The sequence below is a fragment of the Carcharodon carcharias genome, chromosome 14, assembly GCF_017639515.1.
Source record: "Carcharodon carcharias isolate sCarCar2 chromosome 14, sCarCar2.pri, whole genome shotgun sequence".
NCBI lineage: Eukaryota > Metazoa > Chordata > Chondrichthyes > Lamniformes > Lamnidae > Carcharodon > Carcharodon carcharias.
This window is the reverse complement of record NC_054480.1, coordinates 49,208,919-49,353,097: the sequence shown is the minus strand read 5'-3', so window position 1 is coordinate 49,353,097 and position 144,179 is coordinate 49,208,919. Positions and strand designations below refer to the sequence as shown.

The following is a 144,179-nucleotide window of genomic DNA, read 5'->3' as shown; positions in this document are numbered from 1 at the left end:
CAACGCAATTGATGTAGTCTACTTGGACTTCAGCAAGGCTTTTGATAAGGTCCTGAATGGGAGACTGATAATAAAGGTAAGAGCCCATGGGATCCAAGGCAATTTGACAAATTGGATCCAGAATTGGCTGAGTGGCAGGAAGCAGAAGGTGATGGTCAAGGGGTGTTTTTGTGACTGGATGCCTATGTCCAGTGGGGTTCCACAGAGATTGGTGTTGGGTCCCTTGCTGTTTGTGGTATATATAAATGAGTTAGACTTGAATATAGGAGGGTTGATCAGTAAGTTCGCAGATGACACGAAAATTAGTGGGTTGGTAAATAGTGAGGAGGATAGCCTTAGATTAAAGGAAGATATAGACGGGCTGGTCAGATGGGCTGATCAGTAGCAAATGGAATTTAATCTGGATAAGTGTGAGGTGATGGACAGGACAAACAAGGCACGGGAATATACGATGAATAGTAGGACTCAGGGAAGTACCGAGGATCAGAGGGACATTAGTGTGCATGTCCATCGGTCCCTTAAGGTAGCGGGACAGGTAGATAAGGTGGTTAAAAAGGCCCATGGGATACTTGCCTCCATTAGCTGAGACATAGAATATAAGAGCAGGGAGATTATGCTGGAATTTTATAAAACGCTGGTTAGGCCATAGCCAGACTATTGCGTGCAGTTCTGGAATCTGCATTATAGGAAGGATGTGATTGCACTAGAGTTGGTGCAGAGGAGATTTATCAGGATGTTGCCTGGACTGGGGAGTTTTACTTATGAGGAGAGATTGGATAGACTGGGGTTATTTTCCCTGGAGGAGATTGAGGGGGAACATGATTGACGTGTATAAAATTATGAGTGGCATAGATAAGGTGGACAGGAAGGAACTTTTCCCCTTTGTGGAGAGATCAATAGCCAGGAGGCATAGATTTAAGGTAAGGGCAGGAGGTTTCGAGACTATGTGAGGAAGAAATTTTTTACCCAGGGGCTGGTGGGAATCTGGAAATCACTGACTGAAAGGGTGGTAGAGGCAGAAGCCCTCATAACATTTAAGAAGTATATGGATGTGCACTTGCGATGCCATGGCATAAAAGGCTATGGGCCTAGTGCTGGAAAATGGGATTAGAATAGTTAGGTACTTGTTTGACAGGCGCAGACTAGATGGGCCAAAGGGCCTTTTTCTGTGCTGTAGACCTCTATGACTCTATGAAAATACCCAGATATTATTGTTTGGCATTGCCTGAACCATAGATTAGAACCATAGTGCGCGATTCGGTGACGGAAGTTATTAGAGTGAACCATTCCCATTCCTTTATGGGCAAATTATACTCTGTGTATAAAGATCACCTCTCAATCAGAGGCAACTGGCAGAATGTGCTGTTGGATTAGAGCAACACATTTCCAAAATAGGCCATATTTTAAGCACCAGACAGGTACCAAGTTCATTTCAAACAGTGCCAGCTGTGTGGTGCAGCTACGAAGCATTGTGCACTCATTTTGAATTGGCAACAAAGGTGAAACAAGGTCTGCATCTGACACGAAAACCTATGAAGGTCTGTTAAAGAGAATTTCCTCAAAACAGTTTCTCTCAGACTTAGCTCTGATGTATGACATATTACATGAATTCGGCATGCTGTCAGAGTGTTTGTAGAAACACACTACAATGATTGTGTATGAAGACAAACTGATCCTTTGCAGCATACACTTTTTGCATGGACTGAAAGAGCGACCTGGCACAAAAACACAAGGCTAATGCTGCAGTCACACAGGGCAAGTTTGGAAAGGCCTCGTTAGGAAGCAACAATAAGATTATCAGCATCAACTCTCAACAGTTTCTTAGCAGTCTTCTTAGTAATTTCGAAAATCAAATGTTCACAACCATTTCATTTTCCAGACAGGTTTCTCGTTAGAAACATCAAACTTTATTTACAGACTGCAGCAGCAGTTACAAACTTCCATCAAGCTCCACAACTAGAAGAAGACCTCCCACTCTAAGGTGCCCCGCACTTAGAGCTGATTCGTTCACACTGTCCTGTTGTACTATACAGTCTTAAAGCTATAGTCACTACATTCCTTAAACCTACAATTACTACACATGTCATTGAAAGGCTCTCATTCAGCTTCTGCAGCCCAATCCAGTCGTGCATCTCTGATCAACCAATTGCTCATTCATGACAAAGACTATTGGCTAGCTGAAATGCCACTAGATTATGGAGAATCGTCAAAAGTTTCTCTCTGCAAGTGGTTTAAATTGTCATCTACTCCTGTAATCAATGCATTCAGAGGTTATGTGGAGGAAGCTGACTGAGCAATGCATTCTCCAGGATTTATGACCATTACTAAGTTGCACACAAGTAATTCTGAGAAGCACTGCAGAATGTGAGCGAGGATTCAATCAAATGAATTTAGTTATAACACCAACATGCTCAAGAGTTCTCGTAAGCCGGGAACCAGCACTCATGTTTGGCAGACTACGGTCCCCACCCCCCACAACCTCCTGACACATTGGGATCCAACACCATATGTCACAACCTGGCTGCGATGTCACCGATCGGCAAAGGACTCAAGGACAAGACCAGCTTCTCCCTGTAGCACAAATGTGGAACCGGACCTGTCGTGGAAATTATTGTGACATGTTGGTTGCAGAAATTCAAGAAGGGTCATGGTATCAAGTTTTTTGAAAGTTTGTGGTAATAAAGCCTCTGCAGACCATGATGCTGCTGAAAAATCTATTGATGAGTTTGCAATGTAAGTTTCAGATGTAAACCTTTTGCCTGAAAAAATTTAAAATGCTGACAAAAACTAGTCTGTTCTGGTGATACATACAGGAAAATGCTAGCAATGGCTGAAGGGAGTATACCAATGGGTGTTGAGGATGCCAAGGTTAAGTTGACTGTCCTTGGTTGTGCCAATGCAGCTGGCACATACAGATATAAATTGGCTGTAATTGGCAAGACCAAATGCCCCAGGAGCTTCAAGGGTATTCGGACACTATTCACTATTATGCCAATGAGAGAGCCTGGGTAACCAGGGACATGTCTTCTGATTGGTTTCACAACCACTTTGTACCAGAGGCATGTGCGCATTGCTAGGTAGCTGGACTTGAAGAAAACTGTAAGAATCATGTTGCTCCTGACAATTGTTAAGCACATCCCTCTGCTAAAATCTTGGTGAAGAACAATGTTTTCGCTATTTACTCCCTCCCGGGAAGAACTATTCAAGAAGGCCTCCCAGCCAAGTACATCGGTACGCTGAAGTCTGAACTCTCGCCCTCAATCAGAATTGCAAATGGTGGCATGGGTTGAAAATTATTACAGGTACCTTGCATTTATTATTCAGTGATATATGTTATTTTTCTAGCCATTTTATTGACTTTAGACTATAGCTAGCATAGCCTTACGCTGTTAAAATGTAAGAAGGCCTAGCCCATTATGCCATACCCAAAAACCAAAATTATCTGAAATCCAAAATGCAATCAGCCCTGAGGATTTTGGATAATGGATACTTGACCTGCAAAATGCTGCATAATGAAATTCTAGCTACTCTAAAGATTAATGATTCAAAATACCACACAGTTCAAAATAAAAAGCCTACTGCCTACCAACATTAATGTTTTTCACTTACAAAGCATAGTTTACTGATTTTTGGGGACTCAAATGGTTAATACATAGATAAACAACGTAATAATAGATTTAGAAAAGATATGGCAACACATTTTCTTAGAGCTCCTGCACCTCAAAATTTCCCACTACACCACTGATAGGGGAGGATTTTCCCCTCATCAGATGGGCACGACAGGCAGGCCCAGGAACAGCAGTCTGTTGCCTGCTTTTGGGCCCTGACCGCGATTTCACGCTGGCTGGCCAATTAACGGCCAGCCAGCGTGTATCACACGCTGAAACACTCAGCACTGCCTGTGTGCCTGTGTGTGTGTGTGTGTGTGTGTGTGTGTGTGTTGGGGGCGGTGGGGGGGGCGGGGGGGGGGTGGGTGGGGGGGGGGTGGGGGTTGGGGGGGTGGGGGGAAGTTGGGGGTGAGGGTGAGTGCTTAAGTCAGCGCATGCACACAGGTGCAGTCAGTGAAAACTCCCTGAAGACAGAGCCCCAGGGAGTTGAAGATTTCACACATTAAAAAAAAATCGTAAAATTAAGGTAAACATGCCCCCTCAGGTGTCACATGAGCAGGGACATGTTAAAAATGAGATTTAAAAATTGTTATTTTAGTTTTAATTAACATCGGAAACCCCATCCCACCTGTGGATGTGGTTTCCTCAAAAATCCAAAGGCCGCTTGGCCTTTTCGCCCACTCACCAACCATAAGGTTGGACAAGCAGTGAAAAATCCACTTTAATTAATTTATTAATGGTCCTAACAGCCCTTTTAATTGTCGACGGGCTTGCTGCCGACTTCCGCGCTTGCCGCCCAACTGAAATTTTGCACAAGTGCACGATGACACCAGGACAATCGCCTAACAACATCACATGCTATTTCACACTCGTGCAATTCGGGTGCGTGCCCACATGTCGAGCTGAAAATCCAGCCCATAGATTAAGTAGCTGAGGCCCCAGCACTGATCCTTACAGCACTCCTGCTAGCTTTAAAATGCCTCATTTATCCCTACTCTCTATTTCCTGTCCTTTAACCCATACCTCATTCTTGCCATTGTATTGCCTCCAGTTCCATGATTTCTTATCTTGCCTGTTAATCTTTTGTCTGGCACATTATCAAATGCCTTTTGGAAATCCAAAACTGCCAGCTGCCTTTTATCTATCCGACTAGCTATGTCTTCAAAAAACACTAATAAGTTTGTCAAACATGATTTCCCTTTTGTAAAATCATATGAACTCTGATCACACTATGATTTTCTGAGTGCATTGTTAAGAATTCCTTAATAATAGATTCCAACATTTTCCTGACGACAGATGTCAAACTAACTGGCCTTTAGTTCCCTGTTTTTTGTTTTCTCTCTCTCCTTTCTTGAATAGTGAAGTTACATTTGCTAACTTTCAATCTGCTGGGGCCATTCTAGAATCTGGGGAATTTTGGAAAATCATAACTAGTGCATTCATTATAGTTAAACCCCAGGATGTAAGCAATCAGGTCATAGGGATTTATTGGCTTTCAGTGCCTTAAGTTTTTCTAATATTTTTCCTCTGCTCATATTAATTACTTTAAGTTCCTCACTTTTATTAGCGTTTTGGTTACTCTGTATTTATGGTCTGTAATTTGTATCTTCTAGTGATTTGTATCTTTGTGAAGATAGACACAAAATATTTGTTCAATGTCTCTGTCGGTTCCTCATTCCCCATGATAATTTCTCCTGTCTCTGCCCCCAAGGGACCAATATTTACTTTAGCTACCCTCCTCCTTTTCATATACCTGTGAAAGCTCTTACAAGCTGCCACCTGGAGCATTCAGATAGCATTTCATTATTTTTGTATGAATTCATTCTTGGCTTTGCTAAGAATTCCCTTTCAGTGGATTATGTGATCATCACACACCAAAGAGCAATTGCTATTTACTTAGGTTGCAAATTTATCAGTTTGGTTTGCTATGAAGTTTTGGTCATTTTGGTCTTTCTAAGATTTTGTAAAATAAAGTACAGAATATGATGTATATTTCTATTCTGCATGATCTCTGCCTTGCCTTATTAGCCAGTTTGTTCTTTCATCAGCTTTCATGAAACAAAGACAGAAATTTCAGTTTGCTTTCAATATTTTTATCATAATGGCAAGATACCACAAATAGACATTCAGAACTTAGAAGGAGATTGAGCTGAATATAATATATACAAGTGATACTTGTGTGAGACTACACTGAGCATATTCAGTTAAATAATAGCTATTAACATCTAGTAACAGGTTCTAGTTAAAACTAAAACAATCCTAAGATGTTGTCAGATTTGCTTAAAATTGGCCCCATTGAAATAACAGTTTGAACTGTTAACGTAAGAAGTTTAGATATTATACACCACGCATAATACAATTTTCCCTTTCCAGTTTCATGTTTCCCTTTGTTGATGGAAAAACTGTAGTTGATGTTATGAAATTGAAGGTGGTTACAGAACAAATGAGTCTAAAAACCTGGCTTCATTTCAAGTCAATAATGATGGAAGTAATTTTTGGAGAATACCATGTCTCATTTCTCAGAATGCCACATAGCTGAATTATTCAATTTTCCAAGCTGGCATTTCTAATACAGAGGTTGCTGCATTATGCTGTCATAATGATTATGCAGCACTATATTAGCATGGCCATTTCTTCCTTTGTTCAGACAGTTTAGGTTGGTTACAGTAAACTGTGATAATTCAAGCTGAGGGCTTGCGTGCAGTTATATTGCTACTTTTGTGACGCTGTAAAATGGTTTCTATTTAACAGTGATGTAAAAGGGACAGTATAACTCTGGAGTTTTGTCCTGGCGTAACTCTGAATCCAACCGACAGGACTTTAAGGAGGCAGGTAAACATTGTATGAATCAACATTATGTGGAATACAAACCTGAACGCCAAACCTACTTTAAAGAGTTTTCAGAGGATTTATTGGATTTATTGTGCACTGTATCAATTTATACAAAGTTGTTTCAACTGGTTTGATAATTTGAATACTCCTGCTAGTGCACTCAATAACTTTAAGATTTACTACTGAGAATGCAGCTCTGTGCTAATGTGCATATACATGTATAGGGTTGCCAATCCTCCAGGATTGTCCTGAAATCTCAAGAAATTAGGGATTAATTTCCTAGATGCTGCTGTGAGCTACCTGGGAAAAAAAAATATGGGGGAATAAAAAATGTTGTGTGTTCCTTCTTCATTTTCCCTGAAGACTCACTCTTATTAGTTAGAAAAATGTTCAAAATGGAATAAAGCCGTTTGGCTGGACAGAACAGCTGAGGGAGGGAGTTCATGTGATGAAACCTTCAGGAATACGCCAAACGAGAGTTGGCAACTCAAATACAAGTGCTGAGCATTTTCCTGGTGCACAAAATTTAACTTGCTGGCATAAACAGGATTCTGTCAATTTAGAATTAATTTTGTAACTGTCAATATTATTACAAACCTTGGAGACATCAGATACAACTGTTTTTGTTATAGACACAAACTATTGATATTGATTACTAATATTGTGCAAGTTATTCCCTATTGAACAGTCAGACTTAAACACCTATCACAGGAGTTAAAATGATGAGCGATTGTGTTGCCCAAAGACTTGGTATTACTGACACATGGGGAAGAATTTTCCCCCCTATCGGGAGGGAAATGCAGGAGCGGGCGCATGCAGGTGTACCTCCAATCGGCACCCCCAATTGGGGATGTGCTGCCATTTTACATGGGCGGGCTAATTAAGTCCCGCCCATTGTGACGTCTGCCAGGAAACGCTATTCACTCCCTGTGTGGGTGGGGGGGGGAATTGCCTCAGCTGGGAGTGCACTCTTTCGTGCATGCGCGTGAAAGAATGCACTCATCTCCCTGAGGCTAAGTGCTGCCTCAGGGAGATCAGCGCCAAATTCAAAAATGGTCAATGCACAAAATTAAAATTTCCCTGATATGTCCCCTCAAGTGACACTGCCACATGAGTTGGGACATGTCCACTTTCATTCAAACTTTTAGTAAATTTTTAAAAACCTACATGAAACCTCATCCCGCCCATGGATGAGGTTTCATGTTTTTTCTGAAGCATGCCAGGGCGCCCGGCCTGCCCGTCAACCTTAAGGTTGGACGGGCAGGTCCATTAACTAGCTCAATTACTTTTTAAATGGCCTCAATTGGCCATTGACAGGTCGGCGGGCGCACAGCCGATTTGTCTGCACCCCCGCCGATCTGAAAATTGAACTGATGCGGGATGACGTCAGGAGTTCCGTCCAACATTATCCCGTGTCATTTTATGCATCAGCGAGCGAGCCCCACCTCCCACCCCCTGCTTGCTGACCTCAATATCCTGGTCATGGCAAGCGTGACACATTGCTGTTCAATATCAACAGATTTAAAATTAAATTAGCTCCTTCATTGATTGGATTACCATAGATGTCCTTTATCATCATTTTATTAGACAGAGTGCTAGGCAGTACTCAGGGATAAAATAAATATTACTAATGGCAGGAATGGGTGCATGCAGGAATTAATTGCGACTGGGTGCCAACCACTACATTCTTGCAGCATTTGGCACCTTCACCATTTTAATTCCCATGTTTTCAGGAACATTGTGGCTGCCTGCCTGTAGTCCCATGAGGCAACCCCTTCCCTGACCATGATCACACTGGACCCTGCCCCTCGTCTCTACGAGGGACTATTTAATATTGTAAATCAAATTAGTAAAGCCATGTTTCTGGAGTATCTATGATCAAAAAGCCTGGAATTGTGGCCCTTGCTTAAACATTGATTAGTTTTCTGACTACCAGCACTTCAAAAAGTTTGTTTCTCTACTTGTTCCGGTAGGTATAAAAAACCCATGATACTATTCAAAGAAAAGCAGGGAGTTCTTCTCTTTCCTTGCCCAAGTCACACCCCCCACCCCCAACCTCGGCCAATATTGGCAAAAACAAATAAACTGCTTTACCTCATTTGCTGCACAAATATAGCGCGGTATAAATTATTTATTCCTTATTTGTGAATAATAACATAAAAGGGATAATCCTGTGGTTGTTTATGCCAGGTCACCTATTGGATTGTTTTTGCTGTGTCATGCAACTCAGGATCTAGATTTGACAAGACTCAAAGACAACTTTTTTTTAATTCATTCACGGGATGTGGCTGTCACTGGCTAGGCCAGCATTTATTGCCCATCTCTAATTGCCCTTGAGAAGGGGCTGCCTTCTTGAACCGTTGCAGTCTATGTGGTGTAGGTACACCCAGAGGGTTGTTAGTGAGGGAGTTCCAGGATTTTGACTCAGTGACAGTGAAGGAACAGCGATATATTTCCAAGTCAGGATGGTGAGTGGCTTGGAGGGGAACTTCCAGGTGATGGTGTTCCCATGTGTCTTTGCCCTTGCCCTTCTAGGCAGTAGTGGTCGTGGGTTTGGAAGGCATTGTTTAAGGAGCCCTGGTGAGTTCTTGCTGTGCGTATTGTAGATGGTACACACTGCTGCCACTGTGCGTCAGTGGTGGAAGGAGTAAATGTGGATGGGATGCCAATCAAGTGGGCTGCTTTGTCTCACATAAATTGTGAAATGCAGTCCACACGTAATCTGGGAAAATGTGAAGGAATAACTTTGTTTTGAAACAGGCTCCTCAATTTAATAATACAACCAGCAAATGTGAACTCACATGAAGTGAATTTTTTTTTATGGTGTTGAATGTATTATCATCATTCATTACTGAACTGCTAAATTCCCTAATTCTTTTTACATTAAAATCAACCTTCCAAATTTAAAAAAAAAATTACAGTCAATCTGTTTGAAGTACAATTCCCATTTCCCTCGTTTATTCAAATGATTAACAAATTTCAAAATCTGTGGATGAAAAAGTATAAGAGAAGTAGATGATCACATGCTAATATTTGCATATATGTAAGCCAAGTGGTCTTAGATGTGCCTGTGTGGCTCAGTTGGCAGCACTCTCATCTCTGAGTCAGAAGGTTGTGAATTCAAGTCTCACTCTAGGACTTCTGTGCAGAAAAAATCTAGGCTGATATTCCAGCACAGTGCTGAGGGAGTGTGGCACTGTTGGAGGTGCTGCCTTTCAGATGAGACATTAAACAAAAGCCCCATCTGCTCTCAGGCACACATAAAAGTTCCCATGGTACTTTTTTGAAGAGCAGGGGAGTTATCTCTCGTGTCTTGGCCAATATTTATCTCTTAATCAACATCACAAAAATACAAATTATCTAGTTATTATTACATTGCTGTCTGTGGGAGCTTACGAGGCTGAAATTTGTTGGGCGGCAGTGACCCTGATGGCCGGCCGGAAAGCCAGGGCAGGGGAGGGTGCAACCCGCCTCCAAATCCCCCTTGCGAGGACCAAATTAAATTCTACCCATTGTGTGTAAGCTGACTGCCATGTTTCCCACATGGTAAAAGCAACTACATTTCAGAAGTTCCTAATTTGCTGTTGAGTGTTTTTTGAGGCCTGGTGGTCATGAAAGGCCCTATATAAATGCAAGGCTTTCCTTCAGCAAACTATTATTTGTTGGCATTTATGAATTTTAAGATCTAACCAACATTCACTTGTTTCTTTATTGTGAAAACACATGTGAAATTCATTTGTGTTCTAACTTATTTTTATTAACTGCGAAATGATTGAAAGGTAGAATTCAATGCAAGAGTAGTTTTGATTGACAAGGAATTTTCTCTATTTTGGAATTCTTTTCTCATTTTTGTTCCTCAGAGTTTGCTGTGTCTAAATTGGTTGCCTAAAAAGGCAACAGTGACTACTCTTCTGTAATTGAATAAATTGCCTATGAAGTATTTGGGGCATCTTGGATATGAAAGGTGTAAGATCTTTTCTTTCTTAATCTTGATGTTATTGACAACTTTAGAATTGTTGTAGCCATAGGTGAACTGATAACACAGAGCTTGGTGTAACATTGTAAATTAGTGTCGGATATTAAGACATCAGTGCGAATTTCCCACATAAAAAGTTGCTGATGTCGGTCCAAGTTATTGGAGCAGGGTTAACCAGAGGACAGACGCTTCCTCACACAGAACAGGGGTGGCCAATTGGGAATGACTCATTTGAAGCAAGTCGTGTCTGTCTTACTGCTAATTTATGGAATAATATTAGCAGAGGTCAGAGAACAAGATGCCCTGCACACCTTTACTCACAATGGCGTGTGACTCAGGAGGCTGTAATGAAGAGGAAGTAGAAAGATTTCCCTTTGCAAGAGCTTTAACAATTATTCCATTCATTTGAAAGGAAATTTAAATCTACCTTTTGTGATGCACTTTGAATTGCACACTGTTGGAATGAGACATAGTCCATGGCATGACATTTTTAATTCCATTTTCATAGAGTTATAGAATGGTTACAGCCTCCAGTTATTTCCTCCCATGGGTCAGTAAGAAGTGATTTCCAGTGATCTCCTTGAACTCATGCCAATGTTTTTTGATCCTGTTTAACCAAGAGGCACACTTCCTTTTTGAGGGTAGGGATCCCAGTTTTTTTTCCCCTTAGATAAGATGCCCTACTCATCTGAAGGTCCACATATAAAATAACAGTAAGACATCCATATGTTTATTTTTACCCCATGTTTCACATCTCAAATATATCCTTAATAAATCCAATGCACAATAGTTAGGTAGAAATTTGTTGAGCAGCACTTGTTTTTCAGGCACTGCTTGAAATACTAAGGCCCCAGTATGGCTGGCAGGAAGTGTGCACACATTGACAGATAGCCATGTATTGCATGCCATTTTGGATAAGGATGGAGTATATTCATCCTTTACTCATGCCACAAGCAGGATAAGATCATTTACATATGCAGATATTGGGCCTAGTACCTACTTGAGGTCCACAATATAAAATTGGTTTGACAATTGGTTTGAGAAAGACTGTACCAGTGCTGACTGCACTCAGAATAACCAAGCCTAAGAATTGCCTATCAGTAAAGAAGGTATGTAACTTGCCTCAATGTAAAGCTGAGAGCATGCTGGTCCTCCCGACACCATATTAAAAGAACCATTGTCACCTCACCAATCCCCCATCCCCACCCCCATTTCCAAACTCCATGATTCTCAACCCTGACACTATGATCTCCTCCAGTTCTGAATCTCCCATTTCCGAAATCCCATACTCTAGCTTCCAGGCCCTGTGATCTCAATCCCAAGCCCATGGGCTTACTACCTGCGGGCTACCGCAATTTTACCAATGGCCTCATTTTTCTGTACTCTTCATTGGTTGGCTATTGCATCTCACTGGCTCCATTATAATAAAGCAGGCCCAATATCTGCCTGCCCTGTTGAATGTTTTCCAGCATTTTTGCTTTTATTTCAGATTTCCAACATTTGCTGTATTTTGCTTTTGTTAAAATGTTTTTCTACTCTATTTTGCCTTAGGGATAATAATTGAATTATGCTTCATAATTTAGTTATGCACTTAAGAAGACCAGTTAAAAATATTGGTCTTTACGCATTCTACGTGGATACAGATTGGCTGCAACAGTCTGTTCACTTACCTTAGTATAAAGTCTCAAATTTCATATTTGGAACTTGGAACTATCTACTATGTATACACTCCTAAAAACACCTTACAGTTACATTGTATCTTTAATTGGACACTAGTCTTATTCATGGCTTGGATGGCCTTACCATTCAGGCGCAGTGAAAGAACCCTGCATTCCCACAAATGGGCACACCCAAATTTCTGGGCCATTGTTTTTGAAAATATGTCTCAACTGAGGTTATTATGTCATTAATGACAATATTATGTAACTCCTCAATTAACTTTGGAAAGACAAGAAATTACAGTCTCAGACAAGCTGCACTCCAGACCTTTATGTAAATGTATCTTTTGGCAAGGTTCCATCTCCTCCCCTTGTTGATTTACGCTTAGTTATATCAATCATTATTAACACACCTTTCATTTTCACATTTTTTAATGCGTAATCTGTGGCCCAACCCTAAATAGATTTACTTCACTAAAAGTACCACCCCATCAGCAAAAGGCTGCAGGTTGAAGTTACTCTGTGAAGTGTGCCGAATTTAGACTTGCAATTTGAATATAACTTGTGCTTTTCTTCATGCTATTTTTGATTTTGTTTGAAATGGGTGCTAGCCCCTAATACCATCAGTTGTGCTTCATGTGTTGGAGATATATTGCATGGGATAATATACCAGTTTGGAAAGGTCTGTTTACCAGCATTTTAAAAACTGAACAGAGCCAGATTTTTGCATCTTCTGTGGGGTAGGAAAGGGACAGTACATCGAATTACCTTGAATTTAAAGCACAAAACAAGTCATTTGGCCCAACTGGTCTATGCCAGTGTTGTTGCTCAAATTATCTTGAATATCAGCAGTCCATCACCTAAACCTCTAAACTCATGGGATAAATTTTTGTCTTTGTGGCATGGCAACAATCCTCTCTGCCAGATTCCTGTGCAAGCAATTAAGGCAAAACATTAGTCCTATGTCTCTACATTTACTGCTTCTGTCTTCTTTCAACTTTGCCCTGAACTTCCAAGCCATGAATAAGACTAGTGTCCAATTAAAGATACAATGTAACTGTAAGGTGTTTTTAGGAGTGTATACATAGTAAATAGTTCCAAGTTCCAAATATGAAATTTGAGACTTTATACTAAGGTAAGTGAACAGACTGTTGCAGCCAATCTGTATCCACGTAGAATGCGTAAAGACCAATATTTTTAACTGGTCTTCTTAAGTGCATAACTAAATTATGAAGCATAATTCAATTATTATCCCTAAGGCAAAATAGAGTAGAAAAACATTTTTTAACAAAAGCAAAATACAGCAAATGTTGGAAATCTGAAATAAAAGCAAAAATGCTGGAAAACATTCAACAGGGCAGGCAGTATTTGTGAATAGAGAAAATAAAGTTAAAGTTTCAGGCCAATAACCATTTAGCAGAAGTAGAAGATATTAGAAATGCAATAGTTTTAAGCAAGTACGGAGCCAGAGAATGAGGTGCAGGCAAAAGAAAGAACAATGGTCAGGTGGAGGGAGGGCAGGAAAAATTAAATGACAAAAGAATGATAGTGCAAGGAGAATAAGAGGTGCTATTGGCACAAGTAAAGAAACAAGATGCGTCCAGAAGAGGTGTAAATGATTATAGCAGAATAGGAGAGAGGAGGAATGGGAAATCCAGCAAGGAAGAGACTTCCATGGGTTGGGATTGTGGCAAAGGAAAACGTTTGAAACCCAGGCCAGGGAGCAGGGAGGAGCAGGACACTGATAGTGAATCCCCACCACAAGCACTAGCCCACATCTCCTTCACTCCCAATGGCTCTGGTGCAGCCATCTCCCTTGCCAGCATCTTCATTTGTCTGAGAAAATGACAACAGTGGTTAAGATCTATAATATATATGATTTATTTTCTCCTTTGATGTTATCCCATTCTGTTCCTGCTTCTGCAGGTATTGACCTATGTTGTGGTATGATTCCAGCCTTTATGATGGCAGCCTTTAATTACCTTGTTACAATATTTTCAGATGTGACAGTGAATGTGGTTAGCCGATTCATTTAGGTGTTTACAATCAAGCCTGTCTATATGACTATGCCACTCCCCATTACAGGACAGATTAAGCCATTAGACTAGTGACTTACTAGTGAGCAAGCTATTTACTCCAATACAGCTTTATCAATTTAACCTCCTTTCCTTCCACCATCCCAAATTTTTAACTGATGTCAAAAATACCATTATTAATCAGTAGCAGACATGAGCCAATGGATATTGAAAGTCCTTCTCTATGCTAGTAGGAGTGATAACAGATATGTTTTGGACATTTACAAGCTTGGAGGAGTTACTGAGCCTGATGGTATGAGTCATTAACTATCAACTGTCATTAACTCAGAGTGCTTCAGAAAAGTTGTCAATTTAATTATGAGTATTGATTCACCTCCCTCAGACTGTCTAGAACAGTAACTTCAATAAGCCCATATCCAAATGACGTCACTAACAGTCACCATTTAACCTATATACAAAATATTCAGCTGAAGCAGACTGAGAAGGAATTGCTAATCACCATCCGAGTAATTAATCTATAAAAGGTTTCAATGAAGTTGAGATTCTGTTTTTATTGCTGAGATTTTCTGTGGGATTTTCAGTAATGCTAACATTATCTTCAGAGGAAGGCAGCTGAATACAGATTAAAATGAGCATCAGGGGTCTGAATCTAATTGACATGTAGCAGACTTGTTTATTTCATTTTATTTTAAGGAAATAGATCAGTTTACGCCAAGCTACATGCTCATTACAATTGGGCCCCAGGACTACAATGTTTTCAGTGTGGGTCTTTATATTTGGAATTTGCATGCCGCTCTTATTCTCCTGATGACATTATTTTACAGTTGCCTTATCGAAGAAGATTGATTTTTCCTTGATTTCTCTTGATTTTGCAGTAATTTCACTCAAACTAAAAGAGCCAAAAGCACATCAGCTTCCATAGCTGAACACTGATGACCAACAGCTCTACCTCATCACCAACATTCCCTCTGAGCTGTGCCAGTGTGGACTGTGTATTAATCTGAACTCACCACAAAGGGGACAAGCAGGCCATGCTCAAAAATCAGTCCCTTTAAGGTGTAAGCATGTGCGACCATGCAGCCCTCTTAAAGGAACCATGCAGTGCACCAAAAAGAGAAGAGGGGAAATTATTAGGGGAAATTAGAGGAACATTGCTCACCACCACCTTCCTCAGCCTTCTGATGTCTCTGATTTGTAACACTGCTTGTTTCACATCCATTATCAGATGAGGAGAAATTTCCTCTAATTAAACAGTGGGAAGACCACCACAAACACCATTCCCCAGTCATTGCCTCCATCTCCCTCTCTCTGGTTACTGTCTGTGACTGAACCAGACTGGTTGCAACCTTGGTGCCATATGTAACTCTGAACTCAGCTTGCAACTCCATATTCTTTCCATCACCAAGGCCACCTATTTCTATCTCCGTAATATCGCCCTTCTCTGCCCCGACTTTACTCACCTGATGTTGAAATCCTCTTCTATGGCCGGGATTTTCCTGTCCTGTCATGGCGGGACCCTCCGCAGGAGATTCAGCGGCGCAGCCAAAGGTCCATTGATTTTTTGCAGGACCGGGTGATTCCAGCAGCGGGCGGGGCAGGAGTCGAAACATCACACCCTATGCCTTTGTTGCCTATAGACATGCCTATTCCAATGCTGCCCTGGCTGGCCTCCACCTTGTACCCTCCATGAACCATCCAAAACTCTGCTGTCCATGGCCTAACTCCCACCAAGTCCTGATCATGCATCACAGTTGTGCTTATTGACCTACATTGGCTCCTGGTCTGGTAACACTTCGAGTTTAAAATTCTCATCTTTGTCTTCAAGTCATTCCATGGCCTCACCCCTCCCTATCACCAAAAATCACCCCAGCCTTTCAACTGTCCAAAGATCTCTGCACTCTTCTATTCCTGGCCACATGTGCACCCCAATTTTATTTGCCCCTTGACCGGCAGCTGTGCCCTCAATTGCCTGGGCCCTAAACTCTGGTCGCCTCCCTAAATCTCCTTGCTTTTCTACCTCTCTCTCCCCCTGTTTGAGACTCCTTAAAACCTTTGTCTACCTGTCCAAATATCTCTTTATGTGACTTGGTGTCAGTTTTTCTTGATAATTGATCCTGTGATGCACCTTGGGACATGTTACTATGTTAAAAGTGCTATATAAATGCAGATTGTTGTTATGAAAGTAACTAGGTTGACAGTACTAATGTGCTGGTACTATTAGCTCTATCTTCATTGTCAATCTGGGAAAGAAAGAATGCTGTCATGTTGTTCAGCCAATGTGCTTCTGCACATCCTCCAACAGCAGGTGAAAGATCAACACAGAGAAATGTTTGGGTCCTTTCAAGTATCCTGAATTGACAATAATTTAGAACAAAAGAGACAGAGGAACAAACTCCAGCCCCAAAATTTGTAAAACAATTCTTAGTGCACACTTTTTCTCTATTAGAGAGAGTTAAACTATCCAAATTCTGAAAGGAATATGTAGCACATGAGAAATGAAAGTTCCATGTTAAGCTAAGCTGCTGCAGTGAGAAGGAAGCCATCGATGAGATGTTTAATATTATTGCTGACATGACGTAGGCTAAATAACCAGTGCAGATGCAAAATAGACAAATATTCCACTCTTCATCACTGCCAGCTATCTCCGTAATGAGTATACAGAATCAAGAGTTGACGTTTCGAGTCCTCATGACCCTTCAACAGAACTGAAGGGTCATGAGGACTCGAAACGTCAACTCTTTTCTTCTCCGCCGATGCTGCCAGACCTGCTGAGTTTTTGCAGGTAATTCTGCTTTTGTTTTGGATTTCCAGCATCTGCAGTTTTTTGTTTTTATATATATTTGTACAGAATCAATATTGGCAACACGGATGCACCTGTAGATCCATGTGCACAGCTAACAACTCTTGCTACAAAAGTGTAAATTGATGTGATGAATTTATCAAAGATATATTATCATCAATTGATACATGACTTTAGTTACAAGTCATTTCTAGCATAATAAAGGACTTATGTTAGTAGATACACAATATGCTTACAACAGTAAACATTTGTTTCCTGACAGAATGCTACAATAATAATTAGAAACAAAAAATGATTCCAAAGATTTGCTCTCAAACTAGATAGTATTTATGATTGTGAAACTTGGCAAAAATTAATAATTTACCTGAATATCAAGAATAATAATTATTTGGCTATATGGTAATTGGAAGAAAGAGCTGTAAATTAAAACATTTCCTTCTAATCATTTAGTCAGAATTCTATCACACTGATGATAAAGGGAGAAATAGATTAAAATCAGTTTGTTAAGAATCATAATTATGCACTCCAGATCTTGACACCAAACAAAAATAGGATTATTTTGCTATGGTTCCATTTCATGTTAGGATTAATGGTGATGCAAATATGAGTAATGTTGGTAGCTATTCCTAATTTATATTTCTTTGTCTTGGAGATCTCTGTTAAGTACCTTTGGACTTGTTTCTCCAACGAAGGTGCTTTATAGATGCAAGCTTTTGTTAATAACTGACCCCTCTATAACTGCTTATTGGGCAACATCTGGGCTCCGACACTAATATGTACTGTATCAGCTCTACCTTAAAACTGATTACCTTTTTACCTGTGCTGTAGTAAGAAAATGTGATTTAAGAAAGAAAGACTTGTATTTATATTGCATGTATCAAGATTCAGGACATCCCAAAGTACTCTACAGCCAATGAAGTATATTTTTTGAAAGCGTAGTCATTGTTGCAGTAGAATTAGTAATGTTTCTAGGCAACATTAAAACTGAGTCCAATTCATATTCAGTTCTAGTTTTATATGTGGCACCTACAGTTGCCTTTTAAGTTTTACCAAGAAGATATCCCTACTGCCTCCTCTTTCCTCCCTCTTTAATATGGTTAAAATTGTCTCATGGTTATATTACTGGCATAACAGCACAGAAGATGTAAATTTAAATCCTACCATTATGAGTTATGAAACAAAATGTAATAATTCAAGATATTTGTGGGCATGACCATAAAAGAAATGACCATGAGAGCTTGTGGATTGTTGTAAAAATACCACAGAGTAGGGAATCTACCACCTCTACCTGACCTTGACTGCATATTACACTAGCCCCATGAAATGTGGTCAACTCTTAACATCCTCCTGGTAGCTAATGATGGGTTTGAGATGATGCATTTTGGTAGAAATGGGAGAGGCAATACAGACTTAATGGTTTGGATTTTCATGGAGTCAGGATGAAATGGGAGCCCTTTAAAAATGGCAGGTGGCTAATTCCAGGACATCCAACCTAATCCCTAGGGTTTCTGATTTTCTGTAGTGGTTTCTAAGGTGGCAGCCTGGCTCGGGTCACAAGCCCTCACCCTGCACTCCTGACCTGGCTGGCTCCACTGCGGGAATAGGTATGTCCCTGCCCGCCACAGGTTTCATGGAGTTGGGACAGTTTTCCAAAGAATTGTGGTTTACAGCACTTCAGAGGTGTTGTGAACTATAGTCTGCATAAAAGAACCTTTTGAAAGGTAAGTTCAAAAAGTCCTCCTCACACCCCTATGCCAAGGCATGTTCCCCAAACAACCCCTGTGGCCCCTCATGCCCCTCATGCCAAGTGATGGCACTTCTATGCTCATTCACCCACAATACTATGTATAGAAGCAATTAACTCCACTGTGACAGTAGGATGTGTAAAAAAAAGTTTTAAAAACACAGGCATTCATTAACAACTTTGTACTGTTTTAAAAACTACTTTTTACTACAGGACAATAAAAGCGTCAATCATCAATATCTTTCAAGTATCAATAGCTGAAACTACAAGCACTTGAAACCTCTTCATCTTGTATAAATAAACATTGTGAAATTGACAGCATAGATCAGAAAGCCAGAGCTGTCAATCAAGTAATGTTTTCCATGAGAGTCAGGAGTTTCAACAGGTTAATGGATTTCATGCTCTCAACCAAGCCTCATTACCTATTCCTGGATGACAGCCCAGATATCCATTAGAGTACTAAAACACCAGGGAAAGTTCATAGCATTAGTGCAAGGCAGATAATTAAAATATAAGTTTTAGGTGGACTGATATAAGGCTCTTTATGGCAATCATTTGCAGATCCAAAAGAACTTAGTGCCAACATGAATGGAATAAGTTTGTGTCTCTTGCTGTCTTATATTGACCAGATATGAATTTATTAATAAACATGCCTCTTCACTATTTTCATAAACACAGCCCACCTTAACAAAAGTGTAAAGCACAGGAAGTAAATTTAACCTGATAAAACAGCATAACAGTTGACAAAATAGAGAGAAACAATTTCCATTTGGTAGAACAGTACTTGAATATTGCTGAAAAGAGAACCATATTGCCAAAGCTTTTTCATCTTTCACTCATCTGGACAAATGGAAAAATGCCAAATTTCAAACCATCACAGCAATTTATATTAGCGGAGAAAATGTTGCCGATTTTTTAGCAATTTAACTCTGATTACCCAAGGTAGTACCATGGAGAAAATAATGGAGAACTACAGGCTCGCCAAGGTCCCAGATATTTCAAAAAAGGCACAAGGCTTGGACACATTCCTTTTGATTGCAGAGAAAGGGTCCCTGCATATGTATGTATGTATCTTCTAATAAGCATAAATGAGCCACATGATGAGCTTGACAGATTATCTTAAATTATTTGTTAGTGTAGCTGTGAGCACACTCAGGATTGTTCAGCAAGTACTCCCCAATCGCAGAATCACATCTAACAGTAGACATTTTGTTTTGGGTTTTGCAAGCACAGGCTGGTTTAGTACGATCTGTACTCTGCCTATTATGAACAACTGAAGGAACATACTGTTTAATTTGATCAGTCAATTGATGAGATGTGTAGCCTAAATACCTGACATTGCGCCAGCATTGAAATTCATACAAAATGTTGCTCAATTATGTGGTAGGCAGAACATCTTTTTGGACTGACAGTAGCATCCTGCTAGTAGACATTGCATAATAGCAGCATAAAACAGCTTCAGTGTCCAGGGAGCACTAAGACGTAGCAGCAGGGTTCGGAAAGTTAGATAAAAGTAGTTGTACAGCCTGGTGTTGATCACTAGTACATACTGTTCACTATTGTCAATAAACGCCTAAGAATGTCAGAATTACCTGGAAAAACTCAGCAGGTCTGGCAGCATCGGCGGAGAAGAAAAGAGTTGGCGTTTCGAGTCCTCATGACCCTTCGACAGAACTTGAGTTCGAGTCCAAGAAAGAGTTGAAATATAAGCTGGTTTAAGGTGTGTGGGGGGTGCGGGGGGAGCGGAGAGAGAGAGAGAGAGAAGTGGAGGGGTCTGGTGTGGTTGTAGGGACAAACAAGCAGTGATAGAAGCAGATCATCAAAAGATGTCACCAACAATACATCTTTTGATGATCTGCTTCTATCACTGCTTGTTTGTCCCTACAACCACACCCCCCCTCCACTTCTCTCTCTCTCTCTCTCTCTCTCCCCCCACCAACCCCCCCACCCCCCCCCCCCCCCCCCCCCCCCCCCCCCAACACACACACACACACCTTAAACCAGCTTATATTTCAACTCTTTCTTGGACTTGAACTCAAGTTCTGTCGAAGGATAATGAGGACTCGAAACATCAACTCTTTTCTTCTCCGCCGATGCTGCCAGACCTGTTGAGTTTTTCCAGATAATTCTGTTTTTGTTTTGGATTTCCAGCATCCGCAGTTTTTTTGTTTTTGCCTAAGAATGTCTCCCTGCCTGTGCCTCCTTGTTCTGATGAGCAGTGTTCTTGTCACTCAGATGTGAAACCTTTCTGCACAAAATAAAAGGCAGGTGTCTCAGTCCAGGGCCTCTTCCCTGTGCTCTTGCGGCCTTCAGACCACAGTGATGGTCCAGCCTCACTCCCTGGAAACATTACTGATGCCTGGACCTCTATTCAGTCCCTGAGCTTTTGGTCAGCTGTAACTTTAATCCCTTGTCCCACTCCCACTCTGACTCTTTGGCCTCAGCCACCTCCACTGTTCCAATGATCCTCAATGGAAGCTCAATAAACAAAGCTTTATCTTTCAGTTAGGAACTTCACAATTTTTCAGATTGAATGTTGAGTTCAAGAGTTTCAGGTCATAACCACTGCAATTATTTTTTCAGACAGCAGGTGTTGGTGCTGCCTCTCCTTTGCAGCTCCTCTAGAACTAGCTTTTGTTTCTTTAACTTGCCCCATTACCACCTTCTTGCACCCCTTTTGTCATTTAATCACTCCACCCTCGCTCTTTTTTTATTCCTTCCCCCTTCATCTTCCCTACAGCCTCTGTACTTGCTTAAAACCTGTTACACCTCTATCTTCTAACAGTTCTGACAAAAGGTCGTTGACCTAAAACATTAGCTCTATTTCTCTTTGCACTGATGCTACCTGCTGAGTATTTTCAGCATTTTCTGTTTTCATCCAGTGTTGAATAATCTACTTGTATTACAATCAAAGGGTATTTGCATATGAATAGACCTTTAAAGGAAACTCACAGCCATCCATTTGTAATGGGGGTAATACCTCAACATGAATAACTAAACCTGTTGTTAAACAAATTTAAGGTGACCATCCATAGTTCCTAATGGAAAATAAAAATATAGAGACTTTCACATGACTTGGAATACAAGGAGCTCTTGGTCTTTCACATATAAGAGGTAAGCAGGGAGTAGTTCAGAGACTGACATTTTACAAGTGGGTATGCATATGTGTTTGAATGTCAGTTGAGGGCAGGACCAGGCCTGGCTGTAATTAATATATATAAAAACAAAAAACTGTGGATGCTGGAAATCCAAAACAAAAACAGAATTACCTGGAAAAACTCAGCAGGTCTGGCAGCATCGGCAGAGAAGAAAAGAGTTGACGTTTCGAGTCCTCATGACCCTTCAACAGAACAGTTCTGTTGGTATTGCAGTGGTGGAAGCTCCCATGTCTACTTCCATTTGTAATGGTTTACCATTCCCTTGCACTGTAACAAATGTTGGCTCTGCTTTCCCAGCTTTCATGTTAAATAATGAATAAATATCTGAATTTGTTGTTTCAGGCTCTTCTACACTGTAGCCTTCCTTGGATTTGGTTTGTTGTTTGGAGGCCTGTCTAAATCTCGCTTTGCACTGCCTCATTGTGTCCACTTCTGTGACAAAACTAACATTCTACTTTTTTAAATTACCAACCGCTAGAAGAATGATTGTTTCCAAGTCACTGAAAGTTATTTTTCAATTTAGTTGCTAAGCTGCTTCCCCTCAGTTAGTGGGGGCTGTTTCTCACTTGGCGGCGGAGCCCCGGCTTTTTGCACCCCTTTTGGCTGACTGTTCCCTCCCGATTGGTACATGGCACCATTTTGCACCCCTTGAATTGCATATGAACCCCTTACAGCGCTTTCCATTGCCAGCGCTATTTCTATCACTTTCTTAAAATCAAGATTCATGTCAGCCAGCAATCTTTGCTGTATCATGTCTTTCTGCACACCACATACTGAACAATCTCTGAGCATGTCATTCAGGGTTTCAACAAAATCACAATATTCCATTAGTTGCTTTAATTTCACCATGTAAGTAACGATTGTTTCCCCTGGGGCTCTACTTCATGAATTGAGCCTGAACATCATGACTGAGAGCTTGGGTTGAAAATGTCCCTTAATGAGGTCTACTAATTCAATGAAAGTCATCAAATCTGGGGCACTGAAGGCCGTCAAGCTTCGAATCAAACTGTAGGTTTTGCTCCCGCAAGTACTCAGGAGGATCGCTCTCCTCTTTTCTTCCTCCATAATTTTGTTTGCTTGAAAGAAGAATGCAAGATGTTCTATATACTGAGAACAATCATCTGTGGCTAGCTGAAAGGGATCAATTCTACCAAACTGTGACATTTCAGAGGTGTATATCTTCTGTTATTGTTAATGAACTTAAATACTCACAATTGCTGGGTGAGGTACTGCACCGATTCTGATTTATCCTCGCTACCAGTTTGTTATAGAGTTGATCTTCAGACAACTTTTCTTAGCGGAAACATTTGGCTTTATTTACAAGACAGCAGTGGCGACTACACGCATTCAGCAAACTCTGTAACTAAAGTACTCTCTTCTGTAGGGGTTCCCCATACTGCTAAAACATTGGTTTACATGGATCATGTGATCTTACAGCACAGGATTATTCTTAAAGCAACATTTTCCAAAGCTATAATTACTGCAGGGATACAGTTAACAAGAAAGTATATATGCATCAATTTGCTATTTGTTTCATTTCGCAAAATTTTCATTTGATGAGATGTCCAGCAAAAGGATAAGTTTAACATGGCCTTCTATATGTCTGAAGGAGAAAGGACGGCAACTGATGTGTTCCAGCCTTTAATCAAGTGATGTATAACAATTACTCAACGCTGTATAAAATCATACAGATGAAAGGAAAAGCTCCGACTATTAGAAACCTGAAGCAAAAAAAAAGTTGTACTGCACAGCAGGTCCGTCTGCAGCTGATGAAGGGACCACACCCAAAATCATATTTGTCTTTTCTCTTTGCACTTGCTGACGGACCTTTTCTTCTGTAAAAAAACATCCATTTTATTCTTATGCCTCCAATATCTCATACTGTTTTATTGTATGTTGTGGAAATAGATACACTGTCCTTGCAAAAGCAGGAAATACTGAACTGTAAAGCTAACCTTTTATATCCCTCTTCATTTATGCAATATTATTTTCACCAGGAAGTCTGGGGGTTAGAAATAAAGAAAGCCTGGCAGTCTCTCGCTAAATAAAGAATGCATTCAAGTCGCTATACAACATGTACATGGCAACATTTTTATCAATTTGGCATAATCAAAAACATATTTCAATGAGGTAACTAGTCATGAGAAACAATGCCTATAATATTTTGATTTAAATTGGAGAATTGATCTGTTATTAAAGCTCATTTCTTATTATTAAAAAAATGAATTAGAGCAAAAAAGTGCATTGCAGCACAAAATATTTTTCTTCAAACATTTTATATATTTTTGTGAAGACTAAAAGAACAACTAAAAATCAGCAAATCTCAAAACGTTAGTGATGTTTGGCACTGTCTGATCCAAGCTATAAGCCAAAATAAGTTTTACAATACCTACAAAAGCCTTCTGTTGCTAATAAATGCTTGATGTGGCATCCATTTGTCTATGAAAATGGTACCATGCTATAAAAGTATAATTACACACCATCAAAGGCTGCGAAGTGTGTTCTGAGTTGAGAAACTTACAACATTTTTGATTCTTTTTCACTCCTATTGAAGAGAGTTATTTAAGGTGACTTGTAAATATCCAATTAACAATGGAGGTGAAATTGGACAAGGGCCGGGACGCAAGACTGGCAGCATTACATTAGTCACCCATATGTCAGTGTATCATACAACAGGCAGCAAATGTGATTCCTCCTGCTTAAGTGGCACCTCACCCAATTCCAATTTCACCCACTTTGTGTATATTTCTTGTATCCATTTACTCATATGCTTTGCTTACAATAAGGTAGTGTGGAACTGATGCTCTGATGCCACCAATATGCTGCAGTCATTCAGGCCTGAGCTCAAAAGATGCAGTAAACCAGCTTTGAAGGACATCATAGAAAATGTATGTTCCAGAGACCTTGCCAGACTTGTTCTTTGACCCCCAAGGGTTCAAAACTAAATAACATCAATTTGCATTTATATAGTGCTTTTAACATAGTAAAACATCCCAAGGCACTTCACATGAGTGTTATGAATCAAAATATGACACTCAGCCACATAAGGAGATATTAGAACAGATGAACAAAAGCTTGAGTTAGGTCTTAAGGAATGTCTTGAAGGACAATGAGATAGAGAGGCAGAGAGATTTTAGGAGGGAATTTCAGAGCTTAAGATCCAGGCAGCTGGAGGTACAGGTGCCAATTTTGGAGTGATTATAATCCTGGATATGTAAGAGGCCAAAATTGGAGGAGCATAGAGAACTCAAAAGCTTGTTGTGTTGAAGGAAGTTATAGAATTAAGTTGAGCAATGTTATTTATATTAGACATTCCTTCAAAATTATTTCTCCACCCTGGTAGTGAAAGATTATATTACAAAGCGTGTGATTCCTATTTTTAATCCAAGATAAAGGAAATTCACTTAAATTAATTGAAGTGACATTTTGTGAGTTTCAACATGCTTGTTGAATAATGGGCTGCTTGGTACATCACAGGGAGGACCCTGAGGCCATTCTAGGCAACAGGATCTGCTTCCTGTGTTACTACACCCTAAGTGTAATATAACAATTCTCAGTTTGCAGTGTGATGTGCATTTCCAAACATACAGCATCTCTTTCCCAATATTTTGTCCCACTGCCATTTATTCTCTTCATGTTTCCTCACAAGCTTGTCTGGATACTGTGAGCAAAGACCAATGTACTGTGAAAATCAGATCCCATCATCATTTCTGACCACAATTAAGTTACGTGGAACTTCTTGATAAGACGCAAATTTCTTTTTGTTGATAAGTGCTGTTCTAAAGACAGTTCTTATATATTGCAGCATGTTCCTGAAGCTTTTTGTCTTGCACTCATCTAGAGAAATGCAAGAATGTCAAATTTCAAACAATCACAGCAATTTATGCCATAGGAAAAAAAGTTGCTCATGTAGTGATGTGGCTCTCTTTTCCACAATATTACAGTTCTTATAGCCACCTAATTTGAATACCATTTTTTTTAAATCGGGAAATTAAAAGCTGATATCAGTAAAAGTGACCAGGAAGATGCCTGATTGTCATAAAATCCCAAGTGGCTCACCAGTATCCTTTAGAGAAGGAAACCTGTGCCCTTACCTGACCTGGCCTATGTGTGATTCCAGCCCCACACCAATGTGATTCCAGTCCCACACCAATGTGATTCCAGTCCCACACTAATGTGATTGACTGTTAAGTGTCCTCTGATGTATACTAGCAAGTACTAAGTTGTATTAAATCTAGACAACCAAGGATGGGCAATGCATGTCAGCCTTGCCAGTGATACCCAAATCCCAAGCATGAATAAAGAGAAACACAGGGCTTATAGTGACCAAAACACAGAGATAAAAACAAAAAACTGCGGATGCTGGAAATCCAAAACAAAAACAGAATTACCTGGAAAACCTCAGCAGGTCTGGCTGTTGAAGGGTCATGAGGACTCGAACGTCAACTCTTTTCTTCTACGCCAATGCTGCCAGACCTGCTGAGTTTTTCCAGGTAATTCTGTTCTTATAGTGACCAATGTCTCTGTGATCTTATCAACTGCAATATATTTTACTTCTGTAATTCAGTCCACTGACCACTATGCATTTTTATCGGCTTGACTCCATAGAGATCACTGGTAGTTTTAGTTTCCATATCTGTGATTAACAAGTGGGCTGTTGAAAAAGGATACTGCAGCTTTAACCATTTATCGCATTTTACATGACTCTGTGTCCCATAGTTTTGAAGACTGTCTTCGTAGACAATATCTATTTTCTAAAGTGACACTTGGGTCACTACTACATTCTCTTTGAAGATTGTCTGACATACCGATTATATATAAAAGAACAGCCCAGAGTCATACAGATCTCAAGTTGACCGAGTTTGAATTTGTGAAATTGACAAGAATGTACTTTTCAGAAAGGGATACTGCTGTTTAAATCAAAGACAGCAGAACATGGTTAAAAACTCACCTAAGGTCATGGTCTTTTGCAGTTAAACACTTCTTCTGTTCAAACCCTCTTTGGGGAGTTAAGCAAGCTAAGTTGATTGAATTCTTTCTTTTATTAGCAGTGACAATCTAATCTCTTGCAGATGTTCCCATAAGGCGGTCACCAAATGGGTCCTATTGCCCCATTTACTAATCATGGACTTTTCTCAGAAAATGGAAAGCTCACTTAACCTGTAGCAAAATGCAAAATCCCAAAGGATCTTGTTTATGGCTCATTTATTTCTCAAGCCATTAAAAATGAGCATAATGAAAAATCAAACTCATTCCGCCTTAAGCATCTACTCCCCAGAGGACACTGTTGCAATCTCTGTCTGCATTGCATATAACAGGCTCAGTGTGAAATTTTATACACCAGAGAAGAAACAAGATTCAAACCCAGAAAAGGGCTCCATGCAAAGACTGCTCTCTACTGCCATTCCAAATATAATAATAATTTTCTCACTAAAGTACCTTCACTGCTTTCTTCCCTCAGCCTCAATACTGAACAACTTCTCATCCTTGGTGATTTCAACCTCCATAGAGTTCTCTCTCCTCTCAGTTCACTGCCATCTTATTCTCCCTAAATCTCACCCCCGCCCCACCCCCCCAACCCCACAACACCCCAACACCCCCAACCTAAGTAAACTCCTCAATCCACATTCATGGCCATCCCCTTGACCTTGCTAGTCCCATCATGTCAATCTCTGATCACTTCCTTGTATTACTCTCCTCCCATATCCCCTACCCATGTCTCAACCCTACCTCCTTCTGTAAGCATCCCTGGACAAAATTATCCCTCAATTCACTTACAACTACATTTCAAAAATCCCACTGTCTAGCCTTTGGCCCTCCATTCGCCATAACATTTCTGCAGCTACTGATTTGCTCAACCATACCCTCACCTTTGCCTTTGATGCTATAGTCCCTTATAAAACCATTACTCTCTCTCACTTTGGTTGTCCCCCTGCATCTCCACTCCCTTAATTCTAAAGGACAGAGACTTGAAAGGATATGGCAGACAACTGATTTAGCCATCCACCACCAGACCTGGCTGAACCACATAAAACACTATCAGGTCCTGCTTTTGTCCGCTAAAGCTACTCACTTTCCCAGCATCATCCTGGAATGCAAAGATAATCCCACGGCTTCTTTTCTCTGCTGCAAACCATCTTCTTAAACCAATCTCCCTGTTTCATCCACCTTCACCTTCAGCAATAAACGCAAGAAGCTCATGGAATACTTTGTCATTAAAATTGAGACAATCCAAGCTGCCTCTGCTACTGCATCCTTCCCTACTACTACCTGGCTAAACCTCCCCTAAAGATTCCTCCACCACCCTCACTTGAATTTGCATCTTTAGATTCTCTCTTAACTACCCTCATGCCTTTTTCGAGTTTAGCTTGTCCATGAAACCTCCAGTTCCCTTGACACTATTCCGACAAAACTGCTGACTGTTTAACTTCCCCTCCTGCCACAATGTTTGCTGATATTGTTAACAGTTCTCCCTCTTCAGGCATTGTCCCTCTCTCTTTTAAATATGCCTTCATCATCCTTCTCCTCAAAAAAAAAACATTTGATCCCATCGTCCTTGCAAGCTACTGCTCCATCTCCAACCTCCCTTTCCTCTTCAAAGTCCTTGGACATGTTATCACTTATCAAATTTGTGTCCATCTTTCCTGGAACTCCAGGCAGTATTTTCCATTTTGGAGACTAAGTGTGGTGGCAGGAGGGTTTCGCAGCGCATTTCCCGCTAAGCATAGGGACAGGAGCTCTTGCCTGATTTCACGCTCAGAAGCGTGTAATTATACATTGATGACTAGATCTCTGAATCACGTGGTGGGGCGGGCACTGATTTATCCACCCCACCGTTACCTAATGGGGTCAAAGATCCAGACACCATATTTAAACACCACCTGAACATGCACATTCACTCTCTCCAGCCCAGCTATGTGGAGGAGATGTCTTGATATGGCTGCGTCCAAGAAAAAGTTGCTCCAGGGTTCAGCAATGACTCTTTTGAGGCTCTCATCCATGGAGTCTGCCAGCACCTCTACCCAAGTGATGGCTCCAGGAGGCCCACCAGCATCACCTCACCGGCCTGGGAGGCAGTTGCAAGAGAGGTCCACTCGTCGGGTACCCACCTGAGAAACATAATCCAGTACAGGAAGAGGATGAATGATCTCATCCACTCCACCAGGGTAAGTCAACCTTCAGCTCACTCCGATCTCACACTCTCATTATGGCATCATCCACTCAAAGAGTTAAACTGCTTAGGGATCTCCCACGTTATTAGTGGGTGACACATCAGCACTGATTGTCTCAAGGGCACCTTACCAGCATCTCATCTATCATATCTGACATTTTCAGTGAGTGACATGCAATGTTTTATTCAGCTTGCTCATGCACTATGTCCATCTGCTTTCTTTTACAGGTCTGGATAGACCACCAGAGCCAACATAAACCCCAGTCCCCGGGCCACCACAGAGGAGAAGCTGAGGAGGCATTTGAAGAAGACCCGTCATTGCGTTCACCTGCACCCTTAACCGGCTCAAAGACATCTCAGTGAGTCATTGTTATAGAGTAGGCTCAACATCACGTTCTGTGGAATGCTTCACAAACGTAACTCCACAGCAGTCAGATGTAGTGACAGCCCAGGTCTCTGGCCCTTGGAGGACTGCTGGAGATCATCAGGCACATGCTGAGTCCGAGTCTGATGATGAACCTCTGGAAATGACCATGTCACACATGTTGGAGATGCAATGACAGGCGGTGGAACATCAGGCAGAGTTGCAAGAGGCAGTCAACAGACTAGAGCGAAGGATGGAGGAGTCCGTCCATGTTCTCCCTGATGTCGTAGCTCTGACATGCGAGCATCTCGAGGTCTCCATGGAAAGGGTGACAACCACCTTGGAGACCTTGCTGCAGCAGATCCTGCCAGATTTGTGCTCAGACCTGGACTCAATTGCTGTAGGCATTAGTAGGATCCATCAGTGGGTAGGCTAGGCAAGAGTGGGGCTGGGCAGCCTGACCTCCCTCCAGGAGTCCCTTTTCTCAGGGAGTCAGGCAGGGATCTTTGGCCACCCACAGGGAGGAGGACTATGTCCAGCCTAACACAACCCCCTCTGCCCGTGACCCCATCACCTCCAGCTGTACAGGCCAAGGAGGGTGCACCTACCCCACAGCAGGACACCCAAAGCAGGCTGGGGCAGGCGCATCTTCCTTGGCCTGTACAGCTGGCAGTGATAGGGGTCACGGGCCACCTCTCAGCCCTGTAGAGGATGCACACCAAAGCCACCAAAGACAACAGGGTGTAGCGGTCAGCAGGCTGCCTCCACCTCTGCTGTGGATGTTGGGGATGCACCAAGACGTGGCAGTAGGTTTAGAAAAACTAAGAAACTTTGACATCACTTCTGGACCATGGGTGTTCAATCACTGTTTATATCATGCACCTGTGTAAATACATTTGCTGTTCATGAGAATGGTCTTATCATTTGAAAGCATCATATTGATGTATCTATGTGCCCTCTTATAGTGAGGGTGAGCCATGCTCCCACTCAATGATCGCCTCCCTTTTGTGAGTCTCACATTCATGTGATGTGTTGCTGACTCATGATAGTTACTCGTCCCTTGTGTTATTTCAGGGAGATGTGTCAAACTCTTTACTGGAAGTGTCTGCAAAATGTATTAGTAACCAACCTCCTTACAAGGTAGCAGGGAGTTAGGCATCCTCACTCACCTTGGAGGGGTAGCTGTAATTGTCTCTCCGAATGAGAAGGCTGTTTTCATTGGTAGTGCCAAAGCACAAGATCTGCAGCCATGATACTCTCTCCATCCATACATGCATCTCAGTGTCTGCTGAAAATTTCTCATAAAGGTGGTGACAACTGCATCAAGTCCAGTTGATGCAGCGTTTGTGCTGTTGTACCGACTTTCACTTCCGGCAGCACACAGATACAGGGTCACACTGACCTTTCCAAAGATTAGGGGCTGGTGAATCATGAGGGTTAAAGGTGTAAGCCCAAATGCTGAACTTGCTCTTGATGTCACTGGTTGTAAAGGCCTTTCATTGCACTGGCATGGCACTAGGGGACAAAAGGAATGTGGCTGTGCCCTGTTGCCTGCACCTTACTCCTCCTGGAATCTTGTGGCTATCGGTGTGGCATAGGCACGTCTTCCACATTGTGCTTCTTCGATGGCATCCTCACGTGGAAGCTGACCCTCATCTCCCAATTCAGGTTCCTCCCTTCCAATTCATCATCTGAGGAGCTCTCAGCCTCCTCCATGTGTCTCTCTGGCAAGGGATCCTCCATTTGAAGCGCCAGGTTGTGAAGGATGCAACAGACCATGATTATGTGGGACACCCTCTGTGGAGAGTATTGCAGAGCCCCAGATGAACGATCCAAACATCAGAAGTGCATCTTCAGGATGCCAATGGTCTGCCTGATGATGGATCGTGTCGCCTTATGCACTGTGCTGTATCTCTTCTCTGAGTGACTCAGAGGGCGACACATGGGTGTCATGAGTCATCATTTCAGCAGGTACCCCTTATCCCCAAGCAGCCATCCCTGTAATCACAGAGGCCCTTTGAAATATGTGAGGCATCTGGGAGCAACTCAGGATGTATGAGTCATGGGAACTCCCAGGGTACCTGACACAAACGTATATGATGTACTTTGGATAGTCACACACCAGTTGAACGTTCAGGGAATGGAATCCTTTCCTGTTAATGAACAACAGGGGCTGCTGCCATGGAGCTCTCAAAGCCACATGTGTGCAATGAATTGCACCCTGTATTCTAGGGCAGCCTGAGATAGCTGCAAATCCCAGAAATCTGGCAGCCTGACTAGCTTCTTCAAGTGCGAACTTCACATGATGATGAGCCTTACGGTAGAAGGCATCTGTCACGTCCTTGATACATTAATGTGCTATAGACTGCGAGATGCTGCATAGGTCCCCTGGAATCCCTGGAACAATCCACAGGCAAAAAATTTGTGCACAGTGGTGACCTTCAGTGGCATTGGCAGGGGATTCCTCCTTGTCCATGGGGCATTAGATCCTCCCACAGAATGTGGTAGATATAATCCACCACATCTCTTGACAAGTGCAGACATGTGCAGTCTTGTCTGTCGTACATCTCCAGATAGGAAAGTCTTCTTTGGTGGACCCTTGCTCATGCAAGTTGACTCTATGGGATGGGTCTAACCTCCTCATCCTCTGGTGTTGTTGGTCCCCTGGACCATGGACCACAGATCGGGCCTCCTCCCAAAGGTGGGCTAGGCGGCAGTAGGTTCTTCTCCTCCTCCTGAATCAGATCACTGCCATCAAGAAGGCAGCGTTGAGCACAGGCTCCATTATTCAATCCTCCTGCTCCCTGGAGACTGAGAGATGCAACAGATTAATGAACACTGAGCAAATATTGGAGTCCACCCACTCACACACCGAAAGCCAATGTCACATCCTAGAGCTGTGTCTGTGCTATTAACTTTCCACTGACGCAGCCTTGCAGCTGAGGCGCACACTCACAGTTCTAAGTGACCTCAATGCCAACCCTAATACTTGACATCTCAGTTGCACAGAGACTGAGAGAGGATTGAACACATTCATGAAATGTGCCACTTACCAAAGGCTGTCCTGCAATCTATGACCTTGAATGCTGATCAAGCTCAATTTGCACTTCAGCAATGACTGGATGCCCTTTGCTCCATTGACCATTCCAATTGGAGAAAGCACATTAGATACTTTCATTGATGATCTGGCAGATAAGCAGCAGCTGTGCTTCTTTAACAGTTGCCTGCGTTTTCTATTCTCACATACCTTGGTGTTAAAGCTCAAATGGAGTGACTGTATTGTAAAGCCAATGACTCCTGCAGTCTCTTGGTAAAGCGTAACAAATGGCAGTGTCTCCAATTGCACCTTCTCAAGGAAGTCTTCCTCTTTTCTCTCAGCACTGACTCTATGGGCAGAATTTTGCCCTTGGTGTGCGGGATCGGTGGGTGCGGGTAGGAGCGGTTGGGAAGCCAACCGCTAACCACGATCGACAGCGCACCGCGACTTCATGCTGGCAGGCCAATTAAGGCCCACCCAGAGTGATATGCGAGCAGCAGTGCTGAGCGTTGCCATTGCAAACGGGAGGAGGAGGGCGAGCAGGCCTAGCGCGAACTTTGCGCATGCGCATGAGAGAGCACTGAGTAATCTCCCTGAGGCATGGAGCTCCCTCAAGGAGTTGAAGAGATATTTTAAAAACTAATAAAGAGCAGAAAAATATAATGAAACATGCCCCCTCATATGGCTCTGTCACATGAGCAGGGACGTGTTCTTAATTAAAAAATAAAGTTTTTAATTTATTTTTATTTGCTTTTGGAAACCTCATCCCGCCCTTGGATGAGGTTTCCAAAAAAATGCAAAGACCACTTGGCCTTTGCGCCTGCCCATCAACCGTTAGATTGGACGGGCAGTGAAAAATTAAAGTCAATCAATAACTTAATGGCCTTAATAGGCCTTTTAATTGTCAGTGGGCGCGCTGCCGGCTCCAGCACGTACCTGCCAACCAAACTATCGCGCGATTGCGCATTGATGTCGGCACGCTCAGCCCACATCATCGCACGTCATTTCACACTTAGCTGGGCTGCCGAGCTAAAAATTCTGGCCTATTTCAATGTTGAGACTCCAAGCGGTTTGAGGGTGCCCCCTGAAAGGGCCACTGACCCCAGCCCTGGGCTTACCCACACTGCCTGAAACCACTCCCATGCAGATTTTTTTCCAGTTTCCATTTCAAATTGTGCCACAACTTTGGGCTTTCAAGATGACGGTGCTGCATCTTTATTTTGAGACCAGCTTTGACTCTACCCCTGTCAGTGTTCAGGTCCCTCCAATCTTCCTGGCACTACACAGTGTGCAGGTAGAGCTCCTTTTGGTTATTCTCCAGCTTCCTCCAGTAACCCTGGATCCCATTCTAATTGTGGTGGACATTCCAACCTGCCCACCTGAACCCATCACAGTTGATGCCCCCATGCCCCATGTGGGCCTAATCCCAGCACCCCCATCTCGAAGCTGTGTGTATGGTCATGTACAGAGCATACCCACACAGGAGAGCTTTGAATACCCACCTCTTTATTATGTATTCCCCATTTACTGGCTGCTGATGTCTTCCCTAACCATGACCTATCTCATCTGCAGCCCAGCAGTGAGGCAGACAAGCACATGTCCACCAACAGTAAGACCATGACCACACCCTGCACACCGGTGCCTTATCCCAATTGAGCACACAGGCCTTGCCCCTCCCAGATGCAGGACTACGACATGCATAGCCCTGTTGCTTGGCCCGCAATGCCACAGGACAGCCTTTAATCTCTCACCCTGACCTCTTTGTCCCAGACTGGGGGCTCCGACTGCATTTCAATGAGCTCTCCTGTTCCTTTTTTTTGATGACAACACAGTCTTCCTGCCCCCTCTCCCTCCATGAGTTTCTGCGCAACCCACCCCTCATATGCAGGCCTCCCCTCTCTCCCAGAAGGAGGAAGGGGAATGTGATTCCTTCGAGTGATGTTTTTAATGGCATTCATGGTAATACATGCAAATGGCGTTCCCGACATGGATCAACAGGAAACCCAACCCGCCATCAGCCCGCCATGAAAATGGTCAGGGGAAAATTCCAAACTGATTTCCTGCCAGCGGGAATTTGTTTTTTGGCCTCTCTCCAAATTTTCCACTCCCGCACGCCATGAAACCCATCACTAGCAGGACTGGAAAATTCTGCCCCCCATGTTTGAATTCCTCCGATCAGGTATCCACGCTGCCACAGTACCAAAATAGTCCTTAACAGAGTCACAAATGACAACCTATATGATTATAACAAAGGTAATCTACCCTTTCTTGCCATTCTCAACCTGTCTGCTGCTTTTGACATTGTTAACCATATTATTCCCTTCAACACCTCTCCATTGTCGTTCACCTGGGTAGCAATGCATTTGCCTGTTCCATTCTTATCTATCTAATCATAGTCAGAGTATCACTTGCCATGGCTTCTTTTCTTGCTCCCACTTGGTTATTTCTGGTGCCCCCTGAGTATCTATCCTAAGTTGGATCTTGGCCCAAGCTTGACCCCTTCCTATTTCTCATTTACGTGCTGCCCCTTGGTGATATCATCAGAAAGCACAGTATTAGAATTCACACGTACACTAACCCAGCTCTGCCTGATCATGTATTTTAACTCTTCCACTGTTGCTAAATTATCAGACTGCTTATCTGATATTCAGTACTGGATGAATAGAAATCACCTCCAGTTATACATTGGGAAGACTGAAGCTATTGCCTTCAGTACTTGTCTTCAGCACTGCAGGGATTCACCAAGGCTCCTTCGACAGCACCTTCCAAACTAACGACCACTTCCACCTAGAAGGACAAGGGCAGCAGATAGATGGGAACACCACCACCTGGAAATTCTCCTCCAAGTCACTCACCACCCTGACTTGGAAATATATCACCACTCCTTCACTGTCGCTGGGTCAAATCCTGGAACTCCCTTCCTAACAGCACTGTGGGTGTACCTACATCACATGGACTGCAACGGTTCAAGAAGGCAGCTCACCACCACCTTCTCAAGGGCAACTAGGGATGGGCAATAAATGAAGGCCCAGCCAGCAAAGCCCACATCCCATGAATGAATAAAAAAAGAGTACCTGCTCCAAACTCCATTCCCTCTCTTCTGACTCCATCCCTCTCATTGGCACTGTTTTGAGATGAAACCAGACTGTTTACAACCTTGGTGCAAAATTTGACCCCAAGATGAGCTTCAAACCATATATATGTGCTATCACTCAGCTGCCCATTAACACCCTTATAACAGCATCCACCTTTACCCCATCTCAGCTTATTTGCTGCTGAGACTCTTCTTCATGCTTTTGCTACCTCTAGACTTGATTATTTCAATGGACCTCTGGCTGGTCTCCCTCATTCTATCCTCCACAATCAACATCCAAAACTCTGCTGCCCGTGGCCTTACTACACCAAGTCCTTTTCAAACATAACTCCTTTGCTCACTGAACTACATTCGTTCCCAATCTAGCAACATATTGATTTTAAGACTCTCATCCTTGTTTTCAAATCCTTCCATGGCCTCACCCCTGCCTATCTCTGTAATTTCCTCTAGATCCACATGGCTCCGAGATATCTGCAGTCATCTAATTCTGGCTGCATGAGCATCCCTGATTTCAACTGCTCCAACATTGGCGGCCATGCCTTCAGCTGACTGGGCCCTAAACTCTGGGGTTCCCTCACTATCTCTCTCCACCTCTCTATCTTATATTCCTCCTTTAAGACACTGCTTAAAACCTACCTCTATGACCAATCTTTTGGTTATCGAGCCTATTATCTCTTTATATGGTATTACATCAGATTAAGCTGTATAAAGTTATTGTGATGTGCTTTGGAATGTTTTATTATATTAAAAGCAATATTATAAATTATGCTGTTGATGATGGGTTTGCCTATTTTAAAGTCCAGTTTGTTGAAGTGAGTATCTTTGTAAGTGAGTGGTAACCGGCTGCTTTTAAAGTGAATAAACTATAAAAAAACATTTTTTTTTTGGTATTCCCATTTTATGAATTTGGAAACCACACACCTAGGGCAGGATTTTTGGGTCATCGGATGGGCACGGCAGGCGGGCCTGGGAGACGGGTGGGAAATGATCCGCGATTTCATGCTGGCTGGCCAACTAATAGCCAGCCAGTGTGAAAGGTGCTTTGAGAAGCTCAGTGCTGCTGGGGTGGGGGTGGGAGGGGTGCGCATGGGCGGGGGAGCATGCTCTGATAGCTCCCTGGAGGCAGGGAGCTGAAGATTTTTCAAATCAAGAGTAAAGATTTGGAAAATGTGAAGAACATGTCCCCACATAGGACTCACTCACATGAACAAAGACATAATAAAAATTCTGTCAAAACATTTTTTTAAAAATTAATGTTGGAAACCTCATCCTGCCTGTGGATGCGGCTTCCTCAAAAATGAAAAGACCGCCTGGCCAATTTGCCTGCCCACCAGCCGTAAGGTTGGACTGGCAGTGAAAAATAGCTTTTTAATTAATTGATTAAAGGCCTTAATAGGCCCCGTAATTGTCAGCGGACGTGCTGTCGGCTTTCGTGCGCGCCCGCCGACTGAAATATCGTGCGAGTGCGCGATGGTGTTGGGACATTCGCACGAGGTCATCGCGTGTTATTTTATGCCTGATTGGGTTGGGCGCATGCCCACCCGCCCGCAGGACATAAATTTCTACCCTTGTAATTATGTGGAGGAAATGCTGCATCTCCAAATTGCTGTGCTTACTGCCTCAATTAAAAAGGCATCTTCCACAATATTTTCCTGCATGATTGTTGCAGTCAATATCCATGAACATGTCCTCCCCGAATGTAGGTAACTAACCGATTGGATTTTTTCTGTTCAAGATGTCACATGTTTCAGCCTTTGTGTTCCTATGAGAGCTGAAAGAAATCAAGCATTTGAATTAAAGATGAAAGCAAAATTCCGCAGAAGCGGGAAATCTGAAATAAAGACAGAAATACTCAACAGGTAAGGCAGCATTTGAGGAGAGAAACAGAGTTAACGTTTCAGGTCAATGATAATCCATCATCAGTTCTGACAGATCCTGCAAAATGAAGATAAGAGATAAGAGCAGAACACATCCTTCTTCCACTATAATCAAATTCCTTAGTGTAGGTTTAGCTGTAAAAAGTGTGACCATTGTGGACGTACTCAGACAACAAGGAGTCTGCTACTACTTGTAACAAATGTAGGATAAATCATTGTTTTTCAAGTTGTTGTCCTTGCCAATCACTAAAACTTCTATTGTATTGACCGATCACTTTCTTGGTATGACTGCGTTGGAGGTAACTAACGTTGTCATCTTAGATAAAAACAAAAAACTGCGGATGCTGGAAATCCAAAACAAAGACAGAATTACCTGGAAAAACTCAGCAGGTCTGGCAGCATCGGCGGAAAAGAAAAGGGTTGACGTTTCGACCTAAGGGTCATGAGGACTCGAAACGTCAACTCTTTTCTTCTCCGTCGATGCTGCCAGACCTGCTGAGTTTTTTCAGGTAATTCTGTTTTTGTAACATTGTCATCTTGTTGCATGTGGATCTATAGTTGTTTTTAAGATAGTTGTATTGAAAGCCAGTGACGCCTAGCTTGACAGAAATAACACTTCATCTGGCTTGCCCAGCGCAAAGCATGCCTGTGATTGAATCACAGAGGACTACTGCTGTGCCTTGGAACAGGAAAACAGAGCTGGACGCCTATGGGGAAGGGGAAGAGAATAAAGACTGCGGAAAGAAAGACCTCAATCACAATTATTCTTTAAGATATTTTATGAGGTCTGGAAATAGTTTTAACAAGAGCTGAAGTGGAAATCATGTTTTTGCTAACAGATTAAGATGCAGTGTATATAATATAGGGTATTACATTTAAGGGAAAGCATGTATCAGCACATAGCAATGTGGAGTTTATAAACATGCTTTGGCATGTATACACTCAGTATGCGATCATTCCCCAAAGCGAATGAGGGTGGAGTGCTGGAAGTGTGGTTACAGTAAGTTAGAATAAAGCTCACTGTGATTATGTGTTATGACTACTGCTAGTTCCAGTTGCATTTTTGGTAGCAATTGGATTGAAAGTTGACAGTTCTGGAAAGAAGGATATTTCATACCACATGTGTGGTCTGGGAAGTCAATGTGAAGTAACAGGCCACCCTTTGTTTGTCCTCAGTCTTAAGCATCAATAATTGAAGGGCAGTCGCTTCCCAATACCATTTTCTAGATTGCCATTTTGTCACCAGCGCGATGGGCAGGATTTTGTTCCTTATCCGAACGAGCCAAGCATCTGTGAGGTGTTCAAGGCTGGCCAAATTACTGACTTGTATTTCAAATAACATAAATATCATGAAACTATTTTATATCATTTTATTATACGACACTATAAACAACTTCCACACAGAAAAAATCTACTCAGCTTTGTCTCCGAAAACAACGATTAATTCAACAATCAGTTTTAACTCTTGAAAAACCCTAGTCCCATTTACATTTTTAGTGCAAATGCACCATATCCACATGGAGTTTTTCTCCAACAATTTGCATGTCTTTGATTCCCATTGGAGTCAACCTAAGAGTGACTGAAGGACTGCCTTAAAAGGAGCTTAAGTCAAGCACATGAAAAGAAATGTGCCATAGCAGGTAAGCACATGTGGAATAAGGCTGGTTCAAACTGTAGTCATTAAAAGTTTTTCTTTTTTGTTTTAAGGACCCCTTTTCAAATAGATTAGTAATCACATATCCTCATCTAAATTACAATAGTGTATGGAAGTGTTGCATGTAAAGTTTTTTAATAAAGCTTTAAAGAAAAAAGATAATTAGTTACAGATATTAGTGAAATGGACCTGCCTGCTTCTTACTACAAAGTTTAATCTTGGTGTGATGTTTGATAATGACACTTGTAAATGATTGACGGATACTTTAACCAATCAACACTCTCCAACAATTGATCTTCACCAATCAAAAAAAAGGGGTGGGATACTATTATAGATTTTTAAGAAATATAAACTAATGGTTTACATATATATACATATATATACGTTTGTGTATGTATGTGAGTTTGTATATTACAATAATTAAACATTACAAATAGGTGCACTCCAAAGTTGATCCCGTTGTTTCAAGCTTAAGCCCTGTTTTTAAAAGCATGATTCCATCTAATTGTCTCCAAAAAACTGGATGCTGATGTGCTGTATGATTGACATGTTGAAGAACCAATAAACGATGAATCTTTGTTCCCATCTGGTGCTTTTTAACCAATAAGTGCACAGAGAGGCGGTGCTTATTGCGATTGGTTGAGAGTGGGTGAAGCTTATCATTGGTGTTAAAGAAAGAAAGATTTGCATAAATATAATGCCTTTCATGATAACCAGATATCAGATGCCAGGTATGTAGTGTAGGAAAAAAAATATTTAATTTATTGCTATTGAAGCAGTCTAAGTTTGGAAATATTTTTATTTCTCTTTGTTTCACAAGAAACTTGTGATGGGGGCAGTTTAGTTCACAAATCCCCTTGAAAATCGTTACAGACTCTCAGTTGGAGAACCACAGGTTAAGAAGAATGAGGGCCCAACACAACGACCAGTTTTGAGATTGACTGACTGATTTCCCAAACCTGTACTCATACTCCTCATGATCTTCCTGCATTAAAATTAGTGAGTGAAATATTGTGGGGAGAATCCCTGAGAATTTCCCAAAATGTGATCCCAATGGAGTTCTACATTCAGAAAATCAGCTCTTTAGTGTAATAAATTACTTAGGGATATAAATTGTATCAGTTCATTCCTGATCACACATATCTTCAGGATAACAACAGTGTAGAATTTACATGAAGGTGGGAATTAATTACTGTGTTGGAAATGGATGAAAATGCCTTCATTTCACACTGTGTCTCCACATCCAATCAAACCACCTACCATTCTCCAGCCAAGAATGTAGACAATTTCTTCCCAGACTTTTGTGAATCTGCTAGAAAGTGTATGGAGGAATGGCCTGAGATGACTCACTGTCTGATTTTCCATCTCTGTGGAACTCACAGGCCTCTAATCTTTGCTTCTACAAGGATAGGATGGCGAGGTAATTGTCTGGACAATTATGGACACAAGCTTTTTCCCATTGCCACAATATCATTGTTCTACATTATCATGCTCTGTCAGAAAACTGTTCTATTATTATAATAGCAGGAAGTTCTTAATCTCTGGATCAAATAGAAAGATGGCAAATTAATTACAGTTCTGAAAGCATGCAATCCAACAGTTCAAGTAATATGTACTTGACTTGTACATAGAAAAAATATGATTTAGGGTCCCAAGATAACTAGTTATTTAAAATCATTTACCTGACTTGAGTAAACTTAATCAGTTCTCAGCTCAGATGCTATATGGGAGTAAATTTTTTGTTCTGGGGGGGAAAATTTGCTGGCTAACAGGATTACTGCGATCTATGGATAATTTTTCAGCCTGGCATTTACTATCCCCTCGCTAGGGGATATGGTAACTAACAGAATGCAAGAAGAGAATGCATGATGGGGAAAATGCATTTAGAAAATGGAGAATGTGTTTACAACAAAAAAAATCAAAAGTAATCAATAAACTAAATAATGTTGGAACATTGATCTTTAATTACATGGTTATTAATGGTTATTGGACTGTTACTAACTCCACAAATGAATGGCTGATATGAAAGACTGAAAATGAGAGCCCAGTCACACAACAGAATGCATTTGAAATTTGCTAGCTATGCAAATCAATAATTATTAAGTATATTTCCTTGATTCTCTTATCCTTCTTTAATATGACCAAAGTCAAAATTAAATATGTTGTTTTTAAAATTATTAGAGGTTTTCTTCATTGCTGTTGGTGGTAGCAGGTACATCAATATTGTCTTTAATAACCCATCAATAAGAGACACATAGCTAAAAAGTTGGGTTAAAAGCAAAAAACTGCAGATGCTGGAAATCCAAAACAAAAACAAAAATACCTGGAAAAACTCAGCAGCATCTGCGGAGAGGAACACAGTTAACATTTCGAGTCCTTATGACTCTACAACAGAACTAAGGAAAAATAGAAAAGAGGTGAAATAAGCTGGTTTAAGTGGGTGTGGGACAGGTAGTTGGGTTCATTTGAAGGGAGCGGGACAAGATGTATTAAAGCTGCATTGTTAACTAACCATTAATTTTACTTGCATCGATCCTGTTTGAAAATTACCATCAATATGAGTGAATGTACAATAGATCCTCATTGAAAATAACAATAGAATGTACATTGTTCCTTTGAAGGTACTTTTATATTACAGGAAAGCAGCTGATCTAGAAGTACAGTTCTCTCTGTTAGGTGCACTGCGTAATTAAAACAAATCTGATTTTAGGGAAATAACAGCACATAGACCCATTAAAATAGAAGGCTTCAAATAGAATAAAGGTACCTGCTTCCATAAAGTAAACATCAGGAACTAATCCTTTAGGCTTACGTTTAATGGCAGTCAGGTTTCTGCATGAGACAGCAGAACACAGAAACTGACACAGCTGAAATACTTGAAGAGATGTAAACAAGTCACTGTCTTTGGTTGGAAACAATCTTGCAGATTAGTGTAAAATTGCCGACTGTAGCAGACGTGAATTAAAGTCTAAAATTTAAAAATAGGTTCCCAGGCCAAGTTGGATCCAAAACTAGTTCAGTTGCAAGAGGCAAAGGAGAATGGCCTAGTTTTGTGACTGTTTCCAGCGGGATTCTGCAGACCTAAGTATTAGTTCCCTTGTTTTTTGTGGGAGAAATCAAAAATTGAGACTTAAATGTATGTGGCATAATTAAGAAGACTACAGATGATACAAAAATTGTTTGTGTGCTTGACAGTGAGGAAGAAAGCTGTAGACTACAGGGAGATATCAAGGGATTGATCAGGTGGGCAGAAAAATGGCAAACAGCATTCAATCTGGAGAAGTGTAAGGTAATACACTTGAGGGGAACCAATCGCCGCCTGCCATTGGCTGCCAGCCACCATTTTATGCGGGCAGGCTAATTAAGGCCCGCCCAGTGTGGCGTGCACCCAGAAACACTCAGCGGTCTCTGTGCAAGCGGTGGGGGGAGGAGGCTGAGTCAGGGCCTGCGCTCTTTCATGTATGGTGCTTGCCCGCTAAACTCAAGATCCAAATGACACGCGGTTATGTCAGGAAGCAGAGCCGAAGTCACCGCTCATCATTTTACATGTCGGCGAGCGGGGCCTGCCCCCACTCACAGACCCCAAAGAGTCCAGCCTTGGGGAAGACATACAATGCATAGTAAATGGTACGATACTGAGAAGTGCAGAGGAACAGGAGAACTTTATTGGACTCATGGTCACATAGCCCTAAAGGTAGCAGCACAGGTAGATAAGGTGTTTAAGAAGGCACACAATGTACTATCCCTTATAAGCAAAAGCGTAGATTATAGGAGTAGTGAGGTTATGCTAGAACTGTATAAAACATTAGTTAGACCACAGCTAGAGTACTGCGTACAGTTCTGCTCACTGCATTACAGGAAGGATGTGATCACACTAGAGAGAGCACAGAGGAGATTTACAGGGATGTTGCCAGGAATAGAGAATTTTAGCTTTGTGGAGAGATTGCTCAGCCTAGCTTGTTTTTTTTGGAACAGAGGAGGCTGTATAGAATTATGAGGAGCCTAGATTGAATAGAGGAGAGACCTATTTCCCTTACCAAAGAGGTTAAAAACTGGAGGGTGTAGATTTAAAGTAATTGGCATAAGGATTAGTGGGAAGTTGAGGAGAAATGTTTTCACCCAGAGAGTAGTGGAGGACTGGAACTCACTGTTTGAAAAGGGTGGCAGAGGCAGAAAACCTCATTGCATTAAAAACAACATGAAAATGCACTTAAAGAGCCGTAACCCACAGGACTACAGACCAACAGGAGAAAATGGGATTAGGCTGGATAACTCTTTCCCAGCCAGCACAGACATGATGGGCTGGGTGGCCTCCTTCTGTGCCATAAATTTCCTGTTTCTCTGCTTGTAAAACATCGCAAAGTGGATGTAATACAATGAGTTAAGTATAGCGCACAATCTGTCTTTAGTCTGAATGCATTAAGGCACTGTGCCCTTGCTTTAAAAGAGGTTATTTCCTTTTGTGGGTCATGCTTCTTCAAATTTGCAATGATGCCAAATTTTAGATTTATGCACCATCCATTCAGTTTGAATTTCCAAACACAGGGCTAAACTGTAAACAACACCAATGAGATGGTTTGCAGCTGATACACAATGCACATATGACTGAAACCAAAGAGATATTTTACCGAGTTTGTTTGTATGAAATCATACTTAGGATGGAATTGTAATTTGAACATCTAATCTATCTTACTCTGCAAAATTAAAGAAAAAGTATTTTACTACACGGGAGAGGCTTTCAATGACAGTTTAGTAAACAAATCTTCATTTACCTTTGCACACAGTGCAAAACATGTCCATTAGACTTTAGGAAATTCATTACTGTGGTGACTTCATTAAAATATTTTTCTCACATACAGACATTTTGTAGCAAGTAGATATTTTCAAGATACAGACGTTATTCTGAAGTGCTGCAGAGCAATAATTTGCACACATAGTATTATCCTAACCAACTGTTTACCCCGTTTTCTCTTCCTCTCCTCTTGAGTATAATTCCACAAGTGTCAGAAACACTGGTGTTATACTCTCAAGCTGCCATTACTCAAATAGTGAGCTGTGTCAACTGTGGGGCTTCACAACTGGGATCTCACTCAACATCTGCACATGTAGATTCTCCAGCAGGAGGCACTAGGTAGCAATGTGCAGTGGGAACATGGCTAATGTCAACTGAAGTGCCCAAAAGCCATCTCGTTTGAGTTCAGCTCCCTCAGGATTTTCTATTCTGTTTGACTCAGGACCATGCTACATGGTACATCTATCGACGGGGGAACTCCTAAATAATTTTATAGGATATTTGTATAAATCCTGTTTGATTTATTTGAGCAATAATACAATCTATGAAAATCCAATTGTGATCCAAAATTCAAAATTTCATCCGTCAAGGGAACAGGGTGGGTTCTTCTGTTGGATTTCTGTCCTTGCAGGAAAGAAAGTGTATTTTTAAAATTAAATTTAGATGATAACGACAATGCGCAAAGGTGAAATGAGTTCAAAGTAGACTTATCTGCACACATAACCAGGATCAGTGTTGTACATTTTGCAAGGATTAGATTACATGGACTAACCCTGACTCTACATGCACATCTCTTTCTTCTAAATCCCTGTGTGTAAGTTTCATGCTGGCAGTAGAGGGAATATAAGAAAACATGTTGTGTGAAGAGTTGAGGTTTGTTTTTCCACAGATGCACAAAAGGAATTTTCCATCCCTGAGTCTTAAACTTAATATACAAGTACACGTTAATTACTTTAAACAGCAAGTATTTTTTCATGAATTTCTAAACACGTCAACTTGAAATTATGTTGAGGAATACCAGTACAGCAATGCTTAACACATTTGTCAGAAATTATTCTGGCTGCTATTTGAGTAGAGGTGTTTAACTCATTTAAAATAAGTAATAATGTTATCTTTATTCAGAGCACAGTCAAGTTTTATCTATACAGGCCTACATGCCATGGAAGTGTTATGAGCAGCAGCCTCTTACCTAGGCATGGCTGCAGCTATTCAGTTTCTCTGTTTGAAGCCTGTCCAGCCTGTAAGTTTCACTGAAGTAGCACTCCAAGTTGCACTTTTGCTTCAGTGACCCAGCTCAGGGAACACTGGAGTGGACAGGATCATGTCAAATTCCTAACTTGATGCCACTTTTTGGGTCTTTAACTAACCCCCACTCCCTGTACCTAAGCCCACACCGCCGTCACAGCGCCCCCCCCCACTTCCCGCACCACCCCCCCCCGCCCCACCCAACTGCCCACCACCATAAGGTAAAATGTTGCTCATTCTGCTTGCATGCTATGAATTCCTCAGCATAATTTTAAGACCATAGATATTTATACAAAGCAATTGGAAGAAAATTATCAAGACTCCCAATGGGTAATGGTAGAATTTCAGATGCAATGCAGCCCAGTCCTTCAGGACTGGTGAAGCACCGGACATAGTTCAGAAAGTACATCCAATTTATCAAAGCCAAAGATGATTTGCAAGTGATCAGAACCCCCACAAGCTATATTTATGGGAAATGTATAATTGTACTCTTAAATTATATACTTGAATGTAAATTACATACAAAGTTGGAAATTACAATTCCTTCCTTCCTGTGGCTTTTTAAATCAGTATCTGATGGCATTGAAATTCCTACTAAAGTACAGCATGTAATATTAAAAATAAATGTAAATGATTCAAAAGCATTGGAGAAAAATGTTGCTTTATGACAGATTCCTAACAGAATTTACTCTCAGCATAAAAATACTCTGGCATGTAACATTTTTAATTAAAAAGCTGTCAGATTGAATATTTACTGATTTTATTTTTCCTATTATTATTGTATTTTTGTTATGTTTTACTTAGCATATCTTTGATGTAAGTTTGCAAGTTAATTATAATTTACATTTATTAGTGATTGGGGCTAAGTTTGTTAGAGGCCAGGATATTTTTCTTTCTGTTTCAAAAATATACACATTTTTCGATCACACAACCTTTGCAAAAAATACTTTCAGGAAGTGTTTATTGCTGAACAAAGTCAACTCCAAAGATTGCTGATGCGAATATCTCTCTGATCAAAGCACAGCATTCCAATGCACTACTGGAGCATTGCTAATCTAACCAAAACATATGGGAAGGCTAACATTTTTCAGTTTCTAAATTTTAATCCTTATTCTAATACCAATTCTACATGACAACAGTAGTGCATGCATCTATTTCCTCGCAGAATATATTGGCCTCTTAGAAAATATTATTTTTATTAGTATTTTAGAAGAGCAAAATCATTTTTCATTGCTATCTCTTAGAAAACACTATATTTGTTAATATTTTATGAGAAACTTCATTTTGTATTGTTTTGGCTTAGGTTCGCTTAATCAATAAATAGCTTAATGGGCACAGAGGTAGTTATTGTTAATTGACTTATTCTTAATGGTATTTCTAAATATCTTGACTAAAATCCTAACTTTTTTTTGAAAACCAGTTACATTTTTAAATGGCTAAGCAGTTCTCAATCAAAACTGAAAGTGATGCAAAACAATGTCAAAGTCGTGCTAGTTATAACAGTCCCTTTTTCATGTCATTGCTGGAGAATCACTACCATAGTCAAAATTAGGTTTTTCCTTTTAATGAGGGAGTCTCAGCATCAATCAATGCCTCTTTTAAAATTCAAACATTCTTTTGTTATTCTCTGACTGGTTCTGTTGATTCTTTGAATGTTTTTGTTTAAATAGGGAGTCTCGATGACATTATCAAGGGTACTGAATCTGGCACGTGAAAGAGCTAAATTACCATCAGCAGAAATTCACTTGTCAATGAAGAGGCCTCTGCCATCATGCCGACTCAGTATGTTAATTCAGCTTTCTTGCATTGTCATGCTCAGTAACTCCTCATTGCCCAGTCCTCTGCTGATTTTACTGCTAAAACATAAACATTCCCAAGACTCAACAATAAAAAAAAAATGAAAAAAATGAAATTAGAAAAGTAAATGGAGGAATGATGCAAGATACCCACATAGGAGAGAATGCGAAGAAAACAGCGAAGAATCAGATAGTTGCAAAGAATTTTGATAGAGTTAACACATACGCTGATCCCACACTCCCAGTATTACAGGTAGCACATGAGCCTGCAACAGAGTAGCATCAATATATTTCTCTGAAGAACATGTCCAGGCTGAGATGATTGGTGATTTTTGGATGAAAAAATAATTAACTGTAATCTCTCCAGTCTGGAAATCCAAAATCCGGAAACATGAATTGTATGGAATTTTTCTGAGCAGGCCCAGGACTCACCACTTGTGATGCTGCAACAAATCGCAAAATAGTAGATGTGATGGCCTTTATTCTAATAGTCCTGCTTCTACTTAAGAGCTTCAGTGAGAAGAGTGCAGAAGAGAGACCCAAGATAGGTGATGGAGGAAGAAAAGTCAGCAACTAGGTAGGAATTAAAATTAAAAATCAAAGCCTTTCACACTGATGGTACATTGCCAATTTTCTGGGAAACAAAATTGTTCTCAGCTTTTTATATTGAATGTTTAGTAAGCAATCATTACCTTACTTTTTCCAGTCTGGGCCAATTGGTAGTGCTAATTCTGGGTCACCTGAAATCAGCTGTTCCCTCAACATCATCGGCATCATTTTAGTACAGTTCAGTAGTTTGGAAATATGGAAGATACAGTATTTGGATAAATAAATAAAAAAATAATGCTTTTTAATGCTTTGCCACTTGTCTCAGGTACATTTTTAAGGTCCACACACTTGTGGTTATGGCATTCTAACTCTATAATCCAGAAAATTCCAAAATCCAGAAATGCCTTCCTGCCAAGGATTCCAGACTAGAGAGGTTACAGTTATATACTGAAATTCCTATTGTAACAGCAAATAAGATCAGCTTGTTTTGGAGCATTATATGTCCATTACTGTTTATACTACTAACTATCCATTATTAATGAGGCATGCAGTCTACACATCAAATGGATGTGAGGCAGCTAACAAGTCATTTATTAAATTCATTCATGGGATGTGGGTGTCGCTGGCTAGGCCATTCCTAATTGCCTTGAGAAGTTGGTGGTAAATTCTTGAGCTTTTGCAATCCATAAATGCTCCGACATTTGAATCAAGGTTTCTCCCAATCAGGCATTTTAACATGCAGTTGTTTAATCACATTTCCCTTGATTTTAAAAATTGAATAGTATGGTTTTGTAAATAGGACCATAATGATCATTTTAAAATCAAATAGTTCCAAGAATTTATAATTACTCTGAATTTTTAAAAGTTTATTATTCCATGGGATGTGGGTGTCACTGGCAAGGCCAGCATTTGTTGCCCATCTCTAATTGTCCTTGAACTGAGTAACTTGCTGGGCCATTTCAGAGGACATTTAAGACTACATTGCTGTGGATCTGCAGTCACATGTAGGCCAGACGAGATAAGGATGGCAGATTTTCTTCCCTAAAGGACATTAGTGCATCAGGTGTGTTTTTATGACAATCAACAATAGTTTCAAGGTCACCGTCACTGTGAATAGTTTTCAATGCCAGATATTTTATTAACTGAATTTAAATTTTAAAACCAGTTGCCATGGTGGGATTTGAACACATGGGCAGAACCTTCTAGTCAGCATGCAGGGGGCGGGCTCCACACGCCAACGCGTAAAATGGCGTGCAGTGATGTTGGGTGTGATGTCACCACACGTCATTCCGATCTTCAGGTTCGGCGGGCATGCACTGGAGTTGGCTGCATACCCGCTGAACTGTCAAAGGCCTATTAAGGCCATTAATCACCCAATTGAAGTATTTGTCAGGGCTGCCCATCCAACCTTAAAGTTGATGGGCAGGCGAAGAGCCCAGGTCACCTTTGTATTTTTCATGGAATCTCATGGGATGGCAGGATGAGGTTTCATGAAGGTTTCATAACTCTAATAAAATTTTATTAAAATTCATTGACATGTTCCAGCTCATGTGACACTGTCACATGAGGGGACATGTCTGAATAAGTTTTTCTATTCTTTTTTTCAAGTTTTCATAATAAAGTTAATCTCCCTGAGGCAGCTCCGTGCCTTGGGGAGATTTCTGTGCTCTTTCGTGATAGACCCCCGACTCTCCCTCCTCCCCTTGCCCGCACAGGCAGTGCTGAGTGCTTCCGGGTACACGTCTTGCTATTAATTAAGGCCCGCCCATGTAAAATGAAATTTCTCCCCCACGCCCCCAAAGCATTAGGCTGGGACTCTGAAGGGTCATGAAGACTTGAAACGTCAACTTTTTTCTTCTCCACTGATGCTGCCAGACCTGCTGAGTTTTTCCAGGTAATTCTGTTTTTGCTCTGGATTACTAGTCCAGTTACATTACTGTTTACTGAGATGGGTTAGGTTTGGCTTCCAACCCTCTGAAGTAACTCAGTTAAGAGGAGAAAAATCCATTCAGTAATTTTATTAGTTCAATTGTGAGCTAATCCAAATTGTTTTGTACTGTGAGTGATGATAATTTCATTGAAGTCAATTCCTTTGTTAACAGCGTCAATGCCAGCCAGTCCACAAATGCATTTAATTTGAACCATAGATTGCCAGCAACTCTAGGGTATTCCTGTAACCCGGGACAGGGGATTTTTTACATATAATTTTCAGCTCATGCATTGCGCTAAAATAAATTTTGATACTAGAGTAATAGAAATGTTCTTATTCCAGAACTAGTGTTCTTGGTGTAGCAATAATGTTGAGCAACTAAAATGAGCAGTTTTATGTATTAGATATCTGTTTTCCTGAGCCTGGGTTCCTTTTGTGTATTCTGGAAGTGAGAATAATTGAAAATAGAATCCAGTTTGTCTGCAAACAAGCCCTGAAAGCTAGTCCTTTAACCAGTAAAAGCTCAAGATAGTGAAAATTCATGTGGCTCAGTCATACATGCATCATTATTTTTGTAATTTTTTTTCAAGGGTTCTTAAATTCCCATGAGGGAGAAAGAAAGGGCATCCAAAGCTAGAGCTCTTTGGATGGCTAACGATACAAAGATTAAAATGAAACAGATAACGGAAGCTTATAATAAATGTCAGGCTTATAATATAATAGAAAATCAAGCTGAACAAGAGAATACAGAGGAGAACATAAAAAAGGAAATAAGAGAGGCAAGAGTTATATAAATTGGAACCTGATGGTAAATATTATAAAGGTATAAAATAGTAATAAGGTTGTCAAAGGGAGGGTGGGGCCAATTAAGAGGCAAAATAGAGATCTTCATTAGGGGGCAAGGGGCAAAGGGAGGCACTAAATTACTATTTTGCATCTGTCCTCACTACAGAATAAGATGCTGCCAATGTCACAGTAAAAGAGGAAATAGAGAAATTGGATAGAATAAGGGGAAGTTAGCAAAAGGCTGTCAGTCCTCAAAAATTATCTAATGCTGACGGGGTACCCTAAGTTGCTAAGGGAAGAAAGATTGTGGAGACTTTGGCACAAAGCTCAAAAATAAACTATGAGGAGGATAGTAACAGTCTTCAGGATGATACAGTTATAGATAAACTGGTGAAGTGAACCAACACATGGCAGATGCAATTTAACTCAGAGAGGTGAGAAGTGATGCATTTTGGTAGGAAAACTGAAGAGAGGCAGTTTAAATTAAATAGTAAAATTTTAAAAGGGGTGCAAGAACACAGGTACTTGTAGGTGTATGTAGCTAAATCTTTGAACTTAACAACTTGGAAAGACTATTAAAAAAGTATATTGGATCCTGACTTTATAAACAAAGGCATAAAGTACAACCATAAGGAAGTTATGTTAAATCTTTATAAATCACTGGTTAGGCCCCAGCTGGAATATTGTATTCTGTTCTGGCCACCACAAGTTAGGAAGTTAAAGCCTTGGAGGAGGCGTAGAGGAGATTTACTAAAATGATACCAGGCATCCGAGACTTCAATTACATGGGGAGACTAAAGAAGTTGGGGTTATTCTCCTCAGAGCAAAAAAGATAAATGGGAAATTTAATAAAGGTGTAAAAAGTCACTAAGAGTTTTGATAGAGTAAATAAGGAGCGACTGTTTCCAGTGGAAGAAGGGTCAGTAACCAGAGGCTACAGATTTAAGATAATTGGCAAAAAAAAAAGAGGTGAGGAGAGTTATTATGATCTGGAATGCACTGCCTGAAAGGATGGTGGAGGCAGATTAAATAATAATTTTCAGATGGGAATTGGTTAAATGCTTGAGGTGAATAAAATTGCAGGACAATGGGAAAGAGCAGGGTGTGGGACTAATCAGATAGTTCAAGTACTGGCAAAAGATATGATGGGCTGAATGGCCTCCTTCTACACTTCAACGTTCAATGAATCTATGATGAAATACATCCTCTAAGGGTGAATTATCTCTCGATAATTTGAATATAGTGTCCTACTCCACTATGACACAATGACACATAGTAAAATAAAACTTGATACCGTTTGCTTCAAATCACATCAACCTGTCATCTACTGCTTCCATTCTTACAGTTACTCTCAGAAAAAAAACTTGATGAAAATGGAATAACACTCCATATAACTCTCTGCATATTATTTACAATATTATATGCTGAATGGGCTTGCTGGAGCAGTATCTCATAGTGCCAATGCAGGAGGCCACAACAATGGGATATGGTTTGAAAGCTCAGGGTTGAATCTGCAATCTGAGTTGTACTGTTGTCAATAGATGCTGAGTGGAGGCCATTTAGCCTTGGTTGCTGGAGTTTGAGGAGAACAGAACAGGAAGAGAAACAAGATAGGAAGGTGAGAGGATCAAAACATTTACGCTGCTTGAAAATTTTGAGATGCATTGAAAACAGATCAAATTTATCTCTTGCAGTTGCTAATGACATTTCAATTCCTTAATGTTCCACTTCTTTATTGCATACCAAACTAAATGTAATCCAATATGTACCAAATATTAATACCAAAATTATAAATTTCCAACAGGATGGGTTAAGAATATTATTTGTAATGGTTTCCCAATATGAGCATGTTTTTCTCATCTAACCCAATTTTCCAAGATTTCCTTGCCTCTTTTCCTGAAGGTGCTGACATTTCCTGGGATGTGGCACCAGTAGCCCTCCAGTACCCAGCTGAAAAGATTGTTATTCATGTGAATGTTCACAATGGTTTGAAAAATCCAGTCCTGCTCCCCCCAGCATCCACATGTGCAATTTCATTAGAAATGACAAGATAGTGATCACTAGTGAGAACCATGGCTAATTATTCCTCTCTTTTCCTGGAGATATTGGGCCTTTTTGCTGTCCTGACTGAGATAAACTAACTCAAAGGTTGAGTCAGGGATCTTCTGGTGTCTGTGGCTTTATACAATATTGGGTCATGCCCATTGGGGGAACTTTAAATACAATATTTGCAATAAAATAAACCTTGCTTTTAAATAAAACAACTGTGATGATCACTTATGTAACAATTGATTCATTTCACATCCAGAGTCAGCATTTGAAGTCAGTGTCTACTTGTTCGTATTTGCAATTAAAGTCAATGCCATTGCCAGATAATAGGACAGACAATGGAATTGCCTAAGGGAAAAAACAGCTACAACAGATGAAGTACCCACTGTTCAATGTGCAAGAGTGAGTTGACTTTATCCAACTGATGAAAAACACACATTTAATGTAAGCTCCTGCGTTATGGGTGGGTATTGTGCTGGTGAAAATAAATATTTAGAGAGCCTTGAACATCACTGGATTAAGACTGCAACTCTATCAACAAGGGACAAAGTGAGGGGAAGTTGGGCAAAGGAGTGAGAAAAAGGCAATTGTAAGGCTGGAAAAAAAATCTAGGGTTCTGCCTGTAATGTGAGGGAGGAAGCAGCTGAATGAATGGCCTGTGATACACATGTGAACTGAATGCATTTATTGGTGAGAATCAGCACTGTTGCCAGCTCCAACCTTAGAGCTGCTTCTGGCTTCTACCTGTCGCTCCAAGGGTGGAACCAGACTGTGGGGAAATTCCTACAATTGCTTTGTGAGACTAGAAATTCCTACCCACAGCAGGGTTACACCCCCAAAAGCAACAGCAGAATCAGTATCAGGGAGAAGCTGGGAACGACATTGAGGGGGTAGGAGAGAAGGGTCCAGCATTAATTGAAAGGATTGGGGAAAAGAGTATTGCCATTAACTAGCAGCAAGGAGAAAAGAATGTCAGCACCAACTGAAGGTTAGGGGAAGAAGACAGTCAGCTTGAACTGAGTGCTGGGGAAGAAGACTGTTAATTTGGCAAAAAAAAGTGACTTCATGTCATTGCAAAAACTTAACAGAAAATGTATTGAATTCACTAACAGAATGCCTATACATATCCACAATATCCTATAGTTTCTCTGTAAGAAATATAGGAATAACATCAGTTTTAAATGTAAAGTATTAAATTTAGCAGGAAAAAGGGACAATAATGTGTACTTCATGAATAGTGAAATAATTAAGGGCAAAAATAAAAGAGACCTATGAGTCTTAGCAGATTCCATGGGCTGAATCTTACCTATGTCAGGCAGGCAGGGTGGGAAGGGGTGGGGGTGGGCACAGAGCCGATTGTCGCCCATGATCGGCTGCGCGCCGCCATTTTACATGGACGGGCCAATTAAGGCCCACCCAGTGTAATGCACAGCTGGTAGCGCTCAGCGCTACTTGTGCGGGTGGGGGAAAAAAGAGAGAACTGGTGCCTCAGGGAGATTAAGTTGATAATGAAACTTTTAAATAAATGAACTAAAAAACTATTTAAACATGTCCACTAGCTGAGACATGTGCATTTAGCAAAATGTAATTAATTATTTTATTAAACCTTCAGGAAAACTCATCCCACCTGTGGATGAGGTTTCCTGAAAAACGCAAAGGCTGCTTGGGCTCTTCACCTGCCGGCCAACCTTAAGGTTGGACGGGCAGCGCTGTTAACAACATCAATTGCTTTTTTAAAGGCCTTAATAGGCCGTTAACAGTTCCGCAGTGCGCAGCCACCTCAGACGTGCACCCGCCGAACGCAATTTCAGAATGACGCATGATGGCATCAGGATGCACATCCAACATCATTGAGTGTCATTTTACATGTCAGCATGTCGCACCCCCCCACCCCACCCCCACCCCCACGCCAACAGCAATATTCTGCCCCATGTGAAGCGTGGTCAACTAATGCAGAGTAACAATCAACAAAGACAATAGGATATTAAACTATATATTCTAACAATAGAATATTAGTCAGAGGAAGTAAGGATAAAATTGTAAGTGCTCTAGTTAGACCACACCTTGAAAACTGCATCCAGTTCTGATCACCAAGAGCAAGAAGAGACATTTAAACACCAGGGAAGTATAGAGAAGATTCACCCCCAGTGTCAGGGGTCTGAATTATGAGGGAAGACTGGCGAAACATTGACTTTTCAGCCTACATGGTGGATTGTGTGTAATTGGTGATTTTTAAGTGATTTTTATTTAATTATATTTTGTGCATTTAGAGCATATTTTTCAAATGCTAGGCCATGGACTCAGTTTTCATGTACAGTGAAACAATGCATATCATTGTATTTATGCTATAATGTGGGAAGATGTCCTTTTGCATTATTTATCAGTGACAAGAATAGGAATATGGTAACTATCATTATTCTCAAAAAAAGATCCACCGGGTGAACCTGTTGATTATGCTTACCTTTTTTGATATCTTAATTTTATTATTCTCCTGCTCACCAGACACACACACAAAACAATAGTTCCTCACAGAGAAGGCAGGTGAACTGGCCCTAGCCTCTCTCAATGGCACTCTGGTTTCAATATTTGATAAGATACAAAATCATTCTGTGGTAGCCTGGCCTCTGACTTCAAACAAGCTGTCTTTTTGTGAGCATTAGATCTGCTGGGAAAGTCATCTCTTTCAAATGAAATGCTAAACCATTGCACACCTGCCCTTTCAGATCTCGTAACACTTTCTGAAGAATATCAGAGGTGTTGGTCCTAGCCAACATTTATCCTTTCACAAAAACAGGTTATCTGGTCATTTATCTCATTCAGGTTCATGGGAAAATGGTTGCTGCATCTCCCTACATCACATCAGGAATTACATTTTAAGATCATCATTGGCGAATCGCCTTGGGATGCCTTGAGCTCATGAAACAAGATACATAAATATTTAAGTTTTTTTCCTTTCTTTCCAACATCCAGGTGTATGTAAACCTTTGCATTGTTGTAATGGTTTCCTATATTTACCAGTATATCATTGCAGCAGTTATTTCTTTCATTTAATTTTGCTTTAACAATTTATCATTTAACTTTTCCAATCTAATTCCTGTTTCTGTGACTTTTAAGCAGGATGAGAGGTTTCATTATTTAGGATGAGTTATTTCTTAGTATTGCATGTAGGAATACATCACAAACATTCATGCAATACATGCAAACATATTATGAGATAATATAGGCCCAGAATTTGCAGTTGTAATGACAGCGAAGTCATCAGTGTTTGGGTAAATATGGAAATCCAGAAGTTCTCAGCAATAACCTGCTCCTCCATAGGGTGCACTGTTAAAGTCTTTGCAGACACAATCAGCACAGAATCGGTGTTTTGACTGAACTTCAACTTTTTATGCATCATTCTTGCTCTAAAAACTAATGAAAATGTTACATTTTGGTCAGTCGAGAGTAGCTGAATTTTTTATGGTGCATTAAGTCATAATTGCCACTGACCATCTCTTTGACCCTAAAATAACTAATTTTATAAATGTGGACTCTCATTCCATCAAGACATTTAAAACTACGTGTTTTTAAAAATAATCAATGTTTTTCCAGATTTCAGCTTCCCCCTTAACCACACAGGTGTTCTATCCAATTATTAAAGTGTGAGTTACAATTTTTTGAGTTTTCTTTTGCTATCCATAAGAATTCTTCAATCTGACTGGTAGATAAGTCCACCTGCCACCTGTCCTGTTGCTGGATTCCACAGATCCCTGATAAATGGTGCCAAATTCAAACTGACATAGAGAAATCTATGCCCTAGAGCCACAACTCTTTAGGTACATCTGTTTTTCAAGGTCAACATGAGCATCATCCTTCACTGCTGAATGTAAAATTCAGGTCAAAATAAAATTATCTGCAATTAGGATATTACCCAATCATTACACTAATTTTTCTTATCAAATGGCAGGTAAAATAATTTTAATAAGAAATTTGTGTTTTCTGGCACAAATAAGCAACATTAAAAAAAAACTTGTTTATGAAGTGCCTTTCTGTTCCAAGACATGTCCTAGATGTATGAGAGAAGCAGATGCTAAGGGAAAGAGATTAGGGGGATTGACTAAAATCTGGGGAAAGAATTGTGTTTTAAAGAGAGTCTTAACGTAACAGAGTTAGATGGAAAGACAAGGATTTAAGGAGAGAATTCCAGAAAATTCAAAGGGTGGGTGATGCACAAGAGGACAGAGTCAGAATTGTTGAGAATTTGTGGGGCATGAGATAGAGAGGATTCAGACCATGGAAGGACATGGACTCATGAGGGAGCTTTAAATGTGAAGCATTGAGTCACCAGGAGCCAGTATAGGTCAGTGAGGACAGTGGGTATGAGACCAAATCAAATCTGTTAGCCAGAGTGCTGGTCCAACAATGCATATTTCATTTCTGTAAACTCTTAACTCTCGTCCAGTCAGAACAATTGAGATCAGTCATCATAATTTCCCAAGGATTTATCGATGGCTTCCGGTTGTGAGGTTGCTTGTGTCAGCAAATTCATTTAACCAATTATGTATTAAGTCCAGCTTCACAATTGTGTAAAAGATAATTGGTTGCTACGAGTTGAATAATGTGTGCTTTTATTCAACTGGAGGCTTGGTGGTGAAACAGGAGGTACTAAACTGACGGTAGATTTTGCAAACTCAGAATGGAAAGCTCCAGTAATTCATTGGATACCAGTTAAGCATAGCCTACTCAAATTTAGTTTTTGTGATTGAAACTAACCAGTTGCTGCTGATAAAATGAGAAATCTGACCTGAGTGATATTATACCAGGTTGCAGATACGCACACTTTAAAACTTAGTGTTTAATTTGTGTTTATGAAAGTGCAATTTCATGAGCATCTTTTGATCAACTGTTGGTCCATGTAGGAGAACCTGAAACTTCTTTCCACCTTTAGAACTTACAGCAGGATATAAAGGTTGCATCTTACACTTCCATACCATTCAACAAAAGGTATTTAAATTATTAAACATAGTTCAACTGTACTGTCTGCTTTGATGTATGTTGGAGTTAGATTCAGGCAACCATACTGTCTGCTTTGATGTATTTTGGAACTAGATTCAGGCTTTTTCTTTTGAATTATTAGACATGTAGAAGATGGGTAACTGTAGTGTTCACTGATATTCCTTAAACAATCTCCACAAAATATTTCATTGTTAAATGTAAAAATTTTATTACATATTCTTTACATAATGTACCTGTTAAAGTCTCAGCAATACAAAACTGTCACGTAAAAAATTACAGTATACAAAGTAATACCAGTGTACCCTTGTAATGTAAACAAATATATATTGTGACAATTGTGTACAAACACTGTATAGAAAAAATGCGTTCACCAGGCACCTGTCAATAGCCATAAAAAGTCTTTTGGCACACACCTGTCAATAGTCAGGCATTTATCTAAGCCCTGCATTGTAACATGTGACAACTGCTTGCCATTAGTTACACGTCTACTGAAAAACAGTTGTTAAGGTTCATATTAACAGGTGCTTCAGCTTGCCTGTAAACAGGAATTTTGTTTCAGATAGCAAGTGATATCTGTTAAACCCATTGCACAATTTTTTTACACATTGCAGGGCTTCATTGTTCCATTGAGAACATTTATGCCAGCAGCCCTCAGAAAAAGACATTTTATTGCATAGTTACACCATAAGAGACTAACTCTCTGGTGGGTTATACTGATATCCCTTAGGAGTCCCTAAGAGAGCCAGCCTTTGCCCTACCACCCCAAACCCCCCCATCCCCAAGAAGATGGGAGTGTTGATATACAAAAACAGAATGTTAATATTGATGTTCTAATAAATAAAGATTGCCGTAGGCCAGCAGAACAGATTGTCTTATTATCAATATGCAATGGGCTGAAATGCATTCAGCAGTTCTTGTTTTGAAAGATCATTTTCTTCAGCGAGCTGCACAGCATCCTGTTTCTTCATGTTTATGAAGAAGAGACATTCTGGAGAAAGTCTTGGAGCAATTTTTGCACTGGTATTTTTTGACATCTGAGTGAGTCTGCAGGTGGGCTCTGAGGTTGGATCGATCTGCAAATGCTCGGTTGCAATGAGGGCAGGAAAAGGGTTTCTCTCCTGAGGAAAAAAGTGCAGCGGTTAATTGATTCCTTTAGGTTTTATTATAAACACATGGAAATTTCATTTAAAAAATTTATTTAACTAGGTTCTCTCAGTGTTATTTCATCAAAATAAAACATAGAAATTAAGGCATATTTTGGGCAGTGACAAAGGATGAAAATTGAAACAGGTTAAATCTCTAAAATGTTGATTTTTTGCACAATGAAGCTAATGCAGCCAAACATATTTGAGACAAAAGAGTTATATTGGATTACATTAACAATGGATGCAACATCACAAATCAGACTTGAGAAACATTTTCGCAGTATGTCTTATATTGTGTAATATATTAGATGTTTTAACTTGTGGATTGGTGAATTAGCAAAATAAGCCTTTAATATTAAATCTTTAACAAAATATGAAACAAGTAAACCATCTGTCTTTAAAAAGAGGTGGGGGGTGGGAGGGGGGAAGCTGGAACCCAAACTCAAGAATTGCATCTTCAAAGAAGCTGTGATTAAGGGTCGATTTACAAGGCAAAATGAAGAAAAAGTTTTTTTTAACTAATTCCTTTGAGGGCATTTGCTGTTACTTAAGAAGGTGTGAAATCAACAACAAAGTGGGAATTAACCCATGCCAGAGGCTGATAAATAGGTCTGGAGAGGCTGCATTGTGAAAAGTGATAATTCTTGCATTTAGAACCGATGGCCCCAATAGGTGACAGCTGGAGTCTATAGCTGTGCCTGCAGTGTACTGTAACAGGTGCACTGTACAAACTGCACTGCTACATCAATGCACCTGCCTCATGTCTGTCAACTGGTCCTCCGCAGGAGAACACCGCCACTCAAAAAGAATTAAATGCAATAGTTGTGAAACGAAGAATCACAACAGGGTCTTTTTGTTTCCCACTAAGAACATCCTCTTTTAGCTGTTGGAGACAATGTCGGGGACAAAAACGCAGTCTGGAAAGCCACCAACAATGTTTTTGGCTGAAAGGTGGTTTTATTGCACCATGTGCGCCTTTTGTACTAATTCAAAAGGAAGTAAGTTATACACCAGTATGTGAAATACGTTAAACATATAAAAATTCGAATCAATTGTGAAGAGCGGGTTACCTTCATTTATTAGTGATCGTGCAAAGCAAAAGATGTGAATTGTAATCGCTCGCTCAACTACTAGATATAACTGAGCAACTTTAATCGAATATTGCACAGAACCGAATGAAGAGACGTATATCGGCACTTTCCTATTTCTCAGTAAAGTGGATTAAATATACACGAAATGGCGTTTCAGTTGAAGGTTGGGTGAACTGGCACAGGTCAGCAGAATTCTAATTCTACTAAGTCTACTGTAAAACAAACCAACGGTTTGTGTGAGTTACCTTTAAGTTTAACTTTTCGGCGAGGAGTAAAACGGAAGAAAAAAAATCACGTCGGCAGTAAATTCCAGGACTTATAAAATTAAATGAACGATTAAATCTCCCACCCCAAGAAAGATTTGAGAAGTTGATGAGCGGTTTGATTTGTTGGTAATACTCACCAGTGTGCGTGCGGATGTGTCCTTGGAGCAGCCAGGGTCTGGAGAAAGCTTTGCCACAGATTTTGCAGACGCAGGGCAGCGTGTGGCTCCTGATATGCATCTTCAGGGCTCCCAAACTGACGTACTCCTTCTCACAGTACTTGCAGTTAAAGGATTTCCTGCTCTGGGGCTCGCAGTGTAGCTGCTTGTGTTTGGAGAGTCCGGCAAACGTCGAATAGGACTTGCTACAGTGATTACACTGAAATTTCTCCGCTTCTGTTGCCGAAGAGTCTGGACTGGGAGGGTCTGATGTCTTCCCGTCCTCTTCCTCGCTCGATAGGGATGCTAGGTCGTGAGGTTTGCGCCGCTTGGAGTTGTCCGCCGAAGGGGGCTCGCTTTTCGTACCGGCCAGGTTCGTTTCTATTTCAGCAGAGCAGAGGCTTGAGATCAACCCCGTGTCCCACACGATGGCGGGGTAATAAGCTCCGGAACTGAGGATTTCAGGCTGCGGGATGACTGGGATCGGGTACTTCTCATAGAGAAATGGAGAGATAATCACTGAAACAAACAAACAACATGAGCATCAATGAATGGAGAACTCATCCCAGCTGCTCACATCTGGCGGCACAAAACGGACCATGAGCACGGTTCCCAGATTTATAACCTAGGCGTTCATTGCTTTAAAAAAAAAATCACACACTAAATCGAAAGCAACAACATATGTGCAGGTCATATCGATGCTGCCTATCGCAGTCACGTTAACGTGCCCTCAGGCAAAGGCTTTACTGGTCTTGTTTTGCTTAATCCTAACTTTAATATACGGTCCAAAACACACCCTTTCCATTTGGTAACACGGTAAAATGACATTGCCATTCCACTATTTGGATGTATTTTACTCCAATTAAGAAAGGAATGAATCAAAACACCATTCATCGCTAACAAAACTGAAAAGCCAAATTAAATGCCAACGACTTGTCTCAGACGCTCCCTTTACCTGTCTGGCTGTCCAGTTCGCTGTAGTTTGGTTTTTTGGTGGTTGAGAAATGCTTCTTAATAAGGAAAGACCTGGGCATCTTGAGAGAGTGGGGGGTTGCCTAGATTTTCCAAGTCCTCTTTAAACAGCGAGTGCCTCGATTGAATCCACCTCGTTGTTTTAATGCAGTGAGCCCACTTGTGGAAAATGTGCGCGATCTGGTAAATATTGGGTTCAGGAGCCGGCTGGAGGAGGAGGAATAACTTGCATTTGTCCCATCGCCATCCAATCGGATGGAAGCACCAGGGGGAAGCCGAGAGACAGGGAGGGGCTTTGGCGTCGGGATCCGCTCCCAACAGGTGTTTGTACAAAGCTGTAACCCTCAGGATCTCAGCACACAGTCCCCAAGACTGAATGACACTAAGAGACCGATCGAAACCCATTGTCTGGACCGAATAAGCGCTTAGAACTGGAACAACAGTTCACAGCCGATCAGGAATAGAACGAGAACTAAATTGGCACTCGTCACTATGTATTAGTTTAGGCATTTTAGTACCGCACGGATTATGCACAAGGGCATTAAAATCTAATTTTATAAATGTTAGGTTGAAAACAAGTGACTGTTTCTAACCAGAATTCAAACATTTTGAAGAAGTCTCTCGATTTTAATTTCAAAGGTGAGGTGTTTAATAGAACACAAAACAAGAAATCTGTTCCTGTTCTGATCCGTTTACTAATCCGCCAATTAGCCTCGTCCAGTTCTACCCCCACTTTGCCTCAACTGATTGTTGCTAACGGTAAATCCCAGTCCCATGTCAATTATCTATTTGTCAAATCCCCATTCAACTTTGCCAGGACTCCCCTCGAGCTCCGCCAGCGTTTCTAAGCGATGGACATTAATTACTTAGTTCGAGAATCGTGACTGCATGTGGGACATTCCTTAAAAAAAATGAGACTGTCAATTGAGACGTGTTGTTCCTCGCGTAAAGCGGCCCACTCCGAACGGATAGCTGGAGATAACTAAACATTGCCACCCCTCCCTCCGTTTCAGCCAGTGGCAACTGTACACAGTTATACATATGAATGGGGGCCATTTGTATCAGACAGGTAATGCACGGCAGAAGCCGAAATCAGACGTGCATCCCTGTGCAGCACACGCTTGTCCCGTTAACAAAATCAGCAGATAATGATTATTTTTAAGATAACAATGTGTGAGTTAATATGGGTCTAAATACGTCTCAAACACATGTATGATGTTGCAACCGCCTAACGTTTGACAATTGAAAACCGAACTATATTCTGCATCATACATTGCAGCTGGCAAAACTGTCTTTCCTCTCAGCTAAATGGATTTCAGGCGGGTGTTTTTGAGAGTCAGTCGCTTTCAAATCATCCCTAAATAACTCAAAGGCGTAATTTGGATTCAGCGTTTTGAGCTGCGGATTGTGTATCGCAATCCAGGATAAATGTTATGTCTTGCTACCCTGACAGCGCGAATTCAGAGTCAAATATACACAATACTAGGGATGCCATGCAAGTCACATCTTGCTTATTTGAAGAGCGGTAACTGAGCCTCTTTTGGAGTGGTTGGCACGTACAGAATTCCATACAGGCAAGCAAAACATTGGTTTGTGACTCAGATTTCCTCTTAAGACATCCCCCAGGCTCGGGGCCACGTGTCGGGACAGGATGCACCTGCCTGGCCTTCTGCTGCTGATGTCATCCAGGTGTGAGGACAGATAAGACAGACGCTTTAGGACAGGTGCAGGCAGTGAAAGGTATTCGGATGGTGGGGACTTGGGCTGGAGTGGATAGAACTGCAGAGAAAGCCCATGGCTTTAGATCAGCTGGTCGAGGAGGCACCATATTAACCCTTTGAAACAGCAATGGCAAAATATCCAATTAACTAAGGCAGTTCCAGATAATCCCAGTATTATTAAAGATGTTATTTTTTATTTACTCCTATCATGCCAGAGCTTGAGACAATAATAAGCTTAAGCCAAAATTGTTTTTTAAGCAGGTGGGCATTTTTAGCTGCCCTTTTAAGGTGTCTGGTCCACGTTTGGAGGGCGGACCCTGTTAACATGGGTTAACATTTTTTTAAAAATAAGTTTCTTAAAATTGTATAATTAGAAAAAAGATTAGATTGTAGTATTAACATTAACTTCTTTCTCACATCGGAAGATGTGAAAACTAAAGAGAACACAATAGTTAAAGGCAGGCAGTTTAACGAAACCGTCTCTTCATTAAAGTATCAATGATGTGATGATTCTCCAGCAGAATCCAGTGGCTTTTTTTTAAATGATGTGCAGAGACTTAGGTTGATTTTCTGAAACAGACAAGAATGTAAACATAAAATGGTGCATGTTGCACTTTAGTCTCGATTTTTGGTTATGCAATATTTAGCATCATTTCATCGCTCAGATGCAAAAGGCATTTCAAAATACTAAGAGGTGGACAACCGTTATAAGGCAGGAGACTGGATTTCTTTACATGAAATGTCATAGGGTATGTTGCTGATTTACACGACATTTTCCGTTCAGAAAGCTTAAGGTCGTATATTGTTTAACATATTGTTCAATGTCTTCTTCAGTGAGTTGGATAGCATCATAAGATAGGTTTTCAGACATTTATGGAAGATTCCAGTTTCTGACAGACTCTTTGTGATTCTAGTTCACTCCATTTGCTTTTTCGATCAATGGACTCACTGGAAGGTTAGAGTATTGGCTCTTCGTAAGTGCAGTATAATGGGGGGTTCACCCGAGCAGGATGAGAACAATGTATTCATATTCTCCATGATGAGACGATCTTGATACTTCCAGTCTGCCTGGTGAGAACTCAACTCCACAACTTCCAGCACCTAATACCCAAATGGACACAATCTTCTGCGTGTGTGTGTGTGTGTGTGTGTTTGGGGTGGTGGGGGCGGTGGGAGGAGTGCTGGAGAGGCATTGCCGAGTGGGGTTTCTTTGGGATCAAGATGGTTGACGGCAATGAAAGATTAAGACAATCTTCTTTAATGCTCTGTGACAAGCTTGGTCAACCATTACTTGAGGCCAGACAGGTCGGTGATACGTTATGGGGTCACTGATGATTGACTAGTGGCCTCGCTCATTGATGGGGCCCATTACAACCCAGTGCTTTACCAGGTCATAAGTGGACAAGCAGTGCTTTGTGCTGGTAAGCTGCATGGCTCTAGCTAGTTAAACACCAGATCATTACCCCTGTGGTCATTTTGGGGTCTGCAAACCTTGGTTCTTGACAACTGGTGTCTATATTAACCTGGCCTTAGGCATGTTGAGTATGTACTTACAAGGGAAATGAGTATACCATATCAAGCAACAAAACCTCTACTGTGCTGATTTCTCAATAGCTTGTTTTCAAAACTGCTAAGCACGGTGATGGGTTTTTGTGCATGTCCAAATGTGTTAATATTGTTGTAATATTGAAATAATCCAATTTACTGATCACAAAATTATGGTCCAGTATTTTTTCATTATTATAAATCCAGAGCTGAATTCAGAAGTGGCTTTCGAACTAAATAGGATTATTTCTATAGTTCAAGATATACCACGATTAAATGAAGTGTTTAGGCCAGTAAATGCACACCTATTACCGAATTATGTTTAGAAAGAATCTGTGTTTTGTGTTAATGAGATGGAATCACAGTAGAGTTTAAACACATTTATTATCTATGTTCCTTTAGGTGCAACAATTTAGTTTATAGCTGATTTGCACAATGGTTTTTTTTTGTAAAAGTTGGAAAATTCAGACAATGAGCCATTTGACAAATTGTTTGTTCTGGTAACAAAATTAGATACTAGCAGTGATTAGTTAATAACATTTGATCATTATATTGTATAGACTTTTTTACTGTTGCTCATCGGGAATAGGCTTATTAGTTTTCAGATACTGCCAAGGCCGACATCTACTGGTTATTTTTGGTATTCTGCATCTCTGCTGATAACTCTTCACTGGATTAGGGATAATTTGCAACCATGCAGATAAATTTCTCAATTAGACTCTCTCCCAAATTAATCTTAGACACACACCACCATAAAACATGAAACAATCATGTTAGGCTTCAATGTCAAAAGCAAAGGAAAGTTTCAAGGCAGGGGAAAGTGGTGTGGTGGCAATGTCACTGGGCGAGTAGTTCAGAGGCCTGGGCTCAGGTTCATGCTCTTCGGGACATGGATTCAAATCCCACCACAGTAGCTGGTGGAATTTAACTTTAATTAACATATCTGGAATGTCTCAGTAATAGTGACCATGACAACGACCATCAATTTTTGTTGCAGAAATCCACCTGGTTCACTCATGCCCTTTAGGGAAGGAAATCTGCCATCCTTACATGGCCTGGCCTGCATGTGACTCCAGACCCATAGAAGTGTGGTTGACTCTTAACTGCCCTCTGAAATGGCCTAACAAACCACTCAGTTCAAGGGCATTTAGGGATGGGCAACAAATGCTGGCCTGTGATGACCACGCCCCTGAAAAATTATTTAAAAATCCAAAGAACACATGAATGGTGTTTAAAAATAAGCCCTTTTTAATTTCAATAAGTTTCCAGTTACAACAACATGTTGAAATTAATACATCCATGTAAATTGGACTAAAATAGGTTTCATAAAATCTTCAATTGAAATCCTGCAAGTACATTTGTGCACCAAAAGATGATGCAAACATGTCATATTACAATTTCCCTCAGCCTGTTCAGCTTTCAAATCCCACTTTATCAGACAGAATTGAAAGGATTAGCTTGATAATTTTTTTTACTACAATTTCTCATCATACTCAATAACATTGCTTTCCTTTTCAATATTTTATATGTTCTATTTTTGCAAACTTGACTATAATGAACCTGCAGGGGTTTGACAGACCCAAGGTGTATTGGAGTGTTCACTAAAATTTTGGCAATTTGCTGTGTCTGTAAGATAAAGTAATTATCAATTTGAATTAAACATCAGTTTGTTACATTTAAAAAAAAGCTAAACAGTATGCACTGTTTCATACCATTGGTGCTTTTCTCTACTTTGTTAGCCAAAGGAAAAAGATCTTGGTTCCAGATAATGCCTTTCTAAACTCATCCAGTGAAGGGATAACTATTTCTGGGCCTTCCATGTCCTTTTCCTCTCTCAGCTCAATGCCACTGATTCAATCATATTCCTTCACTCTCCCTGACTGTGTTAAACCAACAATAGACTCCTTCAAGTTCTTAGGAGTAACCATATGAATTTGTTTTCTCTGGATCAGTGTTCTTCAACGATACATACTTGATGTTTCCATTGTTAGTCTACATAATTTCAAGTGTTCTTTATCAAGCTGACTTATGAGATTGTTATTAGCAGGGTTCGTTGTATTGAAATTAATGTGTATAATTCTTGTGGGAGCTGAATTATAATTACAAAGATCCACATTCTGACTCCAGCTCTAAAGCTCCCTCTAGTGTGTTATTTCAGAACAAATATATTCAGTTTAAAGATGCTGAGCTTGAAAATGAGTGAAGTTTTACATCGGATTCGGGAGATAATCAGCATCGTTGGCAGTGGAATTTGCAATGGGATCGAATTGTGCTGGGTCTTTGTAAAGTCCTGGGATTTCCTGGGTAGGGGAGGGAAGGAGTATGCAGGCAGTACCCGTGTCCACCCCCTTGCAACCTGACATCACAAATGGAATTGGGACTGTGGGATCACCTGCCAGTCAACACTCCAAACTTTTCCATTACTGCCCAAAGCAGCTTTTGCCTCAGTGATGCATCTTTGGGTATTATAGAATCTATACAAATGGAATTTGTTGTTGATATGTAAATGGAAAGAATTTCTACTGCTAATGGAACCAATTATACGCATTAGACTCCTGAAATAAGATGACTGGACGTAATTGCGGCACCATAATTTTGGCTGTCATATGTTGCATTGTAACATGCTCTGGCTTGGATTCTGTTGCAAATAATTTATGAAATTGTACAAAGCTGTTGTACAACTGGAAGCATCATATTCGACAAAGGATATGTCAAGATCAATTTAGCACAATATTACTTTACTAACTGGAAATATGAATTCACAAGACCGTTACGGCTAGCATGATAATGCATATATTTGTATCATGCTGTTGGTCACACCATTTAATTAAAAGTCTTACATTTAGCATGTCTTTCATGACACATCTTTCAAAGGCACTAGAGTGGAAAATGTGAGTCCTGCAGTGTCAGACATCAAAAAATTACACCTCCAAGCATCATAACTCAGAAGTATTACAAACATGTAAAGCATAGTGTTTGCTTTCTTTACATATCAGATCTGATCTTATATCAACCAATTATCCACCTCAGATCTTGCTAGAATTAAAGATTCCTAATTTAACATGACTAAATCAAAAGTAACTCAGTTTAACAAGGAAGTACAAATCTTCTCTTCTTCTTAGGCAGTCCTTCGGGGTGGGAGATGATTTGCTTCCACACTAAAAATAAATTCTCAGGCGACTGAAGAGTCCAATGTGCAACCTACAGTCTCTGTCACAGGTGGGGCAGACAGTGTTAGGGGGAATGGGTGGGTGGGGTGCCCAGGTTGCCATGCGCTCCTTTTGCTGTGGGCACTTGGCTTCAGCTAGCCATTGGCGATGAGACTTGAGGTGTTCAGCTCCTTCCCGGATGCTTTCTCTCCACTTCGGGCGGTGTTGGGCCAGGTGTCAGTGGGGATATTGTACCTTTTCAAGGAGGTTTTGAGGGTGTCCTTGAAGCTTTTCCTCTGCCCTCCTGGGGCTCACTTGCCATGTTGAAGCTCTGGGTAGAGTGCTTGCTTCAGGAGTCTCGTGTCACGCATGTAGACGACGTGGCCCGCCCAGTGGAGCTGATCAATCGTGGTCAATGCTTCAATGCTGGGGATGTTGCCTGAGCGACAACACTGATATTGGTGTGTCTATCCTGCCAATGGATTTGTAGGATCTTGCAGAGGCAGCACTGGTGGGACTTCTCCAAAGTTTTGAGGTGTCCACGTCACTGAGCCATATAGGAGGGCGGGTATCACGACTGCTCTGTAGACCATGAGCTTGGTGCCAGGTTTGAGATCCTGGTCTTCAAACACTCTCTTCCTCAGGCAGCCGAAGGCTGCGCTGGCACACTGAAGGTGGTGTTGAACCTCACCGTCAATGTTTGTCCTTGTCGACAGTAGGTTCCCAAGGTATGGCGAGCGGTCCACGCCAAGGCCTCATCGTGGATTTTGATAACCGGGGGGGTCAATGTGGTGTGGAGGGGACAGGGTGATAGAGGATCTTTTTCTTATGGATGTTAAGAGTAAGGCCTATGGTCTCAGACGCCTCGGTGAAACTGTTGACGATGGCGTGAAACTTGGCCTCCGAGTGAGTGCAAATGCAAGCATTGTTTCCATACTGTAGTTCAATGACAGAGGATGGGATGACCTTGCATCTGGCCTGCAGGCAGCTGAGGTTGAACAGGTTCCTGCTTGTTTTATAGTTTAGCTCCACTCCAGCGGAGAGCTTGCTGAGGGTGAGATGGAGTATTGTGGTAAGGAAGATTGAGAAGAGCTCTGGTGCAATGACACAGCCTTGGTCTGAATGTGGATTGGGTCTGTGGTGGATCTGTTGGTCAGGATCATGGCTTGTACATCATCGTGGAGCAGGCGGGGGATGGTGACAAACTTTTGGGGGCAGCCGAAATGGAGGAGGATGCTCCATAATCCTTTGCAGTTGACAGTGTTGAAGGCCTTTGTGAGGTCAAAGAAGGTCATGCACAAGGGTTGGTGCTGTTCCCTGCGTTTCTCTTGTAGTTGTTGCGCGGTGAAGATCATGTCCGTTGTGCCCCATAGTGGGAGGAATCCACATTGTGACTCTGGGAGGATCTCTTCAGCCACAGGGAGAAGACGATTGAGGAGGATTCTTGTGATGACTTTCCCTGTAGCCAACAGCAGGGAGATTTCTCTATAGTTAACCACAGTTGGACTTGTCAGCTTTTTTGAAGATGGTCACAATTACGGCATCTCTGAGATCTCCTGGCATGCTCTCCTCCTTTCAGATAAGGGAGATAAGGCCTTGTATTTGTGCCAATAGTGCTTTTCCACCAAGCTTAAATGCTTTGTGGGGGGATTCCATCAACTCTGATGGCTTTTTGCTCTTTGGCTGTGGAATGGCCTTTTCTACCTCGTGCGGGTTGGTGTTGTGCTGCGGGATGGGGTTGAGGACACTCGCATTGAAGACGGAATGGCTGTTAAGATCTTCAAAGTGCTCCTCCCAGTGGCACTGACTGTCTCTCTGTCTTTGATGAGCACTTCTGTGTTCTTGGCCAGCAGGGGAGTGGGCCCTTGTATGCTTGGGCCATAGGTGGTCTTGACTGTGCTAAAGAAGCCTCACATGTCATGATGGTTGGCTAACTGTTGGATCTCCTGCACTTTCTACACCCACCATCTGTTCTTTAGTTCAAAGTTATTAATCCCAAACTGGCAAGTAACAAAAGCTGACTAATACTGATTGTTTGAATAACTCTTTTAACTGTGCCACCATTTTTATTTTGCAGCTAACCTTTGGAGATGCGCTTGTAACACTTATAACAAAAGAAGCACAAAAAATTAAACAATTCCAAATAAAACTGTTTCTTATTGTTCAACATTCCATTATTATAGTGAGAAAAACTTATTTTGCAGAGACCTCCCTCATTTGTTGGAGCTTGCATCTGAATTTGGAGTACATGGTTGGAGCTTGGCTTATGGCATTGGGCTGTCTTACCTGTTTTTATTCTGTTGATGCCTCTGTACATGTTCGCAATGACAAGGCACCACATTCCCTTTGATAGCCTGACCCAACCAGCTTTGCATGCTCCCGACAGTGCCTCAGGCCTACATACTCCCTGTTAATCATCTGACTCAACAAGTATCTCATGCTCTTTTCAGCAGTCTTCCTTCACCATTCAGGATATTCCTAACACACCCCAAACCAAACTCAGTCTGTCTTGACCCACCAAGTATATCTACACTTCAGCAATAGAAAAAAATAGAAATGTAGTGAGAAAAGTAGCAAAAGGTAAAAAGAATGTGACACAAAAAGTGTTAGAGAGGTAATGAAGCACAGGCACAGTGTGAAGGAATCTAGAGTTTGTGTGTTTTTGGGTTGGAGGCCAGGCCCTGGTTGGAAGACTACAACTCCCAGCATGCCCATGGCTCTGGCATAAGTGCACAGCGCGACATGTATGGCCCCAGGTTTCCTTTGACAGCTGCTCAGAGATGGCATTAGAAGAGTGACCACAGGACCCAGAGAGATGGCAAGTAAATTGCTCAAGTGACCAGGGTTTTGGGTGCAAAAACAAGCCCATGTGACAGGAGCTGTTGGGAGCAGAAGAGTATCATCTGAAAAGTTGTCACTGACTCTGTTCAGCTGGGGCCCACGGAGAGCCCAGGAGAAGTTGATAGCTCTGTGCTGCTGGGGAGCAGAGGCTTCAGAGAAGCCCGAGGGTATTGCCAGCTCAGTGAAGCTGAAGAAGTGTCAGCTCACTGCAGCTAGAATCCGGGGTACGGGAGGAAGCCCGTGGGGAGTAGTTGTCAGCTCCCTGAAGCTGGTGAGCAGTGGTTATCCACTCAGCACAGCTAAAGAGCTGAGATTGTGCCAATTATTAGATGCTGGGGTGCAGCCTTGTAAATCCAGTGACACAGTCGCAGAAGGGATTGAGAAGCTGGGAGGTGAGCAGCCGTTGGCGCAATTTGAGCTGGAGTCCTGTTTCCTTGCTGAGTTGGATTTGCAGTCAAAGATTGATCAGATGCTAAATCGTCAAAGAAGAGGAGCTGAAATCCCTCATGAGGGAGACAGAGTTTGAAGGATTTTTGAGACTGAGTGATCACTAACATCTGGGTGGGCTGCTGAGAAAATTCATAGAATCTCTCGGTTGTGCTTGCCATTCCATGAGCACTTGTGGTTTGCGTTCGACTAGTTTGCCTATTAATTCTGTATGTTAAAATATAGGACAATATTGACTGTTTGCTTTTTGATTCTTATATAGCAAAATTTCTTTTGTTTAAAGCTGTGCAACTTTATTTTCTTAGTAAGTAACTGGTATTTCAATTTCATTTCTTTTACAAGAGTAACTGACTCCTATTCAGATCGTAACAACAGTTACAATAAGTTCTTTATTTGTTAGCAGTGCCATGGGATATAAACTATAAATCATGGTAATATAAAGTAAAAACTCCTTATAAAGTACCCTAGCCTCTGAGCAATGCTACAATAAGTTAACTAGTCATCTATATTTGTAGCAACTTTGGAGTTGGAAACAAAAATGTTTTTAAAAATTTCCCATGGAAATGCATAGACATTGCTTTTGGTATTACATCATTATCTTGGCCGATGCTGCCAGACCTGCTGAGTTTTTCAAGGTAATTCTATTTTTGTTTTGGATTTCCAGCATCCACAGTTTTTTGTTTTTATCATTATCTTGATGCCTCATTTCCACGGCTATTTCTCCAGTTGAGTGCTACAAGTTGGACAATTATATCCATCAGGTTCTCAACAGGCAGAGGAAACTAAATATGCACAGGCAATAAATTGGATACATTTTCATTCTGTAAACTTTCACCACTTCATTCATTCTATCCATTAGGATCTGTAGATTTCTGCTCTGCTATCCGCTAGGGCCTGGTTGGCTGCAAATTTCACTGCCTTCACCAATCAACTTTCGACTTTGAGACCTTACTGTACTTTCTCAAGTACTTCTTTGTGGAAGACATAATAAAGAGCAATAAGAACTTAAAAAGGTATTAGACCCTATCCAGCAGCTCATAAAATGGGGTTTCACGATGCAATGTGGGCCATCAATGGCGGAATATTATATTCAATCACAATCTGTAACCTCATGGCCCAGCATATCACTCACTCTACTATTACCATCAAGCAGGCGACCAAAGAATAAAGGAGTATAGGAGAGAATGCTAGGAGCAACACCAGGCATATGAAAGAATGAAATGCCAACTTGAAGCTACAGTACAAGACCATATGCATGTTAAAAGAGAGGTAACATAGTATAGACAGAGCCAAGTGATTCCTTATTCAACAGATCTGATGAAAGCTCTGCAATCCTGTCCCATCTAGTTACGAATGGTGATGCACAAACAATGGATCAGAGAAGGCAGCTCCACAAACATCCTGATCCTCAATGGTGTGGGCACCCAGCACATCACTGTTAAAGCCCAAAAAGAAACATTTGCAACAATCTTTAGCAAGTGTTGAGTGGATGATCCATCTCAGCCTCCTCCTGAGGTACGCAACATCACAGATGCCAGTCTTCAGCCAATTCAATTCACTCCACGTATCAAGTAACTGCTGAAGGCTCTGGATATTGCAAAGTCTATGGGCAAAATCCCAGCTGTAGTACTGAAGACTTTGCTTCAGAACTAGTGAAGCTGTTCCAGTACAGCTACAACACTGGCATCTACCCAACAATGCGGAAAACTGCACAGCTATGTCATGTCCACAAAGGCCAATTACCACCCAATCAATTTACTCTCGATTATCAGCAAAGTGGTGCAGGGTGTAGTTAACATTGCTATCAGGCAGCACTTACTCTCAACAGTGACCTGTTCACTAATGCTCAGTTTAGGCTCCGCCAGGACCACTCAGCTGCAGACCTTATTATAGTCTTGGTCCAAGCATGGACAAAAAAAAAGCTGAATTTCAGAGATGAGGTGGTGAATGCCATTGACATCGAAACATCATTTGACCCAGTGTGGCATCAAGGAGCACTAGCAAATTTGAAGACAATTCGAATCAGGAAGAAAACTCTCCACTGGCTGGAGTGATACTTGCACAAAGAAGGCTGATTGTAGTTGTTGGAGGCCAATTATCTCAGCCCCAGGACATTACTACATAAATTCCTTCGGGTAGCAGCCTAAGCCTAACCATTTTCAGATGCTTCAATGACTTTCCCTCCTTCATCAGGTCAGAAGTGGGGCATTCGTTGATGATTGCAGTGTTCAGTTCTATTTGTAACTCCTAAGATACAAAGTAGTCGGTGCATATGCAAAACCTGGACAGTATTCAGGCTTGGGCTGGTAAGTTGCAACTAACATTTGCGTCACACAATTGCCAGGAAATGACCATCTCCAACAAGATAGAATCTAACCATTTCTCCTTGACATTCAACAGCACTACCTTCTTTGAATCCACACCATTGACATTCTTGGGATTACCATTGATGACTGGAGCCATACAAATACTGTAGCTATAAAAGCAGGTCAGAGACTGAGAAATCTGCAGTAATTCACCTCCTGACTTCCCAAAGCCTGTCCACCGTCTACAAGGCACAAGTCAGGAGTGTGATGGAATACTCTCCACTTGCCTGGATGAGCAGCTCCCCCAACACTTAAGAAGCTCAACACCATCTGGGAGAAAGCAGCCTGCTTGCTTGGCACCCCATCCAACACCTTAAACATTCACTCCCTCCACCATGGCTGCAATGTGCACCATCCAGAAGATGCAGAGCAGCAACTCACCAAGGCTCTTTTGATAGCACTTTCCAAATTCACGACCTCTACAACCTATAAAAATGAGGGCAGTGATAATCAGTGGGTTTTATTTCCTAGTTTGCTGTCTATGAGACTTCAACATGATGGGCTGCTAGGTCCGCTTGATGATACGAATGTTCACTAGAGATTCCTTTGTGCTGATACCAGAATTAAGTTGTTGGGAAAGGGGAAATCCATACCATAGAGATTGCTAGACCTTTGAAAACAACTTTCTTCAATATCAGCGTTGAGTGCTGTTTTGCCACTGACCATGCACTTTAGACCAATATGATTGTTAGCAATAATAAAAAAAAGTACTAGACAGACAATATACCCGTAATCCAATTATTGTTTTATTAATCTTTCCAAAAGCTAACAGGAAACAAATTACATTGCAGGGCAGTATTACGGGGCAGTATAACTGGATTTTAATCAAAAAGCAAATATATCAATTTTTAAACATGATTAAAGTGCCATAATAATCCTCAGACTGAAGAGATCCTATTTGATAAAATGCAACCTCAATATGGTTTTTAGTATGCTTTACTGTTACCTAACCTAATTGCATCGTGGAGTATCATTCTCATAATAAGAGTAGATCTGCGACAGAAGGTGTTGTATTATCATCCTCATTACAAGTGGTTTAACTAAAGAATCAAAAGTGCACAAGATAGATTTATGGACATACTAAACCGCTACATAGCGGTAATCATAGGATGGGGCTTCTGATTTGCTGTTTGAGAGAAAAGCAGGTACTTAGTCTACAATCTCATATTTCTGTCCTGCAGAGAAAGTTCAATGGCTTCCTGCAACATTTCATCCTCATCCACACTATAATCCTGCAAAACAAAATATGAAAATCTATGTACAATCATCTGTAAAGCAACTTGATAGTAGAGATTGTAGTTGAGATGTAAGAATCATGCAGCTGTAGTTGAAGGTTTGAGCTTTGGAAATTTGTTGGAAGGAAAGGTTGTATTGCTATAAGCCAGGTCCAGCTTCTCATGGGACTGACATTAGGTAGGCCTCAAAACCAAGCAAATAAAAAAAACACAACTTGAATTTATATAGCACAATTAACATAGTAAAACATCTCAAGATGTTTCACAGAAGCATTAACCAAAATTTGACACCAAGTTAAATAAGGAACCATCAGGGCAGATGACCAAAAGCCTGGTTAAAGCCAAAGAGCCAACCAAAAACAAGGATGAGAGAAAAGGCATTGCTTAACCAGGAGCCCATGTAGGTCAGTGCCATGGGAAATTAATTATAACTAGGTCAGTGAGCAGAAGGGTGATGGTGAATGGGACTCAGTGCATGTTAGGACTTTTTGGATGACTTCCAAGTTTATCAAGCGTGGTCAGGACTGCACTGGGGATGGTCTGGTCTAAGGGTAAGAAAAGCATTGATGAGGGTTTTAGTAGCAGATGAGCTAAGGCAGGGAGGAAGAATGCTGTTAGAGATAGAAATAGGCAATTTTGATAATGGAGCAGATGTGGTGGGGAGTTTATCATCTTGGGGGTCAAACATGACATCAACACTGAGAACAGTCTGGCTTAGCCTCAGACCGTTGCTAGGGAGAGGGATGGAGCTGACGGGTAGGGGGTGGAGTTTGTGGCAGAGACTAAAGATAATGGCTTTGGTCTTCCCAATATTTCGTTGAAGGAACTTTCAGCTCATCCAGTCTTAGATGTTAAACAAGCAGTGTGACAATTGAGACCCATTTTTGTAAACCTCTTCTGCACTTTCCTTCCTAAAGTGTTCCTAAAGAACTGTATACAATACTCCAGTTGAGGTCTAACTAGTGTTTTATATAAGTTAAGCATAACGTCCTTGCTTTTGTACTCTATGTCTCTATTAATAAAGCCCAAGATACTGTATACTTTATCAACTCTCTCCCCACCTGTCCTGCCACCTTCCATGATCTATGCACACAAACACCCAGATCCCTCTGCTCCTGCACTCCCTTTAGAATTGTACCCCTTCCTTTATATTGTCTCTCCATGTTCTTCCTACCAAAATGCATCACCTCACACTTTTCCACATTGAACTTCATTTGCCACCTATCTGCCCACTCCACCAACTTGTCTACGTCCTTTTGAAGTTCTACACTGTCCTCCTCACAGTTTACAATGCTTCCAAGTTTATCATTCGCAAACTTTGAAATTGTGCCCTGCACATCAAGATCTAGATCAATAATATATAATCAGGCAAAGCAAGAGTCCCAATACCGCCCTGAGGAACTCCACTACAAACCTTCCTCCAGCCTGAAAAATATCCATTGACTCTGTTTCCTATTACTCAGTCAATTTTGTATTCACTTTGCCACTGTCCCTTTTACTCCATGAGCTATAACTTTTCTCACAAGTCTGTTATGTGGCACTGTATCAAATGCCTTTTGAAAGTCCAAGTACATCACATCAACAGCATTACCCTCATTAAACATCGCTGTTCCCTCTTCAAAAAACTCCAGCAAGTTAGTTAAACACAATTTTCCTTTTGGAAATCTATGCTGGCTCTTCCTAATAAACTCACATTTTTCCATGTGACTACTAATTCTATCCTGAATAATTGTTTTTAGAAGCTTCCCCATCACCGAAGTAAAACTGACTGGGCTGCAATTGCTGGGCTTATCCTTACAACCTCTTTTGCACAAGGGTGCAAATGTTTGCAATTCTCCAGTCCTCTGGAACCTTCCCTGAGTATAGGGAAGACAAGATTATGGCCAGTGCACCTGCAATTTCCACTCTCACTTCCTTCAATATCCTTGGATGTATCTCATCCGGTCCTGGTGCTGACAGTTTATCTAACACTTCCTCCTTATTGATTTTGACCCCTTCCAGTGACAGAATTTCCTTCTCTATCACCATGGCCTGGGTAGCATCTACCTGTTGGTGGTGTTGGCTGAAGGATAACTATGGCCAGAAAACTAAATTCACCTGCTCTTCTTCGAATAGTGCCATGACATCTTTTTACTTTTACCTGAGAGGTCAAACCGGGTCTTGGTTTAGCATTCTATCTCCTCCCTTCACCATGTAAATATTTGCCCTCAGACTGCTGAGCCATCTGATTGGGAGCCCACCTCCTTTCTGCTCTCATCGCTGTGAAGAACAAAATACTTTTTTATTGCAGCACTCCCCCAGTTCTACAAAGAAGCATCAGCCTAGATTATGCGCTCAAGTTCCTGGGGTGGGAATCAAACTCGTGATCCTTCACCTACTCAAAACAAGGCCATTCATTTGGGAGAAATGTCTATGTTAGGAATTCCCATGCCACTGGCCTCAGAGACTTGGTGAAACATTGTTGCCCAGCATTTCTGGCAGTTGTGGAGTCCACCTGGTGGCTTGGATTTCCTAAAGAAGAGCACCCAGTTTATCAGGAGCAGATACAGAGGAAGGCAGGGACTTCAGTTATGTGGAGAAGCTGGGGACCAACATTCCTCTGCCCTTGTCCCAGCCTTTGGTTGAACCTCTCCACCATGACAGGTTTCTTCGGTCTGTCATAAGTGGCACAAGTACCATTGAAATAGCCTTGAGAAACTCCCTGGTCACTGGGGTTAGGGACTGAAGTTCTTGCAGGCATGGTCTCACTGCAAGTAGGATTTTGTGTTTACACTCCGGTTCACTAAAACTGAAAAGTACATACCACAAAAGTATCATACGAAAACTTATGACGAATTTTCAAATGTTGTATCAAGTCTGCACTTCTGAAGTTTGGGTCGCCCCATGGCATGGAGGAACAAATTGGGCAAACCTGGACAGAAACAAAATGGAATGCAAAAATAATTAGAAAACATTGAGGGGTCATGAATTGCAGAAAGATAATTTGAACATTATTATAACAATTATTAATTCTTCCCATCATCCTTTACAATGATTCATGACAAAGTATGCATTTAGTGCAAGAACAAATTCAGTTTTAATACTCTGTAGCAGATCGCCAGAATTTACTATCGAATTAGAATTGGAGACAATACCAGCTGAAATATTGACACATTGTAAAAATGCTCTTGCTAACAAATATTAAAGAACCCACGTTCTCTCACACACCCCCTCAAGAGGTCTCAAAATTCTTCATGTTATTAACCTGCTGGTTACAGGCACATAGGAACAGGAACTGACCATTTACTCCCTCAAGCTTGTTCTACCATTCAATGAGGTCACAGCTAATCTGTAACTTAATTCCATATACCTGAATTTGCTCTATTTTCCTACCTTTGGATTTTTGTTAATCTATCTCCAATTTAAAATTAGCAATTGATCTAGCATCAATTGTCATTTGTGGAAGAGATTTCCAAACTTTTATGACTCTGTGTGCAGAAGCGGTTCCTAATTTCATTCTTGCAAGTCTTAACAACTACAGCCGGGCCCATGCCCCCTACTCCTGAATTTCCCAACCAACAGAAATAGTTTCTATCTACCCTATCTGTTCCCAATGCCCAAACATGGTTTGTTGGTTCAGTGGGGCGACACCTCATTAGAGAATGTGGCAGTTAGTCACAGCTAAGATGAATCCCTGCTTCCTGTCTGTCTGTCTCATGCCCATGGATATTCTGGTTTTATGTTACTGGAGCCCCAGCCTTACTCCCCAATGACAATAACATTCCCCGAAACAAGTGGGTGGGGAAGCTGATCTACAACTCGCCCCTGTGAGCTCAGAACATCTCCACTAACTCAGCAGCCCAGATGCCACTTTAACACTGGATCTTGACTGAAGCTCAGAAAGAGAACTTCTGCTTTAGGAACTCTCTGCCTCTGATTCTATCTCTTTCCAATGATTTGTTTTGCAAACATTAGATGGATGAAAGAGATCCAGTGCAACTGCTGGGTGAAGGGGAGCTGGGGAGAGTAGGTGGGGGAGATCTCCCAGCAGGAAATTCAGGGCTATGAACCTGGGAATGCACTCAAAACTTTACTTGAATTTGAGTGAGGCAGTTTATTCCACTCCAGAGCATGCACAAAGAGAGTGTGAGGATTTAGCCAAGTGCTGAAGGTGAGAGATGTATCCAAACTTCTGGTGGGTTTGGGAGTTTTTGAAGATTCAAGCACATCATAAACTGTTTATTCTATGAAATATAAAATATACAAATTAATAAGGATATTAGCTTCAAAATGAGGGTCAATTTAATGGTTTACACCCTTTAACTTGATATGTAAACAATATACCAAGAATTAGAATCCTGAATGGTTACACCACCAACAGAGGGCAGTCAGTGCCAGATCTCTGCAAGAGCAGCTCAGCTAGACCCATGCCCCACCCTTTTCTGGTAGTTCTGCACTTTTTCCCTTCAGGTACATTATCCAAGATCCTTTTTTGAAAGCCACCATTTTTTAAAATATCATTCTTGTGATGGAGTGTCACTGGTAAGTCCAGCATTTATTGCCCTAATTGCACTTAAGGTGGTGGTGAGTCATCTTGAACTACTGCAGTCCATCTGGTGTAGGCACACCCACAGTGTTTTTATTATGACTCAGCCTCCACCAAACTCTCAGGCGGTGCATTCCAGATCCTAAACACATGCTGTGCGAAAAAGATTTTCCTCATATCGCCTTTTTTTGCCACACTGTAAATTGCTGTTCCCTGGTTCTTCACCCTTCTGTCAATTGCTTTCTATTCCGTCCAGACCGCTCATGATTTTGAACACCTCAATCAAATCTCCTCTTTAATAGGAGAATAGCCCCAGCTTCTCCACATAACTGAAGTCCCTCATCCCTGGAATGATTCTTGTAGATATTTTCTGCACCCTCTTCAATCCCTTTACATCCTTCCTGAAGTGTCATGTTCAGCATTGGACACAATACACCAGTTGAGGCCGAATTAACGTTTTATAAATGTTCCCCATTACTTCCTTGCTTTTGTACTCGATGCCTCTATTTGTAAAACCCAGGGTTCCTTTTGAGATTTTTGTGACCATTTTCTCAACTTGCTCTGCCACCTTCAATAATTTGTATACATATATGCCCTTGTCCCTCTGCTCCTTCACCATATCTTAGAATTGTATCCTTGATTTTATATTGCCTCTCTCCATTCTTCCTACCAAAATGTATCACCTCATAATTCTTTGCATTCATTTTCATCTGTCACATGTCTGCCCATTCTACCAGTCTATGTCCCCTTGAAGTTGATCACTATCCTCCTCACAGTTTCACAATACTTCCAAGCTTTGTGTCATCTGAAAATTTTGAAATTGTGCCCTGCAAACTAAGTTTAGGCTATTAATCTATATCAAGAAAAACAGTGGTTCCAGTACCAACCCCTGGGAAATTGCACTGAATACCTTCCTCCAGTCTAAAAAACAACTGTTCACCACTACTCTGTTTCCTGTTACTCAGCCAACTTCATATCCGTACCATCACTATCTATTTTATTCCATGGGCTTTAACTTTTCTTACAAGCACTTTATCGAACAATAGTTCATCACATTTACTACAACTCCTTGCAAGTCACACATTAACGCAAAATATAATTACTTCCATGTGTAACAACTTGATGGATCCAAAGATATTAAACATCATAAATATTCAGAAGGATTACACCACCATTAGATTTCAATTTTAATGCAGAGATTGTAGAAGAAGTAGAATGCAAGAAGAGTAAGGAGCACAGAAAGAGCAACAAACTTGCCATTTTGAATGCTCAAATTAAATACGCTGGAATTGCATTAGCATCAATTGACTGAAAGGCTATTTGGATGTTCCACAATCTTAACCTTTAATTTAGAATAGATTACTTCAACATTACAAACCGAAGCAGTATTCTAGTACAGAAAGGCAAATTCCAAGCAAACCATGAAGTCATAAGTGAACGAGATGCAAACCAATATAGAATTACAGACTGAAATGGCATAAAAGGACATGACCATTCGATCCATCTTACCTCTGCCAGCACTTTGAAAGAGCTAGCTAATTAGTCTCACTCCCCTCATTTTTCCGCATAGTTCTGCAAAATTTCAAATAATTATCCAATTGCTTTTTGAATACTATTGAATCTACCTCCACCAGCTTTCAGGAAATGCATTCAAATTACAACAGCTTGTTGCTTAAATATTTTTCCCTCTCATCTCACCTCTACTTGTTCTACCAATTACCTTAATTCTGCCTTCTGCTTTCCATTTGTTCTGCTGCTGGAAACCATTTCTCCTTATTTACTCTATCAAAATAATTCATGATCTTAACACCGCTTTCAAATCTCCCCTTAAGCTTCTCTGCTCTCAGGATAGCAACCCCAGTTTCTTTCATCTGTCCAAACAATAGAACTCTTACATTGCTGGTACTATTCTAATATATCTCCTCTGCACCCTAAGGCCTTGATATCTTTTCTAAAAAGCATGGTGCCCAAAAGTGGACATAGTACTTCAAGTTACATCCTGACCAGTGTTTTACAAAGGTTTAGCACAACTTCCTTGCTTTTTGTACTCTATACCTCTATTTGTAAAGCTAAAGATCTCAAATGTCTTTTTAAATGGCCTTTTCAAAGATTTGCACATATTCACCTCCAGGGCTCGGTTTCTGCACCTGCTTTAAAACTGTCATAGTTAGGTTATATTGCCTATCCTCATTCTTTCTACTAAAATTAATCCCTTCATACCTCTGGTGTTCAATTTCATCCACCATGTCCTGCCTAGCTCATTAGTCTGTCACTATCTATCTATATTTCCAATTTCATGTAACCTGCAAACTTTAAAATTATGCTCTGTATACCCAAATCCAGGTCATTATTATATCAAAAAAAGAACATTGGTTATAACACAGGCACTTGGGGGACACTACTACACACTTCTCTCCAGCCTGTTCATTATTACCCTTAACTTTCTAGCCCTTAACCAATTCAACATTCACACAGCCATTGTCCTTTTAATCCTTCAATTTTGTTAACAAGTCTATTACGTGGTACTTTGCCAAACACCTTCAACAACATCAACCCTCTCCATTACTTCAAGGAACTCAATCAAGTTAGCCAAATAAGACTGGTCTTCAAAAATCCACACTGGTTTGTATTTGTTAACCCATATTTTTCCAAATGCCAATTAATTTTGTCCTGTATTTTGTGGCATCCTTCCATCTTGTAAGACAATAATTTGCGCCACCGTGGTCAACTCTGCATTGAGCAGTGCCTGGTATGGCTCAGGAGCCCCACTCTGGCATGGCAGTCTCTGTTGCATTTTCGGCAAAGGAAGACAGTTGGCTAAAGTGCACAATTTGCTGGCCTCTTCTCAGCCAGCTGAACTTCTCATTTCTTCTAATGCCCTTCCAAACAGTCAGCCTCCAGAGATCATAGCCATCAGCAACTGTCTCCCAGCTGTCAGTGTTAATATCCGCCATTGGCAAGGAACCAATTTTCTGCAGCAGCTTAAATTGAGCGCCTTGCACACGTGGTTGGCGAGATCAATGAAGGAAATATATTGGCTTTGTTTACGGCATTTCTCTTGCAGCTGCTGAACTGAGATTACGTCAATTGTAAATCTTCTAGTTCTGAAGCCACACTAGGATTCGGGATAGATGCATTCAGCTAAGATCTGCAGTCTGGCAAGGGCAACACAGGCAAATACTTTACCCATGATGCTCAGCAGGGTGATGCCTCAATAGTCGTTGCAATCACTGTGTTCACCTTTCTTCTTATACAGGGACACAATCTTTGCATCACACATATCCTGGGCACAGCCCCCTCCCTCCAGCAGAGACAAGATGATTGTGGAGATGCTGCAGGAGTGCTGGTTTCTCGTGAATGATGAGTTCAGATGATATAACATTAGCACCTGGAGCTTTGCCCATGGCAAGCAGCTTTGCGAAGCTCCTCCACTGAGAGATCAATATCCAGCTCTGCCATGACAGGTGCCTGGTGATTAATGTCTCTGAAAAAGTTTCCCTATCACTGACTTTAAACAGACTTGTTTGTAGCTGCTGGGTTTATCTAATCTCCCCTTTGAACATGTGCAATCCTCTTGTCCTCTCGCACCACTTCCTCTAAGGAAGATTGGAAGCCTGTGGCCATAAGTTTCCACCTCTCAGCAACCTAGGTTCCATTCCATCTGGTCTGAGCCACTTTCTACTTTGAGCGCTACCAACTTTTTAAGTACCTCTTCTTTATCTATTTTTACCTCACTTAATTTCTCCATCACCTGCTCCTTTACTGTAACAATGACTGCAGCCTCTCCTTTAGTGAAGACAGATACAAAGCACTAGGAACTCAGCCATGCATTCTGTCTCTACAAGATCTCCTTGTTGGTCCTAAATTGGCCACAACCTTCTTCTGACTATTCTTTTATGTTTATAAATGCTGCATATCTGAAAATAATCTACTTATATAGCTGGTCGGTCCAGTCGTTCTAAGGATTTCCCTTCAGAGCATCAATGTTTGAGATAATTTTGGTGTTTGCACTTCCAATATTTGCAAACTAAAATATGACTGACTGCTTAATAGAATAGGAAAATAACATTTAACAAGATGGCACAATTGAAATTATAGCCTTGACAACTTTTGGATATATTCAAATCCAGCATAGACCAATAGGATGAAATGGGTCGATTCAGTTCTCTTTTGATCCCAGTGGAGCTTTACATTTGAAGGGAACAATGCTCAGAAAATTGTCATAATAGTGTTGTACCTCTATCTTTGATTGGCACTTGAAGCATAACAGTACTGAGGACTGTTACAGTTCAGAGTCTAAGTGAAGCAATTAGCACTAGTCTCAGAACAATTCCACACGACAAACTAAAACAGCACATGGATGGTTATTATGCAATGTAGAAAAATACTATTTACCACACTAGAATGTCAGCTGCAGCTGGGTTTTAAGGTAAATTCTTAAACTACAATGTAGTAAGAGCTGCTTTAAATATATAAAAAGGAAGAGAGAGGCAAAAGTGAACATCGGCCCCTTAGAGAGTGAGGCTGGGGAAATAATAATGGGGAACCAGGAAATGGTACAGGAGTTGAATAACTTTGCATCAGTCTTCACAGTAGAAGACACTAATAGCATTCCAAAAATACTAAATAATTAAGAGGCAAAAGGTTGGGGGGGAGGGCGGAGGAAAGAGAGGAATTAAATACTATAACTATCACTAGAGAAAAAGTGCTAGGGAAACTAATGGGGCTAAAGACCGATAAGTCCCCTGAACCTGATGGGTTGTATTCTCGGATATTAAAGGAAGTAGCTACAGAGATAGTGGATGCACTGCTAGTAATCTTCCAAGTATCCTTAGATTCTGCAAAAGTCCCAGAGGATTGGAAAACTGCCAATGTAACACCCTTCTTCAAAAAGGGAGGGAGACCAAAAAACAGGTAACTTAACACCTGTCACTGGGAAAATGTTGAAGTCTATTCTAAAGGGTGTAATAGCAGAGCATTTAGAAATGCATGATATAATCAAGCAGAGTCAGCATGGCTTCATGAAGGTGAAATCATGCCTGATAAATTTATTAGAATTCTTTGAGGAGGTAACAAGCAGGATAGATAAAGTGGAACCATTATATTTGGATTTCCAAAAGGCATTCGATAAGGTACCACACATAAGGCTACTTAATAAAGGTAAGAGCCCATGGTGCTGGGGGTAGTATATTAGCATGGATAGAGGATTGGCTAACTAATAGCAGACAGAGAATTGGGGTAAGGGGGGCATTTTCAGGATGGCAACCTGTAACTAGTGGAGTGCCACAGGGATCAGTGCTGGGGCCACAATTATTTATAATACATTAATGACTTGGATGAGGGAAGTAAATTTACTATTGCCAAGTTTGCAGATGACACAAAAAATACATGGGAAGGCAAGCAGTGAGGATGACACAGAGTCCACAGGGGGACAAAGACAAGTTAAGTGATTGGGCAAAAAAACTTGGCAGATGGAATATAATGTGGGAAAATGTGAGGTTATGTACTTTGGCAGGAAGAATAGAGGAGCTGAATATTATTTAAATGGAGAAAGACTGCAGAAAGCTGCAGCACAGAGGGATTTGGAGGTGATTGTGCATGAATCACAAAAATCTAACATACAAATTCAACAGGTAATTGGGAAGGCAAATGGAATGTTGGCCTTTACTTCAAAGCGAATGGAGTATAAAAATAGGGAAGCCTTGCTAAAATTATGTAAGGCAGCAGTTAGACCACACCTAGAACACTGAACAGTTTTGGTCCCTTTATCTAGGGAAAGATATACGGGCATTGGAGAAGTCCCGGGGATGGAGAGATTTTCTTACGAAGAGAGGTTGAGTCAGTTGGACCTGTACTCATTGGAGTTTAGAAGGATGAGAGGCAACCTTATTGAAACATAAGGTTCTTACGGGGCTTGACAGGGCAGATGCTGAGAAGTTGTTTCCCCTTGTGGGAGAGTCTAGGACCAGAGGGCATAATTTCCAAGTAAGGGGTCATTTATGACAGGGATGAGGAGGAATTTCTTCTCCCAGAGGTTGTGAATCTGTGGATTTCTCTACCACGGAGGGCTGTAGAGGCTGGGTCGTTAAGTATATTCAAGGCTGAGATAGACAGATTTTTAATCAGTAAGGGAATCAAGAGTTATGGGGAAAAATCAAGAAAGTGGAGTTGAGGATTAGGAGATCAGCCATGATCTCATTGAATGGCAGAACAGACTCGAACTTAATGGTCTACTTCTGCTTCTACATCTTTTGGTCTTAACAAGTATTTGACCTGGTCTTTTGGAGTAAGTGCAAAGATTATTAATACTAATACGTGAATACATCTTGGTCACATTAGATTTTTTAAAAATCAGAATCAAATTGCCAATTTGGATCATACAGATATTAGGTACAGGATAGCGCATACAGTACTGCTGCTATCATGATCAGCCTCGGCAACTATCTGTATATTTGGACAATTAATTATTCTGTGCACAAAAAATAAAAGTTATTCCTATAATTTGAACAAGTAACAGTAGATATTCACAAGTCAATTATTCCAAGAATTTGTCCAAAAATTAACTAAATTAGTCTTTAGAATTAACAACCTCATGAAGACCTCTTGAATAACTAGACTAAGATACAGATTACATCTAGTCTTAAAACTCTGCTAGTTTATTCAACAACTTAACAGTTCAGAATTTACCTTGTAAAACTATCCCCAGATTTTGAAGTATGTATTAAAAAATTTCATAATTCAATATCATAATCTGATGGCTGAGGGTAAGTACATTGCAAAGAATAGTACCATAGCACAAGAACAGGATGCTCTCATGTTTGATCTTTGATCCATGCAGTGTTAGCTGATCTTGGCTGGGGAAATGGTAGAGACATTACAGTTGGGCTCAGTATTCCTTTCCTTTGAGTGGGTGAAATAAATATAAGGCTAGGACTTCCCTATCTTAATAACAGACTAGTGACATCTGGAGAGATTGCAAGGATAGAACTGGATTAGTTACATTGCCTCTGCAATAATAGTCTGTCAACCATATTTTGCAATAAATTGGTACTGTTAGGATCATGGATTATTTAGATTGACCTGCTCCACATTATAGCATTCTTTTTAAATCTTACCATCCTTCCACATTCTCCCGTATGGCTTGTAATGCAATGCAGCATTCTTTTTAAATCTTACCATTCTTCCATATTCTCCTGTATGGCTTGTAATGCAATGTTCCACCAGGCCATCTTGGTCCAAGTTCCTTGCATTGCAGAAAGGACAGGTAAAAGTAAAGCGATTGGGGACACTGCTGAAAAACAATTGAGGCACAATGTAACACTCTGGAATATGTCTTCTTTTACTATTTACATAATTGAAAGACCTTCAGTAAAGGACAGCAAAGGTTTAACTTAAGATCAACTAATTCTGGACAGACCACAAGTGGTGCCACAGCTGGGATGCTACAATTATCTTTATGCTCATGTAAAGAAAATATCATTTTTTCCAATATCACTGTGGGATACTGTGAAGCAGGATTGTGGGGGCTGTGTGTTTATTGTATGTGAGAGAAACTAATTTAATTAGACTGAAGCCAGTCAGAACAGAAGGTTTAAATCATCAAAGGGGTTAGGTGTAAAAGCAGACATTTTGAAGTGGAAATGGACAAGCTAAGACGGGGTACAAGTAAATAAAACCTGAATAGGAATTTGCATTAGGAGATGAATGAGGAGTTGAATTTTTAGCTGTTGAATGTTAAAGAGAAATCAAAGGATGTTTTACAACTGGCAAAGATCAAAAATAAATAAATAAAGCAAAGTTATTAAGTTTATTTCTCCCCGAAGGTAGTGGCCATAAAGACAACATGAAAGATTTTTTGGATTCTGGGAAAGGTAACTTTCAAAAGACAGTTACGAACAATGGGTAAAGATGAAAGGGAATAAATGTATTTAAGGGAAGAGTGAAAGCTGTATGTGTGTGAGTGGCCATGTGATCTTGAAGAGTGTGCTGTATGAGCAAAGCCTTGTGAAGGAAGCAGCCTCTGGCTACTCCAGAGAAGTGTCTGGTTGTTCTAGAAAGCTAGGTTTTGTTACAAGCCTTGGAATTCCATTGTCGAGTGGGAGGGTGAGAGAAGCTTATGAAATACCTCCCTTACAGCAACAGTGGGTGCCTTGCGGTAATATTACTGGATATTTTACAGATTCAGAATCTATAGGGGTTGTTGCCTGGAAAAGTGTGTTTATCTGTGGGTCTAGTTAAGTAGAAATCTTTTGGGAAATGTTATAAGACTAAACTTAACTGTGTAACAGTAATCTTGTGTTTAAGTTTTCTTTTGTTAATAAATGTTTTAATTTAATATTTAAAATCTCCAAAAGTGGTTGTGGAATCTTTACTTCTGACTTCAGTACACATACCTTCTTGTAATAAATACAAATTGCAAAACCATTGTGATAGTCTGACCAAGTTTCCCTTTGGGATTTGGTCAGCCCAGTGAATACCACCTGCCATATCATAACACTCTGAATTGGGGAGGGGGTGAGTGGAGGGGTGCTAGTGTAATCAGCCTGTATCACTTTTAACTGCTATTGATCCCTGCCAGATATATGGATGTCAAGTGAAAAAAGGCTGGATTTGGCTGCAATAGCTCTGCCCAACTTTCAATCAAAGAACCTTGTTGAACTCATTTAGGTTCATATTCAGGACACTATATAGCATGAGTTAGTTTATCTATTTAAAAACTACTTTATGCCATTAATTAATGTTAAGTCTTCACTAACCCACTGTGTTCCTAAAAATCACATAATTAACACACAGAAGAATCCGTTAATTCACAAAACTTTCCATAATACTTCCTCATCTCAGCTTTGTTGCTCCCAAGGCTAAATCAACAAGCTCAACCCTAGTTAGGCCATTCCAGTTAGCAGGCAGCATGGCCTGTACACACCTCAGGGAATGGCCAAATGTCCATTCCACATGACCAAACAGAATTCTAAACTCAAATACAGTTAAGGGGTAGAAATAATTTGATCAAGGTGATGGAAGAATGCAGTTCCGTAACCTAGAGAGCAATAAGTTGACAGTGTGTGCAATGAGGAGGTAGGGTAAGCAGAGTGAAAAGAGAAGAGGCTGGGGGGAGATAACAGTAAATGAGGCAAAAAGAGATAAGGTAGACTAGCCAGAGTTGCATAGGAAAATGGAATATCTAAGAGGAGCAGAATGTTCAGCAATAATGTTTAGGAAAATGGAAGGTGAGGCAGTGCAGTATTCTCATTTGCCCTAAAGAGCTGGGGAAAAGATACATCTAAAGTAAACCTGAAAACATTTTTAAGAGTTAAGATGAAGGGTATGATTAAAATTTTCCTGGCTAAGCAGTTTTAAAACAAAGATAGCATCAGAAGTGAAGAAAAAGCTCAGAACTCTTTGTTTCACAGCAGCACTCGGTGGCCAAAGCTTAGAACAATATGCAGACTTACACAAAGCTTTTTAAAGAGCAACTGCAGACGCAGAGTAAATTTTGACTTTGTGCGATGGTGAGTCCATGAAAATAAAATTTGGGAGAAACGTAAAATGGGTTTCCAGTTTACTATCATCCGTTTCCTACTCTCGCACTAGCCTACAGGCTTTAGTGATTGAGAAACATGAAATGGAGTGCTCCAAATGTGGAAACTCCTATTACAGCGCCACCTCTAGGTCTCACAGGCAATTAAGTAACAGGGCTGTAGACACAATGGTAATGGAAATCACAGAGGGTTATTAGAAAATGGATAGCAGGCAGAAACTACAGCACAATTTAAAATAGAAAATTGAATCTGCAAATAAAAAAGGATATTGGGAAATAGCAAGGAAAAGGGATAAGAGATAGCTTAATAGGAGAACTATCATTGATTCAGTGAGCAAAACGGCCTCCTGTGTTCAATGCAATATTGAGACTGAAGGTTGTAAAGTGTCCAACCAAAAGGTGTGTTACTGTTCCTCAAGCTTTTGGTTAGGCACTTTACAACAACTGTCTACACTGAGCTCAAGAACTTCAGTTCATAAACTCTGTCCCCATTTCTTCAGTCAGCAGTTGTTGGTAATGATTCTGCTATTTCCATCTTCTCTAAACCCACATTTGTTTCTTTACTTGTCCCATTACCATTTCCTTTTATTATCTAATCCTTCTTGCTTTCCACTCTAGCACAGACCCTCCTTTTTATTCTCACCCTGCCCTCGCCACCTTCCCTCCTTTCCCTGCCTCTATACTTGTTTAAAATCTGTTACAGCTCTAAAGTTTTCCAGTTTTGATGGAAGGTCATCGACTGAAACATTAACTCAACTCAATACTTGTTTTACCTTGAGTCAAGCCTTTAAAACGCTTCCATGACTCATACTATATATATTTGTTCTGCAACGAGAACAGCAGCAACAGCAGGCACCCTCGACTAATGAAAACTGTCTGCCCAACATCCAAACAGCAAATGCAAAGTACAATACAAAAAGCATTGCATTCACATATTTAAGTCTCCATCAAAGGATCATCTCTGGAAAAGAAAACAAATAATGCAATTTAATAGCTGTAACTTAGTTACAAGGAGTGAAAAATACTTAAAATATAGTCACCTAAGGCTGGGATGCTGATCCTTCATGGATGCTTTCACACCTTCAGAAATAAACTCTTGGTATTTTGCACATGTTGCATTATGGGAACGCAACTTTTTCATATAAACCTGGATTAGGATAATTTGAAAAAGTTACAGTAGTTACAAACAGGCAGAAAACAGAATAAAATTGCAGGCTCTCAGCAACAGCTTCAAATCAGATGCAATGTAAACCTTGTATTTTTTTTTATTCTTTCATGGGATGCGGGTGTCACTGGCAAGCCAGCATTTGTTGCTCATCATAATTACCTCGCCCTTGGATTACTCAATGGCTTGCTTGACCATTGCAGATGGCAGTTAAGCATCAGCCACATTACTGAGGGTCTGGAGTCACATGTAGGTGAAACCAGGTAAGTATGGCAGATTTCCTTCCCTGATGGATATTAATGTACCAGGTGGGTGTTTACGCAGGCTAGCTTTACATCCCAAACTTTTAATAATTGAATTTAAATTCCACCTGCTGTCATGGTGGAACCTATGTCCTCAGAGCTTTAGCCAAGCCCTCTGAATTACTAATCCAGTAACATTACCACTGAACCACCATCTCCCCATCTCTCCTCCTCAGACTGACATATCCTGCTGTATATGATCTTTTTGGTCTATGGGGAGGCGATGGCATAGTGGTATTGTCACTGACTAGTAGTCTAGAGACCCAGGGCAATACTCTGGGGACCTGGGTTCGAAACTTTCACCATTTGCCGTGGTGGGATAAAATTCAAAATTAAAAGTCTGATGTGACCATTAAACCATTGTTGTTTGTCATAAAAATCTGTCTGGTTCACTAATGTCCTTCAGGGAAGGAAAGCTGCTGTCCTTACCTGGTCTGGCCTACATGTGACTCCAGATCCGCAGCAATGTGGTTGACTCTTAAATGCTCTTATCACCCTAGTAAGTAGAACTTACCTGAGTTCCACAACCACTGCAGCTTGCTGGAGTTACTTCTAATTTCCTCTCAATTTCAATAGCTCTAGTTGGACCTTTCAGAGGAGAACGACACACTGCACAAATTGGCTTTTTTGGCTTCTGTAACGCGAACAGGCAATTGTTGCAAAATCTAATTAAAAACAAGTTTACAAATTATTGAGCTCAAATAGTTGATGCAAGGTGACAGAATCAGTTCTTCAACATTGCCATTAAAAGTAATGAAATTATGGAAGTTAAAAATCAATGTTTTAATAACTTGATATTTTACAGTCATATGGTTAAAAAAGATACTAGTATTCCAAATATCTAAAATTATCTACAAATCAGCAACTTATAAAGGAACTGTGGATTGCACAAATTGTATAAAGGGGATACTGATATTTTTGAGACCTAATCTTGTGAGCCCCAAATCAAAGCTTTTCCACAACAGTGGCTGGAACTACAAATGGACTTTGCTACTAGTTTTCTCTGGTTTTCAACAGCATAACTGAAGCACAAAAGAGGTCTCTTCCAAAGGTAAGACAGCCTAGGCAATTGTCCTATACAAGGTATGGTATGGAAATGTTTTTGTGGCACAGTGGGTGTCCTCTTACCATCCTCTATGCAGTAAAGGACTCAAGAGATCTCTGGGTGTGTGATATGTTCTTTATAATTATAAGCTGTTATTTAGAATTGCATGTTAAAAATGATCATCAGGCAATGAGGGAAATAGAAGAAGAGAGAGGAAAAGATTGTTGGGAAAGGCAGCAGCAACACATGGCGGGGGGGGAGAGAGAAACAAAAAGAACACTTAAGTGATTGCACATGCGCAGGTGGAAAAGAGAGGAGGCAGGTGTTGAAAGCAGAAGATGGGCGAGGAAGGCAGGAAAGGTGTTGGGGATGCAAGAAAGGGACAGAAGGTGAGATTGGGAAGAAAATGTGGTGAAGGGGAAGCGGAGAGAGCACAAGGGAGGAGGGCATGCATGTTGCAGAGGTGGGGAGAGACTTTGAAAGTGAGTGAGTGCTGAGTAGGTAATGGGGAAGTGAACAAGAGAGGATCCAAAAGGGTTGAGTATTTTGTAAACCATAAAGGTTATAGCAGTAAAATTAAAACTACTCCAGAAATGGCCATAGTATGTTCGTTATCGTGCGCATACAAAATATGGCAGTCACAACATTGCACTATGGTGTGTGTTATGACATCACAGACAAACATCTCCTATCCCCTAGACAGACCAAGTTCATGTTAATGGGATTATTGGTCAACATTGATGTGTTTGTAATGCAATGGTTGAGGAACAATAAGCAACACTGCATCTTTAACATAGTAAAACATGCCAAGGCAGAGATGTAAGAGGGAAGTAAAAGCAACCGAGGGTGAGTCATTCAAAGTTAGTCTTAAAAGACTCCTTGTAAGGAGTTTTGGAGAACGAACAGACTTTGAGGTCGTGCACAGCGTTGGTTGAAAAATGAAACATGACAATGCAATTTTATGAAAATTCATCCATACAATGTAAAATATAATTTATAGTCACGAGTTTTCAGGGTCACACTGGGACCTTATAAGCAATCAAAAATGGCAGTTTAAGTAATCTGTTGACCTTTTATGGGTCCCAGTAAAACACTTGTTTCTTGATATGTTTAGACCACAATGCACTTAAATCATATAACTTTCAACTGCAATGCTTTATCCGGTTGCAGCGCAGTTATAGATTTATTTTAGCATTCTAGTAATCGCAATATTATGTTTGATGTTTTGAATTAGAGCAGGAACCAAAGCACTACAATTCCCTAGATCCATCGCGAACCCAGTACATCATAAAAACGAAACCGGGACTATTATGCGGACTCACTACGGCCGATTTAATGTGTTCATTCGAAAAATCTTTGTTAAAAATAAAACAAGCATTTTGTAAATGAGCTTTGCTGCATAATAAAAGACGGATATTATCCGATCAATGTAAAAGAACTTTGACTGATTCTGACTTGATTTTAAAAAAATCGAAAACAGAACAAAAATTCCTTCTTACACATGATTGCATTCGACTCGCATGGGATTTTCATAAATTTCGAGGCAAACAGGGCAAGTTAAAGCTTCTTTGTCATCTCCAGATGTTTCTTTACGACGTGACGCGTCCTCTTTGTAGTTCATCGCCATTTCTACTGTTGTGTCTTTTTCCGCAAATGGATAACGTCAAATGGAGGCGGAGACCCTGAACAGAGAAAAGGAAAGTACCAATATGGTAGAGTAAGAATTAACCAGCCGAAAGGAGGCAGCATCGCCTCTCGTTTAGTCCACGTCTGCTTATATCGCCTTTGGAGACGTAAACACTCCCGGTGCAATATTTATTCAATCTAAACTTGCAGGGGAACTTCCCAGCTTCCTCTTTGTGTTTTTACATATTAACATTAAGGCGTTGACCATATTCCGCATCGCTTTTAACCGACGCAAAGACAGTGGACAATGTCTGCCTTTTTTGACAAAACGCAGTCTGGTCCGCTCAGGATTGTACAACTAATAATCTAGAAGCTAATTTAAGAAAAAAAAGTGGGGGAATAAATTAAATTATAGCATTCCTTTACAGAAAATTGCCTTTTGATATGTGCCACGGACTTGAAACATGTTCTTTAGGTTTTGCTCTATCACGTACAACCCAATGCTTACGAGATTGTTGGCTCCAGGACTATTAATGCCAGTGGCCTTGTTCTTCAGCATTATGCTGCGGACTCTACATGCAACACTTGCCTGCCGTAAGGGGCCTGCAAATGTCGCCTCTGGAGCAATAGTTACTCCTGACAACAAAAAAAAGTTTAATTTGAATTCTTCAATAATTCAAGTACAATTAGTGGATACTTTATCTTTTGCACAAAATGTGGCAACTATCAGGAGTACACCACAGATGCTTTCTTTCATTTTAATTCAGAAACAACCCAGTCATTAAGATTCTATTACACTTTTGATTTTAACCAAAATTCCTTGAACCAAATTCCACCTCCCATTAGGTCCCATTCACTTCACAAGACTAAGCGCACAAATTATCTACTTTTTCTTCCATTAATGCTCGAAGCCCCTTTTCACACAATTATGTGTCTTCTTCTTGATGCATGTGAATATTAACTGTTTGCTGCATATCACCCACCACGTTCTCTCCTCAGCTCAGTAGCTCATGAGAAAAAAAATGGCTTTTCTATTTCTGTATTTTCCAGCCTGTAATTTTTATCCCATTCACTGTAAGGGGTGGAAAATTACAGGCTAGTGAGCGCTAAAACATAGAATTCCAGCCTACGTGGTTAGTGAAACGGGTGTTAGTAACTGTATTCAAGACGATGCACATTCGCAGAGGTAAGGGCAAGGTTAGAGATATAGACAGCTACTAGACTAGATTTTAAAATACTAAGAAACTGTTTTGCATCAGCAAGATTGAGTGTACTAGTATGGCCAAAAAGAGAGACCAGAAGCAGAGAATAAAGAAGGATGTCAACAGAGAATTAACCTCTCAGCCACTAGGAGCAGAAAAAAAAATAATTGAGTTGTACTAAGGTCATAAGCAACTATCTATAATTCTGTTGTGTTTTAATGTAAATAACAAATTATTTAGCAGTTAACACCTGCAGTTGATCATTACCTTTCAGTGCCTGAAGCAGTAAAATGCAAAGTCCTACACCCTCTCCTCCACTTCTTACAGAACCAAATCAAGGATCTTGTCATCAAAGTAAAAGGCCCTATTTCTGTTGTTTGTCCTTAGTAGAAATTAACTACAAACACCCAAAACATAGCAGCAAATGTTAACACAGAAGTTGTTCGAGGTTATGTCGAGGAAAAATGTCAAAAAATAAAAGCAAAGCCACAGAAAGTATCATTAGATGTCAGAACCAGAAGACATACAACAAGCACATCATTCCTTTTAACCTAGAGCAGTATTCACTGCCTTACTTTCAAGGCCTGCAAAAACATTTGAATTTCCTTTGCTCAGCAGGCATCATTGTCACCTGTCCTCTGAGTTGAAGATGATGTGTAGTCAGGGTTGGAAGTTTCTGCCAGAGGGCATACATTCAATCAAATATGCTGACATATACCCATTGCATACTTATGAACCAAATATAAGGGGTGACAGAGGAGGGGGGGGAGGATGGGGGGAGGGTGGGGGGAGGGTTGAAGGGGGTGGATGGGGGGGTGGGGGGAGGGTGGAAGGGGGTGGATGGGGGGGAGAGGGTGGAAGGGGGGGGAGAGGGTGGAAGGGGGGGGATGGGGGAGGGTGGAAGGGGGGGGATGGGGGAGGGTGGAAGGGGGGGGGATGGGGGAGGGTGGAAGGGGGGGGATGGGGGAGGGTGGAAGGGGGGGGATGGGGGAGGGTGGAAGGGGGGGGATGGGGGAGGGTGGAAGGGGGGGGATGGGGGAGGGTGGAAGGGGGGGGATGGGGGAGGGTGGAAGGGGGGGGATGGGGGGAGGGTGGAAGGGGGGGGATGGGGGGAGGGCGGAAGGGGGGGGATGGGGGGAGGGCGGAAGGGGGGGGATGGGGGGAGGGCGGAATGGGGGGGATGGGGGAGGGTGGAAGGGGGGGGATGGGGGAGGGTGGAAGGGGGGGGGTGGGGGAGGGTGGAAGGGGGGGGATGGGGGAGGGTGGAAGGGGGGGGATGGGGGAGGGTGGAAGGGGGGGGATGGGGGAGGGTGGAAGGGGGGGGATGGGGGAGGGTGGAAGGGGGGGATGGGGGAGGGTGGAAGGGGGGGGAGGGTGGAAGGGGGGGAGGGTGGAAGGGGGGGGGGAGGGTGGAAGGGGGGGAGGGTGGAAGGGGGGGAGGTGGAAGGGGGGGAGGGTGGAAGGGGGGGGAGGGTGGACGGGGGGGGGGAGGGTGGAAGGGGGGGGATGGGGGAGGGGTGGAAGGGGGGGGGATGGGGGAGGGTGGAAGGGGGGGGATGGGGGAGGGTGGAAGGGGGGGGATGGGGGAGGGTGGAGGGGGGGGATGGGGGAGGGTGGAAGGGGGGGGATGGGGGAGGGTGGAAGGGGGGGGATGGGGGAGGGTGGAAGGGGGGGGATGGGGGGAGGGTGGAAGGGGGGGATGGGGGAGGGTGGGAAGGGGGGGGATGGGGGAGGGTGGAAGGGGGGGGATGGGGAGGGTGGAAGGGGAGGGATGGGGGAGGGTGGAAGGGGGGGGATGGGGGGAGGGTGGAAGGGGGGGGATGGGGGAGGGTGGAAGGGGGGGGATGGGGGAGGGTGGAAGGGGGGGGGATGGGGGAGGGTGGAAGGGGGGGGATGGGGAGGGTGGAAGGGGGGGGATGGGGAGGGTGGAAGGGGAGGGATGGGGGAGGGTGGAAGGGGGGGGATGGGGGAGGGTGGAAGGGGGGGATGGGGGGGGAGGGTGGAAGGGGGGGGATGGGGGGGAGGGTGGAAGGGGGGGGGATGGGGGGGAGGGTGGAAGGGGGGGGGGATGGGGGGGAGGGTGGAAGGGGGGGGGATGGGGGGGAGGGTGGAAGGGGGGGGATGGGGGGGGATGGGGGGGGAGGGTGGAAGGGGGGGGGATGGGGGGGGAGGGTGGAAGGGGGGGAGATGGGGGGGGGGAGGGTGGAAGGGGGGGATGGGGGGGGATGGTGGAAGGGGGGGATGGGGGGGAGGGTGGAAGGGGGGGAGATGGGGGGGGGAGGGTGGAAGGGGGGATGGGGGGGGAGGGTGGAAGGGGGGATGGGGGGGAGGGTGGAAGGGGGGGATGGGGGGGGAGGGTGGAAGGGGGGGATGGGGGGGGGAGGGTGGAAGGGGGGGATGGGGGGGGGAGGGTGGAAGGGGGGGATGGGGGGGGGAGGGTGGAAGGGGGGGATGGGGGGGGAGGGTGGAAGGGGGGGATGGGGGGGGGAGGGTGGAAGGGGGGGAAGGGGGGGATGGGGGGGGAGGGTGGAAGGGGGGGATGGGGGGGGGAGGGTGGAAGGGGGGGGTGAGGGTGGAAGGGGGGGATGGGTGGAAGTGGGGGATGGGGGGGGAGGGAGGAAGGGGGGGTGGGGGAGGGTGGAAGGGGGGGATGGGGGGGGAGGGTGGAAGGGGGGGATGGGTGGAAGGGGGTGATGGGGGGGGAGGGTGGAAGGGGGGAGGGTGGAAGGGGGGAATGGGGGGGGGGAGGGTGGAAGGGGGGAATGGGGGGGGAGGGTGGAAGGGGGGGATGGGGGGGGAGGGTGGAAGGGGGGGGAGGGTGGAAGGGGGGGATGGGTGGAAGGGGGGATGGGTGGAAGGGGGGGATGGGGGGGGAGAGGGTGGAAGGGGGGGATGGGGGGGAGAGGGTGGAAGGGGGGGATGGGGGGGAGAGGGTGGAAGGGGGGGATGGGGGGAGAGGGTGGAAGGGGGGGATGGGGGGAGAGGGTGGAAGGGGGGGATGGGGGGAGAGGGTGGAAGGGGGGGATGGGGGGGAGGGTGGAAGGGGGGGGAGGGTGGATGGGGGGGATGGGGTGGACGGGGGGGGGATGGGGGAGGGAGGAGGAGGGGAGGGAGGAGGAGGGGGAGGGAGGAGGAGGGGGGAGGAGGAGGGGGGAGGAGGAGGGGGGAGGAGGAGGGGGGAGGAGGAGGGGGGGAGGAGGAGGGGGGAGGGGGGAGGGAGGAGGGGGGAGGGGGAGGGAGGAGGGGGGAGGGGGAGGGAGGAGGGGGGAGGGGGAGGGAGGAGGGGGAGGAATGGGGGGAGGGTGGAAGGGGGGGATGGGAGGGAGGGTGGAAGGGGGGGATGGGAGGGAGGGTGGAAGGGGGGGATGGGGGAGGGATGAGGAGGGGGGAGGGGAGGGGGGAGGGAGGGAGGGGAGGGAGGGGGAGGGGGAGAGAGGGAGGGAGGGGGGGAGGGAGGGGGAGGGAGGGGGAGGGAGGGGGAGGGGGAGGGGAGGGAGAGGGGGAGGGGAGGGAGAGGGGGAGGGGAGGGAGAGGGGGAGGGGGAGGGAGAGGGGGAGGGGAGGGAGAGGGGGAGGGGGAGGGGAGGGTGAGGGGGAGGGAGAGGGGGAGGGAGAGGGGGAGGGAGACGGGCGGAGGGGGGGGAGGGAGACGGGCGGGGGGGGGAGGGAGACGGCGGAGGGGGGGGAGGGAGACGGGCGGAGGGGGGGGGAGGGAGACGGGCGGAGGGGGGGGAGGGAGACGGGCGGAGGGGGGGGGAGGGAGACGGGCGGAGGGGGGGGGAGGGAGACGGGCGGAGGGGGGGGAGGGAGACGGGCGGGGGGGGAGGGAGACGGGCGGAGGGGGGGGAGGGAGACGGGCGGAGGGGGGGGAGGGAGACGGGCGGAGGGGGGGGAGGGAGACGGGCGGAGGGGGGGGAGGGAGACGGGCGGAGGGGGGGGAGGGAGAGGGCGGAGGGGGGGGGGAGGGAGCCGGGCGGAGGGGGGGGGAGGGAGACGGGCGGAGGGGGGGGAGGGAGACGGGCGGGAGGGGGGGGGAGGGAGACGGGCGGAGGGGGGGGGAGGGAGACGGGCGGAGGGGGGGGGAGGGAGCGGGCGGAGGGGGGGGGGAGGGAGACGGGCGGAGGGGGGGGGAGGGAGACGGGCGGAGGGGGGGGAGGGAGACGGGCGGAGGGGGGGGGGAGGGAGACGGGCGGAGGGGGGGGGAGGGAGACGGGCGGAGGGGGGGGGAGGGAGACGGGCGGAGGGGGGGGAGGGAGACGGGCGGAGGGGGGGGAGGGAGACGGGCGGAGGGGGGGGGAGGGAGACGGGCGGAGGGGGGGGGAGGGAGACGGGCGGAGGGGGGGGGAGGGAGACGGGCGGAGGGGGGGGGGAGGGAGACGGGCGGAGGGGGGGGGAGGGAGACGGGCGGAGGGGGGGCGAGGGCGGAAGGGGGGGCGAGGGCGGAAGGGGGATGGGAAGGGGGGAGGGGTGGGGGATGGAGTAAGGGGGTGGGGGGGAGGAGGAAGGGGGAAGGGGTGTGGGGGAGGAGGTGGGGGGGGTGGGGGTTGGGGGGAGGAAGAAGAAGGGGTGTGTGGGGGGGGGAGGATGAAGAAGGGGTGTGTGGGGGGGGGGGAGGAAGAAGAAGGGTTGTGTGGGGTGGGGGGAGGAAGAAGAAGGGGTGTGTTGGGGGGGGAGGAAGAAGAAGGGGTGTGTTGGGGGGGGAGGAAGAGGAAGGGGTGGGTGGGTGGGGGGGGAGGAAGAAGAAGGGGTGTGTGGGGGGGGGAGGATGAAGAAGGGGTGTGTGGGGGGGGGGAGGAAGAAGAAGGGTTGTGTGGGGTGGGGGGAGGAAGAAGAAGGGGTGTGTGGGGGGGGGGAGGAAGAAGAAGGGTGGGTGGGGTGGGGGGGGAGGAAGAAGAAGGGGTGGGTGGGTGGGGGGGGGAGGAAGAAGAAGGGGTGGGTGGGTGGGGGGGGGAGGAAGAAGGGGTGGGTGGGTGGGGGGGGGGGAGGAAGAAGAAGGGGTGGGTGGGGGGGGGGGGGAGGAAGAAGAAGGGGTGGGTGGGTGGGGGGGGAGGAAGAAGAAGGGGTGGGTGGGTGGGGGGGGAGGAAGAAGAAGGGGTGGGTGGGTGGGGGTGGGGGGGGAGGAAGAAGAAGGGGTGGGTGGGTGGGTGGGGGGGGGGAGGAAGAAGAAGGGGTGGGTGGGTGGGGGGGGGGAGGAAGAAGAAGGGGTGGGTGGGTGGGGGGGGGGGAGGAAGAAGAAGGGGTGGGTGGGTGGGTGGGGGGGGAGGAAGAAGAAGGGGTGGGTGGGTGGGTGGGGGGGGAGGAAGAAGAAGGGGTGGGTGGGTGGGGGGGGAGGAAGAAGAAGGGGTGGGTGGGTGGGTGGGGGGGGAGGAAGAAGAAGGGGTGGGTGGGTGGGTGGGGGGGGAGGAAGAAGAAGGGGTGGGTGGGTGGGTGGGGGGGGAGGAAGAAGAAGGGGTGGGTGGGTGGGTGGGGGGGGAGGAAGAAGAAGGGGTGGGTGGGTGGGTGGGGGGGGAGGAAGAAGAAGGGGTGGGTGGGTGGGTGGGGGGGAGGAAGAAGAAGGGGTGGGTGGGTGGGTGGGGGGGGAGGAAGAAGAAGGGGTGGGTGGGTGGGTGGGGGGGAGGAAGAAGAAGGGGTGGGTGGGTGGGTGGGGGGGGAGGAAGAAGAAGGGGTGGGTGGGTGGGTGGGGGGGGAGGAAGAAGAAGGGGTGGGTGGGTGGGTGGGGGGGGAGGAAGAAGAAGGGGTGGGTGGGTGGGTGGGGGGGAGGAAGAAGAAGGGGTGGGTGGGTGGGTGGGGGGGGAGGAAGAAGAAGGGGTGGGTGGGTGGGTGGGGGGGGAGGAAGAAGAAGGGGTGGGTGGGTGGGTGGGGGGGGGAGAAGAAGAAGGGGTGGGTGGGTGGGTGGGGGGGGAGGAAGAAGAAGGGGTGGGTGGGTGGGTGGGGGGGGAGGAAGAAGAAGGGGTGGGTGGGTGGGTGGGGGGGGGGAGGAAGAAGAAGGGGTGGGTGGGTGGGTGGGGGGGGAGGAAGAAGAAGGGGTGGGTGGGTGGGTGGGGGGGAGGAAGAAGAAGGGGTGGGTGGGTGGGTGGGGGGGGAGGAAGAAGAAGGGGTGGGTGGGTGGGTGGGGGGGAGGAAGAAGAAGGGGTGGGTGGGTGGGGGGGGGAGGAAGAAGAAGGGGTGGGTGGGTGGGTGGGGGGGGAGGAAGAAGAAGGGGTGGGTGGGTGGGTGGGGGGGGGAGGAAGAAGAAGGGGTGGGTGGGTGGGTGGGGGGGGAGGAAGAAGAAGGGGTGGGTGGGTGGGTGGGGGGGGGAGGAAGAAGAAGGGGTGGGTGGGTGGGTGGGGGGGGAGGAAGAAGAAGGGGTGGGTGGGTGGGGGGGGAGGAAGAAGAAGGGGTGGGTGGGTGGGGGGGGGAGGAAGAAGAAGGGGTGGGTGGGTGGGGGGGGAGGAAGAAGAAGGGGTGGGTGGGTGGGGGGGGAGGAAGAAGAAGGGGTGGGTGGGTGGGGGGGGGAGGAAGAAGAAGGGGTGGGTGGGTGGGGGGGGGAGGAAGAAGAAGGGGTGGGTGGGTGGGGGGGGGAGGAAGAAGAAGGGGTGGGTGGGTGGGGGGGGGAGGAAGAAGAAGGGGTGGGTGGGTGGGGGGGGGAGGAAGAAGAAGGGGTGGGTGGGTGGGGGGGGGAGGAAGAAGAAGGGGTGGGTGGGTGGGGGGGGAGGAAGAAGAAGGGGTGGGTGGGTGGGGGGGGGAGGAAGAAGAAGGGGTGGGTGGGTGGGGGGGGGGAGGAAGAAGAAGGGGTGGGTGGGTGGGGGGGGGAGGAAGAAGAAGGGGTGGGTGGGTGGGGGGGGGAGGAAGAAGAAGGGGTGGGTGGGTGGGGGGGGGAGGAAGAAGAAGGGGTGGGTGGGTGGGGGGGGGAGGAAGAAGAAGGGGTGGGTGGGTGGGGGGGGGAGGAAGAAGAAGGGGTGGGTGGGTGGGGGGGGGAGGAAGAAGAAGGGGTGGGTGGGTGGGTGGGGGGGGAGGAAGAAGAAGGGGTGGGAGGGTGGGGGGGGGAGGAAGAAGAAGGGGTGGGTGGGTGGGGGGGGGAGGAAGAAGAAGGGGTGGGTGGGTGGGGGGGAGGAAGAAGAAGGGGTGGGTGGGTGGGGGGGGGAGGAAGAAGAAGGGAGGTGGGGAGGGTGGGGGGGGGGAGGAAGAAGAAGGGGTGGGTGGGTGGGGGGGGGGAGGAAGATGAAAGGGTGGGGGGGGGGGGAGGAAGATGAAAGGGTGGGGGGGGGGGAGGAAGATGAAAGGGTGGGGGGGGGGAGGAAGATGAAAGGGTGGGGGGGGGGGAGGAAGATGAAAGGGTGGGGGGGGGGGAGGAAGATGAAAGGGTGGGGGGGGGGGAGGAAGATGAAAGGGTGGGTGGGGGGGGGGAGGAAGATGAAAGGGTGGGTGGGGGGGGGGAGGAAGATGAAAGGGTGGGTGGGGGGAGGAAGATGAAAGGGTGGGGGGGGGGAGGAAGATGAAAGGGGGGGGGAGGAAGATGAAAGGGTGGGGGGGGGGGAGGAAGATGAAAGGGGGGGGGGGAGGAAGATGAAGGGTGGGGGGAGGAAGATGAAAGGGTGGGGGGAGGAAGATGAAAGGGTGGGGGGGGGAGGAAGATGAAAGGGTGGGGGGGGGGAGGAAGATGAAAGGGTGGGGGGGGGAGGAAGATGAAAGGGTGGGGGGGGGGAGGAAGATGAAAGGGTGGGTGGGGGGGAGGAAGATGAAAGGGTGGGGGGGGGGGAGGAAGATGAAAGGGTGGGGGGGGGGAGAAGATGAAAGGGTGGGGGGGGGAGGAAGATGAAAGGGTGGGGGGGGGAGGAAGATGAAAGGGTGGGGGGGGGGAGGAAGATGAAAGGGTGGGGGGGGGGGAGGAAGATGAAAGGGTGGGGGGGGGGAGGAAGATGAAAGGGTGGGGGGGGGGGAGGAAGATGAAAGGGTGGGGGGGGGGAGGAAGATGAAAGGGTGGGGGGGGGAGGAAGATGAAAGGGTGGGGGGGGGAGGAAGATGAAAGGGGGGGGGGGGGAGGAAGATGAAAGGGGGGGGGGAGGAAGATGAAAGGGGGGGGGGGAGGAAGATGAAAGGGGGGGGGGAGGAAGATGAAAGGGGGGGGGAGGAAGATGAAAGGGGGGGGGGGAGGAAGATGAAAGGGTGGGGGGGGGAGGAAGATGAAAGGGTGGGGGGGGGAGGAAGATGAAAGGGTGGGGGGGGGAGGAAGATGAAAGGGTGGGGGGGGGGAGGAAGATGAAAGGGTGGGGGGGGGGGAGGAAGATGAAAGGGTGGGGGGGGGGAGGAAGATGAAAGGGTGGGGGGGGGGAGGAAGATGAAAGGGTGGGGGGGGGAGGAAGATGAAAGGGTGGGGGGGGGAGGAAGATGAAAGGGTGGGGGGGGGAGGAAGATGAAAGGGTGGGGGGGGGAGGAAGATGAAAGGGTGGGGGGGGGAGGAAGATGAAAGGGTGGGGGGGGGAGGAAGATGAAAGGGTGGGGGGGGGAGGAAGATGAAAGGGTGGGGGGGGGAGGAAGATGAAAGGGTGGGGGGGGGGAGGAAGATGAAAGGGGGGGGGGAGGAAGATGAAAGGGTGGGGGGGGAGGAAGATGGGGGGGTGGGGGGGGGTGTGGGAGGGGGTGGGGGTGTGGGAGGGGGTGGGGGTGTGGGGGGGTGGGGGGGGTGGGGGGGTGGGAGGGGGTGGGGGGGTGGGAGGGGGTGGGAGGGGGTGGGGGGGTGGGGGGGGGGGTAATGAGAAGCATGCCATACCGTTGTGCAGAAGGGACCCCAGAAGAATGGCCCTGGTGAGGCCCACATAAGACCATGTGGGAAAGACACAAATAGAAAGGAAAGAAAGAATTAGCATTTCCATACTGCCTTTCATGATCTCAGGATGTCTCAAACCACTTTACAGCTAATGAAGTACCTCTGAAATGTTGTTAGTGTTGTAATGTAGATAGCCAGTTCCGGTCACAAAGTGCTAATACTGTTACACCTCTGAGTTTATACAGCAATTTAGTTAGATATTGGGCACACACCTTTAAATACATGATACTCAGACCACTCATGAGAGCCACCAGAACCATTGTATCCAAGAAAATATCTAAAACAAGCTCTAAGCTCGTAAAAAACTGACCTAAGAGGGTTTGAAGGAATATTAATTATTTGCTGGTATGGAGCACTTACAGAATGGTTGGGCCGAATGGTTTGACTCAATGTTGTAACTTAATATTTCCAGGTATATGAGACACTTTGCTCACTCATATTAAAAAGCTCCCTCACAGCCACTTTACTTGTGAAGTATAAATAAATTCTACTGCAAATTAAAATGAAATAAATATTTAAGTCCTTATTAGTTGGTTCGGCATAAATCAGAAACTTACCTGAAACGGCTGAGCTGCTGTTAGTTGGACAGCAACCCCATGAATCTAGTGCGCAGGCGCACCGGCTCCCTCCAGTACCAGCGCGCAGGCGCACCAGACCAGGGTTCAAAGGTCTCCAGGGAGGACCCGGAAACTGGCGCGAGCCAATCAGAGGGCGAGCAGGTGCTGGCCTCTCTGCCGTTGGAGGTGGAGGCAGGTGAGCGTGTTTATTAACCATCTCTGATTGTCCGTCATTGCGCCACATCCCATATCAGCATCGTTATAACATGGTCAAAGTCGGGGCTAAGGCGAGAAAAGCATAAATCCTCATGGAAATGTCTCTGATTGAGATGCAAGAATTGCTGGATGGACTAAAGATGGCGGCATCATATTAGCGTGCCATTCAAGTGGTAGTGGGCCTACATAATATTGCTGGGGACTCAATGTGGGTTTGTATGTTCTAGTAGCCCGCATTGTATTTTTGTTGCTGGAGCAGCAGAAAATGCAGTTCCCTGTGCAACCTCTGACAGAGTTTTAATTTTAAAACAGGCATCCGCAAAGCGCAGCTCTAAATTGAGCTGTCAGTAAAGTCTGTAATATGATGAAGGATCAATTTGTGTTCAAATTTAAATCTTGTTAATTTCGAAACTGTGGTGGTTCTAAGTTGATAGGGGCAGTTATTTTTTTGTTGGAGCAACGAGTCCTGCCTTCTGAGCATAGCTCAGATTTAACCTGTTGAATTTGAAGTCGTAGAACCCGGTTTTGGTGCATTTTCAGCTTCTGCAGATGGGCTAGTGTTTATGATGCTACAGTATGTAGATAGCGATATAATTTGTATAGCACATAATTTGGTTACCAACTAGTCCACCACCCACAAGATGGCCTGGAACAAATTTATGCTGTTAAAATGGAGCAGTGTTTAGACCTTCCTGACCTTTTAAGGCTACGGTCAAACACGTCCTGTGGGGATGTGGCCTAAAATAGGCACAGCCCAAGGTCCAGATAGTTAGGGCCTGAGAAACCAACAACTTAAAATCAATTGTTTACTGTTAGTTTATGTATATGCTTTGAAGTATGAGATGTGTGAGAGACTTCTTAAATGCATCTCTAATTTGTTGGAAATGGCTTTAATATTAATATTGAAAAAGCATCTTCTCAATCAATTGAAATAAATTATACTTGAGACAGGATTTTGAAATTGAGTGTATTGTCCTAGATGAACAATGAAAACATACAAAGGAGCTGAGTGATTACACACCCCCTTTCAAGGAGAATATTGAATCTATACCATTCCCTTAACCCTTACTATTGCTGTAAGAGTATGAAATATTGATGAATTGAAAATTTAAATTATCAGTGTGCAAACTCCAGTACTGTTTTTGTGTTCCGCTTGTATACATTGGTGACAATTATACATAGTTCAGCTGAAAGCACACAAACTGTTAATTAACAGAAATGTATGGTGGCCAATATGTGCTTTAAATTATTGGCAGATTAACTACTTTCAGGATTTAAAATAAAACCAGAAATAATACTTGACAGAGCAATTGTACACATTTATGCTATAAATAGAATAAATGGTGTTTGGAAATGGGCATTTTATATTTTATTCTTGCAAATTACTTTTTGTTTCTTAAGTGGTAGAAGTTTAAGACACAAATTGGAAATATACAGCCATATACCTTCAAGAAGAAGGATAAGAATATTTTGTATGTAAACATTAATTGCTTGTAGTTCACTGAATTTCTCTTCTGTACTGAAATGTATAATTAAGGAAAAAATAGGACAGTTGGGTAAATATTTTTGCACCAGTTTTGAACAAAAATTATTAAATGGCAAAATTCAACATTGTGATGGGGGCTACTGCAGTTTTATTCTTTAATTTTTGAATTACATCTAAAATTTCAAGCAAATCTGTTTCAAATTTCAGTTATGTGGTATATACCTAAATACCTCTCATCAAAGGTGCAATCTTGTCAATTTTTGCATTTCTTTATAGATCTGTGTTCCTTATATAACCAGTTTTTTTTAAAGTAATGATTGCAGTAAGAAATAGTTATGATTACTTGAGTTTTTTTGTACCATGTTTAACGGAATTGGAATTTCAAACATATACTGCATAATTTTAAGTGTTCATTTTTTTTTGGAGGAAAACCAAGCACACAGCTCCAAGAACGCATGCTTGGGTTTTCCATTAAGTCAGATAGAAAGGGCCTACAGCTTTGTTGATGTTTACTAGCAGTGTCATCTTTAAAACTAACTGACTTCATTTTTGAGAATTTATTGAACACCTTTTTGTTCTTAATGTTCTGGAAATCCCATTATTGTATATTTGTATTGCAAAAAAAATTATTTTTAAGCATTTGCATTCCAGTTTACCATTTTACCTTTTACAGCTCCTATTGACGTAAATTATCATTTTGGTGATTCATTTTTGATCTGCTTTGGTTAATTTTATTTTATAATTTTTTGACCGCATATTCACTTAAGAATTGGGTTTTTGCTATTTCCTTTTGAGACGGGATTTTTATTTTATTGCTTTTAGGATGAGTAATTGATAGATTAAAATGTAATCTCAACTGTTATTTACTATTTTCTTTTCCTTAAATAAACTTGATGTCTAGGTAGTGATTTGTTTTCATGTGGCATAGATTCTTTGTTTAATTTTTAATTTATTTTGTTGTCTTTTCATTTACAGTTAAGTGCATCACTTTCCCTGGCATCAGTTATTGTAATCTCAAAACTACTGCCAGTCTGAAAACAGGAAGGCCATGGGCATGTTGTGGTGAACTATTTCCTAGACACATTCCTAATGGATACAAATAAAATCAGAGACACTTTGTTTCGGAAATATGTACAGATTTGCGAATTAAAATTAAGTGAAAAGGATCACATAGTTGATGATGCAGGCCTTAAGAAGACGGCTACATCCTTACTTGATTTATATCGCCAGGAGTCCAGTGAAAGATTTAAGATGTTTAGATTTTATGATATGGTGGAGAATGCCTTGAGGATGCTCAAAACATCAAGTTTAAATGCGCTTCTCACTGCCTTTAGAATTCTGGAAACTTTCTGCACTAACCTCTTTCTATATCCCTGGAAAAAAGAATTTAAAACAATAAAGGTACAGTAAACTATTTCATTCATTGAGCTAGCTTAGAAGATGGGTTACAAATTAAACGCTAAATGCATTTGGATTTACTAGTAAATTGTTTACAAATAAATGGTGCTTGATTCTTTGAGAGTCTTTTTTAAAACAAAACCATTAGTTGCATCATGGGAATCTTTAATGGGTAGTTACACATTGCTTTGTGTATATACATTTTAGGATATTAATAATAAAAACAGGAAATGCTGGAAATAGCAAATCTGCCAGCATCTGTGGAGTGAGAAACAGAGTTAATGTTTCACCTGATGAAAGATCATGACTTCAAATGTTAATTCTGTTTCTCTTTCTGCAGATGCTGCTGGACCTCCTGAATATTTCTTAACATTTTGTATTTTTATTTCAAATTTCCAGCACCTGCAGTATTTTGCTTTAGAATATTAATGTTAGAGACATCTGTTAGCTGTTTTTCTTTCCCACATAATGCATTATCATTTACATCGAAAGCACATCCTTAAGCAGCTAGTGTCTTTAAGAAAATTCCTTAATTGTATAACTTTCTAATGGCTTTTAAATAATTTTAAGATGAAAGAATGTTTTGTCTAGTCAGGCTAAATAGAAGGAACTGATGCCAATATGGTTTTAAAATTTGAAGTGCTGATGCTGAATTTTGTTAAACTGCAGCATTTTCAATGAACGTAAACATATCATCCATTAGTATTGATGATGTTATTGAATTTAATACAAATGTTTACAATCTGATTAACATTCAAGTAGATCCATTCCTTTTGAATATGGCAATGTAAAAGCACCAGACCTGGGATTTATTGTACAAATGTAACACTGAGTCAGTATAGAGTATGAAGATTTCAGATTGAATATTTGGCTTGTGCTGTGTTAGCTGATTTAAGTGGTGCAGGACTACAACTGACCTTGGTGTCCTTGTGCTAGGAAGGAGAAATATCAGCTTCAGGCTGGAACGTGGAATAATAATTTCAACGCAATACTGTTGCAAGCTTCACTTGTCACTTTTGGGAAAGAGAGAATACTGAGAGGAGATGTTAGCCCATCCAACTGAAGTGTTTGAATGACTTGTCTTCTAATCACAATTTTTAGCTAAATCTATAATACAGCACAAATATTCAAAATGTAATGGAATAAAATCCATCAATCTAAACCACTTGAAAATGAACTTTTGAGTTATTAACCTTTTTTTTGATGCTTCAGTCTGAGGTGAGGATGGGGAAGTCTGGGCTGGGACAGTGCTCTATGTGTCATTTGATTCATATTGAGTCCACTTGCTGTTACCAACCTGGGCTTTGTGAGAAAACAACTTCTCTTTATATAGTGCCTTTAACATCATAAAAACATCCCAGAGTTCTTCCAGGAGCATCATAAAGCAAAATATGACACTCAGCCATTTCAGGAGGTATTAGGTCAGGTGACCAAGAGCTTGATCAGATGTGAGGAATGCCTTAAAGGAGGAAAGCAAGATAGGGAGGGAATTCCAGAGCTTAAGGTTTAAGCAACTAATGGCATGGCCACAAATGGTGGACCAATTAAAATCAGGGATGCTCAAGAGGCCAGAATTAGAGTACTGCAGATGTTTTGGAGAATTGTGGGCTGGAGGAGGTTACAAAGATAGGGAGGGGTGAGGATAGGAGGGTTTAAAAATGAGGAAAAGAATTTTAAAATCAAGATATTGCTCAACTGGGAGCTAATGTAGGTCAGTGAGTACAGGAGTGTCAGGGAAATGGGACTTGCTGCGAGTTAAGGAATGAGCAGCAGACTTTTGGATGGCCTTAAGTTTAGGGAGGTTAGAATGTGGCAGACCAGCATCAGGAGTGCATTGGAATAGTCATGTCTCGAGGTAACAAAGGCATGAATGAGGGTTTTGGCAGCAGATGAGCTGTGATGGGGGCAAAGTCAGGCAATGTAACAGAGGTGGGAATAGATGGTTTGTGATCGGATGAATATATAGTTAGAAACTCCTCTGAGTCAAATTATGAATGGATTTGGCATTAAGGAGCCTTGGCAAAACCGGAGTCAGTGGGAATTGAGGGGAAAAAACTCCAATGGTTGGAGTCATGCCTAGCGCAAAGGAAGATGCTTGTGGTTGTTGGAGGTCAATCATCTCAGTTCTAGGACATCACTGCAGGAGCTCCTCAGGGTAGTGTCCTAGGCCCAATCATCTTCAGCTGCTTCATCAACGACCTTCCTTCCATCATAAGGTCAGAAGTGGAGATACTCACTGCTGATTGCACCATTCTTGATTCCTCAGATATTGAAGCAGTCCATGTCCAACTGCAGCAAGACCTGGATAATACCCAGACTTGGGCTGTCAAATGGCAAGTAACATTTGTGCCAGGCAATGACCATCTCGAACAAGAACCCTCTCCCCTTGACATTCAACGACATTACCATTGCCAAATCCCCCCCACTAGCAACATCCTGGGGGTTACCATTGACCAGAAACTGAACTGGACTAGCCATATAAATAGAGTGGGTATAAGAGCAGGTCAGAGGCTGGCAATCCTGTGGCAAGTAACTCACCACCCCAAAGCCTGTTTACCATCTACAAGGCACAAGTCAGGAGTGTGATGGAATACTCTCCACTTCCTTGGGGTTGAGTGCAGCTCCAACAATACTCAAGAAGCCTGACACCAACCAGGACAAAATAGCCCACTTGATTGAGACCCCATCCACAAACGTTCACTGCCTCGACCACCAACGTACAATGGCAGCAGTGTGTACCAACCACAAGATGTACTGCAGGAATTCACCAAGCCTCCTCCGACAGCATCTTCCAAACCTACGACCACTACCACCTAGAAGGGCAAGAGCAGCAGACAGATGGGAACACCATCACCAAGCCAGTCACCATCCTGACTTGGAACTATATCACTGTTCCTTCACTGTCAGTGGGTCAAAATCCTGGAACTCCCTCTCTCTCTAACAGCACTGTGGGTGTATCTACATGGCATGTAAGAAGGCAGCTCACCACCCCTTTCTCAAGGGCACTTCGGGATGGGCAATAAATGCTGGCCTTTCCAGCAATGCCCACATCCCATGAATGAATTTTTTAAAAAAAATTGGCCTAGTCCCAGACACTAGCCAGTGAGAGGAATGGAGTCAGCTGGGAAGCGGGGGACTGAAAACAATGGCTTTAGTCTTCCCAGTATTTAATTGGAGGAAATTTTTGCTCAGCGAATACTGGATCGCCAGATAAGCAGCCTGATAACTTAGCCACAGCAGAGCTGTTGAGAGAAGTGGTGGCGTGCTGTGCTTTCTGGATAATGTCACCAAGGGGCAGCATGCAGATAGATTCTTTGGGGAAACTAGAGGTAACAGCATGGGAGCAGGAAGAAAAGCCATTGCAAAAGATACTCTGTATACAATTAGATAAGAATGGAAGCAGGTGAGGGCAGTGCCACCCAGCTTGATGACAGAATGGAGGAGAATGGCGTGGCTAGACAGGTAGAAAAGGACAAGGAAGGAACGTTTACCTTTGTCACAGTCATATAGGATGTCATTTTGATTTTGATAAGAGCTGTTTTGATTCTGAAGCAGGAATGAAAACCAGATTGGAACGATTCAAATATGGAGTTCTGGTTTTTAAAGCTTTCCCAATCCTATGACCTATCACTAATGTTTGCCACAATATGTTTTTTCTTTCAATTTGATACACTCTAACTTCCTTGGTTAACCGTGGTTGGCTTATCCCCTTCCTATATATTCCCCTGGGATATATCTTTGTGAGTCAGGAACTATTTTCTTAAATGCCTGCTATTGTTCATCAACTGTCTTTGCTGCTAAATTCCTTTCCCAGTCCACTCCAGCCAACTCTGCCCTCATTCCTTTGTAATCACCCTTATTTAAGTTTAGCGCATTTGTTTCCAACCAAAGTTCCTCACTCTCAAACTGAATGCTAAATTCTACCATGTTATGGTCACTGTTTTCTAGGGGATCTTTTACTCTGAGATTATTTATTAAACCTGCCTCATTACGTATTACCAGATCCAAAATAGTCTGATCCCTGGTTGGATCCACAACATATTGTTCTAGGAAACTGTACCGAATGTACTCCAAGAATTCTTGCTCGTGACTACCTCTGCCAATTTGATTTTCCCAATCTATGTGAAGATTAAAGTCACCCATGATTAATGTGCTGCCTTTTTTACATGTCCTCTTAATGTCCTGATTTATTCTCTGTCCTATAGCATAGCTACTGCTACCAATGTTGTCTTCCCCTTGTTTTTCTTAGCTCTACCCATATGGATTCTACATCTTCCAATCCAAAATCATTTCTTTCTATCGTACTTATTGCATCTCGTACTAACAAGGCTACCCTACCACCCTATCTTTCCTCCCTGGCCTTTTGAAAAGTCACATACCCCTGAATATTTAGTTCCCAGCTTTGATCTCCTTGTAACCATGTCTCCATAATGACTATAAGATCATACCCATCAACCTTTTTGTGCCATTAATTCATTTATTTAGTTCCAAATACTATGTGCATTTAAGAGCCATTAATTTTGCCCTTTTAGCATCCTCACCTGCACGCACACACACACACACACACACCCCCCCCCGCCCCATCCCCAACCCTATTTGCTGCTTTTTTTAATGCTTGTACACTCTGTCCCTTCTTGTCACACACTGGCTATCATTGGCTAAATAGCTGCCCTGCAATGCTGCCATAGTCTTTTGCTTTGTAAGCCTACTTATATCTTTTCCAGAATACCGCCCCCCGCCCCTCTATTTAGTTTAAAGCCCTCTCCACAGTCATAGTTATTCGATTTGCCAGGAGACTGGTCCCAGCATGGTTCAAGTGAAGCCCGTCCGAACAAAACAGCTCCTTTCTACCCCAGTTCTGATGCCAGTGCCCCATGAACTGAAACCCATTCCTCCCACACCAATCTCTGAGTCACGCATTTAACTCCTTAACGTTATTTACCTTATGCCAATGCACAGTAGTGCCCCCAGCTACCGCTCAAGCTCTAAGACCCAGAGCTCGAGTTGCTCTAGTCGGAGGCACCTCCTGCACACATGGTCATCCAGACCACCAGGAGCATCTAGGATTTCCCACATAGTGCAGAATGTGCAAATCGCGGGACTGAGCACCCCAGACATATCTTAACTAAATAGAATATGGATCCTTGCCTTTATTTTACCCTTACTCCTACTTGAGTATAGACTAGATGTTCTAGATAGACTACATCCTCTAGGTGCTGCTGACTGTGAGACAAGGACCCTGGGACAGGCGCTCTCCTCTAGGTGCTGCTGACTTTTTCTGGGAAAAATATACTATATTCATAAAATATCTGAAAGAACATTACAAAATGTTTCAGAATGGCCATCACAAAAGGTGCAGTCATATTCAATTTTCCGCATAGATCATGAAATGCTTCAATACAATCAATGAACATTACAGACATTTCAACATCGTCTTTGCAGACGGTCAAGCAGTGCAATGGTACTCAAGTTGTAGACCTAGATCATATTGCACTCCAGGTGCTTCAGTATGATTACGATACATTTAGTATTCACTGCGTACATTCCTTGCTAGTCATACAGTCCGAGGGGTCTATACAATTCTCAGCCCCTTGATGCACTCTGGCAGAAAGGTCATAGACAGTGACCTTTCCTCTTTGCGGCGGCAGCCCCAAACTTTAGTGCGGCCCTCAGCACGTAGCTCTGGACCTTGGAATGTGCCAGTCTGCAGCACTCGGTCAGGGACTATTCTTTGCACTGGAAGACCACCAAGTTTCAGGCAGACCAAAGAGTGTCTTTACTGAGGTGATGATCCTCCAGCTGCAGTAGATGTTTGTCTCAGTGTGAGTCCCAGGGAACAGCCTGTAGAGCACAAGAGTCCTGTGTCACAGCACTGCTCGGGATGAACCTTGACAAAAACCACTGCATCTCTCTCCACACCACCTTTGCAAAGGCACATTCCATAAGGAGGTGAACAACGGTCTCTTCCCCACCACAGCCACCTCGCGGGCAATGTGCAGCGGGGGTGAGACTCCTGGTGTGTAGGAAGGATCTGATGGGGAGGGCCTTTCTCATCACCAGCCAAGCTATGTCTTGGTGCTTGTTAGAAAATTCTAGCAATGAGGCATTCTCAAAATGACTTTGACAGTCTGCTTGGGGAACCAACCATCAGGATGCACCATCTCCTTTCTCTGCAGGGCCTTGAGGACATTACATGCTGACGACTGTCTGATGGGACTTGTGGTCAAAGGTGTTTCTCTGCATTAATATTTCCACGAGGGACGGGTCCAACTACTTGGAGCGTTCCGCAACAGTGTGGCCAGGCCCATCCTTTGCAACACCAGGGTCAGCATGTAGTGACACTTGGTGTTTGCGTACCAAGGGTCTACGCACAGCTTAATGCAGCCACACACAACGGTGGTTATCAGGATGAGGGTGACATTGGGCACATTTTTTTCCCCCTTTATCTAGAGGCTTCTAGATCATGTCCCTATAAATACGATCCATCTTCGACCTCCAGATCTAACGAAAGATGGCTTGGGTGATCGCCACTGCGCTGGAGTGAGGGATGGGCCAGACATGCCAGAATACAGCAGCCTGTACAGCAACACCCGAGTGCCTTACACCTGTTGACCAGGTTCTTGCCCACAATGGAGAGAGAGCATTGTTCCCACATGCCCAGTTTTCTTTTCACCATAGCCACTCTCTCCTTCCTATTTCTAATGCATGCCTTGGTCCCTCCAAACCATATCCCCAATGTCTTCAGGCTGTCTGACCTGACGATGAAGGGGACAAAGGATCAGTCAGCCCAGTTCCCAAAGAACATGGCCTCGCTCTTGCCACGATTTACCTTGGCTCCTGAGGCCAGTTCGAACAGGTTGCAGATGTTGATCAGCCTGCACACCAACAGCGGATTTGAGCAGAAGACTGACATTGTCCATGTATAGGGAGGCTTTAACCTGAGTGCCTCTGCTGCTTGGGATCATCATTCCCCTTATGCCTGGATCCTTCCAGATGGACTCAGCAAAGGGTTCTATGCAACACACAAACAGGATGGGAGAGAGGGCAGCCCTGCCTTACTCCAGATTTAATTGGAAAGCTTTCTGATTCCCACCCATTGTTTGAAACTGCGCTACTGATTGTGTAGAGCAGTTGGATCCAGTTGCGGATTCCCTCCTCAAACCCTATTTTGGAGCACATCACCATGTAGGGGTGTGATACTCTGTCAAAGGCCTTCTCCTGGTCCAGGCTGAGGCAGGTGTCCACACCCCTGTCCTGTACATAGGGTCTGCTCAGGTCTGCACGGTCTGCTCAGGATGGATCACCCACTGCAGACCTGACCTGACTGGCGATGACCTTGGACAGAATTTTACAGTCCACATTCAACAGTGAGATGGGTCGCCAATTTCTAATTTCCTCCCTTTTCATCCCTCTGCTTGTAGATGAGGACGATGATGCCTTTTCTCATGGATTCTGACATGCTGCCGTCCAGAAGCATACTCTTGTACACTTCTAGCAGGTCTGGGCCGATCCAGTCCGACAGAGCAGAATATAACTCAGCTGGTAAGCTGTTGCTTCTGGGAGTTTCGCTCTTCTCGAAGGATTCGAGGGCCTTAGTCAGTTCTTCATGAGTTAGCGGTTTGTCCAGACTCTCCCATTTACTGTCGTCTAAGACCTCCGTGATAGAGGACAGGAAGGACTGGTAGGCCATGCTGTCTGTGGGTTTCATGTCGTACAATTCGGCATAAAAGGATTTGCTGCTCCTCAAAATGTCGGACTGTAATGACTTTATTGAGCCTTTTTCTTCCTTTAGGCTGCTGATCACCGAGCTCTCTCTCAACATTTTTGGAAGAAGAAATGTGAGCACGTCTCATCCTGCTCCACTGAGCGGACTCTGGGATGGAAGATGATCTTGGAGGCCTCTGAGGCAAAGAGTGAGGCTTGCTGGCTCTTCACCTCTTGGAGTTCCTCCTTGATATTGACCCCCTCCCCCGCCATTCACTGCAGCTAGAGCTGGTTTTGCATGCTTTCCTGGAGTCGTGACATTTCCCTCTGTTCCTTTCTGGCTTTCTGGACACCTTTTGAGGATGAAAGACTTCTTGATGTTCTCCTTGGTTGCTCTCCAATCTTTGTAATCCCTCTTGAGCTCCTCCATGTTCTCTGGGATCAGCAGTTGCACAGTTAGTTTTCTTATTCCCTGTTCCCCCACTGCCAACCCTCTGGTCTTCCTATAAGTGACAGTCAGCCAGTAGGAGGCAGTGGTCAGAGAAGGACACGGGCTTGATGTTGGTGGATCTGACTGTGAATGCATGGGACATGAAAAGGAAGTCTGTCCTGGAACGTCTGGACCCGTCTGGCCGTGACCAGGTGTAGCTACGCTGCGTTCCATCTGCAGGGTTGCTGAAAATGTCATAAGACCCTAAGGCATAGGAGTAGAAATTAGGCCATTTGGCCCATCGAGTCTGCTCCGCCATTCAATCATGGCTGATAAGTTTCTTAACCCCATTCTCCCGCCTTCTCCCCGTAACCTTTGATCCCCTTACCAATCAAGAACCTATCTATCTTAGTCTTAAATACACTCAATGACCAGTGGCAATGAATTCCATAGATTCACCACTCTCTGGCTAAAGAAGTTTCTCCTCATCTCTGTTCTAAAAGGTCTTCCCTTTACTCTGAGACTGTGCCCTCGGGTCCTAGTCTCTCCTACTAATGGAAACATCCCCCCCCCCCACCACCGTCCAATCTATCCAGGCCTTTCAGTGTTCTGTAAATTTCAATCAGATCCCCCCTCACCCTTCTAAACTCCATCGCGTATAGACCCAGAGTCCTCAAACGTTCCTCATATGTTAAGCCTTTCATTCCTGGGATCGTTCTCGTGAACCTCTTCTGGACCCTCTCCAGGGCCAGCATATCCTTCCTGAAATACAAGGCCCAAAATTGCTCACAATATTCTAAATGTGGTCTGACCAGAGCCTTATAACCTCTCAGCAGCACATCCCTGCTTTTATATTCTGGTCCTCTCGAAATAAATGCTAACATTGCATTTGCCTTCCTAACCACTGACTCAACCTGCAAGTTAATCTTCAGAGAATCCTGAACTAGGGCTCCCAAGTCCCTTTGCACTCCAGATTTCTGAATTCTCTCCCCATTTAGAAAATAGTCTATGCCTCTATTCTTGTTACCAAAGTGTATGACCTCACATTTCCCCACATTGTATTCCATTTGCCACTTCTTTGCCCATTCTCCTAAACTGTCCAAATCCTTCTGCAGCTTCCCGCCTCCTCAATACTACCTGTCCCTCCACCTATCTTTCTGTCATCTGCAAACTTAGCCAGGATGCCCTCAGTTCCTTCATCTAGATCATTAATGTATAAAGTGAAAAGTTGTGGTCCCAACACTGACCCTTGCGGAACTCCACTAGTCACCGGCTGCCATCCTGAGAAGGACCCCCTTATCCCCACTCTCAGCCTCCTGCCAGACAGCCAATCTTCTTTCCATGCAAGTACCTTGCCTCTAACACCATGGGCTCTTATCTTACTAAGCAGCCTCCTGTGTGGCACCTTGTCAAAGACATTCTGGAAGTCCAAGTAGATAACATCCATTGGCTCTCCTTTGTCTAACCTACTCGTTACCTCTTCAAAGACTTTTAACAGATTTGTCAAGCATGACCTCCCTTTGATGAAACCATGCTGACTTTGCCCTATTTTACCACGCATTTCCACGTATTCTGAAATCTCATCCTTAATAATGGACTCTAAAATCTTACCAACGACCGAGGTCAGGCTAATCGGCCTGTAATTTCCTGTCTTTTGCCTCACTCCCTTCTTAAACGGCGGGGGGTTGCATTAGCGATTTTCCAGTCCTCTGGGACCCTCCCTGACTCAAGTGATTCCTGAAAGATCACCACTAATGCCTCCATTATCTCTTCAGCTATCTCCTTCAGAACTCTGGGGTGTAATCCATCTGGTCCAGGTGATTTATCCACCTTCAGACATTTCAGTTTTCCTAGCACCTTCTCCTTGGTAATGACCACCGTACTCACCTCTGCCCCCGACTCTCTTGAACTTTGGGGATGTTACTCGTGTCTTCCACCGTGAAGACGCAAAGTACCTATTCAGTTCCTCCACCATTTCTTTGTTCCCCACTACTTCTCCAGTGTCATTTTCCAGCGGCCCAATGTCTACTTTTGCCTCTCTATTACCCTCTCTATTTATAAAAAACCTCTTGCAATCTTCTTTTATATTACTGGCTAGTTTACCCTCATATTTAATCTTCTCCCTCCTTATTTCTTTTTTAGTTGTCCTGTGTTGGTCTTTGTAGGCTTCTCAATCCCCTGGTTTCTCACTGCTCTTCACCGCATTATATGCTTCCTCTTTAGCTTTTATACTGTCCCTGACTTCCCTTGTCAGCCATGGTTGCCTCGTCCTCCCTTTAGTATGCTGCTTCTTCTTAGGGATGAATTTTTGCTGTGTCTCCCAGAAACTCCTGCCATTGCTGTTGCACTGTCTTTCCTGCTAGGCTCATCTCCCAGTCAATTCTGGCCAGCTCCTCCCTCATGCCTCTGTAGTTGCCTTTATTCAACTGTAATACCGTTACATCTGATTCCAGCTTTTTCCTCTCAAATTGCTGGGTAAAGTCTATCATATTATGGTCACTTCCTCCTAAGGGTTCCTTCACCTTAAGCTCCCTTATCAAATCTGCCTCATTACACATCACTAAATCTAGGATTTGCCTGTTCCCTAGTGGGCTCCACCACAAGCTGCTCCAAAAACTCCATCTCATAGACATTCCACAAATTCCTTTTCTTGGGATCCACTACCAACCTGATTTTCCCAGTCTACCTGCATATTGAAATCCCCCATGATCACTGTAACCTTGCCTTTCTTACATGCCTTTTCTATCTGCTGGTGTATCTTGTGCCCCACGTCCTGACTGCTGTTCGGAGGCCTGTACATAACTCCCATTATGGTTTTTTTATCTTTGCGGTTCCTCAACTCTACCCACACAGATTCTACATCATCTGACCCTACATCATTTCTTGCTATCGATTTAATTTCATTTACTATCAAAGCAACCCCACCCCCTCTGCCAACCTGCCTATCTTTTCGATAGGTTGTATATCCTTGGATATTTAGCTCCCAGTCCTGATTCCCTTGCAGCCATGTCTCCGTGATGCCCACCACATCATACCTGCCAATTTCAATCTGCGCTACAAGCTCATTTACCTTATTTCGTATACTGCGTGCATTCAGATACAACACCTTCAGTCCTGTATTTCCTGTCCCTTTCTCACTGTCATCCCTTTCTCACTGTCGTCCCTTTTGATGTGCTTGAAGTTAGATTTCTAGCCCTTTCCAAACACTCTGTCATATTTTGTGTTCTGGAGACTTTAATAGTCTCTCCTGGGCTGTCCTTTCTTTTCAGTTTTTCCATGCAGCTTGGTATCCTTTACTGTTTCCATCAGGAGTCTGGACGTGGCATCCAGTCTGCTGTCAGCCCTGTTGGATCGTCGAGCTGCATCGATGATGCAGTTGAACTCAATACCCAGAATGACTGGCCTGGAAGTTGCCAGCAGCAGCGGGAGCTGCTGAAGGACCACCAGCCGCTTGCTGTTTTGAGCTGGGATATACTTGTGAATTAACCGGGGCGGAGCATTCTTGTATAATACGTCTGTTACGAGTCCACCACCTCCTTAACCTCTGAAATGGTGAAGTTGTCCCCCCCGCCCCCCCCCCACTCAAGCAAAATATCCAGGCCAGAGGAACAGGAGTCGTTTCCTCCCAACCAGATCGATGGCCTATGGGGCCACCATCTTGACTATTGCCTGTAGGAGCTGAAGTGCAGCATTGCACACTCCTGCAGAAACAGCAGGTAAGCTTTGACCTTTGCAAGGCAATCCAAGGTTGCAACACATTGTATAATAGGTTTACTGCTACGCACATTAATGGATACAATCTTTATCCCCATTTTTTTAAAGCATTTTGTCATTTACCAAACCTGTTGTCTTTTGCGAGTTCCAGTCCTTTGGTCTGCTCCTGCGTACCCATAGTATTTGCAAATTGCCTCACTTTGGATGGGCTGAGGAAACCATCCTGAACTGCCCTGTTTGAGATGTTCCACTTAGGTGGCGTTGGGAGGGGGGGGGGGGTTCGTGCAAGGAGCAAAGTTTGAATTAAAAACAAAAAAACTGCAGATGCTGGAAATCCAAAACAAAAACAGAATTACCTGGAAAAACTCAGCAGGTCTGGCAGCATCGGCGGAGAAGAAAAGAGTTGACGTTTCGAGTCTTCATGACCCTTCAACAGAACTGTTCTGTCGAAGGGTCATGAGGACTCGAAACGTCAACTCTTTTCTTCTCCGCCGATGCTGCCAGACCTGCTGAGTTTTTCCAGGTAATTCAGTTTTTGGCAAAGTTTGAATTGTTCTCTTGTCGGAGAAGTCTCTCCAATCCATTCCCCCTCTGGGTACTTGCTGCTCCCGGCTTCCTGGAGCTGGGGTGCGCTAGCCTCTTTGTCTCCAATGGCCTAGAGCTCGGGTGTCATCTTCTTCAGCTCCCTACAGCTTTGCCACTTCTGTAAGTGCAGCCTTTGCCTGTCTTCGCCCTTGTCATCTTTGTCGGATGGGAGTTGCCTCTTTCCATTTGTCTGCGAAGTGACTTGGTCCTTTCTTAGCCCCTTCTTTTTGGTCCTCTTCACCAGCTGCCACTCCCCCAGTTGATTGTCTGTTGGTTGTTCCTCCATTGTTTCGCTCTTTTGAGGCATGGGAGATTCAGGGGGCAGTGCAGTTGTTTGGCTGTCTGCTGCCTTAGTGTTTCCCTTCATCTTTCTCTCTCTCTCACCTCCTTTGTCCCATTGTGCTCGCTAGAGGCCTCGGTGGGTGGAGGTTTGCAAGTGTCCTTGGTCGGAGTGACACTAACCATTTCATCTGCTTGTCCCTCATTGGTTTTGGCTGCCTGTGCACAGGTGAGGCAGAGATTGGGGCAGGTCTTTTAGAGATCGCCTGCTTGGCCACACAGGTTGCAGCACTTAGCCAGTTTGCAGTCGTTGGTCTGGTGCCCTTCCTGTTTGCAATTCTTGCAGAGGACGGTGCTGCAGTTGGCCGCCACATGACCAGATTTGCTGCATGAGCGACAAGGTTTGGGCTGCCCAGCATAGATAAGGTACCCGCGGCTTCCCCCGATAGCGAAGCTGGAAGGAGAATGCAGGATTGCTTCCTTACCATCCACATTGAGTGTAACCTTGACTTGGCGTTTGCCAGTCCAAATCCCAAAGGCGTCTTTGACCTCAGTGCAATTCCCAACCTTGTCGACGTGCCTGGTGAGAAAGGTGAGCACATGGGCGACAGGGACATGGGGGTTGTAGAGGTGCACAGTCACCACATGGTCCCCTTGTGAAGGCAGAGCAAAGAGTGGCTCCACCACGAGGATTCTCATCTATGGTTGCTCTTTCTTCTCCTTGAACACCTTCAGGAACTTGATGCAGGCAGCAACATTCTTCAAGGTCACGTCGAAGTATCCAGCACTGGGGAAGTCTTGCAAGCAGTAGATCTCCATGCCTTCAAATCCCAGAGCACTCCAAAAGGATTCTCTTAATGAGAAAGGCACAGTCCATGTGTGTACTGCCACCCTAACGGTGTTCCGTATCCCCTGGTTTGGGGCTCGACTGCATGCAGCCATCACTTCTTTTAAGTTCCCAATGTTAGGCACCGATGCCTGCACGTGCAGAAGCAACTGATGAGAACAGATGCTACACTTGATATTAGCCAGAATGCCAAGAAGTGAGATGAGGACCCTGGAACAGGCGCTCTCCTCTGGGTGCCACCGACTACGAGATGAGGTCCCATAATATTCCATTTCAGCCATCGCATTAAAACAGCAGGTGAGTTTCTGTATTCTCTCTTAACAATCAACTCAATTTAGTTGTCCATGTGTCCGCCAAATATTTCATCTGTGAAGGGCCTGTGATAAGAAGAAAGTTCCCCGCCCCATCACTACTTTACAATTTATATAAATTTGGTTGAAGGCACCAATGATATGATTGCTAAATTTGCTGATGACACAAAGATAGGTAGGAAAGCAAGTTGTGAAGAGGACAAAAGTATATAGATAGGTTAGGTGAATGGGCGAATATCTGGTAAATGGAGTATAATGTGAGCTTGTCCATTTCAGCAGGATGAATGAAAAAGAGGCATATTATCTAAATGGTGAGATATTGCAGAGCTGAGATGCAGAGGGATCTGGGTGTCCTAGTGCATGAATCAAAAAGGTTAGTATGCAGGTGCAGTAAGTAAGTAGCAAAGCTAATAGAATGTTATGGTTTATTGTGAGGGGACTCGAATACAAGAGTAGGGAGGTTATGTTACAGCTAAACAAGGCATTGGTGAGACTACATCTGGAGTACTGTGTACAGTATTTGTCTCCTTTATTTAAGGATGGATATAAATGCGTTGGAGTTCAAAGAAGGTTTACTAGATTAATACCTGGAATGGATGGGCTGTTTTATTGGGAAAGGGTAGATAAGCTAGCTTTGTATCTGCTGGAATTTAGAAGAATAAGAGGGAACTTGATTGATACATATTAGATCATGAGGGGACTTGACAGCGTGGCATTGGAAAGGATGTTTCTTCTCTTGGGAGATTCTAGAACTCGGTCACTGATTCAAAATAAGAGGTTATCCATTTAAGACAGAGATGAGGAAAATTTTTTTGAGGGTTGAGAGAGTTTGGAATTCTCTTCCTCAAAAGGTGGTGGAGGCAGAATTCTTGAATACCTTTAAGGCAGAGGTATATAGATTCTTTATAAGCAAGGGGGTGAAAGGTTATTGGGGGTAGGCAGGAACGTGAGGTTGAGGTTAAAATTAGATCAGCCATGATCTTATTGAATGGTGGAGCAGGTCAAGGAGCTGAATGGTCTAGTCCTGCTCCTAATTTGCATGTATCTTCGCAACTTAGTCCCCTACTTATCTTTGTCTCATCAGCAAATTTAGCAAAAGGTCTCTTCATCCAGGTCCTTGATATAGATTGTAAATAGTTGTGATCCCAGCACTGACCCCTGTGGCACTCCAGTAGTTACATCTAAAAATGACCCATTTATTCCTGTTAGCTAACCAATCCTTTATCCATGTAAATTAACCTCTACACAATGAGCTCTTATTTTGTGTAGTGACCTTTGATGTGGCACCTTTATCAAATGCCTTTTAGAAATCTAAGTACACTGCATCTTCAGGCTCCCTTTTATCCACGTTGTTTGTTACTTCCTCAAATAACTAATAAATTAGTCAAACTCTGTTTACCTTTCACAAATCCATTTTAACGGTGCCTGATTGTATTAAGATTTAAGAGCCCCGCTTGAATAGATTCCAGCATCTTTCTCTATGATGGGAATGTTAGGCTAACTGGCCTGTAGTTTCCTGCTCTCTGTCTCCCTTTTTTCTTGAATAAAGAAGTTACATTCACTATTTTCCAATGTGATGTGACCTTTCCAGAATCTAGGGAATTTGGAAAATTACAAACAATGCATCTCCTATCTCAGCAACCACTTTTCAGACGCTAGGATGTAGGCCATCAGGTTCTGGGGACTTGTCAGCCTTTAGTTCTAATATTTTTCTCAGTGCCCTTTCCCTGATGATTGTAATTGTTTTAAGTTCCTACCTCCCTTTCACCTCTTAAATTACATCCCAGAAATACCTGTAAATCTTGTTTTCTACAGTGAAAACGGACGCAGTTTGTTCAATGCTTCTACCATTTCTTTATTTTCCATAATTAATTCCCCAGAGTGCCTCTCTAGAGGATCAATGCTCACTTCAGTTGCTCTTTTCCTTTTTAAATACTTGTAGAAACTCTTACTATGTGTTTTTATATTTCTAGCCAGCTTTCTCTCAAACTCTAATTTGTCCCTTTTTTTCAGTCATTCTTTGCTGGTTTTGAAATGCTGTCCAATCTTCTGACTTGCCACTAATCTTTGCAGAATTGTGTACATTTTTTTTCTCCCAATTTGATACTATCCCTAACTTTATTAGCCATGAATGATGTATCCTTCTCAGAGTCTTTCTTTCTCATTGGAATGCATCTTTGCGAGCTATGAAATATCTATTTAAATGTCTGCAACTGCATTTCTACTGTCCTACCCTAGAACTAATTTCCCAGTTCACTTTAGCTAGCTCTGCCTTCATACCCTATAATTGCTTTTTATTTAAGTTTAAAACTTAAACCACGCTTTTCACCTTCAAACTGAATGCAAAATTCAACCATGTTATGATCATTGCTACCTAGAGGCTCCTTTACTATGAGGTCATTAATTAACCCTGCCTCATTGCACATTACTGGGCCTAGAAAAACCTCCTCTCTAGTTGGCTCTAGAATGTTCTGCTCTAAGAAATTGTCTGGAATGCATTCTAAACTCATCTTACAGGCCATCTTTGCCAATCTGATTCATCCGATCTGTATGTAGATTAAAATTGCCCATGATTATTACAGAACCTTTCTTACAAGCCTCCATTATTTCTTCCTGTGTACTCCGCCTTACAGTGTAGTAACAGTTGGGGGCCTTTAAACTACTTCCTCAAGTGACTTCATATCTTTGCTTTTTTTTTGTCCCTGCCCAAACTGATTCTACATTTTAATCTTTAGACCTAAGATAATTTCTCTCTATTGTACTAACATCATCCTTAATTAGTAGCTAACTCACCACCTTTTCTTATCTTCCTGTCCCTCCAAAATGTGAAGTTTCCTTGAATATTCAGCTCTCATCCTTGGTCAACTTGCAGCCACAACTCTAATGGCCGTCCAGTCATTCGTATTTATTTCAATTCGTGCGACAATTCATCTGCTTTGTTACAAATGCTATGCACGTTCAGGTACAGAACCTTTACTATTTTTTAAAATCCTGGCCTTATCTATTGGCACACTCAAGTTTGTACGTTCTGCCCCTTCCTGCTGCACTCTGATTATCATTACCTTTATTGTTACCTTGCTGTATTGCCTTGGTCCTTTACCTTAAATTTACCACATCTTCCTAGCCTAATGGGTGCGACTGCCCTCTGGAACAAAGTGTCCAAGTGTACTAACCCCACCCCCCTGATGCATTGCAGCGTCTGAAGCTCAGCCTTCAGCTCATTAACTCTGAGCCAAAGCTGCAGACGTGGTTGGTGTAGATCACATTGGTGTCCACCAGTACCCATGTACCAAAGCTGCAGCACATCACCTCCCCAGCCACCTTTTATCATGTTTTAATTAACTAATTGCTTATTTTCTTAGTTAAATTTTCATCAATGCCTCCAGTCCTGCATGTGCTAATATTCCTTTCTTTTTTCAATTAATGTTCTACTTACCTTGATTGAATTTCTCTAGTTTAGATAAGAGAAAAATAGAAAATACACACCAGCCAATCACCCACCTGTTTCCTTGTGATGTTACATCTTGATTTTTCTTTCTGAACATAGGCTCTGAACCCACAGACTGGCTACTTGAACCACTTTTTTATGCCCCATTCTACACGCGCTCCTTCCTGCCGTTCTTGAAGAGACTTTTTTGGGGGGAAAAAAATCCTGATTTTCAGTGAACTGCAGTTTCCTACAGTTTAACATTGGGAAGATGGAAGTCATTAACTTCAACTCTGCTCGCCTCGCCTCTTTCTCCCCTCCCCCCCAACTTTACAAACTGATTACTTTGCCACTGATTATATCCCCCCCCTCGTGCTGCTTTCTGTCTTGGGTTGAATCAGAATATTTAAACCTTGTTGTCCTGTTTGACCCTGAGCTAACCCCTTGCTTCTCCATTGCAAATGCCGTTCGCTTTTATTTCTGTAACAGTGGCCACCTCCAAATCTGCCTCAACTTTTGTCGTCTGTGCCTTTTATCAGTTTCAGACTCGACTATTCTGATGCTCCCCGACCTGCTTCATATATTGTAAACATCAGCTCATATACAGCTTATATAAGTCCATTTATTATCCTGTATCAAGTACCATTCACTCATCCTTTCTGACCTACAATTGCTTCTAGGTCCACTAACTCCTCCAGTATAAAACTCTTGCATTTGTGCTTAAATCCTTTACACCTTGTTCCCTCTTTTCTTTGACAAAACCTCCTCCAGCACCCCCACCCAAAAACACGTGCCATTAGCACTGATTTTGCATCACTCCACTTTTTTTAAGTTCACTTACAGGATGTGGGCGTTGCTGGCTTGGCCAACATTTATTGCCCATCCCTAATTGCCCTTGAGATGGTAGTCCAAAAATGCTGGTCATGCCTTAGCAGTCCGGGCCCCCCCCCACTTCATACTTCCCTCCCTAAAAACTTCACTCTAAGCAAGCCATTTTCTAATATTTCCTTTAGTGTGGTGTCTATTTTTGTCTGATGACATTTACTGTGAAGTTCTTCTGTGATTTAAAAACAGGTTGTTTTTGCATTGAATAAAGGCCTGGGAGATTAGTTTATTTTAACAGTGTAAATGTATTTACTCTAGAACACCATGGGTTGTTTGCTTTCAGAAAGAATTATGTTCAGTTGCAAATTGATTTTTTTACCAATTAAATTTCATCTTTCAGCTAAGGCTAAAGCTCTGTTTTTGCTGAATTAATAGGATTTGAGTAATTAAATTCTCCAATAAAAGTGGTGGAATTTTATTAATGTTTTAGCCATGGCGGGGAAGAGCTGGCAGTCGTTGATGGATCAGATATTGCATCACGAGCTAATCATGCCAGCAGGCATTATTTAACTGTGAAAGCCAGAGCTGCTTTCTGTGAAATTGACAAGGCTGGTTCTTGGATATTATTTCAACTCTGTTATAAAGCATTGCAGCAATACAAATTAAGAACACAAAAAACACCTATCAAATAAAACCTTGTGTTATCAGGATTAGCTGAAGAATGGATGCCAACCAATATCTATCAACTCAGTTTACAATCTGATTGGTTGGTTACATAGAAACATACATAGAAAATAGGAGCAGGAGTAGGCCATTCAGCCCTTCAAGCCTGCTGCGCCATTCATTATCCAACTCAATAGCCTGCTCCCATTTTCTCCCCATATCCTTTGATCCCTTTCGCACCAAGAGCTATATCCAACTCCTTCTTGAAAACATACAATGTTTTGGCCTCAACTACTTTCTGTGGTAGCAAATTCCACACGTGGTGACTCTCTGGGTGCAGAAATTTCTCCTCATCTCATCCTAAACGGTCTACCCCGTATCCTCAGACTGTGACCCCTGGTTCTGGACTCCCCCACCATCAGGAACATCCTTCCTGCACCTACCCTGTATAGTCCTGTTAGAATTTTGTAAGTTTCTGAGATCCCCCCACCCCATTCTTCTGAACTCCAGCGAATATAATCCTAACCAACTCAATCTCACCTCATATGTCAGTCCTGCCATCCCAGGAATCAGTCTCGTAAACCTTTGCTGCACTCCCTCTATAGCAAGAACACCCTTCCTCCGATAAGGAGACCAAAACCGCACACACTATTCCAGGCATGGTCTCACCAAGTTTCTGTACAGTTGCAGCAAGACATCCTGTTCCTGTACTCGAATCCTCTGGCTATGAAGGTCAACATACCATTTGCCTTCTTTACCACCTGCTGCACCTGCATGCTTGCCTTCAGCGACTGGTGTACGAGGACACCCAGGTCTCGTTGCACATTCCCCCCTCTCAATTTATAGCCATTCAGATAATCTGCCTTCCTGTTTTTGCTACCAAAGTAGATAACCTTACATTTATCTACATTGCACTGCACCTGCCATGCATTTACCTACTCACTCATTTTGCCCAAATCACACTGAAGCATCTCTGCATCCTCCTCACAGCTCACCTTCCCACCCAACTTTGTGTCATCTGCAAATTTGGAGATATTTAGTTCCCTCATCTAAATCATTAATATATATTGTGAATAGCTGGGGTCCCAGCATCAATCCCTGCAGCACCCCACTAGTCACTGTCTGCCAATCAGTTTTCTATCCATCTCAATACACTACCCCCAATTCAATGCGCTTTAATTTTACATGCCAATCTCTTATGTGGGACTTCGTCGAAAGCCTTCTGAAAGTCCAAATAAATGACATCCACTGGCTCCCCCTCATCAACTCTATTAGTTACATTCTTGAAAAATTCCAATAGATTTGTTAAGCTTGATTTCCCTTTCGTAAAATCGTGCTGACTCTGTCCGATTCTGCCACTGTTCTCCACGTGCTCAGCTATTGAATCTTTTATAATGGACTCTAGAATTTTCCCCACTACCAACGTCAGGCTGACTGGTCTATAATTCCCTGTTTTCTCTCTACCTCCCTTTTTAAATAGTGGGGTTACATTAGCTACCCTCCAATCTGTCGGAACTGTTCTAGAGTCTCTAGAATCTCGGAAAATGACAGCTTTGACTGTGGTTGAGTCGCACATCCTATGTTTTAACAATGAGGGGCACCATTGTTATCACTTTCCTCAAATGGCATAAAAACATCTCTGAACAAAATAGTTTATTAAAAGAAAATCTAGTTTGATAGTGAGGGAAGCATATTAGAGATCAGTGATTTTGAGAATAATTTGGATAGCATGTAGTTTTGTTCATCAGATTTTCTCAGAAGGTCTCAAACCACTGGGTGCATTTCCATAACCACCATTGGCTTCTAGTACTGCAGCCAGGTGACCTTCCACTATGTGTGAGCTGATACAATGAGTGTCAACAGTCTATTCCTCCATGGAAGGCATCATAACAAAACTTGATCCTGTTCTTCTGTAACGTGTACACCTTCCAGTAGGGAGCAGTGAATAAAAATCAGGAGCGGGAGCACTGCTGATTTCCCAAGCACAAATTGATTGCAGTGGCCCAAGCGCTTGCTAGACTGAGCACAGACTAATGGTTCATTCTTGACCTTCTACATGCATACCTCAGCTGCACACCACAAAATGTATTTGCTAGTGGTAACCGCTGCTGGGAATGTGAAGACAGAAGACTTCCTTTTATTCGAGGTCCACTGTTCAAGCTCATCTGAACTACAAAATTTAGTGAAAAAACTAAGATGTTTTGTTATTTTTATAACTGCCCATATTCTATCTCTGTAAACTTGAGGTCCACCAAGTTTCTGCTGCCCTCACATGCATCAAGTTCCATTTACCTTTTGCCCCTCTCTTTGCTGACCTGTGCATTCATTTTAAAATTCTCATCCTTGTTTTCAAATCCCACCATGGCCTTGCCCCTCCCTATCTCTGTAATCTCCTCCAGTCGCACAACCCTCTGAGATATCTGTGCTCATCTAATTCCACACTCCCTGAGCATCCCTGATTTTAGTTGCACCATCATTGGTAGCTGTGCCTAGGTCTGATACTCTGGAATTCCCTAAGCCTTTCTATCCCTCTACCACTTTTTTCCCCCTTTTAAGATGCTCATTAAAATTTACCTCTTTGACTGAACCTTTCTTAATATCTCCTTTTGTGGCTTGGTGTCCAATTTTGTGAAGCGCCTTTATGTTTTGTGACTTTAACTGCATTATCTTTATACAAGTCATTGTAAAATTGACACAAACTCATCCAAAACTCTGCTGTCCATATCCTAATTCTCAAAATCTCATTCAGCCTTTATCCCTATGCTGACGGACATTGGCTGTTTAAGGTATCAATTAGGAGCCAATGAAAAATAAGAACCTTTTGAAGCTTGTCTTTGTTTGCCAAAGGTAGGAACTTGTGCTAGAAAATCATTGCCTAATGGCCATAGAATCATTGAATTGTTACAACACAGAAGGAAGCCTTCAACCAATTGTGTCGGTGCTAACTCTCTGCAAAAGCCCTGCCTTTTACTGTAGCCCCTCAAATCTTTTTTCCTTCAGATAATTATCCAATTCTCTTTTGAAAGCCATGATTGAATCTGCCTCCAATGCACTCTTGGCTTATGTATTCTAGATGCTAACCACTCACTTTTTAAATATAAAAGTTTTTCCTCATGTCACGTCTGGTTCTTTTACAATCCCTTTTCAATTGGTGTTCTCCAGTTCTTGATCCTACTGCCAATGGGAACAGTTTCTCCCTATCTGTTCTGTCCAGACTGTCCATGATTTTAATCATCTCTATATAACCTTCTCTAAAGAGAAGAACCCCAGCTTCTCCAACCTGTCCTTGTAACTGAAGTGTCTCACCCCCAGAAGAATTTTCATTAAATTTTTTCTGCACTCTGTCCAATACCTTCACATCCTTAAGTGTGGTGCCCAGAGTTGAATCCAATACTTCAGTTGAGGCTGCAGTGTTTTATAAAAGATTCAACATAACTTCCTTGACTTTGTACTCCATAACTCTATTTATAACTCTCAGGATTGCATCCGTATACCTTATTAACTGCTTATCATGTCCGTTCTATGATTTGTGCACATATACCCCTCTGCTCCTGCACCCCCTTTAGAATTGTATCCTCTATTTTGTATCATCTGTTTGTTCTTTTTACCAAAATATATCACTTCACACTTCTCCATTAAATTTCATCATCTGCCTGTCTATGTCCTCTTGAAGTCAATCACTATCCTCCTCTCAATTCACAATAATTCCAAGTTTTGCGTCAGCTGCATATTTTGAAATTGTGACGTGCACATTGAAGCCTAGGTCATTAATATCGATCAAGAAAAGCATTGACCCTAATAGTCACTTCATTAAATACCATCTTCTAAACTCAAGCAACAACCATTCACCACCACCCTGTTTCTTATCACTCAACCAACTTTGTATCCATGTTGCTGCTATTTCTTTTATTCTATGGGCTTCAAACTTTCTGACAAACCTGTTATGTGGTACTTATCAAATGCCTTCTGGAAATCAGTGTAGACTACATGAACCACGTTCCCCTCATCAACCATCTGTTACCTTTATCAAAAAAACTCAAATTAGTGAAACATGACTTGCCTTTATTGGAACATCATAGTCCTTTTTGGAAGAACCCATTTATCACTATTTAAAACAATGTATGTAATGAATATGTCTTAAATAAATTTGATTGTGAGATGTAATGGATCAGCATACTAGTCTTTATTGTTTTTAGTTTGGGCAGGACTAACCTCCAAATCTGGGTTTGAAAGTCTCTCTGTCAACTGTTAATATCCTCAGACTAATACTTTAGAATGATTTGAGACAAGGGGGCATGAATTGAAGTCAATGAAAAGTAAATTAAAAATCAGATTTGTATGAAAAAGCTCAAAGGTGGTAAATTTTGTAACCTGACAAAAAGTATTAAGTCAGACAGCAGGGGAGTTGAAAAGGGATGAGCTTTGAAGGAATAGCTTTTTGTCCATTGCTCTTTGATAGATGGCATCATAGTTTTAGTGGTTACAGGCTTGCATATAAAGCATAGTTGTGTGCACATTGGCACTTAGCTTGGCTATAAAGATGTGTAGGAAATGAGAAATTCACACAGTATTCTGAATTTGGACTTAAACCGCTGATTAGAAAGAGCTATTCTCTGCACCTGATGTGCTATACCTGACCTTTGCCAAGTGAAAATATGCTCTCTTCCTCACAACTGACATCCTAACATATTGTTGCACATTCAAGTTTTGGATGGCTTTGTGTTTTATAAAAAGAATAGGAGTAATTAGAACATAAGTAAAAATCATGGCTCATTCTTACGACTCTTAACTGCACTCTCTCTAAAGCAGGGGTGTCAAACTCTCTTTCAGTTGACCTGATCTAATATTTGGGTACTTGATAAGGTCCACATTCAGCAGACTTAAAAATATCCCCCCCATATAAAATGATTTTAGATGACCAAGCTTACCTTAACAGCAGTATCAGTTGCATGGTGAACATTGGTAAATGTAGTAACTTTTTCGATGACTCTGCTGATTCAGGAAACTTAACATTTGTGTAACTTTCTTGCATACTCTTCATGGGATGTAGCCACAGCTGGAAAAGCCAACATTTATTGACCATCCCTGGTTTCCGTGGAGAAGGTGGTGGTGAACTGCCTTCTTGTGGTACACCCACAATGCTGTTAGCAAAGGAGTTCCAGGAATTTGACTCAGTGACAGTGAAGAAGTGGTGCTATAATACTAGATCAGGATGGTGTCTGACTTGGAAGGGAACTTGCAGCTGGCAGAGTTCCCATCACCTGCTATCCATGTTCTTCTCGGTGTTAGATGTTGTGGCTTTGGGAGGTGCTGTTGAAGGAGGCTTGGCAAGTTACTGTAGTGCATCTTGTAAATGGTACACACTGCTGCCACTGTGCACCTGTGATTGAGGAATTAATGTATAAAATGCTGGATAGGATGCCATTGAACAAGGCTGCTTTGTCCTGAATGTTGTTGAGCTTGTTGATGCTTGTTGGTGTGGCACTCCGCTAGACAGGTGGAGAGCATTGCATCACACTCTCTTGACTTGTGCTGAGTAGATATTGTAAAGGCTTTGGGAAGGTGAGACACTCATCACAGAATTCCCAATCTCTGACCTGCTCTTGTAGCCAGAGTATTTATGTGGTTTGTCCAGTTATGTTCCTGGTCAATGTGATTCCCAGGATGTTGATGATGGATGATTCAGCAATGGCAATGAAGTTGGGCACCATATTTATTTCCATCATTATTTGCTTCAGAGTCTATGAATGTTGTAATGTTTCATCTCAACTGCCTATTGCTTACAAAACAAATATGTGGGGTTCCATTCATGTCAAGTATCGGTAACAAATATTTCATAACTGATGTGAATGTTCTCCAATTTATTCGAGTCATGCTGCATGTATTATCGGTTACAAACCGCAGTTTTAAGAACCTGTATTGTTTAGGAAGGAAAATACAAAAGGGACAGTGAAGACTATTGCAAAAGTAAAATACGGTTGATTATGAAAATAATCACTCCAAGAATCTGTTGAGGGAGAAATAGAATTAATGTTTCAGTCCATGACACAATCTGAAACGTTCTCTCTCCATATATGCTAACAGACCTGCTGAGTATTTTCAGCATTCTCTGTTTTTATTTTAGTGATGACTATTGACCAGGTTTAAAAAGAACAGTACCTTTCTTACAAAAAGAAAATTAATTGAAGGGTAGGAATTGTTTTCTTTTCTCCAGAGAATCTGTAGCCTGGATTCAGCTGAGGCAACATAACTACTTTTAAATTCAATCATTGAATTGTTGAATTTATCGTCACCATTAAAATGTTAAATGGTACAAATAACAGGATCAAGAGAACTGGATATGCACACATCTGCCTCTTCAAGATGTATGGATTTGTATCATTAAAATTCCTACCACCAGGACAGACTCTTCCTCCAAGCCTATCTTTTAGCTGTTCCCTCTTGCCAGAACCTACACCACTGTTGTTGAGGTCATAATTGTGTAGTTAGAACATGAAATAAAATGCAGCTTTCATTGTTAAGGTACAGAATGGAACTCCAGCATTCTGCAGGTTAATTAATTGATGTTTCTGCTTCCCTTTCCCCTCTTCCCACTCCCCCCGCAATCAAAAAGTGCACTCTGCAACTACCCTAATCTACAGTACCTTGCCATATAACTACTCTACAGCCCAGATTTCAATCACCTACTTTCAACAGCCCAGGCCTAAGGCAAATTTGACTTTCTAAACAGCCAATGCTGGAAAGACATGGACAAGAGATTTTTTAAAAAAAACTTCCATTCATTTTACCTTTTTGGAGAAGGTATGAGTTGATCTTGCTATCGTTCCAATCATTTAAAATGAAAAAAATACACGGAGGAATAACAAAATAGAGAGGAATAGCAAACAGCCCAGAAGACTAAAAGAGGACACAGCTAGGCTAGGGGACTGGGCAACTTTGTACAGAAAAATGTGAAATGATGGCATTCGGGGCACGAGTGAATGAATGAAAATATACATTAAATTAATGCAGTGGAGGGGCAACAGGATTTAAGGTTGTAAATACGTCAAGCCTTTAAAGATCAGGCTTGAGGGGAAAATCCATTTAAGGCAAACAGGATTTATATAAAGAGATCAAGCAACATCTGTGGAGAGAGAAACAGAGTTAATATTTCTGTTCAATGGCATTTCAGTTCTGCTGAAAGATCACCAAACTGAAATATTATTTCTCTTCCTATCTCCACAAATGCTGCTGAGTATTTTGAGCATTTTATGGTTATTTCACATTTTCAGCGTCCACTGTATTTTGCTTCTTTTTTATCAAGAAATTGATTCTAAAGAGTCATGATGATTCTTACAAAATGCCAGTCAGGCCTAGCTTGGAATACTTTATAATTCTGGACTCCTTATGCCCTGGAGAAAGCTGCAACATTGGTCTACCTGAATGGTACCAGGGCTAAGGACCTGAATTATGAGAAATGAGGCGTGTATGCTCTCATGCTGAGGGGAATTTGATGGAAGTATTCAAAAATGAGAAAAGGAATGCGCATGCATGTATAGGTAAATTCCATTGTAAGTAAATGGAAAACAAGAGCTATAGTCTTAAGATATGGACTGGATACATAAAGGGGAAAATTTATCAAAATAGGAATGCTTTGTCACAAGTGCTGAAGTAAATGCAGCTAACTAAAAGATATCAGATAATGACCTGAAGGAGGGAATAAAATGGGACTTTTTCACTAAATCAACTCTTGAAAGGAACTTAAGTTTAGGACAGACAAGTGAACAGAAGACTTCCTGTAAATAAAATCTGTTTTGAGCTCAAGAATTTCTTCCAGTTGAACACCAGGAAGACCAAAGCTATCGTTTTTTAGGCTCCTGCTAAAAATTACGCTTCCTTGGTATAGTTCAAGCAGTGCACAACTTTGTAATCCTGATCATCTCTGCTTCACCATCCTCCATGGGCCTGCCTGCCAGGTAGCTTCAAAAGGAAATTGGATGGGCACTTGAAGGAAATAAACTTGCAAAACTGCAGGGACAGAGCGGGGGAATGGTACTGACTAGAATGCTCCACGAAGAGCCAGCAAAGGCTCGATGGGCCAAATGGCCATCTCCTGCCATAAATGACTCTCACTCAATCCAGAGCTGATCTTCTAAATAATTTTTTATTCATTTATGTGATGTAGGCATTTATTGCCATTCCTAGTTGCCCTCGTTCAGGGGCATTTAAGAGTCAACCACATTGTTGTGGGCCTGGAGTCACATGTAGGCCAGACCAGGTAAGGAGAGCAGATTTCCTTCCCTAAAGGACATTAGTGAACCACATGGGCTTTTATGACAATCAACAATGGTTTTGTGGTCATCGTTAGACTTTTAATTCTATATTTTTTATTGGATTCAAATTCCACCATCTGCCGTGTTCCCAGAGTATTACCCTGGGTCTCTGGATTACTAGTCCAGCATCAATGCCACTACACCATCACCTCCCCATACTATCCACCACCAAGGCTGCTTATTTCCACAATAGCAATTCTACCCCTAAATCTCGTATTATTACCAAGATTCCTTTCTATTACTTTGCCACATTTAGACTTATCTTTTCTCTAATACCTTCCTTGCCCATATCTATAAATTCTAGATCATCTGAAACCCTTGCCATCATTTGTCCTCCCTCCTGACCATCCCATTCTTGTTTACCTACACTGGTTCTATAACCCCCAGTACTAAGCAAGTTTTAATTCCTTACTCAATTCTCTCCACAATTTCAGACCACTGTACCTTTGCAACTTTCTACAGCTTTTTGTCCCCTCCTATGTACCCATCTCTGTCTCACCAATAGTGATAGAGCTTTTGACTGTCTTGGTTCAATTTTCTGTCACTCTCTCCTATATCTCCTTGTGTCTCTACGTTTTTTTTTGTCTTTTAAAATACCTCTCAACTGTATCTCTTCAACAAAATGAGTCACCTCCCCTTCCCACAAAGCTGTTTATCTCTTTGTCAATGAAGCGTCATAGGATGTTTCTCTTCACTAAAAATGGTATATAAAGCACGTTGTTGTTCCTTGGCAACTGATGTTTCTCTGTATCTTTCCTCTGTTCTTTGAAATGATGCTGCTTAAGCCCTAAGGTGCTCAAAGCTGCTTAGTCAAAAGCAAGCCAGAGTTTAATGGAATATTACACTTGATTTATGTTGGGGAAGGCTTGTGTGTAATCAACTGTCTCTTTTATTTTACTGGGTTTGATTTAAAGCAACACACGTGTGTTAAAGTATTTCACTGGTTGGGAATCAAAAAGAAATAAGATGACAAATATGAAACATGCTAAAATAGGGCATAGACCAATTTTTATTTTTAAAGTTTGTAGATAAAATGACTTGGTTATTTTGCCCAAATGAATTCTGGCATTTTAACTTCTAAAAGTCCTTCTCCTTGGCCATTCGTTGTTTAAAACCAACTGATTTTGCATAGTAAAATGCTTTGAAATTCTGTTTGGTTACAGATATTTTCACTTTGGAGAGCAGACCTTGGTGATGCCCTCCAATTTATTTTAAAATATTTACTGTTTTTGTCTATGTGGAACAAAATAATTGAATTAACATTGCAGATCGCTACACATTTACTGAACCCCCCCCCCCCCCCCCTACAAGTTTACAACTGAGTTCAAGTTTGAATTAATGGCTGTCTTAATATTTGAGTATACAAGTTATCAACTTTTCTTCCGTGTTAAAGGAAGCTGCATGAAAAGGAATGACCATGTGGGGAAAATTAGCATGTGAGATATACTAAGAACATGACTCATTCAACTTCTCTTTCTGTTCTAGACCTTTACGGGCCATTTTGTCTACTATGTCAAATCTGCATTGTGTGAAGACGATATTTGGAGTATCCTATATCATATAGGGTACCACCTTGAAAAGGAGACATTTGAACTGAAAAACATAGTAAACACTAACCGTGTGAAATTGATTTCTTTTGAGCTCTTCTTGGCTGGAATTGAATGTGAGAATTTACTTGAAATCTGTTCACAAATAAAAGGTAAGGGCTATTCAGAGCTTAATGTAATTGAAGAACGAAAGAACAGCACAGAAGATGTGAGAGGTTGCATTGACGCAATGAAAAGACAACGGAGACTGGAAGACTTGCATACATCAGTGACCCGAATGGACTTTCGAAGATCTGACGGTGAACGGTTAACAAACAATTACATCAAACATTTAATGTACAAGCCTTCACCGCATGTAGATAATGATGAAAATCACTTGGGAAAGCAGTTAAATAAAGTTCATCTGACACCTGTACATCACAAAAAAGAGACAGTTTATAGCTCTCCTTTTGAAGAGATGACTGATGAGATTTATCGTCCTACACCTTCCCTTCTTGCTATGTCAAGTTCCCCTCGTTTAGGATCAGAGGAATACTTGCAGTCTCCCAATGATAACTGGAGAGCAGAAAATAATTTTAATATGTCTTTCCAGGCACTTGATGATGATTTGGATCTTTACACAGCTGAAGATCCTAGAAGCACTTTAACACCGAGATGGACAGACACAACTAGTTACAGTACAAGATTAACAAAAAATAATGACCTAAGAGGTGTGTACCATGAAACTTCTCATCTTACCAAAGAAAGTGTATCTAGCACAGTTGCGTTGAAGTGCCAAACATGTGGAATGTCCAGTGGTAGCATAACTTGCCAAAAATGTGACAAGGTTCTTTGTAACCAGTGCCATCGAGACACCGGAGAGTGTTCACTTGTCTCATGTAGACATGAATATCCAAGAGCAGTGGGTATCCTATCACGCTCATCATCTGTTCAGAATGATCTTTCTGTGAATTCTACTCCAAAAGAGAAATGTTCATTTTCTATCACAACCCAGTATCAAGAGCGCTTACCCAGTTCCAAGGGCACCAGCACATTGCGCTGTGGGTTTTGTGACAAACCTGGTGCAAAGTTCACTTGCTTGAACTGTTCTAAGGTATCCTGTGATGATTGCAGGGCTGTTTATCATCAAGATTTATGCAACAAGAATAAGGTGCACAGTTTCCACCCAAACAACCAGCTCAATTACAAACCCGGCAAAATTTATTCCCCATACAGATGAATTATTCGATCTGGTATAATAATGCATGATCAGCCCTGGAAAAATCTATGCTGAGGATATTTGGAAAATGGGTAGATTATAGAATGGACAGTCTGAAATATAAATGCGCACTGTGATCTCTTTGTACTACAATATGTACCTTAAGGTATTTAAGTTGCTGCTATATTTTTCAAGGGCTGATGTATGTACATTAAAGCTGCTTTGATTTAAAAATTCATACTAGTGGTATAGAAAGTGAAATGATGGTTTCAAACCTGGAGCAGACAAATATTTTGTTACCAGAAGTGAATGGAGGCAACAGTCTGCAATATTTGATGCTGGAAGATTTCATGTAAAACTGTCAGATGTTTGTTTAATGAGCCTTGTTATTGATGTGCAATTTTTCTCTTGCCATTTTCTAATGTGACTGTGTTTAATAATTACTTTTTACTTACAATAGGTGGGCAAGTATGTGTTTTCTGATGGGAATCCTGATCCTGTTCTGGTATCCCTTGGCTTATCCATGCATTTTTTGTTTTGAAGACTGTTAAATAATTTTATTATTGCTTGTATGAATAAAACTGTGTACCTGACCATACTAAATTCTGATTTGTTTATTTTTTCTAAGCCAACAAGTTAAATTGTGTCCGAACTCTAGGTTAACATCCTTATGCACTCGTAATACGGAGTCATTCTTTTGAGTTTACCAAACTGAGTGCACTTGTTCTTTAATTTTTGACTCTCCTGAGTTGAGGTTTGTGAATCCTTCCCTTGTCCACAGGCTATAATGTCAGTTGTGGTAGCACAGTTTTATAACACACCTAAAGTTTGATGTATTCAATTTTTTTACTGGCACTACCTGCAAACAAATATTTTTAACTAAACTTTTGTTTATTGTAACCTGATTTCTAGATAATTGTCAGCTTATGAGGAACTTATCCTTTATAAGTTGCAGTTCTAAAACTTTCCCTACCCTTTCACCCTCTTTGAAAGTACTGACTCATGCTAGTTGTACAGGTGCTGTTCTTCAGTCAAATTCTCATAGTTATGAGTTTTGATGCTCTTCAGTTTGGCTGGTCTAGATCCTTTCTTCCATTGTGCACTTCCATTTGGGATCAGTGGATTACAGTTAGTGTAGGTAATCTTAGTTTTCTTTCCTCCCTTCACCCAGCTGAAGTTGCTGAGACCACATGCAGCATTCTTGCTGCTGTTCACCTGAGATCATTCAACTGATCACAGACCAGAGATCAAACGCTGGAGCCTTCTGTTGTGTATGACTTAGCATTATAGATAGTGAATATATCCACTTGACAATCAGGAAGCACACTTTAAAAGATGAGTATTCTAAACTTTTGAGATTGGGAGTTCCTTACTTATTGTAACTATTGAATGCAACTTCATTCAATGCAGCAGCAGTGCCTTTCTGCAGGATTTTTTTATTTCATGCATGGGATGTGATCTATGCACCAATATATATTGTGTATTGCAGTATATGGTCAGGTAATCTGGAAAGTAGTTATTGGGGACAGGAGTAGGCTATTCTGCCACCAGTGCCTGTAGATCATTCGTAGATCATCGTTGATCTGTGTCTTTACATCATTTACCAGCCTTGGTTCCGAATCTCTAATACCCTTACTTAAATGAAATTTTCAATTGACCTATCCCCAGCAGCTTCTTGTGGGAGCAATTTCCATAACCTATTATATGAAGAAAGTTCCTGATACCACCCCTGAATGACCCAAATTAGAGCTATTACCCCTTGTGCTGGACTGCCTTACCAGAGAAAATAGCTTCTCTCCACGTACCTTATCCTATACATTTAATAATCTTAAAACACATTATATTACCTCTTAATGTTCTACATTCAAAGCAATACAAGTCTAACCATGCAACTTAACCTTTATAATTAAACTATTTTAGCCTCTGTCATTCTGGTGAATGTGCTGCAGTATGTCCTTACTGAGATACAGTGCACAAAAACCCCAGTAGTACACTAGGTGTAGTTTAACCAGAGTTCTATACAACTGTGGCATAACTTCCATCATTTTGTATCTGAAAGCTAATATTCTATTAGCTTTTAATTCTTTTTGCACCTGTCATCTATCTTTTAATAAATCTTGAGTGTAGACCCCTAAATTTTAAGCAGATTTTAATCGATTTTAGCCGATTCTTATTTGAACTTTGCTTCCAGGATTGACCTCCACTGTGCATTAGCGGGTAGGACACAAACCTCTATGATGCTGTTTCCTTGTGCCTATTTAAAGGCCCAGTGCAGTATTGAAATGAAAGGATAGGTTGGAAGGAGGAGGTGGAACTGAGATGGCTGGAAAAAGGGGAAGATTGCCCCTGTTTGTCAGATGTTTCCCTTGATCTGCTTTGTGCTGTAAGGGACAGGAGAGAGATGCTATTTCTCAGTTGTGGAAGAAAAGAAACTTACTGTCACTACAAAGAATGCCTGGGTGGCGGTGCTATAAAAAGTCAACTGCAGTCTTGTGAACATGAGTTTGCGAATGCAGTGCTGCAATGGATTCAATGACCTGATTAGTCAGGAAAGGTTAGCAGGCCTCAATCGGCATTAAAATATTAATACAACCCCCCCCCCACCTTCAATCTGTCTTGCCATTCTACTCTATTCACACCATTCCTCATCCTCCATATTACTCTCATCAGCATAAATCTGAGTAGTTTGAAGCAACTCTTCTCATCCTCACTGCCTTTGCATGCTCAATTCCTGCTTCCTCTCAGTAACTGCACTGCTGACCTCCTTTACTTTCCTCCATTCTCATTACAAGTACGGAAGTGGCATTGAGGCCATGTCCCACAAAGGCATTTTATTCCCACTAATAAGAATGTGAATGCTCACAAGAACATTCCTTATGATTTTTGTCTTCACCACATGCACTACATTTGTTAGATGTGCACGTTCCTCAGAGCCACTCAAGTCTGTTGTACTGTCCCCACTTTGCAGAGGAGAGCGCAAAATGCAAGTAAGAGGACCAGGACTGGTGGCGGCGGGGGGTGGGGGGGTGGGGTGGGGGGTGGCATTGGAGGTCATTGCAGTTTCCCAGCAGAGGAAGTGGTACTGGAGATCAGCAGCATCTCGAGCACCCCCAGCATTGGAAATTATGAGGTTGGCCGTTCAACAGAAATGGGTGAAAGCATTAATCTTCAATTCCCACAAAGCAACTTCACTCTCAGTGGATTGCAGGGCGTCAGCAACTCTTGATCAAAAGTGATTTGTGTGCGTATATATCAATGTTGACAAAGTACTTAAGCTAAATTACATTCTTTGCTTCTTTCCTCTAGGATATCAGAAAATGACCACAAGCTCCTGCCAAAGAAGATGAAGATTCCTCAGTGGACCTTTCTACCTACTGTGGGTGCAATGTCATAAGAAACATCCTTCTCTTCTTAGATAGTCCTTTTTGGATCAAGGATAACTTGCTTCCTCTCTAGTTCACTGGATTCTGAAATGGCTGATAAGTAAAATGTGCGATCTGCAATATGTGGAGAGATGGTGCTTGAAAGGTTGGGTGGGTGGGTTGGTTTGGAGGTTTGTCCGACACCTCAACTTCGCCTCTGCACATCCCTGATGGAAGGCTTTCGATACATTCGCTGCCTTCCTGAATGAGCCTTTCCCATTTTGTTCACAAGTCAGGGTCTCCCATGAGTTGGCAGGTATGTTTGATCTCTAAGGATATCCTCAAAGCATCTCTAAAGTGTTTCTGCTGTCCTCCTGGGAGCCTCCTGCCACGATCGAGTTCTGAGTAGAGCATTTGCTTTGGGATTCTGGTGTCAGGCACACAAAAGACGACCTCCTGCCCCACAGAGCTGGTTTTGAGTGATCAGCAGCTCGATCTTGGACAAGTTGGTTTGGGAATGGATGCTGCTGTTGGACCGCTTTTCTTGCCATCAGATTTGTAGGATCTTTCAAAGGTGCTGCTAGTGGTACTAACCCAGTGCTTTGAGGTGCCTGATGCAGGGGTCTAAGTATCTACGGTATATAGGAGTGGGGGGATCACTGCAGCACAGTAAACCAAGACCTTAGCTTCGGGTTTTAGATACTGGCCCTTAAATACTCTCTTCCTCAGTCAGCTCAAGGTATATTGGAGGCAATGATGAATTTCTTTGTTTATATCTGTTTTCGATAGGAGACTCGCAAGATGTGGAAAATGGTCTACACTTTCCAGCATCTCTCCACTGATCTTAGTCGACACAGGTGTTTTGCTCTGGGAGCTGGTTGGAAGAGGACTTTTAGTTTTTTGGGTGTTTAGGGAAAGGCCCATTTTTTCATATGCTTCAGAGAAGGAGTTGACAATGACCTGGAGCTTAGTTTCTGAGTGAGCACGCACACAAGCATCATCTGTATACTGAAGCTCTACGAATGAGGTTGGAATGATTTTGGATTGAATGCGGTCTAGGTTGAAAAGTTTCCCGTCTTTTCTGTAGATTATCTCTATGCTTGTGGATAATTTGCTGGAAGTGAGGTGCAGTATTGCAGCAAGAAAAATGGAATGACACAGCCTTGTCTGACCCCAGTCTTCACAGAGAAGGGGTTTGTGGTGGTTTGTTGGTGAGGAACCACAGTTTGCATCTCATCTTTTGATGAGGGAATCAAAGGCTGTGGGGGGGTAGAGAGGTTAGTAGAGTTGAGGCCACAATTGGATCAACTGCGATCCAATAGCAGAGCAGGCTTGAGGGGCCAAATGGTTTACTACTCATCATTCACATGATATATGGTTGAGCTGGCAGAGGATAGTGACATTTTTGAGGGCAGTCAAATTTGAGGAGGATACTCCTTAAGCCTTTGTAATTGACAGAGTTGAAGGCTTTTGTGAGGTCGAAAACGGTCATGAAGAGCAGTCGATACTGTTCCTTGCACTTTTTCTTGGATTTGCCTCGCAGTGAAGATCACGTGTATGGTTCACCTCGATGGGTGAAAACCACACAGCAGCTCTGGAAGGAGTTCCTTGACCATAGAGTGGAGGCAGTTGAGGAGGACCCTTGCAATGACCTTTCCTGTGGCAGACAGCAGGGAGACTCCTCTGTATTTACCACATTTGAACTTGCCTCCCTTCTTGCATATAGTCAGAATCACAGCATCCCTGAAATCCTCCTTGGCATCTGCCCTTCTTCCTAAATGAGGGGTATGAGATTGTGCCAGGAGTATATCTGTCTTAGAAGTTCAGCAGGGATTCCATCTTCTCTGTGGGCTTTGTTAATTTCCAGCTGTCAAATGGCTTTTTCAATTCCACTGCAGACCAGTGTGGCACCCAGACACAGCCTGACAGGATATTGAGGAATGGAACTGAGGGCATTTGAATCGAAGACAGGGTTGAGGAGTTCTTCAAGATGTTCTCTCCAGTGAGTTCCCCTCCAAGCTTGGCTGTCAGCCCTCGAGTGCTTGGGCCATAGATGGCCTTGACAGGGCTGAAGAAACCACGCATGTCATTGGTGTCCATGAGTTGTGGAGCTTCTGCACTCTTTCTACCCATCATTTATTCTTTATGTCACAGGTTTTATGCTGTAGAGCTGCATAGTAAACAGCAGGTACCAGTGTAAGTATCACCATCTGCTGGGCCTCATGTAGATGGGACAACATTTGGTGATCTCTCACAGTACAATTGAGCATGGGTAGAGAGTGATGGGAAGGACAGTGCCTGCTAGATGTTGCCATTCTCTCCAAGCTTTGCTCACAGTGACAGAGATGCAGAACCCAGCAGCCAACAATGAAAAGAAGAATACTGGAAGCACTGCAGCAACTGTGTGAGGTATTGACAATCTACAGTGACAGAGAGGATGGAGAAGTCCAACTCTGTCAAACGTGGGGTGATGCTGTAGGATGTTTCATGTCTGCAATCTACCTTGGAGGATGTAGCAAGCTCCAGTGAAATTATAGCAGGACACTCATGAGTTACTGCAACCAGCAATTGTAGCCTGTCTGCAGGCTCACAAGGTGACTCTGTAGAACTGGATGTGAACCCCTCTACCAGATTTGACATGATGGTAGACAGTCTAGATAGGGGCTTTCAAAGCAACACTCATTTCCTGGAGTCCTCTGTTCCATAGACAAGTAGGAAAAATGTCTTGCTTTTCCAGGGGAGGCTGGCAGAACTGGTAAGGCAAATGCAGATCCTTCTCAGAACAGCTGCATCCCCGCAAACAATACCTGACATGATGTGTCAACTCCAGCTGGTCCAGACTGTCCTAACAGATATGCAGGGGGAGCAGTCAGTGGCAGAGTCCTTGCAGGCTCCAGCACCTGGAGGTTGTCAGATATGAACACCTAATGATAAAAAGAAAGGTACACAGCAGCCTGCTACCATCTCTGCTGAAGCCACTGAGGTAAGACCAAGTAGAAGTCGTAGGGATAAAAAGAGGAAGCTGTAGAGATCACCAAGGATTAAAACTTGAGTTTTATAAGGGAAACTTTTTTTTGCAGCAAGTGGCTAGGGTTTGGAATTCACTACCTGAGAGTGTGGTGGAGGCAGGTTCAATTGAAGCATTCAAAAGGAAGTTAGACTTATCTGGAAAGGATGAATGTGCAGGGTTACAGGGAGAAAGCAAGAGATTAGTACTAGGTGAGTTGCTCATTCGGAGAATCGATCCAGGCACAATGGGCCAAATGGTCTCCTGCGCTGTAACAATTCTGTGATTCCTTAGTTTGTATTTTAAGAATTAATTTCTAGAGCACATTAGTTAAGGGGTGTACTGGAATGATTTGTAATGGTGATTTCACAGTCTTTTTTTCTGAAATAAGTCTGGATAATGGAGATATCTATTAAAGGTCACGCCTTGGGGCCCATGGAATCAGTGTATTCAGGGTTACAGGTCTTTTTGTGAAAGGGGTATGGTTGCACGAGAGTGGTCCATTTGACATCATCCTAAGTGAACCTGCAAGCTATTAGATTATTTCTTGCATAACAACAACAACCTGAGCCATACATTTGGCTACTTCACTATTGTCTTTTTAAAAGAAATGGGATTTTAAGAGAAATATTTTTGGGAGTTGTCACAGCTGTAGAGGACAGTGAATTTGTTGAGGGTAGAGTGAAATTGTAAAGAACACTCTTCTTGCAAAGGGCCCAGGGTGTAATAATATAAAGATAATCCTGAGTCGGATGTTTTTTTGTACTCATTCATGTTATGAGATCCTCACTGGCTAAGCCAGCATTTATTGCCCATCCCTTGCCCTTGAGAAGGTGGTAGTGAGTTGCTGCCTTGAACCGCTGCAGTTCATATGCTGTAGGTACACTCAGTGCTGATCCTAATAAACAGCTCTGGCAGCTGGCAAATTTAGTTACCAACACCAACCACATTCTTTTACATCCTCACTCTCCAGTCTGCAAGCTCCATGTTTTTTTCTATAATGCACAAAAAGTTGTCATGGCCTGCCATACACAGGACCATACACGACATTTTAACTAACCTGTAGCAAAACCCCAGACCTATCTAGACATCCAAGCCTCCACTTCACCATATCTGTAGCATTTTAATAATGGCTCTTGTTAATACATGAACTAAATTATATTTGTGTTCTGCTGATTTTGGAATTTTGCACAACTGCTGTGACTTCAGCCTGTCATGAGTAGCTTGATTACCAAGGAGCCAATTTTGCACTTCTTTTTCTGGAGTTAAACAGTACAGCCACAGTCAGTTCTCATCAAATAAAGGTGTTATGACTGTTGTCAGAAAAGAGAACATTCACTTGAATAATCTTGTGCAAATTGTCATCGGTATTAACCTAATAGAAGTTCTTGCTATTCTTGAAGGTCCACATATGTGCAAACTATAAAACTGAGCTATCTAGGCAAAACCAAGGCCTCTCCTGTTTCTGTTGCTCACTAGGAAATTTCTTTCAAAATTTTTTGCTATGGCACACATCATTTCATTCGCCTGATTTATGTAGTCAATCTGCAGTTGAAATACATATAGTTCATGTCTTCTGTGACTGCCTGGAATCAGCACAAAGGTTTACAATAATCTTTTCATCTACAGTCAATGAGGGGAGTGGATGGATATCATCTTTCAACATAGAACACTGTCACTTCCTCCCTGGTGAAATATAGCCTCCATATATACTTTTTTTTTTCTGTCCAAGTCAGGACTTCATGTGTTATGAAGCAGATATTTTTGTTTTATACTTGGTTGGGAGGATAAGGACAGGGAGGAACAGTCTTTCTGACATCTTCACAGATTTATCAGCATCCCTGCATGCTAATCACATTCTTAATCAAGAAAGCCAAATAAAGAGGGATTTCTAAAGAATTAAAGACCCACTGTCCAAAGGGCTTTCAAAAATGGTATCAACACAATCCTTACTAGATACCCTATTCACACACAGGATGTAGAACAGCAACAAAATGTCTTCCAAATGCCTCAAATGTT

The 144,179-nt window shown here is 42.8% G+C and overlaps 3 protein-coding genes across 6 annotated transcripts; 1 reads left to right on the top strand and 2 right to left on the bottom strand.

Annotated features, from left to right (window-relative positions):
* Positions 1–57,334: 57,334 nt before the first annotated feature.
* On the bottom strand, positions 57,335–60,978 carry LOC121286729 (protein snail homolog Sna-like). The gene is made up of 3 exons (XM_041203749.1): positions 60,764–60,978; positions 59,791–60,327; positions 57,335–58,269 (listed from the first exon to the last, which is right to left on the bottom strand). The coding sequence occupies exons 1-3, from the start codon at positions 60,840–60,842 to the stop codon at positions 58,088–58,090; spliced, it is 798 nt and encodes a 265-aa protein (XP_041059683.1). The 5' UTR covers positions 60,843–60,978; the 3' UTR covers positions 57,335–58,087.
* Positions 60,979–73,573: 12,595 nt separating this feature from the next.
* On the bottom strand, positions 73,574–102,917 carry rnf114 (ring finger protein 114). 3 transcript variants are annotated; one of them, XM_041205047.1, is made up of 7 exons: positions 102,850–102,917; positions 92,159–92,341; positions 90,129–90,279; positions 89,188–89,294; positions 85,786–85,900; positions 76,888–76,995; positions 73,574–74,081 (listed from the first exon to the last, which is right to left on the bottom strand). In XM_041205047.1, the coding sequence occupies exons 2-7, from the start codon at positions 92,284–92,286 to the stop codon at positions 74,004–74,006; spliced, it is 687 nt and encodes a 228-aa protein (XP_041060981.1). In that variant the 5' UTR covers positions 92,287–92,341; positions 102,850–102,917; the 3' UTR covers positions 73,574–74,003. The 3 variants fall into 3 exon arrangements, with proteins under 3 accessions (XP_041060981.1, XP_041060984.1, XP_041060983.1); XM_041205050.1 differs by lacking the exon at positions 102,850–102,917 and having other exon boundaries at positions 90,129–90,248; positions 92,159–92,524; XM_041205049.1 differs by lacking the exon at positions 102,850–102,917 and having other exon boundaries at positions 85,786–85,897; positions 92,159–92,521.
* A 33-nt stretch (positions 102,918–102,950) lies between these two features.
* Positions 102,951–136,389, top strand: spata2 (spermatogenesis associated 2). Of its 2 annotated transcripts, none has more exons than XM_041204920.1 (3): positions 102,951–103,045; positions 105,527–105,952; positions 134,532–136,389. In XM_041204920.1, the coding sequence occupies exons 2-3, from the start codon at positions 105,641–105,643 to the stop codon at positions 135,810–135,812; spliced, it is 1,593 nt and encodes a 530-aa protein (XP_041060854.1). In that variant the 5' UTR covers positions 102,951–103,045; positions 105,527–105,640; the 3' UTR covers positions 135,813–136,389. The 2 variants fall into 2 exon arrangements, with proteins under 2 accessions (XP_041060854.1, XP_041060855.1); XM_041204921.1 differs by having other exon boundaries at positions 102,985–103,273.
* Positions 136,390–144,179: the final 7,790 nt, after the last annotated feature.

Bases quoted from the DNA above. Each gene is read 5' to 3' on its own strand.
- LOC121286729 (XM_041203749.1), bottom strand. From the start codon at position 60,842: ATGCCCAGGTCTTTCCTTATTAAGAAGCATTTCTCAACCACCAAAAAA. The intron at 60,328-60,763 runs GTAAAGGGAGCG...TGTTTGTTTCAG, and splicing joins CGAACTGGACAGCCAGACAG to TGATTATCTCTCCATTTCTC. The intron at 58,270-59,790 runs GTGAGTATTACC...TTTTTTCCTCAG, and splicing joins ACACATCCGCACGCACACTG to GAGAGAAACCCTTTTCCTGC.
- rnf114 (XM_041205047.1), bottom strand. From the start codon at position 92,286: ATGGCGATGAACTACAAAGAGGACGCGTCACGTCGTAAAGAAACATCT. The intron at 85,901-89,187 runs GTGACTATATTT...ATTGTTTTTCAG, and splicing joins GATCAGCATCCCAGCCTTAG to CAGTGTCCCCAATCGCTTTA. The intron at 76,996-85,785 runs GTAAGATTTAAA...GTTTCTGTCCAG, and splicing joins CAGGAGAATATGGAAGAATG to GTTTGCCCAATTTGTTCCTC.
- spata2 (XM_041204920.1), top strand. From the start codon at position 105,641: ATGGATACAAATAAAATCAGAGACACTTTGTTTCGGAAATATGTACAG. The intron at 105,953-134,531 runs GTACAGTAAACT...TTTCTGTTCTAG, and splicing joins AAGAATTTAAAACAATAAAG to ACCTTTACGGGCCATTTTGT.